The sequence below is a fragment of the Sinohyriopsis cumingii genome, chromosome 18 (assembly GCF_028554795.1).
Source record: "Sinohyriopsis cumingii isolate HCF-2022 chromosome 18, ASM2855479v2, whole genome shotgun sequence".
NCBI classification, from domain to species: Eukaryota; Metazoa; Mollusca; class Bivalvia; order Unionida; family Unionidae; genus Sinohyriopsis; species Sinohyriopsis cumingii.
The window spans coordinates 37,309,184-37,428,349 of record NC_142978.1 but is presented as its reverse complement, the minus strand read 5'-3'; the positions used below and the strand labels follow the sequence as shown (position 1 = coordinate 37,428,349).

The 119,166-nt window shown below is 35.8% G+C and overlaps 3 protein-coding genes across 4 annotated transcripts in view; 1 reads left to right on the top strand and 2 right to left on the bottom strand.

Annotated features, from left to right (window-relative positions):
* Window positions 1-5,432: 5,432 nt before the first annotated feature.
* Window positions 5,433-55,498, bottom strand: LOC149776417 (uncharacterized). Its single transcript, XM_089940828.1, has 5 exons — window positions 55,300-55,498; window positions 16,734-16,807; window positions 12,187-12,284; window positions 11,590-11,751; window positions 5,433-8,326 (listed from the first exon to the last, which is right to left on the bottom strand). The coding sequence occupies exons 1-5, from the start codon at window positions 55,357-55,359 to the stop codon at window positions 8,214-8,216; spliced, it is 507 nt and encodes a 168-aa protein (XP_089796954.1). The 5' UTR covers window positions 55,360-55,498; the 3' UTR covers window positions 5,433-8,213.
* Window positions 55,499-65,734: 10,236 nt separating this feature from the next.
* LOC149776416 (3-ketoacyl-CoA thiolase B, peroxisomal-like) lies at window positions 65,735-106,350 on the bottom strand. 2 transcript variants are annotated; one of them, XM_089940826.1, is made up of 13 exons: window positions 105,997-106,350; window positions 101,717-101,810; window positions 99,733-99,787; window positions 95,257-95,336; window positions 93,415-93,457; window positions 91,884-91,991; window positions 85,454-85,534; window positions 83,706-83,802; window positions 78,439-78,532; window positions 74,062-74,241; window positions 72,098-72,299; window positions 65,957-67,183; window positions 65,735-65,874 (listed from the first exon to the last, which is right to left on the bottom strand). In XM_089940826.1, the coding sequence occupies exons 1-12, from the start codon at window positions 106,165-106,167 to the stop codon at window positions 67,108-67,110; spliced, it is 1,281 nt and encodes a 426-aa protein (XP_089796952.1). In that variant the 5' UTR covers window positions 106,168-106,350; the 3' UTR covers window positions 65,735-65,874; window positions 65,957-67,107. The 2 variants fall into 2 exon arrangements, with proteins under 2 accessions (XP_089796952.1, XP_089796953.1); XM_089940827.1 differs by having other exon boundaries at window positions 66,125-67,183.
* Window positions 106,351-115,281: 8,931 nt separating this feature from the next.
* Window positions 115,282-119,166, top strand: part of LOC149776415 (uncharacterized) — a 13,647-nt gene continuing 9,762 nt past the window's right edge. The window contains exons 1-3 of the mRNA XM_089942380.1: window positions 115,282-115,831; window positions 117,983-118,048; window positions 118,893-118,948. Of these exons, the coding sequence (XP_089798506.1) occupies window positions 115,330-115,831; window positions 117,983-118,048; window positions 118,893-118,948 (624 nt within the window). The 5' untranslated portion in view covers window positions 115,282-115,329. The remainder of the gene's footprint in view (window positions 115,832-117,982; window positions 118,049-118,892; window positions 118,949-119,166) is intronic.

The following is a 119,166-nucleotide window of genomic DNA, read 5'->3' as shown; positions in this document are numbered from 1 at the left end:
GACATACCTCAGCCAAAGTATGTGGATGGCTTGCACTTCAGATAAGGAAGAGTATAGATTTCGGGGTCAACGGGTCAAAGGTCCAGAAAAGTAGTTTCTGCATGGTGACGTTAGTTCTACATCACATACCTGGCAGAAATCTTTGTGGGTGGCTTGCACTATGGCAAGGAAGAAGCCCATCAATTTAAGGGTCAAAGGCAAAGGTCAATGTAACTCAGACTAAAAGAAGAAAAATGGTTTCTGTGCAAAAAGTTCACTTATGTACAGAACTGTTGGACAAAAGAGCATGTATATAATGTGCCCTCCTTGGTAGACTTGTTTCAAAGCACAGCTCTGGGAAGAGTATGTTTCTATCAGATACAATGTCACCTCCATCAGGACATGTGAAATAGATGTAACCACGACGTTCTTTAATACAGGTGTGGTACCGAGCGTGACATACATTTATCTTGTTTCATGTCTCTACCATGAACAGAGCTTGAGAAATAAACTTAAAACACATTTTTATCAAATTCAGTGAAAAAAGAGATGGGCCACAGTGACCTATATTTGTAATGAGAGTGTAGTACACCATGTTTCATGATTCCATATATAATGTAGTATACAGTAGATTTTAAAAAATGTGATCATGATCTAAATGCAATAACTTAACACAAACCAGTAAAATGTCGTATTTAGCTCACATTGACAATTTTAGTGTAACTGTGGTAATAATAGAAATAAATACAATCATCTAGTTTGACGATTCTGGCACATACATTGCTGGAGATCGAACCCAATTCATTGAAGCATGAAATGAGTCACATTGACCTACTTTGTTACAAGGGTGTAGTACTCATTAAGCTGCATCTCTTCTCAAGTTTTATGAATCTTTTTATGTCAATAAATATACAGGGTGCTTAAAGCCTGTTTGACCGCTCCGGTGGCCTAAGTGGTTAGAGTGTCCACATCAGATGCGGGAGGTCGCGGGTTCGAACCCTTGCCAAGTCATGCCAAATATTTATAAGAATGGTACACTGCAGACATCGGGGCATTATGACAAAGCTATATTACAAATCTAACACACACAAACACAAAATAGTGCGTATTTGGTTGCGAGCTAAACGCAAAAACTTAACCTAAGCCAATAAATTGTAGGTCACCGTGACCATCGTTTGTGTTAAAGTACTAATAAAGATGATTCATTCATCTGATTTGATCATTCAACCTTAAAAGGAGTTTGGGAAATCAATTTTTTTTTAAATAAAAAAAATAAATAATTTAAAGTCATTGAAGCATGAAACAAGCCACAGTGACTCTTCAAGATCCTTAACCGAGTTTCATGATTCCATGCATAATATTTATTAAACCTGAGCTAAACACAAAATCTTAACAAAGAATATACAACTAACATACATCCATGTACAGAGTTAGCCCACCTCCTCCTCCTTCGGAGGTAGGTGCTACGGAACTCCTTCCAAAACTGTTGACCAGGATTAAGGAAAAAGATATGGCTGATATTCAATGAGGTTGTATGCTCCTGAATGTGCGCACGTCGACGTTGCAATAACTTAAGTATACTTCAAGGAGACGAGTTACAAAGATTAGATAAAATCAATATCAACATGTGCAAATTTTGCATTGGGTTCAGAATAGCAAAAGTTTACCCATCCCCTCCCCCAGTTCCAAAAATACATGTATCAACGATTGGGTGATCCACGTCGATGCGTGTTATCCGTACAACTGATTTCACAGAATTCGAGGGTAAAGGTAAAGGACGAAAAAATAACACCATCTGAAATCATAAACCACAATGTGTACTAACACTATGCCACTAAAGTTATGCGTGGTTATAGTAGTAAATGATATACGTCATTAGAACGAGAATGTTTTAGCAAGATACTGAAATACTACTACTACTAATATTGTACTGCTACATCTACCACTAATAATAATCATCATCGTTTCACGTGAAGATTCGAGACGTATTTACATCCATAAAAAGAGTCACAAACTTTTGTGTATGGATAAAAAATATTACGCTTGGCTGAAACAGTGACAGTGACTACACTGGGAAGGTTAAATGTTTAGACTCAATTTTACTTGAATTTACAGCTGTAGGCACACAGAGAGATTTCAAAATAGAAATAGCATATAGATGAAAATACAAATACTAAACGCATCCTGAGAACTGCAGTTTTTGTTGTTTTAGAGTTTAACGCCATTTTCAGCACAAAATAGGCTATACATGGCGGCCAGTATAACTGGTGGAAGAAGAACCCTGGAAAACCCAGGGAAGAACCACCGACCCATGAGAAGCTACTGGCAGGCTTTCCCACGTACCCACGCTAGCCGAGCCTTGGGCTCGAACCCACGCAGACGGAGGTGAGATGGCAGTGATCCGGAACGGTGAGTGCTTTAGACCACTCGGGGCCCCCAGAACTGCAGTTTTAAGGTCATCGAAGTACATATACATTTGCAAAGACATTTACTTGTTGAAAAATTGAATAATATTTACCAGAATAAATGTAACTACTATACACATACATATTTACATGCAAACAAGCATGTATGTATAAAATTGAATATACACATATACTTATTTATATATTGATTTCGTACATAAATGTGCGTTCGCAGAATAGTTGTACGAGGCGCTTCAGTGTAGACGATCCGTGTATCAATGTTAGATTTCACGCGGCAATGATACCCAGGTGTGTTGTTATATTTATTTCTCTTCTGGGCCGCATAAAAGTACGTCGGTCCACATCGTGTGTATATATTGACTGAAAACATGCAATTATGATAGGTTCTCCTGTCACACAGAAGCGATACGTTTTCCTAGTAGAGAAATAACTAGTGCTGTCTTGTCCAAATACATCTTATTTATTCAGGGTAATGTAAATAAGGATGCAAGGAAAACGAATGTTTGGTTTGTATTCTCATTTGTGTAGAAATAACTTTACCGTTAGAATATGAATACAATGACATTATCACCCAGGAAACATGAGCTACTTGATTTATTTCTCTGAAATGAGATGTTATATTGAACGATTCGCAAAAGATATATTTCTCAATAGAACTTAGAAGTTGGCTTTCTTTATCGGCTTAACCTAACCTTACCTGATCAGGAGCGCGCTCCGCACCGGACAAGGTTTAGGTAAAAACCAAGGTATCGGAACGACGCCTTCACTTTCTTTTTTTTTTTTTTTTTGTATTTAAGAACAATCATATATATTTCTTCTTCGACTACTTTACTAGATCATAATACCTAACAGAACTACTATTACTATCTCGCAAATCCAAGCCTCCCATGCTTAAATATTATTTTAGCTAAGTGGCAGTTAGATAGTGATATCGTCTTGATACCGGGATTGGCGCCAAATCCCGTGAATACTTCAGTTAATACTTTCGCTCGTGCCGTTCTTAAAGCGGCTGGAGTATACAGTTTCTGTATTTTCATTTATCCATGTATAATAATTATTATTTTATATTTAATGAGGGTAGCTCAAAACTACAATCTAGAAATGTATATAGTCTCCCTTTAATCCATCAGCTACATTTTGTACCAATGCATATGCATGTGTCCTATTAATGTAAGATGTGCACAAGCCACTTCATCTGACAAAGTAACAAATATGAGCTATGTCTATACACCCGTCCATCAAACTTTCCCGTCTGTTATAATACATTGAAGCCATTTAAGATTAAGAGACAACTCTTGGTATTCAGATGCATGATCACTCGAAGGAGTGTCGCGTATCACACTTGGGTGGAGTGGTGTTGTCTTACAGATTAAGGTCATGGTGCGATGTGTTATATTTTCCATAATACTTTACTTTGTGCTCAGTTCTTCATATTGCTAGAACTTTATGTACCGAATAGCCATCAAACGCTAACAAATGTCCTTCTTAAGCCATTTGAGGTTAAGTTATGAAACTTTGTTTGTAGCACGACTAGATGTTTTCCATGTCACATTGATGGTTACTATCTTCCAGGTCAAAGTCATGGCCAGGCCCTTTCAGAGCTTGAGAGAGGTCAGGAAGAGTTTGAGGCCCCTGGGCCCTGATTGTATTGAAATTTGTAAAATAAATCGAATACCAAAACAAGCCCATATAATTTACTATATAAAGAGTGAAAAGACAACTTAAGTATATGACGAAAGTATTTAAAAAATCTAGAAGTAACTATTAAAAACCGAGGCCCCTTTGGGGTTGAACCCCCGGCTTCCCTGTTTTGGCCTGGTCATGGCTCATTATATGGCAACCACGCTTTCTCTTTTATTCCATAACTTTAAAGATGTTTGTGATTAAGTGATGAAACTTGGTATATTTGTACATTTTTAAATATTCTGTACACATTGGGCGTGCCATCTTACATTTCAAGGTCTCTGTACACATTTGTACATCATTAAATATTCTGTACACATTGGGCGTGCCATCTTTCATTTCAAGGTCTCTGTACACATTTGTACATTATTAAATATTCTGTACACACTGAGTGTGCCATCTTACATTTCAAGGTCTCTGTACACATTTGTTCATTATTAAATATTCTGTACATATTGGGCGTGCCTTCTTACATTTCAAGGTCTCTGTACACATTTGTACATTATTAAATATTCTGTACACATTGGGCGTGCCATCTTACATTTCAGGGCCTTGACATTTTATATTTTCCATCACATTTTTATTTCTACTCTGTAGCCATTTCGGAGCAATAGAAGCAGCTTTGTACACGCGGTTAACAGGTGTAATGTGTACCATATTGGTGGACTTCTCTTCAGAATCAATGGCGTGATGCTATATGTTGAATTTTAAGCTGACCTGACCATGAGGTCAAGTATGCTTAGGGTATGCTCCTTTGTCCGACTCTAGTCGTCCACTCTCAACTTCTATTTAGAGCTTCTTAAAAGTCATTAAAAAGATAGGGCGTGTGTGTGTGTGTGTGTGTGTGTGTGTGTGTGTGTGTGTGTGTAATCACGTTGCACGAATTGGAAACGTTGCAATATTAAAACAATTTCCCAACATTTCGAGCTGATCAAGCAACTCTTTAGGGGAAGGTACATGTTGTATCCATAAAAAATATCTAAATAAAAGCCGAGTTTAAAACTTGGATTATTAAACGTTTTGAATGACAGGACCGATCCATAAATAAGAATTAAATAATAGCAAGAAAAACAGTTGAAAAACGGTATGGTTACCATACGTTCACTTTTTCCCGGGCGTGATGTCCTTTCCGGTCCTTTTTTTATATCTATACAGATACTGATACCCACTGTCTGAAGTGTCCTCGTTTTTAAAGTTCAGATATGTAGGGTCTTAAAATGATTAATCTTCGTTTCTATTTTGTGTTGCCGTAAGACTAGCAATCTTGTTATGAGAGACATACATGCAGTGAATAATAGATTTCAACGCATGATCCGTGCAGTGTAAAAACAAGGAACACAATGATCAAGTCGATGAATTTATCTGAATATTCACACAAAAATATACATATAGAATTGTACAGATTATACATAATACTTATCACAGCTGTTTTAGATCATTTGTCAACACCAGGACGGATATTTGAATTTTTATATCAACTATTGAGAAGGATAAAAAAAGCACATAAGTAACCGTTTAAATAGCAAAACATAACAAAAACAAACGACCGTGTTAAAAACAATGTATGAACAATTTCTCATATCAAAATCTGAAATGAGGAATTTTCAATGTAAATTCTGAAAATTGACTCTTTCTCATGCATATAGTTATCATCAATCACAAAGGGTTTGAAACTGAAGAGGAAAAAATGCAACCATTCACTGACGCAGCAAAACTTTTAAATTATTTCCTTTCCTTTAAGAGAAAATATACATTTCTTAGACCGCAACCTTGCTAGTTAACTTTTTAAAAAATGGATGTTTTGTGGGCTTTTTTTTCCTGATTGTTGTAACGTTGGCGTACACACAAGAATACGAATACTTGTTATTTTCGTTAAAAGATTAACTTTGGATCAATTTTTGTTCATTCCTTTATCCTTTTAGCAATTTCCAAGATTCTAATGAGAAATAAATTAATAGTGACATTATCTAAAACCTACTGCAAGATGAAAGGGGGAAAACTCTTACGGTTAGTAACGATTTCTCACAATTTCAATACTGCATTTATCGCACTAAAATAGGGACTATGAAGTAAAACAGCAAACGAGATAGAGATAATTGGTGGGTTGAGGTTAATCTTGAGCAGTCAAATGATAGTTTCAAAGACGAACAATGGGTCTGTTAAATTAGCTTTGACAAGTGAATTTGATATTAGTTGAATAACATTGTATTTTACAAAACCTACGCTGCACACGTCTAAGTTTTAAAGCACGTCTATGATTAGATGCAATATTGGTTTTTAAAACCAGATAAAAATGCAGTAGGGTAACAAAGCTAAAGCGTAAAAGAAATTGGAATCACATAAAAAAAATTGAAATCAAATGCAGTATGAACTCGCGTGCAAGTCTGTCAAACTGCAAACATAGACCATGATCTACCGTCACATAATGCATGGGCAGATCGGGGTCTGTGTTGTTTGTTCAACTGATTACTATTAACAAACTCCACTGACTCAGATCAACCCGCACGTTATGCGACGGCCGGCAGATATGGGTCTCTGTAGTTGGAGGTTGGACTCGACTTGTAAGCGAGTAACGGTACATGAAAAGACTGTATTCCGAGACACAGTGAAAACTGTAGAAAGCATAAATATTCACATAACCATATAGAAACAGTTAAAAAAGATACAATCCAAATGCATGTATTGATTTAAGAAAATATAGTTTTCTTTACCCAAAGGACATTGGTGTCTTATGCACTTGTCTCTCATAGTACTAACACAAGTACCATCTCTCTCTCTCTCTCTCTCTCTCTCTCTCTCTCTCTCTCTCTCTCTCTCTCCGTTTTGTTTCAGAGAACAGTTTTCCACCAGTTTAATAACATACTTTCCTAAACATTCAGAGAAAGTTCGTTGGTCAAAATTAGTAATCATCCGCCGAACGTCGCTAACACACAAATGCTGATTTAAGCTTATCAATAGAGAATCTAGGAGAAGATAACACTTTTTCCTTTAATTTATATCGTAACTCTCCATGGCTTTAATTTCCAGCTTTCAGTGTAATGCTAAAGAAATTATGAAGCGGGTTTCACATATATGCTGACCACAACTCCTATCAAGCTATCCTTATGGTATTCTATGAAAACTGACCACATTCCTCCTAAAATATAGAGATTTTGTGCGTAACCTGTTTGACAGCACAACCGACAACGTCATTACAACAGATTTTCCTCTTGACTAAATGTAAAAGTATCCTGAATCCTACAATCATCTACCCACCCTCCCACCTAGTCCCATACCTTAAGACCAGAAAGCCAGTATTCGATAGCTGGTGCTCACTCACCATTATACATATATCGTATTATACTGTTACATTAAGGCCTTTACAAATAACATAGGTATCATATCGTTACATGAAGGCCTTTACTAACAATGTCGGTTGTCATATCGTTACATTAAGGCCTTTACAAATAGCAAAGGTATCATATCGTTACATTAAGGCCTTTACAAATAACATAGGTATCATATCGTTACATTAAGTCTTTTACAAATAACATAGGTATCATATCGTTACATTAAGGCCTTTACAAATAACAGGTATCGTATCGTTACATGAAGGCCTTTACAAACAATGTCAGTTGTCATATCGTTACATTAAGGCCTTTACAATTAACATAGGTATCATATCGTTACATTAAGGCCTTTACAAATAACATAGGTATCGTATCGTTACATAAAGGCCTTTACAAACAACATCGGTTATCATATCGTTATGTTAAGGCTTTTACAAATAACAATAGTATCATAGCGTTACGTTAAGGCCTTTACAAATAAATAGGTATCATATCGTTACATAAAGGCCTTTAGAAACAATATCGGTTATCATATCGTCACATTAGGGCCATTTCAAATCAAGTATCCTAACTGATGTTATCACACTGAGGAAACAAGAAATCTGAAGACGAACTCTTTATTAAATATTTAAATCGAACATCTCATCCATATTTCCAAGGAACACACCGCTGTAGATGAATGCAGTTAACACACACACACACACGCCATATCTTAGCGTCATATAAAAATAGTATGTCTATTATACTGGGACCTTTTCGAATGAACTTATAGTTGCCGCTGCATATGTAAATGGCTCTAAATGGGTGCACCACCACCCTCGATAATGGATCTGTAGGATGGAGGGTCTACACCTATAGGTTGTTGATCTGGGTTCTGCACAGGGATTATAGATGTAACTTGCATATTGTCTATAATAGAGAAAGCTATGTGATATTATTTTGATATATTTGAAGGTGCTTGCATGTCTGTGTATAGGTTTGTACGCTTGCATATCTTTTGTCTTTTTGTGAGTGATGAACACTTGAATGGATAGATTTATACGATCTTTTTAGATTTGTACCACACATACACATCATACTCGTTGGCCTATATACGCCTTTTTCCTAGCTAAATACTAAACAGTAACAAAACTTAATATATAGTTTTGGGGCAGGGGGCGTAAACAGGCATGCAATGGGTCTGCGGGATGAAATCTCTCGTGGGGACCCGGATAACGAAGCTCCTGGAAGCTCCTGTATTTTAAGCGTTTCCGGGGCATACTTTTAACCATCTAATTGCAAAGAAATTTTGCTCTAAGAAATGTTGCGGCTGTTTCGAGCTCAAGATATAAAAATTTCTCATCTGCACATTACGTACATTGTAAGGCTCATACACCTTGTTGTTGACTTTAATAATCGGTAAGAAACTGTCGTACTCCTTGTTGTTGACTTTAATAATCGGTAAGAAACTGTAGTACACATTGTTGTTGACTTTAATAATCGGTAAGAAACTGTAGTACACATTGTTGTTGACTTTAATAATCGGTAAGAAACTGTCGTACACATTGTTGTTGACTTTAATAATCGGTGAGAAAATACCAATTTGCGGGGACCTCCGGGTGTCCAAATGATCTAAAGCGCTCTCCTTGCCGATTACTAACACCTCATCTCTGACAGAGCCTTGTCAATCACTAACATCTCATCTCTGACAGCGTGGGTTCAGGTCTCAAGCACAGCTAACATTGGTATGTGAGAAAGCTTGCCCTTAACTTCCCTTGGGTCGATGCCTCTTCCCGTGGTTTTCCCGGGTCCGCCACTTATAGTCAACTTCTCATGTGTTGCAAAATGGCGTTAAACCCACAAACCAAACAAATATGGGATATAGGCAGTCAGGCGTCTCGCACAAAGTCGGAATTCAACCAACGACACAATACGCTCTAAACCACATTTTTGACAGGATTGTCGGAAACAACTCGGTGGAATACGGCACATCGTTTACCGTTAACAGTTGAATGCTATACATAAAGCTCATGCCATAATCGGGTTGCACGTCATTATTCTATTAATGATCAAGTACAGAAACTCCAAAATTGGTATTTACCTCTTCTTAATGGATAGGATGGCAAACAAATCTGAATTATATTATTTTTGGATCTGATGGGAAAACGGAATACATTTCGTATTCAAAGTAGCACTTGGTGCACATCACAATACGCAACCCCTCCCCCGTGAATAATTTAACTCGACTTCGTTCCTTCTCTTTATTTAGGGAACTTAATATTATTGGTCTTTGTCCATGGTTTTATTTAAATAATTTGCAATGGATATCTCCTTTTAGGTACAGATGTCACTCCTATCGCAAGCAGGCCTATGCATACACTAACTCAAAGCATACAATGCGTTATTGTCGTTGTTTTCAGCACAAGATAGGCTATACATAGCGGCCAGTATAACTGGTGGAGGAAGAACCCTGAAAAATCCAGGGAAGAACCACCGACCCACGAGAAGCTACTGGCAGGCTTTCCCACGTACCCACGCTAGCCGAGCCTTGGACTCGAACCCACGCAGACATAGGTGAGATGGCAGTGATCCGGAACGGTGAGCGCTTTAGACCACTCGGCCACTCGGGGCCCCCCATACAATGCGTTATAGTATGGAATTAATACATACGCGCACGTTTCATAATGTTATCAAAGGGAGTCAAAGTGAGTCAGTATTAGTTAGTATTTTTCATCTGTAGCTGCCACATTCAGGGATCAAGTTTTGCATGGATATTTACTTAAATTTCAAACCAATGACAATCAAATATTCGGGGCGGAAAATCCAAAGTACTTCCGGTGGATCGAAAACAATCGTACAATCTATGTTGGCTTGGTGACCATGTTTTTTAGTGGCAGCATCTGTAAAAACAGAATCACAATCGATTCACAATGTTTCAGTGTCTGTCGTTTCAAGATTTGTCGCCTTGATACAGACTAGACCTTCGTTACAAAGATCACATTTTTTTTTTCTACTCGACGTGTGTTCGTATTTTGATTCTGTCGTAATTTGAACGAAATCAACGCTCCCGAAACTCAAATGCTCACACAACTGTCAGATCCCATACCCTCGTTATTGTCATTTAATTATAAAGCATGGTATTTGTCTTCATGGGACAATGCAGTTAATGCACAGACTCAAGCATACAAATGCACACATATATACACATATATGCACACTGACGCATAAATCAATATTTATATTTTTGGCACAGGGAAGAAAACCTGTTCACAATGATGACGAAGTCTAAACTAAAGAAAAAGACCAAGATAACCAGAAATAACTACATATGTATATTAGAGATCTATTATTTACGGATAAGGCGAACGACATTTTTATGCGAGCACAATAGCGCTGTAATGCTTGGCGTCGCCTAGTTACCAAAGTCACCGCGAAGAGATTGTGTTTCACCCTCGGTGCCAATTATCATTTCTCACTAGGCACTACACAAATGATATAATGACACAAATTGGAAACCGTTGAGGGAAAATAACTTTCCTACGTGTCGATCTCAGTCGATTCACGTTATCCTATTCTGCTGATGGCTTTCATCAAAAATCGTTCGCCTTATGACGGATTATAGATCCCATTCTTGACATGTAATTGTATCTTGGGATTTTGTTCTTTTTCTGTGCCACACGTTGTTTGTGTGTGCTTCTATGTGCATTTGCGACCTGTTCCTTTCCTCGAGCCGTTTCTTACCATTTGTGGCATTAGATAATATTGTACTGTTTGCGTTCCGATTTTTATATATACCTTTCTTGATATACATACATATAGATAGAACAATGTCAAGACTATTCTCTCTCTCTCTCTCTCTCTCTCTCTCTCTCTATATATATATATATATATATATATATATATATATATATATATATATATATATATATATATACAGGGCCGGCGCTACCATATAGGCAAACTAGGCAGCCGCCTAGGGCGCTGATTTCATGGTGCGCATTTTTTTAAAAACATTATTGTTTATACATTTTGAAATTGATATTTTCCTTGGGGGGAGGGTGCCAGAATCTAACCTTGCCTAGGGCGCCAGATAGTCTGGCCGAGTCTGGCGCCGGCCCTATATATATATATATATATATATATATATATATATATATATATATATATATATATATGCATGTTTGTATACTTACGATTGGTTTGATGTATTTGCGGCTCCATATAGCCTGGGATATAGCTCGGGTAAACACTGTGGGATAGTGCCTCCTCATAACTCGGCGGCTTGTGACTAGGTTCTGAATAAGACGGTGGCTGTAATGGGACTACACCAATTGGAGTTATGCGACCGTTCCGTCCTAAAATAAATGTTTCAATATATATATATATATATATATATATATATAATCAATCTAGATACACAGCTACCTCTTTCTAATGATGTTGTGTTGAGGTCTGACCTTATTGGCAACATAGTTCTCTCCTCAGATACTTATTCCGACATAATCTAAGGTATAAATTTGCCTTACTCCATGCCTTTAAAGATTTTCACGTGAAATATACCTGAATACAAATGCCTTCGATGATCATTAGAAAGATTAGCTTATTGCTAAATATGTCATCATAGGTAAATGCATTATTATTATTATTATTATTATTATCATTATCATCATCATTATCATCATCATCAAGTTTAAAGATAATTGTTACTTAAAAAAATTAAACTCATATTTACAAACTCTGACAAAGTCTAATATTTAAAAAAAGAAATATCTTTTGTCTCCTGTACTCACTGTGAAATCTGCGGACCCGGGACCGTTCTTTCTTTCTATGTTTGATGTAAAGAATGATGAGAATAAAGAATACGATTATAAATAAACCTAGGACGAACCTGAAATGAAGAAAAAAGGGAATGTTAAAATGCGATATAAATGAAACATATTGTAAACCGTTAGTTAAATTAGGGAATTTGAAATTTCTTTGTAAGTGTATGCAAGTTGTTTTCTAAATGCTGTTCATAAACTAAATCAAATTTATCTTAATAATGGGATTAAAATCAGTAAATATAAAATACCATGTAATTCTCTTTTCTTGCTTTTTGTGTTAAATTATGCTGATGTCATATGATTCGTAAATGTTTGCTGGGACATGAGAAGGACTCAAAATATTTCCATTTATCTTATAATTCCATTTGTTGTTTTTTTTTTTTCTCCTGAAAATACTGTTGAAGTGAAGTATAAGTTTCAGTTATAAAAGACAGGAATTATTACAAATTAAAGACATTTATTTGTCGGAAGGTATTCAATCTCCAGTGGCTCGGTTTATCTCGAAAGGAGGTATACTGTGTTCCGTTTTACTTCAACAGGAACAACAACAACAACGTAGCTTTATACGCAAAGTTTCCGACTGTTCATGACGAAGAAGACGCATCGCCCAGAAATAGTGATATTTGCGCATTGCCGTTTTGTGTGTTTGCTGTGTGCTTGTCGCTTGTGCCCAGAAATATTGGTCGACTTGAAACATAATTTGGAGGTTTTCTTAGCCTTTGTTAAGTTGAAATCTACACTACAAACCGTTCATTAGAACAAGGTCAATGAACACACATGAACAAGAAGTAAAAGAGACGCTACTTTCCTGACACAGCGCCATAACACAATGCTGAAAACGCAAGTGATACAACAAAAATGAATTTTTTGTTATACTGTCATGTTGAACGGATTAAATAGTCGAGGATATTGACGCTGCAGCTAATATTTGTTATTGGTTTTTTATCTTCCATTTTTATCATGGTATGTTTAAAAACCGATGACCTTCGTCACGTTTCACCTGCATGATTTTAGATAGCTGCATCGATTGTTATGCATTATACTCAGACGATTGATGCCGTCTATACTCGCTTATAAGCCTCATCGGCTTGCAAACTGCATAGACCCAGATCTGCCGTCTCATAATGCGCTGACAGATCTTGGTGTATACAGTTTGTTACTACTAACGAGTAGAACAAACAACATAAACCCAGATCTGCCGACGCATTATGCGACGGCAGATCTGGGTCTATGTTGTTCACACCTCGAATCGACTTAAAAGCGAGTACATGCCATATCAGAATGATAGAGGGAAAAATAATAAAATCAATCATGAACTAAGTACATCTGAAAGCGGGACAAGTATAAGGTGAATTCATATGACAAGGCAAGACTTTAATAAAGTCAGGTTATAAAGTCTACAACCAGCGGAGGTTTTAGGGCTGTGCGGGCTGAGTGCGAAATGAGGACAATTGGCCCCGAAAATCTAATTTCTATATCACTGAAGAAATTCTTTGAAATATTCATTAAATAAATACAGTTTTGTTTCATTTGCGAAAGAATCGTCTCTAATTCTCTATTTTGAACATAAAACGGAAAGAATTTTAATTTAAAAGGCAGATTTAGTATGAATAAATGTAAAATAATTCACCAACCCACCCCACCCCCCCCTTAGCTTGCGGGCCCCGTGCGATCTCGCACCTCACTATGACCGCTACTGCTGCAACATATGAGGTATACAAGAAAAATAACATGAATATAGCGTCTGATGTTATTACACGCAAGAAAAATAACTTGAATATAGCGTATGATGTTATTACATACAAGAAAAATAACATGAATATAGCGTCTGATGTTATTACATACAAGAAAAATAACATGAATATAGCGTCTAATGTTTTTATATACAAGAAAAATAACATGAATATAGCGTCTGATGTTATTACAAAAATGCTTAACTGGGATTACAAAAATCTGAAAACAATCGAAAAACCTGCAATATTTTGTTTTTAGAATCGTACATTACTTATATTCATCAATTGACTATACTTATAAATATTAGTCCTTGGAGTGTAAAAATGAGGTATACATGTTTCTCGTTCATCATGAAAATAAAACATGACGGGAGACAGTGTTATTTGTTACATATTTCTTGCGACTGACAAAGTGCATACTGTCTCTCGTTATAGGGAACATTAGCTCAATTATCATTTTCAACAGGAAACCATTGATTTTCAGTTCTGAACTTAGTCAAGTTCGTAGATATATATTTTTGGTATTGAGAAATACATCTTTTCTAAATCTATGCTAGTTTTAAATAACCTGTAATTTAGACTTTTAGATCAAGTATCGATATTCGCTACCCAAGCATGATCTATCAGTCGCAGTTCTACCAATTTTCTTAGCCATTCAACTCATACAAAACTTGGATTTCCCATACGTAACTTAATCCAGTATCATTTGATATAAATTTTACTTGAAATAACCATTTATTGTCGTAGTGTTTCTATGAGAGAGAATGCATACGATAGGCTTTTTTTTTTTTTTTTACTTCATAACCACTAACCTATATAGACGAATAGTTATCATGCGTTGTAATGTTGACAATTAAAGGGAGACTACTTAAGTTCGCAATATATCATATTTAGAGGGGTGCATTTTTGACATTCAATATACTTCTGAGGAAAGGTGAGGGATTTATTTCCCCCGGCTGTATCAGATCTCACAAATCCCCAAATTTCAAAGTTATATCTTAAAATCGGCACATTGCTTTGATCGAACAATTTCAGCTGACAATCAATAGACCAATGTAAATTGTGTATACGCTTTTTTTTAAAGTATTTATAGTTATCCACAACATCAATATTGACATTGAAACATACACAATGGAAATAATATTGGCTCTCTGTTACTTTCATGTACACTGACTGAAATTTCTGTATATGTGACTTTAGGGAAGCAGGCCTTTGCGTAAAGAACTAAGCTAATCTACAACGTAACTCTCATGAGAAACGAACTTGGACTGGTCCAAGTAAGCTAACGTTAGCAGTTATTAAAACGGGCATGGTAGACAATATTCAATAAAGGAATTAGAAAATATATTTATAACAACACACATATACGCTAGCTTGTATCAAACTTGCATCTGAAGTAAAGCCAGTGAAAATGACCAAGCGAAGATATCAGTCTTTTGAAACTAGCACATCTAAGTAAGCCAAGCTGTATATTCTGTAGCTCAAATTACACACATCAGTCAGATATCAACATAAAGGGAATTGCAAGTTATTTTAAAGATACTTAAGATACAATGTCTTTTATTAAACAGCCAAGAAAAATTGTGAGTTAAACCAGGGTTTCATTTGCTTAAAGAACCAAACTATGTGCAAAGCACGAAACTGTAGAGTGGAACCTAAAGGAGAGGCGCTCATATGCAGGGGATCATTATATGAAACAGTAATCATATAAACAGTCAATCAGATAATGACACTGGAGGTTACTGTGTTAGTTACATCATGTACGTTTTCTTAAAGTGAAAAAAGACCATCAACAACGTGTACGATATGATGACAGTGGTGATAAGTAAGAAAGAGCGAGTGCACTGCAGGGTAAAGGGATGCAACACAGAAAGAGCGAGTGTACTGCAGGGTAAAGGGATGCAACACAGAAAGAGCGAGTGTAATGCAGGGTTAAGGGATGCAACACAGATAGAGCGAGTGTACCGCAGAGTAAAGGGATGCATCGCACAGTGCTCTAGTCATAGTCATTCCCACGTTAAATATTGTTATTTCCACTGTGGTACATTATTGTGGTTCAGCCAAGAGTTTTTAGGATAAAATGGGAAATCAAAAGAATGGGGTAGGTAAAGATGACACCAACAAATCTTCCATCCTTATATGTAATGACAGGTTTAGTCCGTTATCTGACATCATCTTGACTTCATACACCACTGCTTCTGGTTTCCTTTACGGATGATGTCCACACTCAATGCTTTTCAGCTGTGCCAAGCACACATTCTCAACGAAAGAAGCAAGTTATTTTGCAATCATAATATGTACCCGGATGTATAATTTTTTTTTCAAAGAGACGTGTTTGCTAGGTCATGTAGGTCATGAACGTGATGATAGCGATCAAGTTTTCGTCACAAACGAATGGAGCATCATCTCAGAATAACGTGATAAAATATATCCTAAAGATTAATTTGGTTACTTAACCGTATTTACATGTCTCGAACAAAGTCAGAAGTAAGCCAATGGTTTTGTTGTCGTTGTTGTTGTTGTTGTTGTTGTTGTTGTGTGTTTATTTTAACCAGTTTATTTTGTTTGGCTATATTATCAAGCGAGCTACGTCCCAGTTTTAATATTGATAGGTGTTTAGTAGGGTAAGGTGAGCTGCGTCCCAGTTTTAATATTGATAGGTGTTCAGTAGGGTAAGGTGACTTTCTGTGTATGCAAAACCACCCAGTGGCATATTAAAATGACATGAAGAAAATATAAAATGCTTGTTGTGGCAAAGTATTTTTGTGTGCAGCTACTCACCAAATGTACCACTGTGTATACCAGCATGCAGACGAGTCCTGATTTTTGTCACTATCCGTGCAACCTGAACATATCTGCAAACATATAAATATGCATTTGCTAGTGTTTAACATGTATCCTGATGATAATAATAATAATAATAATAATAATAATGTCATAGAGCAATAACTGCCAACCGATAATTAGTTTATTATTAATGACTGTACTTAAAGATGGCATCACAATAAAATGCTAATTTGGCAAATTCATTAAGAACAAGTTTCAACAGAACTTTTGCAAATGTTTATTTTCATTCATATTTAGAAGATATTGACTTCCAAAAATATAGATTTGCATTAACCAAATTAGGTGTACTTTCGCATAGAATGTAAATTGGCTTTGCCTTGGTGGGGTTTCACACCATTTTCCAGCACATGATAGGCTGTACATGGCGTTCAGTATATTTGGTGACCCAAACACCCGGAAAAACCCCGGGAAGAACCAACGATCTTCGGGAAGATACTGGCATACTTTGCATACCGACGTTAGTCGAACCGAGACTCGAACTTAGAATGACAGAGGTGAGATGTGCCCGTTATCCGTAAAAGGGAATTCCTTTACGACTCTGCCGCCTGGCGCATCGGATTGGAAATTGAATCTGGTAGCTGGAATAGACTCCCAGAGAAAATAAAATATGTTGTTGTTGTTGTTGTTGTTGGGTTTAACGCCATTTTTCAGCGCATGATAGGCTATACATGGCGGCCAGTATTAATGGTGAAGGAAGAACCCAGGAAAACCCCAGAAAGAACCTCCGACCCACGAGAAGCTACTGGCAAGCTTTCTCACACACCCACATTGGCCGAATCCTATACTCGAACCCACGCAGACAGAGGTGAGATGGCAGTGATCCGTAACGGAGAGCGCTTTAGACCACTCGGCCACTCGGGGCCCCCAATAAAATATGTAAATTTTGCTCAGTTTTAGAAAATGAACATGGTTTTCTCATTGTCGGATGCTCTACTTGGATCTTAGGAAGAAGCATATACTAACGTATCATGGAAGAAAACCTAACATCATTAAATTTGCACTTTTTGTAGACCACTCCAGTGGCCTAGTAGTTAGAGCGTCCGACTCGGATAAGGGAGTTTATGGTTTCGATCTCCAGCCGAGTCATACCAAAGACAAAAAATGGTACTAACAGCTGCCTCGCTAGGCGCTCAGCATTAAGAGGTTAGTGCAAGAAATGGTCGGCCTAGTGTCAGGATAATATGACTGGGCGGGACATGATGCTATATGTCTGCGGCATGATGCCCCGGTGCTAGATATCACTATAAATTGCCACATTGGAAACATCGTAGCGAAAGGACTGAATTTTATTGTTGAGCTACGTTAAAATCCAAATCTCTCTCTCTCTCTCTCTCTCTCTCTCTCTCTCTCTCTCTCTCTCTCTCTCTCTCACACACACACACACACACAGACGAACACATGCACACGCACTTTTTGTGATGCTTGTTGTGTTAGGAAGTTGTTGTTTACACACATTTACAAGTCGAGTCCACCTGAAAACTGCATAAATTTAGACCATAGCATAATGCGCTGGCAGTTATTTGTGAATAATCAGTAGAACAAACAACATAGACCCTAATCTGCCGGTGCATTATGCGACGGCAGTTCAGTTTAGTGTTTATGTTGATTGCAGTTGGACTCGACTAATAAGAGAGTATATACGTTATATATACTCATTTAGCAAGCTTTTCAAATAAGAAATTGGAATTGTTATACGACAATGGCGGGTTATTGATTGAGCCCATGGTTATGTTGTGCTGTGTGGTTACTATGATAGCAATAGATGTATAATCTAGCAGAGTTTGTGCTTTAATTGTCACATTTTGTTGGGCTTTCAAAGAGTGTTTAATATTAGTCATTCAAGCTGTTCAAAACAAACTTTAGCTTTACGCTTCATAAGAAAATTAAAGAACGCTGATTGGTGTCCTATGTATGTATGTGTGTGTGTGTGTGTGCGTACGTACGTATGTATGCATGCATGTATGTATGTCTGTGGGATGCATGTATACAGCTTTTTATATTATTGATTAGTAGGTATGTAGGTGGAGAAAATAAGGTATGGAAGTGGCAGTAGTCCGGGGGGGGGGGGGGAGAGAGAAATTTAAATGAACGACGCGACTTTGCACTTTGAGTACAGCACGAAAGGTTTGAACAAATGTGTTTATTTCACGTGTATATATGTCTTTTAAAGGGGGTTTACTGTATTGTATGCATAAACGTTACAATCATTGCCTTATTTACATTTAGGTACGATAAGAGGGTTGAGTGCATATTATTATTCAAGGGCCTTATTTTACTGAGCTATCAAAAGTTTTAATCTAGACCACTAAAGACTATGACGTAGTCAGCAAACAACATTAAAGACTATGACGTAGTCAGCAAGCTTAATATCTGTCAAGGCGTAGTATCAGCTTAGGGGGTTATTTATTCAATTGTTTATGAAGTTTTGAAAGCTAAACAAAATAAGTTTCTTGTCCTAGTGGCAGTTGATGAATTATTTATACCTATTTGTAATTATAACACTGTAAGTTAGGTACTCCTATCGGCTAGAATTAAGTATAATGTATATAGTTTTTGCTGTGCTTATTTGAAGTCGTACAAGCACATAAACCTTATTGCATGACTACTATTGAGGACATTAGATAAAGGGAAATGGGAAATGTAGTTGAGACCAGGCAATAGTGCAATAAATGTGACTGTCAAAGATGGTTTGACTATATGTAACAAACTCAGTCATGAATATTGTTACACCCAAATTTAGTTTTTCTTCGAGAAGGCTATACAAAGCTCTAGAAGAGACCTTGCGATATGTTTCGTAATGGTCGATGCTTCGTTGCGTACCATTTCGTTCGAAACGAAGATTTAAATTTATAGTTCTTTGTTGCACAATTGGTACATAAAAGGCTTGTACCTGGTATCAAGATCGAAGTATTAGAAGAAATAGCCATAGAGTAAGTTATCACTTTCAGTGAAGCAAGTCCTTTTCGTGACAACGTAATGATACATTTATGATGGAAATCGTGTGTGATTACCAGCAAGATAAACACAGTCTCACTAGAAGCTGATTTTTAAAATATGTAAATCAAACCTTAAAATATCCTCAGGACTATCTTTGACAATGACATCGGCTTTACCTGACAGGTATCTATCTCGAACATGTACTGATAAAGAAAGACACTCGTGGGCTTCTCTGCAATACATTTTTTCCGATTAATGACGTAAGAAGGAGAGAATACAATGACTGATGGTATTGAAAAATGAAAACAACATACAAGCAGAAACGTGCCTGGTCTTTTTAGTTGATGACATGAACATGTGCGTTATTTCCTGAGAGAAACGTCCGAAAAACCAAGTAGACATTCTTCTCGAAAGTATGGAAGATAAGATGAATTTCAGTCTCCCTTACTTGATCGATTTGAAATTAGGGCGTTACTGATGGTCAGATGTCGTGCCTTTACAAGAGTTTTTTCAAACACTAAGTTCCCTTTTTAGTAAACTGTAATAAACTGGATCGTAGAGCGACATCCTGGAGAATGATTAGATTGATAAGCTATCGCGAAGAGGTGATAGTTGACAAAGATATCGCGAAGAGGCGATAGTTGACAAAGATATCGCGAAGTGATAGTTGACATAGACATCGTGAAGAGTTGTGGTAGTTGATAATACTAGAGAACTAACAAAACTCCAAACAAATAACAAATAGCTAGATGTATATGGTAAACTAAATTCTGCAGCACCACGCCGCAGTATCTGAAGAAAGGATGAGATTTAACATCAACCTCCGCTGAAAACCGTTAAGGAAAAATGCTTTAAATTTTCATATTGGTATTAAAGATACCGAGTAGTCAAAAAACCAGACAACTTATTGCTAACTTAAAAATCAAATTACAAACAAGAGAGAGTTTTTGATACAATGTTGTTAAAAGACAGCCAGCAAGAAATTCTGACCCTTAACCCCGACCCAAAACTTTATTCTGCCCCCCCCCCCCCCCGTTCTTTGACTGGAATTTTGTATTCGGTCCGCCAGCAGTTGCAGAGGTTGCTTGGGCGACTGCTCCGCCTCTGAGGTAACCACCATCAGTAATGAATGACCCATCCCTTCCCTTCCCTTCTAGACACAAATAATTCGGCATTGTCAATTAAATGGTTAAATTAGCAGCTTTGCCCCCTCCTCAACCCCTTACAGTTTGGTGGCACTCAACAATATTCCAGCTTATCCCCCCCCCACACACACACACACACTTTATATCAATCAGGTAGCTTCGAGGGTACTCTACGGTTTTGAAAATGGTAATATATCCCCTACGTCGAAGTAATTTCGTTAAGCCCAGTACTTGACGGTGTTGAAAATAGTAACATACTCCCGAGGTCAAAGTATTTTCTTTCTGCTTTAAAATGGCAGACAATAATACCTTTCAGACTGAAAGGAGAATGAATTACAGTTACATGTATGATCATCGATGCAAGTGTAATCAGGTTATTAATCTATTAGGTATTGTGTCGATCAATATACCATTGTGTAATAATTAACTTTAGCACGTTGATTTATGACCGAAGTAAACCTTACAAAGTTCAACTAGTTCAGTACTTATGTTTTATAATATTTGGAGTGTCTCACAAATGCAAGTACACGCGCTCACTTCACAAGGACATATCTCTCACACACACACACACACATACATACATACATAAATACACACACACACACACACACACACATACACACACACACACACACACACATATATATATATATATATATATATATATATATATATATATATATATATATATATATATATATATATATATATATATATATATATATATATATATATATATATATATGGATTCAAAAGCAAATAATCAGCCATTTTCAGTGTAATCGAAATGGTAAAATATTCAATTAATTAGAAGTGGTTCATTTTTATTATCCTCACGTTCGAATAGGCCAGTTTCAAGATATCTGAAAATAATTACCTCGCAAAATATCAGAATTCGAAAACGAGGCGCTCTCTGTGGGTGATGAATATTATATCCTGGACTTATTTGAACATGTTAAAATACATATATACTACATGTAGGCATATATTATGTTGATTTTTATTTCAGATATCCAGCCAAATCACACTAAGCTAACAGTTTTACATTATGATTTTTAAGTCATGTAATTTATATCAGGAACTGCAACTCTTCCGACACGCATCTTCCGAAATGGGTCTACTACTGCGATAAACTTAAAATCGATTCTCAATAATAACATATAAATATTTTCCTTTGCAGAAGGATTTTCCTTGTCAGGTAGATATTGACAGTTGACTTTGTCAGGTATGATAAAGGTTGTGAATCGGAAACCTTCCAAATTTACTGACACGAACGATTCAAACACCTATGGGTTATTTGCTGGCGTGTTCATAACGGGAATTGAAATTAAATACTGTAAATATCCGAGCACACACACACACACACACACACACACACACACACACCGCGGTTCTGTTTTTCAATATTTGACCTATTTTGAACGGTTGTTTTCCATAAGCTCCTTCAGGGTTCTGTCAAAAAAAAAAACACTAGCTCGGTCCTGCTTGGCCATTATAAAAAAACAAAACAAAAATAAAACACTGATTAATTCATCAATTTTGTATCTTTACATCGTTGATAGGCAAATTAAATCACCTTATTTCCTAACTGGGATAGCCCTCTCCTTTATTATGAGGTTACGTATCTGAGATCGCTTACAGAGAGAAATCAACGATACTTTCGTGTCATTTTAGATCCCCCACAAATAAAGCGAAGGAAACAACAATGCTGAAGTTTTTATATTGGCATCTGTCACACAAAATCAGAGACAGTGGTGATATCTGAAAATAATATTTATGCAATAACTCAATGATCGAAATAGTGAGATAGCTGTCCGAGTGGTAACGGGTATTTGGGAGGGTGGGTGGTCGTGCGGCAAGGGCCATTACTCTAGATTTCCTTCAGATAGTTTATTCCTTTTAATTTGTCAAAATGGATAGACACGTTAGGCATAATTCTTTAAAAAAAACTAATGAGATTGGCGTATGATCTTGATTTAAGCTGAGCCTTGTTTGACGACGACTTTATGAAAAACACATGTTGATTCGATTAGCCAGTAGGAAAAAGTAGGTCATGGCAGGAGATATTTATCAGCGTGTCTTTATGAATACGAAAATGAAGTAATCTGGTACTTTATATAATAAACTTTATAATATCCATGGTGTAGAATCATAAGTTTTATATGAATAAAGTTTTAATCATGCGTTAATTTCAGCATGGTAGAATACATTATTATCGAGATAGTGGGATCTTGGGCCATAACGGCAATATTAAGGAATATTGTTTTCCTTTGAAAACAAATAACGTATTAAGTAAAAACAAACAAATAATTAAAGAAATTCAATATTCGTCCTTCTAATATTGAGCGACTTCAGTAAAAATCGTCAGACATTAATCGAAATATTAAACGTCCTTGCCATCATATAAACGAGATGCATTTTCGCACGTTTTCAAATCTGCTTACAATATTTAATTAATTAAATGCGTTATGTAATACGTTAAATGCGTTATGCAGTGCGCTAAATGAGTTATGTAATACGTTAAATCCGTTGTGTAATACGTTAAATGCGTTATGCAATACGTTAAATACGTTATGTAATACGTTAAATTGTAATACGTTAAATACTTTATGTAATACGCTAAATTGTAATACGTTAAATGTGTCATGTAATACGTTATATTGTAATACGTTAAATGCGTTATGCAGTGCGTTAAATGAGTTATGTAATACGTTAAATGCGTTATGTAATACGTTTAATTATGATACGTTAAATGTGTTATGTAACACGTTAAATTGTAATACGTTAAATGCGTTATGCAATGCGTTAAATGAGTTATGTAATACGTTAAATGCGTTATGCAATACGTTAAATTGTAATACGTTAAATGCGTTATGCAATGCGTTAAATGCGTTATGCAATACGTAAATGCGTTTGAAATTCATCCAAGATCATTCCAGAATATCTCTCATGAACCAATCCGTTACACACACATTCCATAAAAGGAAGAATTTCGAAGTCATAAACCACAATCTTTGCGGGGAAAAAATCTCTGAGAGTATTTTGTTGGTGAGTTGTAAATGTTAAGTTCAAACAAATACATTATAAACAATATCGTCATTGCAAACCTTCCATATCTTGTACACTCATGTATCAGAATCGTGGAGTTTGCGGTATTTTTTCCGGAAATGGGTGTGACGAAGGAATATATTCATGTCTCTTTAAGCAAAGAGTAATTATTGTGATTCACGAAAAGCTGTTCATGAAAGGTGTAATGAAAGAGAAACACAAAAATGCACCATACACGTTTATCTCGTACCCCCATCATTGCACTTCTAACTTTTCTGGTTAATTACTTATCCTTTTTAACGGCTAATGAGCATGCATTATCTTTATTCAAAGGTCCAGAATAACCCTATTCAAAATAATGTATTGAGTGCAATATCCAGGAATATGTACAGCCTTTGACTTTCAGTTTTTGGGTGAACAGAGCGGAAGATCAAATAAATTAATAATAACAAACCTGTCTAAAGCCATTTTGTACATCGATGTAAGAATTATTATCTGGAGCAGGTTTTGAAAAAAAACTAGGCACCTGTCTTACGCAGTTTGAAGATATATGCAAGAATTTTATCTTGAACAGTCGGGGGGAGGGAGACTATCTGTCTGAGCCACGTTTAGTATAACATACATAACAATCAATATGTCCACATGTGTCTAGATTATACTTACTCGTATGAAGGGCAAAGTCTCTTTTTAAAAAACCGTATATATCCCAAGATAGTTAACCAACTTCCATTCACTCAAGGAAGCTTTTGTTTAGAATCCAACGGACTGGCCGAGGGCATTCTCCGTGAGCAAATCTGTTAAAAACACTCCAATACCCACTCCGAGGTATAGCCGCTAAATTATCTGGAGATTTACTATCCAATATTGGATATTATCCCTCCGCCAACCAACGCTGGGGTCACGTCTGTATGTTAAGAGTAACAAAATAGTTCCAAATACGTGGCCCCATTACATTGTTAATTTACATAACTTCCTGACATGGAAGTAAATTTAACTAAGCACAATTCTTTAAAAAATGGAGTGTTGATATGTAGTTTTGCAAGCGTAAAATTGCCAATGCTCACTGGAGTACTTACGTTGTCAAATCTTCATTTTTGGAGGTGCGTAGTTTTGTACGTCATAAAGCTCTCCAATTTCGGAGGTAAGTAAATCTAGCGTGTAGTTCCCAATCCTATGATGCCTAAAAAGAAGTGACCGGTTTTCAAAAGAAACCGGAACTTGTAAAGTTTGTGCAATACCTTCAAAGTATGCCTGATCGTAAGTATGATCAAACTTTGTCTCAAAAACAGCCACGGTTGCTACAGTGCAATCATTTGTTTACAAAGCTTCGTTACCCTAAGTTCCAGTTAGACATAATTAAACATAATATGTCTGAAGATAACGGTCGCTTGCTCACAACAATGATGTATTGCAAATTTGCTAGTCTTGATGAATTCTGTATAACAGACTAAAAGATCATACAATTCTGATCTGAGGTTTGTATGCTATATGAAAAGGGTCAAAACAACCAAATATCGTGGCAAAGGTATCCAAGTATCGTTGCAACGGTATCCACATATAGTTATAACGGTATCCAAATATCGTGGCAATGGTATCCAAGTATCGTTGCAACGGTATCCACATATCGTTGCAAATGGTTTCCAAGTATCATAGCTGCAATCAAAGTATCGTTGTAAATTGTAACGCCAAATTCTGTTGCCACAGTAGCACTTTTTAGCGCTATAATGATTAAATTTACCGCTATAATGTTATATATAACATCATGCAAAGGAAAGTGACTGACGCATCCTAATGTATTTAAAAGACATTTTACGACACTATAATAAGGATTGGTATAAAGATTTCATTAAAAGAAACGAGGCATGCTGAGTTTTCTATTAATTAAAAATTTCTATAAAATATCAAAGATACAGCGTACATACTATACATATATTTCAATATTATTCATCTATTTCATTTATCAAATACAAATGCACATAGTTTCTAGCGGAGGTATGCTTGACTGCACGAAAATGTATCGACAGAGAGTGGACTCTTCACATCCCATCCTAGTGTCTACGCTACAAAATCTAGTTCTGTTGCTATTGTATACATTCATTATCCACACTGATTAGAATTTAAACATGAAAGTTGGTTTATCTGAAGAAAGTTGAGTATTACAAATACTGAATGGTTTCTCAGCATAGCCTTGAACAGTGAATGCGCGGCTATTGGATCACCGGCGAGTAAATCGACACAAGCGTGAAACAGGATTAGAGAAATGATGCACCAACGCCAGGTGCTTCTAGACTAGATACAGTTATGTACATACAATCTAATTAATCATCAAACTTTACTCATCATTGATAATAAACATTTATTTGATTTTATCCCATAAAAATTATCTTTCTCTCTACGTTCTCCCCTACCCCTTCGTTTGGTCGATTTGTCTGGCACCATCGGTCCAGAGACATCGTCAGACATGTCATTATTAAAACTTAATCTGTTTTAAAATCTCGTTTCCGTTAAATGCAAAAACAACATAAAGCATCAAACAGATTACAGTATGTGTGCCTCATATCCCAGGAATTTACAGTACGGCCTTCTCGTCTCGACAGGCGAATGCATCTTTTTAGTATACGCTCATTTAACCTTACATGGCTGATGTGTCATTCGATACAGATGTTCACCTTGTGATTCCGTATCGTACCTAAAATATACGTATCGCACACCCAGCCTGGAACTACTTTTGCAACTTTAACTATTCAATAATAGTCAAGTTATGAAATATCGGGAATGTTTTGTTGCTATACATTTTTAAATGTATTGTAAGTTTGTAAATTTAAGAAATTCGGCCATATTTGGTGAAGTTGTCCGGTTTTACCGATGGGGATAATGGGAGAATACAGTAAGTAGAAACAAGCTTCTTATAGGTTTTTCACAGTATCTTCCGCTAATAAATTAGAATTAGCGGAGGTTGACAACTATATTGTGGAAACAATGTTTGACAATGAGTTATCATATGTTGCTGGTATGCAAAGTGACAATAAGACAGAGACGGAGAGACCAGTTACTTTAACGCTGAAAAGCTTCCGTTGAAAGTTTAACAAATCCCGTTTCGTAAGAGAAACTCAGAAAGACGTGTCCAGATTCAATTAGACACTTAAATTGGTGCCTACCTGGTTACTTTCATGAAACCAGATAGTTTGTACCATTTTTATAACTGCAATGAAGTGCTGAATTTTGGACGCAACGACCTTAAACAAAAAAGTTTAAGAATTCTTTTGAACGGTGCACCTTTCATTGTATTCCCAGTTGCTGGCAAGACAGGAAATAAATTTCACATTGTAAATCAGATAAAGATCTCAAAATCATCCAAAAAAGCATTTCATCTTCAGAGTTGCAAAAATATGGTCTACTGAATTTTTAAAAAAAATAGTTTAACTGGAAGAACTTTCAATTTGTCTATTAATATTTCTGAGGAGTAAAATTCCTTCAGCAAATCTGCAACATAAAATTAGACGTACCACAGAGAACAGCATATTTTAGAATATGACTCGACTTGGGACTTTTTCATCACTGAGGCAGAATCATGAATTTTATCAAAATGATTATTGACTTATTAAACATTTAATATAAACTTAAATTATCACCATTAAGTTCAATGCATCAATATGTTCTAGCAAAGAAAACATAATGACAGAGAGTTTGAAAGTACTGCAAATTAATGAGCTTTCGGTATAAAATAGAATGTTATAATGTGAAATTTGCCCTGAAATTTGTTTGAAAGTAACAGTGTGTCTATTCAATAAGTACTGTGTATGAAAAAGGGTCTCTTGCTGGTCCAAAACCTATATTCTGCTAGAGAAGAAAGGAAAACCACTTTTCTGTAACTGTTGTTTAAATCCATTAATATGTCACATACAAAAGTTGTGAAAAACAACGCAGACAGACCGAAGATACAACCGATATATACAGTATATATCTAGGCCTAACCCCTATTACGTAGGCAACATGGGAATTTTTCTGAGGGTTGTACACTAAGTTTCATAAAAACGCCAAATGATACATTTTATTTTCTTAAAAGTATATATTTAAAAAAATTGAAAGAATGTGTGACGTAAAGGGGCATATGTAATAATTACAACATCACATGAGTGCTTTGTTCCCAGTCGAGGGACAGAACTCGATTCATACTCAGTGCTATGCTATGGCACACAAAACACATATGTAGTTTTGTCAATGTATCTTTGGTATCGTGTAACACCGTATAAAAACTCCATTGAAAGTTACTTGGTGTATGTTCAAAATCACGGTTTTCACCCCGTTCAGATTCTTTTATCTCTGTTTTGTTTACCTTTATGGCGTGATGGGGGGGGGGGAGAAGGGATTTAAATGAAATTATTCAACATGTTTAATTCATTGAGAAAACGGGAATTGGTAATACTTTTGTCCTAATTTATTTATTTTATTAATGATTTATAAGTGGAGATTTATAACTGATTTAGGGACTACATAAACAATAGTCTACTGTTGAAACCATAAAGCAAACAATATTGCTTCACTGCTATATGAACAATATTGCAACGGTCAAAAACAACAAAATAGTAAACAAAACAAAAACAAAATACTGTTGCAACTGTGTATGAATAATCAGTTTTGACCCGTTTCATAAACCATTAGTCGGAGATCGAGTTTTCATTCGTATCACGTGGAAAAGTGAGAAACAGTAATGTTCTTTGTGACTGGCTGACACAAAGTAGCTTAACTCAAGCCCAGAAGATGCATTATTATCAGGCCAGGCCCCGTATTCTCGTAATCGTTTGGCCATGAATTATCTACAACTTTTCAGAGCAAAACGTTGCACCCAGGCTTAAGACCCCAAGATCAAATAAGAAACTTGTGGCGCATCCATGTCTTTGCAATTCAAAATGAAGGGAGATAATAATTTAAAAAATTCTAGGGTCATAACCATACTTTTACTTTTGCAAAGTTATGAAATGTCAAAGAATTTTTACTTCGAGCTTAAAATGTAGCTTTAAGCTTAAGTTTCGTGAATACGAAGGCGGGCCTGACTGCATGCCATATTTCAGAGTCCAACTCCATTCAATTTTTTCTCACATGTGTGAAAAATTATCTAGAAATATCTTTTCAAAGTCGAACAATAATATAAAGACTAATCTATTATATGTTATTGGTAATTCATTTGTGCGTACATTCAAAATAAGATCGTGTATTTAAAATACAGTTTGGAACATAATTATTTTTTATTTGTTCCAAATAATGGCCTTCTCTCTGATCCATAGATCAATACACGTGTATATCTCCAATGATAATCAGCGGAGGTCAAAATTCGCACCACGCTATAGTTGGCTTTACCTTTACATTATACTGTGCAGAAGTCAATATATTAACCTGTCTCTTTTAACTCATACTGATCTTTCTCGACTATTTCTGGAGCAAATATTTGTTTGTTAATATAACCTCATGCAAAGAGATATAACAGACTGTAGATAGACACGTACGTATTATTACAGACATATCGTTGCTGAAAATTACACTTATTTTTGGCGTTGAAAGTATTTATCTAAGTGTCTCTGATCATATCGGCCACACAGAAATGCAACGAGAAAGGTGCTTCATGAAAATAATTTTTCTAGAACCAATTACTAGTGGTGGTGTTTTTGACCTGAGCCAAAGAAATATTTGAAGTTTTGTATCGTTGGCGAGAACGGTAATAGCTGACGTTTTCTTGGTGCCGTAGTCTATGTACCTTTTATTAAAAAGAATACACATCGTCGAAAAACTATCTTATTAAAGTACTATTGAACTATCATATCTCATAAATATTTTTTTCCGTTCAGGCTTGTAGGAATTAGTACAAGTATTCTCAATTGCTAAATAAATACGCAACCAGATTAGTGTCAAGTAAACTTGTCTTCAGTGATCTAGTGAAAGAATATTTTATCTGAAAGCATTGTTACGTCACTCTGAAGTCACTGCGAAACAAATTCTGAAAGCATTGTTTGACCTTCTGAATGACAGGTAATGCATGGCTTTCACATGATGATACGGTATGATATGACACGGGTGAACTGACTGTTCGAGCAGAGTACTCATGAATGAACTACATTCACAACAGCAGCTAGGCCTACAGTGGTTCTTCCTCCAACGTTGCTCAAAGCGAAGGATGTTACACCCACCAGCAATGTGATTAAAATCAGATCTACACTGTCGTGCGTGAAGATCTGACAGCAACCGCGACCGCGTAAGTGTCATGTTCTGGTGACCTTAGAATTAGCCAATATATTTGCAGCTTTCAGAAATCTGAAAGTGAATAAAATAGTTCGGCACAGATTGGTGTTCTTCAGCCATAGTCAGTCTCCCAGAAAACGAAGATACAAGACTTCATCTAACTGGCTTATGAAATTAGCGATTATGGTAATAACATAGGTCACCAGAACATGACCCCTAAGCGGTCGCCGTCAGATCTTTACGTAGGACAGTGCAGATCTGATTTTAATCAGATTGCTCCCACCAGATAAATCAGGTTTCTAGCGGTGGATAATGACGCTGGAGCTCATTATAAAACAAATGCTTTGAAAATATAGAATAATTATTGTCAGGTTTGTATCAGCTCATTTTTACGTGAAAATGCGTGCGCAGCATTACTGGAGAAGGCGTACCAGTGTGACCGTATATATGTAGCAGTATCATCCCCATACAAGTGTAACTGATGCCATGGTGTGTTGTTATATTTATTGTTTTTCGGGGCCGTATTCAAAACCCGTAACTGTGCTGGGTGAACGGTTGGCTTTTGATGGGTAACAACGCCTGACTTCGGTTGGGTAACAAAACTTGACTGAACTGATGTTCGGCAACAAAAGCAAAAGCAAAAAAAAAAAAAAAAGCAATGACTGTCTGGGTAACAAACATCACTTGTGTTTTGGCTTGAAAACATGGAATCCAGTCGAAGGAGAGAGAAATGACCCGGTTAAAGAAATAGGACGTGCTCTTTTGTTTATGTATATATTATCAATTTAAAATGGTATCAATAACGATTCACACAAATGAATTTCACAACTTGTCTGCTTCACAGTAACCCGTGTGTATTCACGTTGATATATAAATCAAAATACTTTTAAGATTCTGAATAATATATCGAAAGTACCTGCCCAGCATCTGGTGCTTCCTTTATTCCTCACAATGGACAGATATTATACTGCAGGATTTGCCAATGTGATTATTTTGCGATAGATCTTAGATTTTGGAGTTTTAGCGATTCGTTTCATGGTAGTTGTTTTAGGTTTAAGGCCATTTCTCAGCGAACGATAGCATATCCATAGCGACCATTATAACTGGTGGAGGGAGAATCCGTGAAAATCCGGGTAAGAACCACCGACCCACGGAAACCTACCGGCAAACTTTCTCACATATCCAAATTGTCCGAGCGCAAGACTCGACAGACAGGGGAGCCCGCAGAGTTATTTTCAAGGGGGTGGGCAAACATGTAATGATCAACTATTAAGTTTTACGGATGTAGGCCAAAACACGTTTGGAGGTGAAATGGGGGGGGGGGATAACCCCTCCCACTCGCCCCTATGTGCGGGCGCCCATGCGGACAGAAGTGATTGGCAACACGAGCACTTCAGACCACTCAGCCCCATTCGTTTCATAGAAGATTATCATGGGTGTAAAAGGGTTAAGCAAAGTCAACGTACCGCATTGGCGCTTTTCCATGGGTACTTCAAACTGCATCAGAAAATGTAACATAGGTTGCTTTTTGGCGGTTGGGGGGATACCAAAGAATAGCGATAAAGCAATTATATATACTATTTTATGTTGTTAACGTTCGCCAGATCCATCGGTTGTGTTGAAACCATCGCTCTTCTGACTCGAGTTTTCACGATTCCCTCAGGAATTGGTGAACTTTGATACCAGTAAAATAGACGTCCGATCCCTATATTATAGCATGTCGACTTTGACATTTTTTAAAATTATTCTCTGTATTTTATTGTTTTACGACTGTAATGTTCAATCACCTCTCATATTTTTATATCTAACCCAATTATTCTCTACGTTTTCATAAAGTGCTATCTTTCCTTTTCTTTTTCGCGCGTTCAAGTGGATATAATCATCAAATAGCAATATGCAGAAGCCTTTCTTAATTTTTTGTGCAAATATGCAAGCCAAATATGAGAAGGCTAAACGTATTTGCTTCCATTTTTGTTTGGGTTTCAACGTCACAGACAGTGATATAATAAAATTTAATAAATGATTTGCAAACATACAGATATGTCAATAATTTAAATTAATGAGGAATGAAATGAAAATAACTTTAAAATCAAGCACTAATAACCACCTCTGATTAATATATGCATTATGAATGTAGGAGCAGAAAATGACATAGAAATGTTATTTTTATATTTATTTAAATCCTTGGGGTTTGAAGAATGTCAGAATGATTTGAACACGTTTGAAGTTGATTCTTTGCCGTTGCTAAATAAATCGAAGACCATTTAAGCAGAACCTCAAAAGTAAGGGAATTTATCTAGATCTGGCATGCTGAGTCATGCATTATAAATGAGAATAGCTGAATCATAGCACAACAGAAAAATACATTCACTGATATCCAAGTACACTTCCTAGTAAATAAACAAAGAAAGAAATTTGTGTCTTTTTCAAATGATAGGGCAATATATATGTAGCAGAATATTTTTTTTTGCAGTATAGGGCACAGATAATTGCTGTTGGTGATGATGGTGTTTGTGTGTAATTTTGTAAAACATTCTGCGGTAATGGTGGTTCTTATGTGTAATTTTGTAAAATATTCTGTGGTAAAGATAGTGTTTGTGTATAATTCTGTACAACATTTTGCGGTAATGATGGTGTTTGTGTGTGATTTTGTCAAACATTATGCGGTAATGGTGGTTCTTATGTGTAATTTTGTAAAACATTCTGTGGTAATGGTGATATTTGTGTGTAATTTTGCAAAACATTCTTAGGTAATGATGGTGTTTGTGTATAATTCTGTACAACATTTTGCGGTAATGATGGTGTTTGTGTGTGATTTTGTAAAACATTATGCGGTAATGGTGGTTCTTATGCGTAATTTTGCAAAACATTCTATGGAAATGATGGTGTTTGTGTGTAATTTTGTGAAACATTCTGCAGTAATGATGGTGTTCGTGTGTACTTTTGTAAAACATTCTGTGGTAATGGCGACATTTGTGTGTAATTTTGCAAAACTTTCTGTGGTAATGATAGTGTTTGTGTGTAATTTTGTGAAACATTCTGCAGTAATGATGGTGTTTGTGTGTAATTTTGTAAAACATTCTGTGGTAATGGCGATATTTATGTGTAATTTTGCAAAACATTCTATGGTAATGATGGTGTTTGTGTGTAATTTTGTGAAACATTCTGCAGTAATGATGGTGTTTTGTGTAATGTTTTAAAACATTCTGTGGTAATGGCGATATTTGTGTGTAATTTTGCAAAACTTTCTGTGGTAATGATGATGCTTGTGTGTGATTTTGTAAAACATTCTGTGGTAATGGCGATATTTGTGTGTAATTTTGCAAAACTTTCTGTGGTAATGATGGTGTTTGTGTGTAATTTTGCAAAACTTTCTGTGGTAATGATGGTGTTTGTGTGTAATTTTGTAAAACATTCTAAATGGCAGAAGGTATCATTGTTTTCAATGTCGGCTGCATATAATTTTGGAAAAGTGCGAGAGCTAATTGCTTTAAAATGTTTAATATTCCTCTGTAAGTGTAATTGGTAACAGTAACGTTTAAAGCTGATTTAATATTAAATTGTACATTAGTAAACACCCAGTTAGTGAAAAAAAAAACACAATATCGTAGAAAATCTACAGAGAGTCATATACAGGGAATGGAAGGTTTAAATCAGGGGTCTCAAACCACAAGAGTATGACGTTTCATCAATAACGTACGATGACATCTCTGACAACGCGAAATCACTTTATCGGTACTATAAATTAACACAAGGAGTACAAGCGTGACCCCAGCTAGATTCGACTTTTGTCATGCGTCTTTTATAGCTTCAGAATCGCAAGAAGACTGAAAAAGCTACACATATGGTGGCGCTCTACAGTTTCGTATTTTGCATTTATGGTTAGAATTTTAAAGAGAAAGAATTTCACCGGGTTTCCTCTATGGTTATACTGGCTATTTAAAAAAGACCTTGTATATCTTAGGTATTGTTCAAAGAACGTTAAACTCCCTTTATGATGGTGTATGATTGATGGGTGTAATATGGGTTATAGCGGATACGGCTTGGCCTTACTCCAGATGTGCATCTTTCAAAAACTGCTAGCTCCGCTTGGTCATTTTCAATTCTTGGACTTCTGAGGTAAATTGTATAAAAAAAAGAGCCGATAACTTTTTTTTACATTTTATGTGTGTAGTAATTCATCCATTGCACTTTTAGAAGCTGGTATTGTCTAGCTGGGCAAAATTCATTTTCCCTAATTTAACAGTTGCTAAAGCTAGTGTACTTTAGACCAATTCAGGCTGATTTTTTTTTTAGCATAAGGGAGCAGTCATTTTAGTTGCCAGTGTGCCTAGATTATGTACAATTTCCATAAATACAATATCCAAAGAAATGTCAGCCACATTAAATCAAAGTAGCATAGAGGTATGCCAATATTCCCTCCACTGTGCATGTTTAAAATGCAAACATTTTTACCTTACATACGTCACTTTCTCAAAAGTACATAATAACAGGTGAGCGCCCCCTATCCATATCAGGCAGAAGTAGACGGTTTCACCTGATTCTACCCTGCAGTAAATTATGCGTTAGGGTCTAAATACTCGTATAGATCACGGAACAGAGTCTGTGTTATCGTTTAATACTACCGGTTCCAGCATCCGTCTTGGCTTTACTATTTGAAGTGTGATGACTTCATCAACCGTCACTTCTACTATCTTAACTTTAATTAGATATTTATATTCAGAAAATTTATGTAAAATTATCACATAATACAATCTGAAAAAGGCAAGTTAAACATTTTGTGAAATTACTTTTAAAGTGTTATTCATCCCATGGCAGAACCGGATACTTTCGTCTGATGGAGTCCTGTAGAAAGATGTTTTGACCGTAATGGTGAAAATAAACGTTAATTCGCGGGATTAGGTTCATGCGATGGTCGTCCGAGAGTTATGCGTTGGTACGTTACTGTCTTTTGAATGGATATGTATTGCTTTTCAGTCTTATTACGATTCTGAAACGATAAAAGACGCTTGACAAAAGTAGAATCGAGCGGATGGATGGGGTCGCGCTTGTACTCCTTGTGTTTATTTATAGTACTGTTAAGGTGATTTCGTGTTGTAAGAGATTTCACCGTACTTTACTGATAAAACGTCAGATTCCTATGCTTAAACTCAAATCACCCTGAGTGCCGCATGAGGGCACTTTCGATAGCTAAAAGGCCGCACCACCTTTTGTTATCTGTCATGAGACCTTGTGACGCCAATCATTTTGCGGTCCGCATGATAATGTTTGGATGCCCACCGGCAGCGTGTCTCAGACCCCAGGTTTAATAGAGACAACGTTTTAGAACAAAAAAGATAGAAAAGGATAAGTTACATTCGTTTCCTCTATTAGAGGTATCAGGAATCATCAGAACCATCTTAGAAGCTGGTATAATTCAGAAATAATGCATAAAAACTCTGTTAAGAAACCTTCATTTGTGGCATACAAAATAATAATAATAATAATAATAATAATAATAATAATAAGTCCATAGACAAAAATATACACCAATTTCACATAAGATATGTCAAAAAAAGAATCACAAAACAATATTAATACAACCATTTGCTCCAACTATCGATTATTGATTAATTACGACAACAGGCAAAGCTTTTGTAGTTAGTATTTGGTATTTTACTTCTAAATGAGTACACTCTTTTTCTAAGCTAAACGCAAGGGCTATTTACAATGTCGTTCACAAACAGTCCCGACTTACTAGGGTTGCTATCACGATCAATTAAAAATCAAATTCCATTGCTGTAATAGATATTTAACCACGTCATAGTAGTACGTTCAAAAAAATTTCCATAGAGAAGCACACCACAATCTCATTCAATATGATCTGAAAAGCAGAACATATTTCAAAAGACCTCAAAAGCATATTTACAAAGAGAACGATATTGTCTTTGTATATCACTATCGTCTAACAGGTCAGAACAAATTACACGCCTTAGTTACAAATGCTCAGTGACAAACAGCAGCTTGTCTGCGTAGGCTTAACTTCATATATGGACATCTTTTTTCAGATTTTGAGGTCGGAAACACATACATTGTGTTTATGTAATATTATTTGCTAATGCGAACCGCTCACACATTCCTCATAGCTTTTGTAATCCACCAATATATGGACTAAGTACAGATACATCATAGCTTTTGTAATCCACCAATATATGGACTAAGTACAGATACATCATAGCTATTGTAATCCACCAATATATGGACTAAGTACAGATACATCATAGCTATTGTAATCCACCAATATATGGACTAAGTACAGATACATCATAGCTATTGTAATCCACCAATATATGGATGTAGTACAGATACATCATAGCTATTGTAATCCACCAATATATGGACGTAGTACAAATACATCATCAGCAAAACTGAATTCAATCATAAAAAACCCGTCAATGTTGCATCCAACAGCTGGCCCAATAAAATCACGATTAACTTTACCAAAATATACATTAAACAGAAATGGTGACAGAAGACCTCCTTAATGAACATGGTAGTACACGGTAACACTGAATGAGGTGTTCAACGAGAAATCAAAGTCAAGTTTGGAAGCGTGCACGGTATGTTCTCTGCATCCAGGTTCCGATAAAAATGCCAATGATAATTCAAATGAGGCATCAGCATAGCATCCATATGATGACGTCATTGCGCACATTAAATTATGTCATTGTATCCAAACAGAAATTTCAAAATGAAGACGATGAAGAAAAAGCTGTAACAGCTTTAGAAAAATGTGATATGGTGAAGGTATTGCTGTAGTACTCGTCGAATAACAAATGTCCAAAACGTTAAAATGACTGAACCTTTGAAAATGTATGCTGCATGATCTATCGACATTTCGTAAGTGCCTCAACAGACATTTGCTATTCAGTCTTCTTGGTAAACGCCTCCTTCTCGTTATCTCTAATATAACTATGAAAGGCTACTTTCATTTCTTATATCTGATAAGTGTGCATGAAGATCTTATTTAGACGGACACACACCTTTCAACCTTGATTCCAATTTATCTGCTAGGTGTGCATGAATATCTTATTTAGACGGACACGCATTTTCAACCTTGTTATCAATTATCTACTAGGTATGCATGAAGATCTTAGACGGACACTCACCTTTCAACCTTGATATCAATTGTACCTAAAAGGTGTGCATGGTGTCTAACTTAAACTGACACGCACCTTTCAACCTTGATATCAGTTTATCTGCAGGTGATCTAATTTACACGAACACGCACCTTTCAGCCTTGATATCAATTCGTCTGCCAGGTGTGCACAATAATCTAAGTTAGACGGACACGCACCTTTAAAAACTTGATACCAATTCAACGCACTCTTTGTCAGTAAAAATGGTGTATTCAGGAATAAATAACTAATTATCTGTGACACGTGCCATATTTCAACTTCACTATATAGTGTCTCCAATCACGTAGATGTCAGTTAATAACCGTACAGGGTTTTGAGTATCCGTGTTTACCGAAGAATACCACGACGTGTGTTCTTTTCTTTATTAACTATGCGAGTTTAACCGAGGAATATCATGATGTGTTTTCTCCTTCCCTTATTAACTATCCGTCTTTAACTGAGGAATATCATGACGTGTTATCTTTAACTTATTAACTATCCGTGTTTAATTGAGAAATATCATGAGGTGTTATCTTTCCCTTATTAAATAATCCGTGTTTAACTGTTGAATATCATGATGTGTTATCTTTCCCGTAGTAATTATCTGTGTTTAATTTAGGAATATCATGAGGTGTTATCTTTCCCTTATTAACTATCCGTGTTTAACTGAGGAATATCATGATGTGTTATCTTTCCCTTATTAATTATCAGTGTTTAATTGAGGAAAAGCATGACGTGTTACTTTCCCTTATTACATTATCCGTGTCTGAGGAAAAGCATGACGTGTTATATATCCCTTATTAACTAATAAGTTAACTCTAAGTAAATTTAGTTTGTTTTCTAATTAACTTACACTTTAAAGGCTATTCTGTTGGAAGGCCACCCCACATATATGACCATTTCAAACCCAAAGGCAAGAAAACCGCCTTAATAGTTACCTACAACTGAGGGATTTGCAGATAGATACATCAATGGACCGTCAAGGTTCTGACTATAACGCTATCAAGGCTGGAATGAGAAATTTGCAGACAGATACATCACTGAGCATTCAAGGATCTGGCTATAACGGTATCTAGGCTGGACTGAAACATTTGCAGACAGATACATCATTGAGCATTCAAGGTTCTGACTATAACGGTAACTAGGCAGGAGTCATTAGTTGCCGACTGTCTAAAAGCAATTTGTGTAAACATACAATAATTATGTTCCGGACGTTTTGTTGCAGAGCTAACAGAGACTTGTCCAAAAATAGGTATTTTAACAAACTAATTTAATATTACGTTCGATAAGCATTTAATCATCATGCACAATTGACTTGTAAATGGACCTGTTATATACAAAATTTGGTTATTTCACCCTGTTCCAGTCGATTCTGGGCACAAAAAACCTCTTCATTCTCTAAATCCAGTACCCAGTCTATTTTTTAATCAATTGATTGACCGTCAGTTCATTCTTTTTTTAAACAATGGAGATCTAACCTGTTTTCATTTGATATTGCTGCTGGTCTTGTTCACAAGAATTATGGATCCAGACTTAAATACATTTTTTGTTATTGTAGAGTTTAACGCCATTTTCCAGCACATGACAGGCTATACATGGCGGCCAGTATCAGTTGTGGAGGAAGAACTCAGGAAAACCCCGGAAAGAACCACCGACGCAAGAGAAGTTACTGGCAAGCTCTCTCACATACCCACATTGGCCGAATCTGAGACTCGAACCCACGCAGACAGAGGTGAGATGGCAGTGATCCGTGACGGTGATCGCTTTAGACCACTAAGCCACTCGGGGCTCCTAAATACATTTGTCACGTCCGCACTGATCGTAGTTGCTTCAGAACGAGGAAGGGGTTAGGGTGACACACACACACACACACACACACACACACACACACACACACACACACACACACATATATATATATATATATATATATTTATTTATTGTCATGTTTGCCTGCCCGCGATTACGTAAGTCAGGAACAAAGGAATGGGTTAGCAGCCATATGTACATGTAGACCCTGCAGCTATCGTAGCGATTCGTGTTTGTACAAGAGCCCCGCTTCGTTGGGTGTCAAAACTCACATGTAGACGTTGGAAGCTTTATACTAGAACAAAGGACCCTTGTTGCTGTTGTAAATCCCCCCGCGTTGACAGATGGCCTTAGGCTCGTCTGTTAATCTGGACCGACTGGGGTAGAATTGATATCCAATCGGAACTGAGGAAGGGTGGGGCCATCAATTCGAACCAGAATTTAACAGTCATTTGGGCTGGGAACGAATTAGTGATTGTAAGCCATCGTACTGGTCAAGCACCAATAAACTCCGAGGAAACCACTCGTGAACTGGCGGGAAAACCCTTAGTACATTCTAAGGACAGAAAGCTTCGTAAAGGAAGCTTTTGCGGACAGAACTACCGCGTAGTTAAGTTCCGAGTCTCAGAGAGGGGAGACAGGATAGAACAAGGCAGTAGGCAGAGAACAAGCCTAGTCGCGAGAGAGAGAGAGGGGGGGGGGGAGGGTGAGAAAAGGAGACAAGAAGGGGAAGAGTATAGGAAGAATCGTAGTACGGAGAACTCCGGAAAGAGGAAAGGAATTGGCAGAGTGGAACACATATGAGTAGAAACCAAGTACAGGGGAAAGTCATCTCACACTATATTCACGTGATGAAATAGGTTGTTACATGGTCGAGAGGAAGATGATTGGTTGAGAAATTAATATCGTTTAAATTGTATTAAATTGTTATTCTTTTGAATTTCACCTTTGTGTTCTCAATACTTTAATTGTCGGCATTGCTGACTGGGGGCTCAGAGCTTTACCTCTCTCTATCACTAATTTCACTTCCTACAAAAACGAGCCAGGGTGGGAGTTCTATAGTAATTTGAAAAAATATTAGGAGCACCCCACCCCAATTCACAGCAGAACGTTATAGAACGCCACACACACACACGCGCGTGTATGTATTAGGACATAATTTTTTAGAACAAGTAATAAGATTGAAATTTTCTCTAAATTGTATTAAAAGTAAGTTTTGATTAAATTATATTGAAATTAATTTTCTATTAAAATATATTGAGATTAAATCCATTTCTTCGATATTACAATTATATACTATTTAATACAGATTGCGCCCTTATGAACAAACACAAACCGTCTTATGCATATATTTTCCCTGTATCTTAAAGTCAGCAAAAAGTACATTCGGTAGGTTGTGTAAATAGACTAATTAGACTGATTCCAAAGATTTTTCTAGAGGGCAAATGCGCTGATTTTGCAGAAGTACCTACGTAATAACGTACATAGACCCAGACGATAATCTGTAAGAGACTACGAAGCCTCACATTGAGATTCTGGAGAACATATGAGCTAGACACATGTCCATATTTGGCTTTAACCTAAGAAACTGATATAAAAAGGCCCCAACCCTAGGGCACGCCAGTTTGTTCGCCAGAAACTAAAACAATCTTCTGTCTTTACAAGTAAGATTATCGTCTACGTACAATTTTTCATATATTATAAGGATTTTTAGTGTTATAAGAATTTTTAGTGTTAAGATGTTAATCTAACATCAGTACGTTTCAACATTAGATTATTTCAATATTTCTTTACTATTCTTTAATATAATGTATTGAAAAATTTAATTGTTTGAAGAACTTATATTTACTTGTAATTATATTGTTGATTATAGTAAAAAGTAACGTTCGCTACCAACTTCATACTCAGTAATAGTTAATTTAGAAATAAAACACTCTTTGAATATTAGAGTTTAATATGTTGACATTTTAGAATAAATTCAGTAATATATATTTCAATTACGGTGAATTTATTCGATATTTAATATCTCTATTATATTTTAAAAAGCAGAAATTATACAATGTATGATGTTGGTAAGTGAAAGAATATCGTAATTTTATATGTATTTCTTATATCCGCAATTTAAGCTTATGTAGATTGATACTGGAATGTAATTTTATATGTTGAGTATTTCAATAAAGTTTGCTCGCCAGAAACTCAAACATACTTCTGTCTTTGCAGCTCGATCCCCTAACCTCGCAAGCCAAATTACCCAGATGTAGCCACATCTTTAAATTGTATTAAAAGTAGGTTTTGATTAAATTGTATTGAAAGTAATTTAATCAAAATTTACTTTTAATACAATTTAGAGAAAATTTCAATCTTATTGCTTCTACTAAAAATGTATGTCCTAATATATGTATGCAATGCATGTGTGTATTTATATATGTATATACGTGTTTGTGTGTGTGTGTGTGTGTGTGTGTGTGTGTGTGTGTGTCACGCCAGATATCCATAACAACGTAATTTACAGCTTGTGTCCTTTCACTAGATCTTAGATTTTAATGAGTGTAGTGCTCTAGTTTTCTGTGGTTCATACGTACGTGAGTTACGGCTATCACTAATATATTTTGAACTTCTTTTGATTTTCAGCAATTGTCTTTCCATTGTACGGATGAAAGAAAATTAAATTGCCTAGCTTACCAAACCTTCAGCAACAAGCTTATGTCTGTCACTCAAAAATTACATATAGATGAGAGAATGGGTAAAATATTTTATCCCGCAATGATGATTGAATTCTTTGTACCTACAGGTATCAATCGTCTTGATTTATCATTTAACCACACATTACGCAGGAAGTACCCACAGGAATTTATCAATTATGTTGATTCATCATTTGCCCATACATTACACAAGCAGTACCCATATGAATCTGTCGATTTGGTTGTTTCATTATTTACACACCCATTACACACAGGAATCTGTCGATCGGGTTGATCCAGCATTTATCCACACATTACGCAAGAAGTACCCACAGGAATTTATCAATTATGTTGATTCATCATTTGCCCTCACAGGAATCTATCGATTTGGTTGATTCATAATTTACCCACACATTACACACAGGAATCTGTCGATTGGGTTGATTCATCATTTACCCACCCATTAGCCACAGGAATCTATCAATTGGGTTGATTCAGCATTTATCCAGCTTCAAAATTTTCTTGGTTTAAAAATCAAAATAAGGGCATCGAACATTAGTGGACAAGGGAAAAAGTTGGTTAAAATATTTGTTCAAAACGTGCAAGTTATAGGATACATTTTGTCCAATTTATTTACCATAATCAGAATAAAAACTTTTGATAGCACTGCAGATGAAACTCAAAGTGAGGACATCATACTTTTGATAGCATTATAGATGAAACTCAAACTGCTGACAGAAAACTTACAGAGTTATGGAAGGCCATTACTTATTAATGCTGTACGGACGCCTATCAACTTACCATGTATTGTAAAGAACGTGACAGAAACCTTACAGAGTTATGGAAGGCCATTACTTATTAATGATGTACGGACGCCTATCAACTTACCATGTATTGTAAAGAACGCGTGACAGAAAACTTATTATTTACAACATTGTTGAATACGAAAACAGATATATTTACGTATATTGAATTACTCATTCTTCGCTAAATATCGGCTGAACGAATAAAATGCTAAAAGTGATATAATTAATTATCTCCGGATTTACTGGAAATTTTGTTTCTTATATATTCTTTGTGGGTATAAATAAGACTGGTCGCAGTCACAAAATCTCAAAATGCAATATATATTTAATCGAAAAAAAAATAAAAATACCATTGAATGTTCGAAAATGGAAACTAATAATGATTCAAATTGTAAACGTTTTGGATTTCAACAACGGTGCCCTTGTTGCAAATACAAATACGCATGTTCAAGCCAGTGATTAGATTAGGCCATAGTTCACACCACAGTATTACTGGTTTACTCTATGTATTACGTATTCAATTCATCAACGGTTCCTTTCAAATGGTGGTTGAGTTTAATGCAGGAGATTGGTGTAAGCGGGAGATATCGCTTTAATTTTTAATATTGCTTTGATGTTGGTTACAAGGACGTTCATTCATTCTGCTGTAGATCATAATATGTTGGAGTCATGTTCGAGAATATGTTCGAGAATCTGCGAGAATTCAGCAACTTAGCTCGTTGGATTTTACTATTTTCTCCTTTTCTCTTGGTAATAAACATGTTTTATTATTATTCTACTACTATCGAGTAATAAAAATAGCAAGCTATGTTGTGAGACCCTCAAGGAAAAGAATAATATTGCTTTTATGTCATCATTGGTGCTCAACCAAATCAGAAAGCTTCTTATTTATTCATCTGCTCATGTTTTGAGGTTGTTCACCAATCAGAAAGCACCTTTCTAATTTGCTTGATCATATGTTGGGTATTCATTCAATCAGAAACCACCTTTTAAATTTGCTTTGCTCGGGTGTAAAAAAACACCCACCCCACCTTTGACATTTGTTGTTTGCTCATCGGTTATCACATTCGGAACTTCCTCAGCTACTTCTACGAGATAAAATATGACGAATTTATGTCATGAATTTATGACAGTGGAATTATCGATTTTGTTTGAGGGAAATTCTCCACATCAAAAAATCTATTCGGACAGCCTCTACTATTTCTATGTGTGGATTGACTGTAGGATTGACTGATAAATTACGAATGAAACAAGTAGTTCGATTATTCATAACGTGTTTCTAAAATAGCCGAATTTATCCGATGGGAGCTCTCAACGTACATTTGAGGAATGATCCGTAGGATTGACCTCGAAGTTGCGAATGCACTTATCAAATTCATCAAATCAATTTGATTATTTTGATCCGGACATCCAAACAACTGAACAATGAATAAAGCAGCCATAAAATTCATGTACCTTGGTCTTTCATTTGATAAACATAAGTGTATCCTTTGTATAACATCAGACATTCCCCTGTTGAAAATTGAATTCGTGCATACTTTGGGCACGTAACGCTGTATCGATAGTAGTAGTAGCAGCAATAGTCGTACTACTACTACTACTGCTACTACTACTACTAATAATAATAATAGCAGTGGTAGTAGTAGTAATAGTAGCAGTAGTAGTAATAGTAACAGCACACAGGTTAAAGCCCTGTTTCCAGTAGGTGACACTATTTGGTTAACTTGGATCGCATCCGTAGTTAAGTGCAAAAATCTCAACTCAATGAATGCACTCATTATTTACCATACTTTCCACGACAAAAATTTCGCAAAGGCAAAAGAACAACTGTGTCTGGGAAAATTGCATCCTCTGTTTGGTTTAAAAATAGGGATGACGTCGAGGTTAAGATAATAGATTGAGCGAAGTATGTATGTATGTATGTATGTGTGTGTGTGTGTGTGTGTGTGTGTGTGTGTGTGTGTGTGAATTTTTAAGATGTGTAACTTTATCTTTCCAATCATTCTTACATGCTGAGAATAGTATTTCTTCCAATGTTTGGAATTTACAAACTATTATGTTTGCATAAATACGACCAATTTCAACATTATCAGAGACATATTTTAAGGCAGGGCACCATGAATTGCAAAGCCAGTTCAGGTCAAGTGTTGGGGTGGGGGTTCTTTCCAAACTTTAAATGGGTCCTTACTTTCTTCGAAATGGCACCAAATAAAAAGTCTACGTGTCAAATTATTCATAGTGTGCAAGATTAAAACGACGGTAAAATTTCAAGTGACATGTGACTGTACCGGTGTGTGTGTGTGTGTACTTTTTTAAACCGCGGTGTGTGTGTGTGTGTGTGTCAGGAATCCCCGCGCACCCCCCCTCCCCCAATCCGGCTCTGGATCGGCCCTGGATCGATACCCCATAGGTAGTTATACGTTAAGAACATTTTACTGAAAGTATATCATCATCTGTTTTGAGCAGCAGATTACAGAATCGTAGCATGTCTACCAAACGTATCTACACGCATGCGGCTCGATCTTATTTGTCACGGGATACTAGAAACTGCATAAACAATGAACACCCCAAGAGTATTAATTGCCCCGTTCTACCCTAAACAGTAGTCTATAACAGGCACCGCATAAAAATGGACAACTTCGAATGTGTTTTGAAACCAATAGATTTATGTTATGTATGAATGTGTGCAATGCAGAGAAATTAGTTGCTGACCTAAAAAAAAAAAAAAGAGCGAAGACAATTTTGTTGGGTGAAATCGTAACAATATGGTGTGTGTGTGTGTGTGTGTGTGTGTGTGTGTGTGATTTTGACTTTTAACGTAGCTTTAACAGTCATATCGCTACGATGTCTGCAGTGTGGCAGTTTATTATGATGTCTAGCACTGGGGCATCATGCCGCAGACATGTAGCATGATGTCCCACCCCAGTCACATTATCCTGACACCAGGCCGACCAGTCCTAACACTAACCTCTTAATGTTTAGCGCCAAGCGAAGCAGCTGTTAGTACCATTTTTGGTATGACTCGGCCGGGGATAGAACCCACGACCTTCCGCATCCGAGGCGGACGCTCTAACCACTAGGCCACCGGAGCGGTCTAACAATATGGCATTTACGATGCAAATTTACGATACGCCATTGCAAATATGTCTTTATTTATGTAAGCAAATAAGAGACTTTGCTGGGAAGGTAAAGGTATTCTGAGACGTTTTATTAGCAGAATAGTGACTCATCCTATTATGGTAAAAATTCAAACATAAATGCAATTTTCTTTCTTGACCCTGTTTACGTTAAATTCAGATCTTGTACCGCAGTATACAATTGAGAAGTTATTTTTAAAACTGTTTTATATTCGACTGTCGATATCGAAGGGAGACCAGTTTTAACTGTTTACATTTATAACCTCGTTGCTAAAGAGAATGCTTTTGGAGTAAGTAGGCCTACTTTAGAATCGCTGAACCTCATTTGGAAAGCTTCAAATTGAAAACCAGTTGTTTATTGCAAAATTTAATGGTGGAATCAAGGTCTCATCTTCTCAGGAAATACTGATTGATCACCTTTTTTCATTGAAACATGTAGAGATGACTCCTGTTGGAAAACGATAACTGCCGTCCCATCATACATCGACATTTCAGGGTTATATTAACCATAATGGCCATTCCGCCATATTGGATTTTATAAGGAAGTCTTACAAATTTATTCCAGCAAGATTTACCCCCTCCCCCATTGTGTACTCTACAAAATAAATAAATAACGTAATTTAAAGTCGACCACTATGCTGTCGTTTGTTACTAGGCTTTCCTAACTTATTTAAAGCCCTTATGAGGTATGAATAAACATTATGATGTCACAAATGAAAACGAGTTGGCATTCGTCCAATCGGACTAAAGGTTATATGGATGAATAACGGACGCATTTTTGTCACGCTTGTTGTTAACATTTATGTATCGTTTATTGTTAACATTTATGTATTGTTTATGTGTATTATTCGCTGGCGGATATGGATCTAGCTGTGCGCAGTTGGGTGCGCTTTAGACACAAGCAAGTACTTCAGTCGAATTTAGAACTTAGGAAACAAGATAATGAAAAATAATGAGCCCACATAGAATTTGAATAAAACATTTCTCATGTTATTAACCTTTCCATTCAAGGGTAAAGTACATTTTTCTTTGTACTGATGTATACATATAAAAAAGGTAAATTCTATGATCATTATGACATTCTACTTAAATGTTTCGTCATTGCCTCATTTCCTCTGCAGTTTAACCCGCTTGGATATACATAATTATATGACTAGCTCATTTAGTCTGCTTAAACTTACGAAATGGGTCACTAACGTTTATGTATTCTCTGTACTTTTAACACAACTCGTAGACTGCACACTCTCTCTACACAATCGGATATCTCGAAAGTGATAATAGATATTTTTGTAACTTTTAGCTGAATTTTACTGAAGTATTGATGGAAATGAATGTTAATTAGTTGTTGCAGTGGTAGCAACAAGACACTCCTCTTAATACTACGTTATTAACAATTATAAATAAGTAAACTACCTCGGCGGAAGCTCTGTCTGTCTGTCTGTCTCTCTCGCATGTGTACATACATACAGACATACATGCATACATACATACATACATACATGTGGAATATATTGCCATATTACTTAAAACATCTCACCCTCACGATATATATATATATATATATATATATATATATATATATATATATATATATATATATATATATATATATATATATCGGGACGAAAATTGATCCTATCTGTGGGATAAAGCTCTGTCCATGTATTGAAAGAGATTGCAATCATGATGACATCTGCGTAACATTTTAATGTCAGAATGATTAAACATTAAAGTTTGATGATATTGATTTTACAATACAGGTAATACGTAAATAGCAACTAAATTATTTGTACATCAATATCTCATAAGCATTGTTTAAGTTAGAAAGACCGGAATGACATCGCGTTACATTAGTATGGAGTTGCTTAATGAACGTGACAGCTAAAAAGTTGAATTTGATCAAGCCAGAGGATCTTATTCGTTTACCAGTATCGGACAGTAGCGATTACGAGAACTATGGAAAAACACTTCTTTTTTTTTCAAATACATTATAGATGGATTTTATGAATTTGAACAAGAAATGACTGTTGAATGTATGCCGGAACTTTATGTCTTTTTTATAAAACGGCATTTTAACACATTATTGTCTCTATCATACCGCGGAATGGTAAACTAAGTGCCTCTCCCACGGACACGCCACGGCAGCCAACCTTGGCTGATTTACATGCGTATCGAATCCAGGATCACTGGATTACAAGTCCGACGTTCTACCAACTGATCTATGAATATGACACAATTTTTAAACTATACAAACCAGTATTTTTATTTACTGTTAACTGTTATAATATGGAAATTATGGAATTAAAAAATTTTTTTAATGAATATTTCGATATTGAGTATAAAATATTGAGTTAAAGTTTTCTATTTTTTAAATAATAGCGTTTGAACACGCTTGTTTGACAAACTGAGAGTGTGTGGTGTGCTGATTACAAATTTAGTTTCTTTCTACCTCAAAATTACTAAAACTATAAAAATTTATAACAAAGACTTTGTGAGAGTTTTCGAGCCGCGTATTTTGGACGAGACAAAGGTATTTTTAGGGAGACAAAATACTTTGGAGAGTTTTCGTGCTGTATACTCTAGAGGTGACCTCAGTAAACATGAGTACAAACACTGCAATTAAATCATTATCTACCATTTTGAGAGTTCTTTTAATTAAGAAAAACGTAATAACTGTTAATCTGAATAAAAAGCACAAATAAACTCGACTATTATTGTTAAAACTAGCATTACCTGAGGTAATTAAAATGTTGCTTGATAAAATAATGTCACATTTGTATTACTATACGCATGGATTTACCACTTACTGATATCATACAAGGTACACAACATTCTATACCACTTATTGATGTCATACGAGGTACATTACATTCTATATCACTTACTGATGTCATACAGGGTACATTAATTCTATACCACTAACTGATGTCATACAATGTTCATTACATTCTATACCACTTACTGATGTCATACAATGTACATTACATTATATACCACTTACTGATGTCATACAAGGTAATTACATTCTATACCACTTACTGATGTCATACAATGTACATTACATTCTATATAACTTACTGATGTCATACAAGGTACATTACATTATATACCACTTACTGATGTCATACAAGGTAATTACATTCTATACCACCTACTGATGTCATACAATGTACATTACATTATATACCACTTACTGATGTCATACAAGGTAATTACATTATATACCACTTACTGATGTCATACAATGTACATTACATTCTATACCACTTACTGATGTCATACAAGGTAATTACATTATATACCACTTACTGATGTCATACAATGTACATTACATTCTATACCACTAACTGATGTCATACAATGTACATTACATTCTATACCACTAACTGATGTCATACAAGGTGCATTACATTCTATACCACTTACTGATGGCATACAAGGTACATTACATTCTATACCACTTACTAATGGCATACAAGGTAATTACATTGTATACCACTAACTGATGTCATACAAGGTACATTACATTCTATACCACTTACTGATGGCATACAAGGTAATTACATTCTATACCACTAACTGATGTCATACAATGTACATTACATTATATACCACTTACTGATGGCATACAAGGTAATTACATTCTATACCACTAACTGATGTCATACAATGTACATTACATTCTATACCACTTATTGATGTCATACAATGTACATTACATTCTATACCACTTACTGATGTCATACAAGGTGCATTACATTATATACCACTTACTGATGGCATACAAGGTAATTACATTCTATACCACTTACTGATGTCATACAAGGTGCATTACATTCTATACCACTTACTGATGGCATACAAGGTACATTAATTCAATACCACTAACTGATGTCATACAAGGTACATTAATTCTATACCACTTACTGATGGCATACAAGGTACATTACATTATATACCACTTACTGATGGCATACAATGTACATTACATTATATACCACTTACTGGTGTCATACAAGGTACATTACATTATATACCACTTACTGATTGCATACAAGGTAATTACATTCTATACCACTTACTGATGGCATACAAGGTACATTACATTATATACCACTTACTGATGGCATACAAGGTAATTACATTCTATACCACTTACTGATGGCATACAAGGTACATTACATTATATACCACTTACTGATGTCATACAAGGTACATTAATTCTATACCACTTACTGATGGCATACAAGGTACATTACATTATATACCACTTACTGATGTCATACAAGGTACATTACATTATATACCACTTACTGATGGCATACAAGGTAATTACATTCTATGCCACTAACTGATGTCATACAAGGTAATTACATTCTATACCACTTACTGATGGCATACAGGGTACATTACATTATATACCACTTACTGATGGCATACAAGGTAATTACATTCTATACCACTAACTGATGTCATACAAGGTAATTACATTCTATACCACTTACTGATGTCATACAATGTACATTACATTATGTACCACTTACTGATGTCATACAAGGTAATTACATTATATACCACTTACTGATGTCATACAATGTACATTACATTCTATACCACTTATTGTTGTCATACAATGTACATTACATTATATACCACTTACTGATGTCATACAAGGTAATTACATTATATACCACTTACTGATGGCATACAAGGTAATTACATTCTATACCACTAACTGATGTCATACAAGGTACATTACATTATATACCACTTACTGATGGCATACAAGGTAATTACATTCTATACCACTAACTGATGTCATACAAGGTACATTACATTCTATACCACTTACTGATGGCATACAAGGTAATTACATTCTATACCACTAACTGATGTCATACAAGGTACATTACATTCTATATCACTTACTGATGGCATACAAGGTAATTACATTCTATACCACTAACTGATGTCATACAATGTACATTACATTATATACCACTTACTGATGGCATGCAAGGTAATTACATTCTATACCACTAACTGATGTCATACAATGTACATTACATTATATACCACTTACTGATGGCATACAAGGTAATTACATTCTATACCACTAACTGATGTCATGCAAGGTACATTACATTCTATACCACTTACTGATGTCATACAAGGTAATTACATTCTATACCACTAACTGATGTCATACAATGTACATTACATTATATACCACTTACTGATGGCATGCAAGGTAATTACATTCTATACCACTTACTGATGTCATGCAAGGTGCATTACATTCTATACCACTAACTGATGTCATACAAGGTACATTGCGTTCTGTACTACTTAGTAATGCCATACGATGTACATTACATTTTATACCATTTCATGATGTAATACGAGGTACATTACGTTAGAATTGCTGGACTGTGATTCCAATGATACGCTTGCAATTGTACATTTATTAGTAATTAACAAGAAACGAATATGCTTATATTTTAATCCGAAGATAACATTTTACATTAGTATTCGTCCATTTAAAAATGTATACAACTCGCTGAATGACCGGACAAAGGCTGGTCATAATGTAACTCATTTAAATCATTTCATAAATTACATATAAAATTATAATCGTGCTATGTAATGGACACCTTAAGTTAAAAGGATATGTTTGTTTGTGCTTAACAACATTTTCCTGCACATGATAGGCTATACATAGCGGAAAATATATGTGGCTGTTATTGTTGTTATTGTTGTTGTGGGGTTTAACGCCATTTTTCAGCACACGATAGGCTATACATGGCGGCCAATATTAATGATGGAGGAAGAACCCTGTAAAACCCCGGAAAGAACCACCGATCCACGAGAAGCTATTAGCAAGCTTTCTCACATACCCACATTGGCTGAATCCGAGACTCGAACCCACGCAGATAGAGGTGAGATGGCAGTGATCCGTAACGGTGAGAGCTTTAGACCACTCGACCACTCGGGGCCCCTGTATGTGGTGGAGACCCTGTGAAGAATGACTGACCCACGAGAAGCTACAGATCAGACACTCTAGAGGATCCATGTTCGAATCTGCTTTCGTGGCGAGTCCTCTGTCAAAAGGGAATTTATTCCATTTGCCTCTGCATGATATGACCCTCTATTTGTTGATGTTGCTGTACAACAAAACTAAGCAAGACATATGCATGAAATTATAAATAAAATTTCTAGGCTTAGGATATTGCCTGTGATTGATTCTGATACATAGTAAGTTCGCTGCAATGTTCTTGAATATACAATAAAACGGAAATAGGCATTCTCGTTACAACAGTTTATCTTGAACACGGTGGTTATATATATATATATATATATATATATATATATATATATATATATATATATATATATATATATATATATATATATATATATATCGACCGCTCCAGTGGCCTATGGGTTAAAGCGTCCGCCTCGGATGCGGGAGGTCGTGGGTTCGATCCCAGGCCGAGTCATACCAAAGACTTACAAAAATGGTACTAAAATCATTAAGAGGGTAGTGTTAGGACTGGTCGGCCTGGTGTCAGGATAAAGTGGCTGGGTGGGACATCACGCTACATGCCTGCGGCATGATGCCCCAGTGCTAGACATCACTATAAACTGCCACATTGCAGACATCGTAGCGATATGACTGAAAAGTTGTTAAAGCTACATTAAAAATCTATATCACATCATATACATACATACATACATACATACATACATACATACATACATACATACATACATACATACATACATACATACGGCTCAACAAATGTTAGAACTTCATTATTTTTTTATTTTATTTTTTTAATTGAAGGTATGGGACAACAATTTTAACAATTCAAATTGAAGTATTTTGTCACCATGGATTAGAAACATGTCAAATAACGCCCATTAGATGTGAATAGTGAACTGTTGACTGCTCAATCAATGAAAGAAAATCAAACATATAACCACCAGTACAAAGAGTTATCCAGTTTCTGACCCAGTTCATGTACTTTTTGTTCCAATGACAGTAAAAAAAAAGATCTATAGGGATATACAGAGGAAAAAAATAAAGTGACGTAATGTAAGTTTTCACTGATTGGATGGTCTTGATACCGCCATTCTAGATGCAATATTTTCTCGGCGAATTTGATCAAACTTGTAATATACGCTTCTCTGAATATTTCGAAAACGAGCGAGATCCACACATTTCAATAAGGTGACTTTGACAGGCCGAGTTTGTAGTCACAATGGAGACAATATACTTTTCATCCGCTTTTAATAAAAAAAACTTGGAATACAGTTAAAAATGTCAACTGTTAATGTATGTAAGCAATATGAACATTATTCTAGGCCCACTAGGGACTCTAGTTTGGTTTAACCGTGGAAATGTTTTACCTGCGTTAAAAATTGTGATGCTTAGAAAACTATATTTTTATTCATTTTTACTTTGTATAGTTCACTAGTGTCGATGTCATTTGGCGTGTTATTATTATTATTATTATTATTTGAAGTATTGGCGGATGTATATATTACTTTGTACTTTGAAATGATACCTGACAGGCCATTAAACCGATGGACATGGTGTGAGGAGTAATAATGACACATCTCGTATGATGCTTGTTTTTTTGTGGGTTTTTTATATTCAAGAGGCTATAACTTAGGTAAAGTACTGCACACTATATGTGCATATGTTCTTTGTCATATTATGAGAATGGAAAGGTTTGTAAACTGAGATGCAGGAAGACATTTAAAATTTGTGCATTTAAAAATGGGAATGGGATAGTCTCCATCTTGAACAATGAAGTCGAGATTGGGTGAAAGCAGACTTAAATATTTTGACGAAAATCTCGGTGTGATGTTGAGTTTTAACTTTATGAAAGTCACCAGCATTATAGTTATAAACGCCATATTGAGAAAATTTTATATAGTAGAGGAGGAATTTAACTAAAAATGTCAAACGTGAGTTTTACTTTCATTACAATTTATGGGGTGGGAGAGGAAATCATACTGCGTGGCGAAGAAATTTGAAGCAGTGTGACCCACGCTAGATAATGTAGGCCCCTCTGATATAACATGTTAATCGACTCCAGATTCTATTCAGGACTATGTTGACCAATTTTATCCAGGACTATGTTGACCAATCAACATGCTATATTCGTACATTTCGAGTAAGATGTTCAAATCTAGAGTAAGATTCATTTGTTACTCGAACTCTTTTGTGTGTGTGTGTGTGTGTGAGAGAGAGAGAGAGAGAGAAAGAGAGAGAGAGAGAGAGAGAGAGAGAGAGTCATGTTTTTAATTTTCGATATGCACAAATGAAATGGATGATTGATAAAGGTTAGGAAAAATTAAATTTTAAATAATTAACATAGAACCTCGAGGAAAAACAATGTGTGCGTGTGTGTGTGTGTGTGTGTGTGTGTGTTGTATAGTTTAATGAAATGAAATTTACGATTCCAATCCGACATGTAAAGTTCTGCGTGAATCTGCGAGATATGCCACGTGACACTACTCTCGTGGTGTACAATATTGAATTCAGCACTAAAATATCACTAATTTGATAATATGCTAAATAAATCAAATGTCATCCTGGTGTGTTTGTCAATTTCGGCCCCTTGAACCCCTCCTCTATACTATTTCTTTCCACATTTAGATGTATTGGTCATATATAGAATTTTATAAGTACTTGAAGGACTTCCTCGAGATTTCATCATTCCGTGCCGTATATATCGTTTCATCCAAGCCATTACTATTCGGGTCGTAAAGCTTCAATAATCAATGTTTAACGAGCAGCACGGTGTATTCGTAAATAGATTTATCCGTATATAAGAGTAACGATAGAGATGAAGATGGCATTTGCTCCATGATGTTTTCCCTTTAATTCAATACACGAGAAACTATTCGTAGACGGTCACCATCTTAAAATTTATACTCCAAATAAATTAGACCCCCACCCCTAAAAAACCCACACCAACAAATGCAACACATAATCACTTGTATCAAAAGCAGCACGCGAAAATACAATTATAAGAGGAGATATGTCGAATGCCATATTGTATTTATTCAACGCATAGTAGAATTTGATAGCTAAAGATAAAGCGTATTAAGTATTTACATTTTACAATCAATGAAAATACATTTAAAAAATCAGTCAAAAGGTAAAAATAGCAGCCACGCAAATGAGAATTTAAGATGGACTGTAATGACACATAATCTCATCTGTTTAATAAGATACGTTACAGCTATTCAATGAAAAATTAAATAGATGATAATATTTGTGGAGAAGGAAGCAATACACTCAACGTACGTAAACAAGCATACAAATATAGAAGAATGTTTTTAGTGACTGTTACCTACTGTATTAGGACCTCAAACGTATGAACCCCAAGTAAATGCATATGCGGGTTGTGTAGCATACTGAATTGAACATAATAAAGCAAACAAAGTCAAGCGTTTGGCCCAGGTGCAAAAACATGCAGTATAAATATCACATTATTCAAAGAAATATTATTTGACAGCAACACTTACCGAAAAAATCTGTAAGAAAACTACACCAGAGAGGTAATTCCAGCCTGAATTTCTCGCCATAATTCCATCGTCACCGATTCATCTTCCACTAACTTGGGTAGGAACTTAAATCGTCCATGTTCTGTGGCAGGCCAGGTGTAATTGAGCAGGTCTGTGTTTTGAGGCTGTGATAGGTGTAGGATAGGTACAGACATGCCGCAGTTACCTCGAAAGGAATAATGTATTATGGGTATCGATCAACCTTAGAGTTAACGGCTAATCGATATTGATAGGGGAGATAATTCGGTACCTACATCTGACTTTGCAACATTGTTACATGGAATTTGAGAACACCAGGTGTATGTATGGTTTGGTTTGGTACCTTACGGCATGGCAACACAAGTAGGTTACTTATTGCCGAGGAAATTGGAGCAAAGTGCATTGTATGTATGTATGTATGTATGTATGTATGTATGTATGTATGCATGACTTTCTTTACTTCCTCTTCAGAAGACATTTCATTCAGTTAAGTTTTCATTATTTCACAATAGAGATAAGTACATAGCTTGACAATAATGGATTTACAGCACACTAAACATGTAATGTGTTATATATATATATATATATATATATATATATATATATATATATATATATATATACACACACACACACACACACACACATATATATATATATATATATATATATATATATATATATATATATATATATATATATATATATATATATGCATGCATACTTACATACATACATTCATACGTACGTACATACATACATAAAAAGTAAAGAAAACAATCAATATCTAAACACATGAGTGAGAGAATGCAGCATAAACTTTTGAGTGACCTTCTAAATAATGGTCTATTCCCTCTTTTATAATAAAGGCTGCAGTGATGCCACTGCATTTGCTTCAAAATCCCTGTTTTAATTGGCGAGGGAAATTGATCCTTTCACTAAAAAGAGTTAGCCTCTTTAACAATATTTATTCAAATACTTTTTAATAAAACGTGAACGATTGAGATATCTCTATAGTTATTCATATCTAGCCTGTCTATATAGGCAGATATATTGATTTACCGTCTTGTAGCAAGTGAAGGACAATCCATATCAGCCGTCGTGGATCAAACCCGGTACTTCTGCCTCAGTCAAGAGAGCACATGTCACAAAACAAAATAATATGGATTAACCATGTAACAAGTGGTATTATATGCATTGGAAGCTAAATTTTGCCCACCAATTTTTAGGTTGAACTCTGTATTTTATCTCAGCGAGGTCGAAGCGCGCTCCTCGCAACTTCACCAACTGCTGAAGGGAAGTAAAAGGGCAAAAATGTAGCAGTAAAAAAAGTCAAAGATTAGTTGCATTCGAGGATCGAAACCGGAATTTCAGCCTCACAGTCAGGCGTATATACCACGAGCTTCACTATTTCAGATCGTGCCCTAGTATACCTTTACTACTAAAGTTTAAAACAGAGATGCATACTGCTGGCTGTATGCGGCCCGTCAACACAGTGTCCTTGCTTAACGCATTTACATGTATACCTTTACTATAGAGATATAACTTTTTTCAGTGCGGTCCGCTTAGTTCCTTTCGATTCTGGCCCATGTAAATGTCTAAACTATGCATCACCAGCCTAAAATGTCGTCCTCATTTTCTCTGTATAAGCAGCGCATACTAAATAGGTGATCACATGGCCCGCAACCCATTGCAAAAAGTGGATAGTCATTATGTATGACTTGAGAAAGATTGAAGTTGCATGTATAATATTATTTAGTCTTCTTTCTGCCTAAAACGGGACTCAACTTTTCAGTGGGTGCTGTTAAAATTACTTCGCACCTCTGCTGGTTTCGAAGTTCAAACGTACAGTATATTTATTCGCCTACAAAACTGGAGAGAGAGAGAGAGAGAGAGAGAGAGATCTGGATTTTTAATGTAGCTATAACAATTTTTCAGTCATATCGATACGATGTCTGCAGTGTGACAGTTTATAGTGATGTCTAACACTGGGGCATCATGCCGCAGACATGTAGCATGATGTCCCACCCAGTCATATTATCCTGACACCAGGCCGACCAGTCCTAACACTAACCTCTTAATGCTGAGCGCCAAGCGAGGTAGCTGTTAGTACCATTTCTGTAAGTCTTTGGTACGACTCGGCCGGGGATCGAACCCACGACCTCCCGTATCCGAGAGAGAGAGAGAGAGAGAGAGATTACATTTATTGTATCTGCTTCCATTTTTGTAACAAAGGAGGCAAGGATTCATTGTTCCTTCCTTACAACATATACTATATTATGCGAACTCTTCGTTATAACGAAGCCCTAGTTAAAACTGTTTTCTCCAGACGTGCCATTTGAGTTAACATGTAGTGTAAAACCAGGGGAACAGACAGGTGTTCTTTGAAAGGCTAATCAATAATCACCTTGAAATGATATATTACTAAATTTAAGGTAGCAAAGGATCAAACTAGTGTTGTATATCTCTTGGCAAGCTAGTTTATTTTCATTGTCAAGGCACAAAAAATGTTTTGCATTTCCTGGTGTACCGTTAAACAAAAATGAAGCTAAAAAAAATCACAATTCTGTACTCCATTTTCCAAGATGCTAAATATCATGTGTCCAGCTAGGAAGGGTTGGTGACAGACTCACAACAAGGGACGGTCATTAAAATGCTACAGGTAGTACGAGTAGAGTACGGGACGAATCCATAATTTGTTTCTAGGGGGTCCCAGATTTGAGACAAGAGTGGCTTGGTTTGTTTAATGTACCCGACTTTCTCGTTTACTACTAACATGTATGATATGTGAACCCCACCCCCCCACCCTATATTGCTACTGATGAAGATACTCCTTTCAGGTATTGTTCTGGTTATAAAACTTTTCAGAGGTCTTGTAAAATCTGTTCAAATGAAAGTTTCAAGTATGTCAACAATGTAAGCCAGGGCCCAGATAAACCTCAGCAATATATGCAGATCTTGCTGGTTTTCAAATTTGTTTGCGGTCTTGTTGCTGTATAGATACTTAAGTTTCAGCATTGTCTAATTATGAATAAAGGCTATAGTGGATCCACAGGGTTGGCCAATTAGAGCCCAGTTCACCTCATGTATATGCATGGGTTTTGCTTGTTTTCAAGCTTTTTATAAAACTCATTTGTGTATAAAATTACAAAGTATGCATTATCGGAGTTTGATGCCTCTAGCGGGGCCCCGAGTGGCCGAGTGGTCTAAAGCACTCTCCGTTACGGATTACTGCCACCTCACCTCTGTCTGCGTGGGTTCGAGTCTAGGATTCGGCGAAGGTGGGTATGTGAGAAAGCTCGCCAGTAGCTTCTTGTGGGTCGGTGGTTCTTCCCGGATTCTTCCTCCACCATTAATACTGGCCGCCATGTATAGCCTATCGTGTGCTGAAATATGGCGTTAAACCCCACAACAACAACAACAAAATTGTTGCCTCTAGCTAATCCATTAAACCAGCCAACGAGCGCCCACGAAACCCCAATAATATTGGCAGATTTGACTAGTTAATGGGCTTTTCCTTGACTTTGCGTTCATAAGTTGTAATAAACACTGTAAGCATCATTACAGCCTATTCATAAGTCAGCCAGTCAGATACCACCCAGACCACCATGTTTATGTCTATTTCATTGGTGATCCATCTCACCCGAGATCCTGCTGATATTAATTTTTTTTAAATCAAATTTTATCTCAGTTTGATCATACTTAAAGCCTTTTGTGTATCCATAAGGTCAGCCAAACAGAACCTTGATGACCTTAATACTATATGCAGATTTTGCTCGTCGAACTATCCAGTGGCGGCAGGTTGGGGTGGGGGCATCTTCGCTAGACAAGTTCCGCTATCCTGTGTACACCTTGTTGGATCGAAAAGATATTTCAGTGCTTTGTAATAACTACAACTATTGCAGTTCATGAATTGTCTCTCTTAGTATACAAATACAATGCCAACTAACCAATACCGCGTAACATGCTGTAATGTACGTTGGCCGAAAATGTTGGAGGCAATGGACTTAAAAAAGGATACTTTGTAAGTTTAACATATAAATTATGGCATAAGTACCAGAGAGAAGCCATTACAGGTGTATCTGAGGGAAAAGAGGGACCAGCAGTGGAAAATTGCTTGTTTATGGATACCATTCCAGTTGTGTGCTGACCATGTCTCGATCATGTAGGAACAGAGTTCAAATGTGAACAGCTTGATTTTGATCGGATGCGTGGCTTACCGCCGCATCCAATGAAATTCACAGACCTGAAGCACTGAAATACCTGTTGTTGTTGTAGGGTTTAACGCCATTTTGCAGCACTCGATAGGCTATACATGGCGGCCAGTATTAATGGTGGAGGAAGAACTCGGGAAAACCCCAGAAAGAACCACCGACCCACGAGAAGCTACTGGCAAGCTTTCTCACATACCCACATTATCCGAATCCGAGAATCGAACTCACGCAGACAGAGGTGAGATGGCAGTGATCCGTAACGAAGAGCGCTTTAGACCACTCGGCCACTCAGGGCCCCGAAATACTTGTTCGATCCACCAAGGTGTAGATAGGGTGAACATATCAGAACCCTGGCTAGCGAAGATAAGGGAGGGACGAGGGAAACTGACCCCGGGCGCCAGGCGAAGGGGACCGCCTTTCTGAGCCTTTTCTTGTTCTTAGCTAAAATTTTCATGGTATTTCACCTCACCTTATTGTAATTGGGGTAATTCTTTACAAAATTTACATTTAGAAGTAGCCGAGGAGAGAGATTGGCACCCGACATACAAACTGTTTTCTGTGGCAAAGTATGGGCACAGCTAAAGAACATTTCCCCTAGCACCTCGGTAGCAGCACCAGTATATAATATTGCCGCCGGGCGCATAGCACCCTCGAGCCGCCACTGGAGATATCAATCCTGCTGATACAAATCTACATGTAAAATTTCTTCAGCATCTGATTATAAATAAACAATTTCACGATTTTGATTTTTAATATAGCTTTAACATTTTCAGTCATATTGCTATATGTCTGCAGTGTGGCAGTTTATAGTGACGTCTAGCACTGATGCATCATGCCGCAGACATGTTCTACCCAGTCACATTATCTTGACACCAGGCCAACCAATTATAACACTAACCTCTTAATGCTGAGCACCAAGCGAGGCAGCTGCTTGTACCATTGTTATAAGTCTTTTGTATGACTCTGCCAGGGTTCTAACCTGTTACATTCCAGGTCTGAGGCAAACCCTCTAACATCTTAAGCCACATTACATTTGACTGTTCTGTATGGCCAGTAGCAGCCTTAGCAAATGTGGGGCCGGATTTGGATCATTTTGGCAGGACCCTCTGGATTTATGTGCAGGGCCCCTTATGAGCACGGCATTTAGAAATAAACTTTTAAACATGTTTTATATGATATTAAACTTAAAATTTTCTTTCATCGCTTTAAAATTACTTTCTCCCTATAGATATATTTTTTAAAAATAGTCAACGCGTGGGGCCAAAATCAGTTCAATCTGCTCAAGGGCAGCCCTGTGCATGGCCGTGACTGTGTCCACTTCATAAGCAAGTACAACACTAAAAATGGAATAATCCCCTCTATCTAGTCGACCAAAAGTTTGGTTATCAGTAGGCACAGTGCTATCAGCCTGATAAAATATAAAACATACAGAGCATCTAAAAGCAAACGCAGACATGCATGATGCAAAAAGGGCCCTTTAATAAATTCAGCAGACTTTGACAAGTAGAGCTAAAAAGTAAGGATGATAATTGCTAATACGAAGAATTTCACAACACAACTGATGCATTTTGTAATTACTTTATTGTTTTGATGAAACAAAGTTCAGGTATACAACTGTGCTTTGACATATATATATATATATATATATATATATATATATATATATATATATATATATATATATATATATATATTATAATCAAATATAATCGTCCAAATAGAATATATTTATAAAATACGCTTCTCAAAATATAAATCATGTGAAAAGATCTTCACTTGAATGAACAAGATATACAATTATTTTTATACATCAAGCATGACTTGCTTGACAGAAAGCAAAATTATAAACCATTAGTTTATCAGGTAACACATAATGTTTATATTAAATTAAATTATATAAATGTATATATGTAAACATTATGTTTATATACATTCAAATTCTTCGTTTTCAGCAATTTATTCTGTGACTGACATTTTAACAGGTTCTTAACAGCACTGTTATAGAAACATGTGACTAAATGTAGACCCCCTAAGAATCTAATGCCATAGCTATATGTACATTTTGATCCACATACAATGCTTACAATTCACAATTTGTTGTGGGATACCAATATTTATATGTTCTGTGGTTGCCACAAACCAAAGATTGACCAAAGATCCATATTTGGAAAGAACAGGATCCCTTTCCAAATCAGCAAATTTAAAAAAAATGAATTGACAGTAATACAAAAAAATCTTTAAATTACCATGTATATTCACTAATCAGTTGAGAACAATTGCAAAGACTGCAGAGACCAAGATAAAGCACTGTCTGATCTGGGTCTCTGCAGTTTAGTTGGAGTAAACAGTAGAGTAGAACAAACAACATATATCCTGATCTGCCAGTGCATTATGAGACAGCAGATCAAGATTGGATTCAACTTATAACTGATCATTACCATATACTGTTAATTCCATCTCCTATTCACAGTAGATGCAGGACTGAAATAATGTAGCCAGAAAGTTCATCTCATTAATTCTACATATTTACAATTTCCTGGAAAGTTGTTTGTATTTATCTCACAAGTCATACATCTTGTAAGTATCTTTCAAAGACAATTTTGCTAAATTCATATCAACAGATGTTTTTGTACCATCATCAACCTAATCCTTGTATCTCAGATTAGCCTCTGGTACAAAGCCCCCCAAAATGCAGTATTACAATCAACCTAATCCTTGTATCTCCAATTCGCCTCTGATAAAAATGCACCCAAAATTACTGTACTACCATGAATGTAATCCTCGTATCTAAGATCAGCCTCTGGTAAAAAGGCACCAAAATTACTGTACTACCATCAACCTAATCCTTGTATCTCAGATTAGCCTCTGGTAACAAGGCTCCAAAATTACTGTACTACCATCAACCTAATCCTTGTATCTCAGATTAGCCTCTGGTAACAAGGCTCCAAAATTACTGTACTACCATCAACCTAATCCTTGTATCTCAGATTAGCCTCTGGTAACAAGGCTCCAAAATTACTGTACTACCATGAACGTAATCTTTGTATCTCAGATTAGCCTCTGGTAACAAGGACCCAAAATTTACAGACAGGCCTGATAGTTCTAATTAAATCACTTTTTGCATTCCCATCTCTTGCACTGTAGAATTACTACTATTTTCTGCACCTCTTACTCGGTTTCATGAAAGAAACTGAAATAACAAATCCAAAACAAAGACAATGTCAGAGACACTTATATTTTCATTACATGGAAGGGACAAAAGAAAATGGATTTCTAGATTCAGCTTCATCTTGGGAACCTTGCACAAAAAAAAAAAAATTACCATTCAAAAGCTTTATAACATTATGCAATCAAGAAGACAACTTAAATTTAGACCCTCGCCAATCTGTTACTGTATAACGTAGAGAAGAAAAATTAATCTTGTCAAGTACTGTGTCATATCTGTTATAGTATCATAATTCATCTAGTGCATTTGCAATGGTTTATTTTCTTTCTTAGATTTATGTTACCTTTAAGAATTAACAGACCAACAGTAATGCACAATATTATTTATCTCATAAACCCTTAATCTGGACAGAAAGCTGGGAAGAAGTTATTTAAGACATGTGAAAAGTAAATTGATCCATCCAAACCATCAGGCTGATTCTATGCTTTTTTTTTTTTTTTTTCACTACCATGGGTTTCTGTTGGATGAATAAGATTGCAATGGGTTTCTGTTCAATGAATAAGATAACATGTTTGTGGGTCTCTTCTGGATAAAGAAGTTAAGATGACTATATAGGTTTCAATATTTAAATGAAACACAATATTGGATGGACAGATGGAAAGACATTGTTCCAGCTATGTCTTTTCTATATTAGCTGAGCATGATTATTGACCAATGGGTCTTACAAACCTTGACAAAAATTTAAACTTACTGTGCAGAAGCCATTATTTTCTTATTAGACTTGCCATGACTTTCCTTTGGAACCCCAAATCCATAACTTTCTTTCTTACCGTAAGTGCAAAGTGCAAACCATTTAAAGTGTGTGAAAGTTTTTGGAGCAAACCCCATTTTTCTTTGAGTCACAATAACCTTATTCACTGACTCTGTCCTTTCCTGATGAGACACAATAACCTTATCCACTGACTTCGTCCTTTCCTGATGAGACACAATAACCTTATCCACTGACTCTGTCCTTTCCTGATGAGACACAATAACCTTATCCACTGACTCTGTCCTTTCCTGATGAGACACAATAACCTTATCCACTGACTTCGTCCTTTCCTGATGAGACACAATAACCTTATCCACTGACTTCGTCCTTTCCTGATGAGACACAATAACCTTATCCACTGACTTCGTCCTTTCCTGATGAGACACAATAACCTTATCCACTGACTCTGTCCTTTCCTGATGAGACACAATAACCTTATCCACTGACTCTGTCCTTTCCTGATGAGACACAATAACCTTATCCACTGACTCTGTCCTTTCCTGATGAGACACAATAACCTTATCCACTGACTCTGTCCTTTCCTGATGAGACACAATAACCTTATCCACTGACTTCGTCCTTTCCTGATGAGACACAATAACCTTATCCACTGACTTCGTCCTTTCCTGATGAGACACAATAACCTTATCCACTGACTCTGTCCTTTCCTGATGAGACACAATAACCTTATCCACTGACTTCGTCCTTTCCTGATGAGACACAATAACCTTATCCACTGACTCTGTCCTTTCCTGATGAGACACAATAACCTTATCCACTGACTTCGTCCTTTCCTGATGAGTCACAATAACCTTATCCACTGACTCTGTCCTTTCCTGATGAGACACAATAACCTTATCCACTGACTTCGTCCTTTCCTGATGAGACACAATAACCTTATCCACTGACTCTGTCCTTTCCTGATGAGACACAATAACCTTATCCACTGACTCTGTCCTTTCCTGATGAGACACAATAACCTTATCCACTGACTTCGTCCTTTCCTGATGAGACACAATAACCTTATCCACTGACTTCGTCCTTTCCTGATGAGACACAATAACCTTATCCACTGACTCTGTCCTTTCCTGATGAGACACAATAACCTTATCCACTGACTCTGTCCTTTCCTGATGAGACACAATAACCTTATCCACTGACTTCGTCCTTTCCTGATGAGACACAATAACCTTATCCACTGACTCTGTCCTTTCCTGATGAGACACAATAACCTTATCCACTGACTTCGTCCTTTCCTGATGAGACACAATAACCTTATCCACTGACTTCGTCCTTTCCTGATGAGACACAATAACCTTATCCACTGACTCTGTCCTTTCCTGATGAGACACAATAACCTTATCCACTGACTTCGTCCTTTCCTGATGAGACACAATAACCTTATCCACTGACTCTGTCCTTTCCTGATGAGACACAATAACCTTATCCACTGACTTCGTCCTTTCCTGATGAGTCACAATAACCTTATCCACTGACTCTGTCCTTTCCTGATGAGACACAATAACCTTATCCACTGACTTCGTCCTTTCCTGATGAGACACAATAACCTTATCCACTGACTCTGTCCTTTCCTGATGAGACACAATAACCTTATCCACTGACTCTGTCCTTTCCTGATGAGACACAATAACCTTATCCACTGACTTCGTCCTTTCCTGATGAGACACAATAACCTTATCCACTGACTTCGTCCTTTCCTGATGAGACACAATAACCTTATCCACTGACTCTGTCCTTTCCTGATGAGACACAATAACCTTATCCACTGACTCTGTCCTTTCCTGATGAGACACAATAACCTTATCCACTGACTTCGTCCTTTCCTGATGAGACACAATAACCTTATCCACTGACTCTGTCCTTTCCTGATGAGACACAATAACCTTATCCACTGACTTCGTCCTTTCCTGATGAGACACAATAACCTTATCCACTGACTCTGTCCTTTCCTGATGAGACACAATAACCTTATCCACTGACTTCGTCCTTTCCTGATGAGACACAATAACCTTATCCACTGACTTCGTCCTTTCCTGATGAGACACAATAACCTTATCCACTGACTCTGTCCTTTCCTGATGAGACACAATAACCTTATCCACTGACTCTGTCCTTTCCTGATGAGACACAATAACCTTATCCACTGACTCTGTCCTTTCCTGATGAGACACAATAACCTTATCCACTGACTTCGTCCTTTCCTGATGAGACACAATAACCTTATCCACTGACTCTGTCCTTTCCTGATGAGACACAATAACCTTATCCACTGACTCTGTCCTTTCCTGATGAGACACAATAACCTTATCCACTGACTCTGTCCTTTCCTGATGAGACACAATAACCTTATCCACTGACTTCGTCCTTTCCTGATGAGACACAATAACCTTATACACTGACTGTCCTTTCCTGATGAGACACAATAACCTTATCCACTGACTCTGTCCTTTCCTGATGAGACACAATAACCTTATCTACTGACTTTGTCCTTTCCTGATGAGACACAATAACCTTATCCACTGACTTCATCCTTTCCTGATGAGACACAATAACCTTATCCACTGACTTCGTCCTTTCCTGATGAGACACAATAACCTTATCTACTGACTTTGTCCATTCCTGATGTGCAATCTCTCCACAAATTACGTTGTCTAGACCTAAAGGTATTATGCAAAAACCATTTTCTTCCTTCAGTGACCTTCACCATTTGACCCTAAAATAAACAGCGTCATTCTTACCAAAGTGTAAGTCATCCACAAGCTTCGGAGAAATTTTGTGCAGAAACCATTTATTTAGTCCCACAAGCCCACTTAACTGCTGCTCAATCAATAGACTTCTTCCTTACTCCAAGTCTAAGCCATCCACAAACTGTAGTCCATGTCTGTAATGCCAATCTAAAGCCAGTTTACTCCAAGTCTAAGCCATCCACAAACTGTAGTCCATGTCTGTAATGCCAATCTAAAGCCAGTGTTTAAACATTTTGTCTTCTTTTGGTCAAAGTGATCCTGACATCTCATTTTATAACCCACAAATAAATAGGGCTTTTTGTTACCCCTAGAGCAAGCCAGCAACAAAGTCTGGTAAAGATAAACATAAAACTAAAATTACATGAAAACAGAAAAGGTAACAAACACTTAGACAAATGGATATGCAGATGGATGGACTATCATAATATACGCTCTGACTTTTGGTGGGTGTATAAAAAGGTCGCAGTGAAAATTACTTCATTCTTACAGAAATTTTGGCCAAATCTAACAAACTGAAGCCTTGAAAATATCTCATTATGGAATCCGTTTTGAAAGATACTTGTGTTTTATTCTGGACATGCTGTACACATAAATCTGTTTAGCTGGGCAATTTGATGTCCTTGAATATTATTTTTCATGCAGCATTTAAATACATTTATTGTCATTAATCACATATGTACATCATTATATAGTCTGGTTATTCTTCTATTTTAGCACCAATAATCAGTGACACAAAATGCCAAATCATCCACAATGCCAAAGTTTCAGGACCTATGTTTTTCTTCTTTTGGCAGATGAATGTACATTAATGATGAGCAGACAAGTGTCTTCTTAGTTCCCAGGAAATTCAAACAAAGCAGCAGCTCCCATGCCTGTTCCAATACACATTGAGATCACTCCAAGTCCCCTAGAAAAAAAGAACACAATACAAATAAGGTTTTAGTTTAATGCAGTGAAAAACTGAAAGTATTCAGTACCTAAGTTTGTCAGTAAGGAATACAATTTACATATGGACAACAACAATATTAATCATTACAAAAGCTTTTGTTTAAATGGACATAAACTGCCAAATATGCACTCTCAGGTTTGATCCCTAGAGCTTGTGCTTTTAAAAGTTGGTAGTCACTTATCCAAGGTCAGTGGTTTCTTTGGCTAGCCTTTGTACCAGGTTTTGTCAATCTACAATGCCATCTGAAGCTATCATCTAAGACAGTGATAGATTTTTATGTTGTTGTTGTTGTTGTAGGGTTTAACGCCGTTTTTCAGCACAAGATAGGCTATAGATGGCGGCCAGTATAACTGGTGGAGGAAGAACCCTGGAAAACCCAGGGAAGAACCACCGACCCATGAGAAGCTACTGGCAGGCTTTCCCACGTACCTACGCTAGCCGAGCCTTGGACTTGAACCCATGCAGACAGAGGTGAGGTGGCAGTGATCCGGAACGGTGAACACTTTAGACCACTCGGCCACTCGGGGCCCCAGATTTTTATGTATATTCTTGGAACCTGCTGTACATAAAATGTATAGATACACTTTAATAACAATCTACTAGTTTAAGCACAAAAATGCAATGTAATCTTATTTCATTAAATGAAAGAAAAGTTGCAAAATGAAATAAACATTATACACCATTATCTAGGGGCCACTGTTGGCCCAGTGGTCTAAGGCCAACATGTGGCATCATGTTTAACCCAATCATGTTACCCTGACACCAGGCTGACCAATCCTAACACTAACCTCTTAATGCTGAGCACCAAGTGAGGCAGCTGCATGTATATTTTGTTTTGGTCTGACTTGGCTGGAGTTCAAACCCATGACCTCCCACACCCGAGGTGGACAGTCTAACCACTTAGGCCACCAGAGGCTATAAAGCTTCTACAATGTAGTTAATTTTTATCTCCATTATAACTACTCTTAAAATATTTTACACACAACTCCCTCACTGTTGCATCCCTCATTATTGTGCACCCTGCAAATACACTTATAACACTGGAAGGTCTGGTTCCCATTTCCTTTTTTTATAGGTAAGGCAAAATGGGCTCCTGTTTGCTCAACAATTAAAATTGTGATCAATGTCACTGAATGAAGGCTTGATTCATCACTTATTTTACTGCTCAAAACAACTTTGTTCTTTAATTTGGAACAGACATCATCAAATTCACAAATTTTAATAAAAAATCATATATTTTTAAGACTGCTGTTAACAAACTCTTTTCTCAATAAATAACATGACAGACAATGAAATATTAATCGACGAGAATGCTTGGAAATGCCTAATGGATGCAACATGGTAAAAAAGAAATATCGATCAATGAAACCCTTGCCAAATGACATCCGTGTTTCAGTTTTTGTTATTGATTTGGTTTCAGTGTAATCACTATAAATGTAACATGCACTTTACTATTTAAACATGAAGAAAGTCAACTGACTACCATTGTAATGATAGCAAGTGCTTCCATGAGAACATAATTAAATGCTTGCTCAGTGGGTAAGCTGATTTGGACAACTCTCAAAACTTTATTGGGTCTATGGTATGGTAACACAAGGTAATTAATGTATTAATTGTCACAGCCAGTAAAAAGACATGAAAGTTGCTGGGGTCACAATAACATCCCTGTTGCAGGGTAACTCAAAATAAATAATGTAATAATTGTCACAGCCAATCAAAAGACATGAAAGTTGCTGGGGTCACAATAACATCCCTGTTGCATGGTAACACAAAATAATGTAATAATTGTCATAGCCAATCAAAAGACATGAAAGTTGCTTAGATCACAGTAACATCTAGGTGTTAGGTCAGCAACCTTTATTGTTAAAACCACACACTATTGACAACTCCCAAGGTTTTCTTTGCCTGATCTGTTGACTGTTCTTCAACATTTGCATTGATACATAAAAAAAATATTAAACATTCAAGCTGTAATAAAACAGAAACATTTTTGCCTTTCCACTCCCTTTTCAGTCGATTGTTAGTTTTTGATCCAGATGTAGTGTTCCAGGACTGTGCAACTGTACTGTGCCAACTGTTTGTTACCAGTACAAATTATTCAGGAATTCACTAGGTCATTGTCATGTAATATCACTAAAACGAAATTTATAAACTGTTTCTGGAGGAATTAACCTGTGCAAATATATTGATGGATTTTGATCTGTTGGTTTACAAGCATTAGTTCACTGGTGTTTGCTTACAAAGCATACACTTGTTCTAACCATAAAAGGGAAGGAACTCCAACTTTACTGACACAAGAATTATAAGTACTGATTAAAGCCTCTCAGTAATTTGTTGATTTTAACAGACTTCTTCATATTTAACACTGATTAATTTGTAACATCAATATTTGCGCAGGGGAGTGGAAACTTTAATTCTCATATATAAAAATTATAGTTGACCGCACCCAATGCCACCTTCCTGCAAAATGTTACCTAAATATCCAGACATTAAGAAATAACTACTTTCTCTCTGTCCTGATACTTTGTGTACAAATAAAAATGATAAATTGTGCCAAATATTTTGTACAGAAATTTGTACAGATGCACCTGGCAAGTTCAATTTTGGTCAGAAGTGGTCTACATATAATTAGGTTGCATTATATCCTAGCTTGCCCATACACAGTCTACGTATAATTAGGTTGCATTATATCCTAGCTTGCCCATACACAGTCTACATATAATTAGGTTGCATTATATCCTAGCTTGCCCATACACAGTCTACGTATAATTAGGTTGCATTATATCCTAGCTTGCCCATACACAGTCTACATATAATTAGGTTGCATTATATCCTAGCTTGCCCATACACAGTCTACGTATAATTAGGTTGCATTATATCCTAGCCTGCCCATAAACAACACTTTCATGGCAATGTTTCATTGTTTTCTTTCACATAAAGAATTCTGGTTCCATTTCTGGTGGGTTTTCTTTTTGTAGTTTGTAAAACTAGGTTAATCCATTCATTATATACATGTTCTGCAATAAGTGTGAAACAGGGAAGGCCTCATGCTACTTAACCTGTTTGAGTAAAGTAGTGATTCCCCGCTTATAAGGCCACCCCTCCTATAGCAGGGAAGTGAAACATATAGTGCTCCCTACCAGTCTTAATGAAATCCAATGTTAACCATTTTATTGATTATCAGAGGGAAATATTTAAATCAACCATTTTCATAATTGAGAAATACACATAATAAAATCAAACATATGATTAAACATTTGCAAATTATTATGGAAAAAAATTATCATAAGTAAACTGCCAAGTAACAGAAGCAAGGTACAACATTTAACAGTAGTGATCATGTAACCTTGTTTAATGGTTTTGTACAGGTATATTTAACTGATGTAAGAAAATGTGGGGGAAAAAGGCAAAATTTGACACAAACTTCAGTCCCTAACCTATAATAGCTGCAATCATCCAGTTTCACTTTTGAAAGTAAAAAATTGATAATTATATGTGCTCAAATTTATTACTGATTTTTGGAGACACATTTTATTTAAATGCATTACACAGCATCTAATTATGCTATTGGAGAATACCTTTTTTTAAAAAATAAATCCAGTGTGAATGACAATAGGTAACATATTTAAAATATACACATCATACAAGTTTATTCCTAAAATTATAAATTCAACCAAAGTAGCTGACAAAACAGGAGAGAATGGGCCTGGGCATATTTTATCTGGGTCCTTTTCCACTAAGTGTATCTGTTGCTTTTGGACACAGACAACTAATTCAATTCAAACAGACCAAACTGTTACTGCTTGGCCAAATTATTATACTTTCTTGTTATGAATGGGAAATCATACTTACATCCCATAAGTGATTTATTAAAGAGGAAACTTTTAAAATGATGAAAATGATATGATATGCGTCTTATTCTTGAGAACAATTCCCTTGAAAATGCTGACTAAAATAACCTGGCCCAGTGAAATCTCCCCTTTACATCCTGTAGTATCTGTCTGGCACCAGCAATAAAATGAAAAAGTGATAAAATATCATTTTAAGTCTCCATCACTATCTTGTGCACTCGTATACGCTGCAGTCATTGTTGACATATCATATTATTTATGAGTTACTGAGGGAGGTGTGTAAGTATATATATGCATATGTATTTACAATATCACCTCTGAATTTGGTTAATGTGTGTTTATTTTATACATCAATAGATAAACAAATCAAAGACAATATGATATAACAACATCTGAAATATTACATGATTGATGAATGTAATTAAAACAATAAAATATCTGGGGTAAAATTTACAGTTACACCAATTTACATTAAAAATGGATGGAAATATGGCGCATCCATTTGCAGGTTGATATGAAGCCAACTATTCAAAACAAAGCATTTTCAAGTTTTGATTCCAGTAAAAATAGTTATGAAACTTTTGTAATTTCAATGCTTTTTTTGTGTTTATGGCCTTGTCTCTGTTTTGTGTTTATGGTCTCGTCTGTGTTTTGTGTTTATGGCCTTGTCTCTGTTTTGTGTTTGCCTTTGGAAAAGACTTATGAGTCAAAAGCACTCAGAATAGTGAGAAACTAATTTTGCACTGTTTGTTGCCAGTTATTGCTTGTATCCTAATCAATCCATGACACATATGATCTGTTGCTGGATCCTGGGTACTTAAAAGGACTGTTATTCTCTTGCTAGATCCAGTGCACCTGAAAGGACTGTTATTTGCCAAATTATATATATATATATATATATATATATATATATATATATATATATATATATATTTGTATGTATGTATGTATATATATATATATATATATATATATATATATATATATATATATATATATATATATATATACAAACACTAACCTTTTCCCTCTTCTTTTCAGTTCATGGAGCAGTGTACCAATCTGCCTGGCCCCTGTGCATCCAAGTGGGTGTCCCAAAGCAATGGCTCCACCCTTGGGGTTTACTTTTTCATGCGGAATGCCCAGTTTCTTCATACTATAATATGCCTGACTTGCGAAAGCCTCGTTAATTTCAAAGATGTCAATATCATCAACAGTAAGACCTGAAATGAAGTAGTAATGTATGTAAAACTAATGATAAGTTTACTATTGTAAACTGATTTTGTAACAGTTGCACATTTGGTGACAGTTAAAAATCACCCTGAACATCTTAAAATCGTCTTATACAAGATTTGTATTTTTTAGCACATTTTAGACAACAAAGCCAGGGCTTGCATATCAATGTATGGATGTAGCAGCATTTTATGGCACCTTCAATAGTGGTTACATTGTGCCAACAAAAGGTAAAGGTTTGTATGTCAAGCCCATGATCAAAGAATTAGTCTAGACTGTATGACCTTGACCCTAAAGGCAAAAGGTCGAGTGGGCATCTTGCAGAATGAATAATGTTAGTTTCATAATGATTTACTCAAAGTATAAAAAAACTCATCAAGGTGTTTTTGGAAATGTACACATTTTAAAGCAAAACCTTACTTCAAATTTTCTATGAGTGTGAAATTCATCTCCAAGATCAAAAAAGTTGTCAACCAAGGAATGGTCTAGCCTTCATAATGAATCATGCAAATGAAAGGTATACGCAAATGAAAAAAACCCCAAAACCTTACTGCAAACTTTATATGGCCATGACCTTGATCTCAATATAAAATGAGCAACCAAGCATGCTGTAGAATGATTTGTCCAAGCTACATAATTATTTAAGCTAAGTATAATGAAAGTCTATCAAAGGGTTTGTAAAATTTATGCAAACTGTTGATAATGATTCCGCTCCTAGAAAAATTTCTTCCAAGCCTCACTTTTGTATGAATGTGTACTGAACAATAACATGGAAATGAATTAAACAATCATTGGGAGATTAAATAAGATAAATACCAAATTCTCAATGGCTTTGAATAGGCATGTGAAATATTAGACTCAAACAAGAAGGGGACAGGAAAGAGAAAGCAAGCACAATGAAAACAAGTTTGCTAGGAATATCTGAACTTAACCAACGGATATTTTTTATATAACATTATTCTTTTCATAGAGTTTTGTTTTTTACTTATATGTTGGCATCATAAATCAAATTTTAAAATTCACAGGAAGACACTTAAACAGCTTGCTGCTGTAAAAAGTAATAGGAAATTATGTAATATATATTAAGAAAAATGAAAGATATTGTGATATATGTCACTGAGAAGCATGGTGCTTGTAAGTAGGGATGCTTTGTAAGTAGGGAATCTTTGTAAGAAGGGATACTTTGTAAGTAGGGATACTTTATGGTGGTTTCTGCAGGGCGTGACTGTAACATTTTCTTTGTTTTTCTGTCTGATATATTTGTACATTAAGTCTAAATTCGTAAACTTGAGATTAAACGTTAAGATATTGTGCATTATTAAGAATGAATCAACAGACCTTCAAAAAATGGCAGCAACCAGTCCCTTAATGTCACACAAACCTGAAAACGTTTTTTTTCCCACTTTCAGATTTTCAAATTTCACCTTCAGGTTATAATAATAATCAAGGTGTTTCACATCTTGTTCTGAAATCCTAAGTAGAACCTGGTATTAACAGTTAATCAAAGTGAAGTTTTGTCCATTTTATATTGGTAATTCTGCATGTGAGCTGTGACCATACTGATTTGATACCAATATATACACCAGTGGAAAGATAACAGTTTAGACTGATTTATAATATGCAAATATGCAAGTCCTATCAAGGTCACTTTGTTAGTTTTCTCAATGAACGACTCAAGTATCAATCATATTGTTTGCAACAAAAATCAACCACAACATGAGTAACAATATCAAGGGCTCCCTTAATTGTCACCTGCTCTCTCCAGCACTTTTGGAATGGCAACCGCAGGTCCTATCCCCATGATCTCAGGAGGGACACCAGCTACAGCAAACCCTCTTAGAACCCCAAGAATAGGCATCCCTCTCTTAATGGCTTCAGATCTTCTCACCACTAATACACCTGCTGCTCCATCACTCACCTGGCTAGAGTTACCTGTTAAGATTAAAAGATGCAGTACTCAAAAAAAGGTGTACATTTTTGTACAGGAAAATCTGTAATAATATCCAACTGGTGTGTTCTTGTTCTCTACATTTTATGTACCTTTTTAATATGATGGGACCAAGGGGCTGAATACAAGTTATTCTAACAATAAACTGTCCTTATGTTAAATATACAATCAACACAATTGTTATAGAAAAAGCAGAAACATCACATAAAATGTACATTTGAAATCAGCAGATATACAAATCTGAGGAAAAAAAAAAAAAAGAAAAAACGTTTCTAAAAACTCTAGAATTCTGAACATTTTGTGTGCAAATTTACAATAAAAAAACTCATTAAAAATATATGTGATATCGCATTAAAAGTCAGCTGTTCATAGTAGTAATATGAAAAGATTTAAGAAAATCTGAAAATTATGACAGAAATATCATCATTGACACTACACACACACGTATTAAATGAAACAAAATTATCATTGACACTGCACACACACATGTATTACATGACACAAAAATATCATTGACACTACACACACATGTATTACATGACACAAAAATATCACTGACACTACACACACTTGTATTACATGACACAAAAATATCACTGACACATAAATATCATTACTGACACTACATACAAATGTATTACATGACACAAAAATATCATTATTGACACTACACTCACATGTATTACATCTATTACCCAAAATTTTGCTTCTGTCAGCAAGCAGAATTATTCAGCTGATACCATAAAAATCCAATCATTCAATGCAGATTTTGTTTTCTCTTCAAAATCTTGCCTTGACGCAATTATATCTGCATTAGACACCGCCATACCGAATTAATTTTCTTCCCTTTACTCCTAGTAAGGTAATTTATTAATTAACTGTCACATTCACTCCATTCATTCTGCTGCACATTGTACTGTAATTAAGTTGCTTACCTGTACTAGCCTTGTTAAAGAAATAAATAATGCTTACAAACCTTGACAGTCTTATTTTTGTTGTTGAAACTAATAAATTTGTTTGAGTTCATATCAATATGTAGTATTTAGTTCTGTGCGAAGAATGGAAATACAAATAATGACTGGTAACTTGTTGTTATAAAGTTCAACACTGCACTGATCAATGTGATGATTACTCTACATGTACTGTAAATGTTGAGTATTCCATAACTGTTGAAGAAATAAGTTTTTTCTTCATTTGTTCTTGGTTGAATTGAAATAAAATATTTGGAATTCAAGCAGTGTTAATGTCTTCATTAGAGGCACATTTAGGGGACACACTTTCTTGTGACTACGTTTAGTCTGTTATGGAAACAATGACACATCGTGAAATTAAATAATAAATTAATGTATAAAGTCGTAAAACATTTTTGTATTCTTTAGAAAATAAACTTGGTTCTTATTTGCATTTCCCATATTAAATCATATTATTTGATATATATATATGTTTGTGATTATACAGTGATTAAGTCTTCATTGATTCAGTTTGGTGTTTTCAAAGTAATCAGTGCTGGCTAATCTTTGATAGTTAAAACAAAGTTACAATGCCTCTGTCTAGGGAAATCTGCAATTTATTTACTTTTCTTAGAAAAATAAGCTCAAAAGTAACAGAAAAGAGCAAAAATCAAGTTTTGTAAAATTTAAGAATTTATTTCCCTAGAAAGTGAAAATGTAAAACAAAATAATTTATGATATTGTGAATGAAATCCCAAACAATCCTAGATTTACTAACACAAGTCCTAAAGAATAAAGTTCTGAATAAACTTTAGTGGTATTCCAAAATAAATCCATTGCTGAAAGTGTTGATGTGCCTGTTATGGCCTGAAAAGTAATGATGTGGAAACAGTCTTTTGTTGTATCACAATAATAATATCCAAGAATACATCCTTGTTTGAATTTCACTGTAAATCAAAGTCTCTGTTTCAAAGAATGTTATTTCAGATGAGTACTTTGTATTTCCAGTGAATGAATAATTTGAATAAATAAATTCCAGCCAAATGAAATACTGGACACAACAATAACACTAATTTCTGCTTTAGATGTTATTGCAGGAATAATTTTTTTCCCCATTAAACAAAATTTTACATTTCTTTATTCTTTACCTGACCTTGGTCACAATTAGCATCTTCTAAAAAAAAAACTTTTACCTAATGGAAAATGTAATTCTAGAAGGTTCCAAATGTTTACCAGATAAAATCTTAGGTCTAATTAGAAGGTCTGTTGCAACAATTATAATAAAGAACATGGCAAACACAAAGTCCTTGACTCAATGAAGATAAAAATCCTAATATTTATCCATCAGTCAGAAAAATGTAAACAATGTTATTTACAAAACTCTCATGTATTTTGGACAAAGTCAGCTATATATTTTTATATTACTCAGAACAGATAATAAAATAAAAAAAACAAAAGCACCAAACAAAACTAACAAACAAACAATGCAAATTGAATATACATAACACAATAGACTGAGCAATATTTAATTGAGAGTGCCGTGTTCTTAACGGTGGACATTGCTTTGTTAACTCAGAGAGGTCTATAAAATATTAGGCACCAAATAAATCTTTGATAGGCTATACATACTGGAAGACACTATGCTATGTCTAAGTACTGGTAAATTTGCAATTTATTTACTTTTACTTGGTTCTTTGTTTTCTTTCTCATTTTAAAGCAAAGCATCTGATACTTCATTTTTTACAATAAAGTGAGTAATGTTTAATTAATGCAACATGGTGTTTTTGAAGATAAAAATTTTTGCTGGCTAAAGCTATGATGTGTCAAAGATCATTACAAGGCATTCTCTTGGTAAATTCAAGCCAGGACACAGAGATGCATTTTAGAGATGTTATGATAAGCTAAACAAGTATAAAAATTGGACCTGAACTTTCAGATATGAGGACAAAGATATACCCTACTTTCAATATTTTGCCACTTTTTCATTCACTATTCCAAAATGACAGAATGTTGTTACACTATGAAAACTGACCGAATTTATCAAGATTTTAATATGCACAGGCACGTTATATGGCAGAACTTCATTTCTTCCCACATTCTCAGTTGTTGTTGTAGGGTTTAACGCCATTTTTCAGCACACGATAGGCTATACATGGCGGCCAGTATTAATGGTAGAGGAAGAGCTCAGGGATAAGAGAACCACTGACCCATGAGAAGCTACTGGCAAGCTTTCTCACATACCCACATTAGCCGAATCCAAGACTCGAACCCACACAGACAGAGGTGAGATGGCAGTGATCCGTAATGGAGAGCTCTTTAGACCACTTGGCCACCCATCCCCACATTTTCAGCAGAAAATAAGGGTGTGTTGTACAGCAGTGCGCATTATACATAAAAATACAGTATTTGAGGATTTACGGAGCCCAACAATGAATTGGATCTCAGTATCAACTGAGATTACTTCGTCCAGTTTGGCTGGCTTCAACCCCAGTCAATTTGGGAAACAGACACTCCCTTTATTAATCCTGTGGACAGCCTGATAATCCCACCAGGAACTATCTTGTATCAACACTATGATACACACAGCTGATGCCAAAGCAATAAGAAACTTGACAGTTTCATGCTTTGTGATTCAAACTTGAACTATTTTTATTGTCACAAAACAGAATTCATATTTTATTATTCAATAAATAATTTGAGAGATTTGTTTAACCAGGTTTTTATCCTCATTTCAATATGAAACTCATTTCTGTTCTTGTGTTTGTGTTTCTGTTCTTGTGTTTGTTACCACTAATGAAAGTCAAATCTTGAGTGATTAAACAATAATGTCATTCAAACTGAATTCACTGGCTGCAAAACCTTACTTTGTGATATTACTGACAAAAATAAACATGTGGTGTTTATGTCACATGGCCTAAAAAGTGGCTGCACTGGTGGCTAGGGGTATATAAACATTATATCAACAAGTGGTGATCTGTTGAACCATTGTATCAACAAGAATTTTTTACTCTGATGAGTTACAAATATAACAAAACCACTCATGGACTGCTTGTGTTTACACGATGGGAAGGAATGTGTTCAAGTTAATTCAGGCACTTATTTCTGACCTTGAAAAAGTTATTCAAATTTTTGTGATCTATAACTGAAAGAAATTTATTGCAAATGTAGCTGTCTAGCAACAGAGCAAACTTTCTTCTAAAGAAAATTACATTTTGTTCTCAATTACAGTACCTGCAGTGGTTGAGCCTCCCTCTTCAAATGCTGGTCGTAGCTTTCCTAGAATTTCCATTGTGGTTTCTGCTCTAACACCTTCATCCTTAGTTACCTGCAATCAGGAAGAAATTAACCAGTTTTCATTAACCATTGTCTCGTACCTGCACTTGACCACTGCTATAGTGTTCTTTACTGTTACAGTAAAACAACCATTATCTGGATTCACGAGAAGACTTGGACCTAGTCCAGATTAAAGTTTATCTAGATCAATGATTATCCACATCAACGATCCTATTAAAAACAAGAAGCAGGTTCTGAAGTCAGTCCATTATCTCATACGAGTGAAAGTAAATCATTTAGTAACTTGTTTCTCCAATAATACTTACATGAACACATTACATTAGGATAACTTTCTCTGCTACCTCCTACCTCCAAATCCATCCATCCCTGAATTAAGAAAAAACGCATCTTTGTGTGTGTGTGTGTATATATACACACACACACACACACACACACACATACATACATATACAGTAGTCCCCCTCTTGAACAGCCCCAATGACCAGCGGCCACCTGCTCCTTGCGGCCAGAATCCGTTGGCACCGACGAGTTTGTGTTCAAAAGTACCCCTCATGAAAGGCCAGCATATTAGTGCAATAATATAAAACTTACCCCTCACAAGCAGCCACATTTTATTTTGAGATGTATCCAGAACCAGTATTTTATTCATAACGTGTGTTAAGTAAACAGATTTCTGTTTCCCGATTAAAGTACATGTACCACTAAGGTTAATATTATATCATTTACGCCTCACGAGAAGCCACATTTATTCCATAAAGCCGAGAAAGACTCAAATTTTAATCCATACAAAAGGGTAAGTACATGTAATCCAATTAGCCTTACTGCTTTGTTATCATAATATGTCCGGTTTAGTCACTCTGATAATTGTTAAGATTACAATTATTGAACAGTAGTAACAGCTGAGAAGTGGCAGCATTGATGTACAATACACAAGTCAGCAGGAAAATGGTTTGATAGTCTTTATGGCTTCCCTTAGTAAGATGTTCACTTTGATAACTAGTGGCAATTACTACTGACAATAACTGTCTGCGTGATGTTAAATGGTACATATAGAAGCTGTTTTGGCTTCACTCACTTAGTGCAAAGAAATATATAAAAACAATAGGGTACCAGACTGCGACTAACGAATCACATGACAAGATCACTTCCTTTAAAAACACATGACAATTTGTTTAGATGCATACAAAATTTGTTTTATCAGTATTGTAGTTGGCAAGATGAATAACTTACTGCAAAAAGATCAACATGTCATCGAGGAAAAGAAAAATTATCAATTTAGGAGAGAAAGTTAAAGTATATCAACTGATTGAGAGGTTCGGGGGGGTGGGGGGTCGAGGACTCAGATAAACAATATCGTGAAAGATAAGGAAACAATTCTGCATAAGCGGGAAGGTGAAATGGACGGAGAAAGGAAGATTGTTTGAGCCAGGAGATGTTTGTATTGAATGACATGAAAAAAGCAACAATTATGTCATTTGAATTTGAATACAACGACTTTAATGCAAGTAACGGATGGTTGCACAAATTTCAAGTGCGACACAATATTAAGTGTTCTGTCCTTAGTGGAGAATCAGCTGATGTTAATAATGAAGATATCAAAGATTGGAACAAAAGACTAAATGAAATATGTAGGGGGTATGACAGCAAGAATATTTTTAATTGTGATGAGACTGGTTTGTTTTTTAGACTGTTATCAACAGAGTGACAGATGATGTGATCTGTAACATAATTATAAAGACAGTTTTAAAACTATATCAATGGTTATTCATAACATTCTTTTGAAAATGATGAAACAGTTTGTTTTTCATTTATTTCACAATATGCATGTGATATTTTAATGAAAATATTAAATGTTTTAAAATTAAATGTACTTGTGACTTTCTTCATATGTATTTACTATTCACATTTGTCATCCCCCTCTAGAAAGACAGCCCTCATTATAAGTCCACTTTCCTGCTGCAGTAGGGGTGGCCTTAAAAGAGGGGGACTACTGTATATACATACACCCCACACACAAAGGGAAGTAACTCTTATAGGTTAACTCCTCCTTTCTACCTACTAGTTAGCAATCATTATGTAATGCTTTCTGGACCTGACAGGCAGAAAAACAGCTGGTCTGGCATGCTTCAAATAGTTTTTTTTAAAAGCATGTACAGGTTCCTGGAGCTCTGCCTCTTGACATATCAATTAAGGAGAGGTGACAAATAGTTAATGGCTGATTGCTTATTAACGGCAAATTATTTTACATAACCATAAGATTGGGTTGCTGGGTTGTGTCATTAGGACAACTCATCCTTGGATACGGAACTGCATGCAATTCAGGTCCACTGAAAGGGCATGTAGCTCACTGACTCTGCATGATGAGGCCAGTGCTATCAGAAAGCATGTCTTATAATGATGACTGATGGATGCTGATGACAGGAGCTCAGACTTGGATAATAAGCAACATCAACACCCAGTAGAGATGCCATTTTGGGAATAATGTGATTGTGCATGGTCTGGATAACTCAAAACTGGACAGCAAGTCAGAAAGGTCCTTGTTGTGTCCAATATTGCCTTGTCCATGATGCCAGAAGGTGTTCTAGATCACCGACTGGTATCACTTATGGTGATGGGGGCCAACTGCTTGTCTTCAAAGAGAAAGAGAAAGAAGTCACCCTAGTGATAATAGGAGGCATTGAGTGGTTTGACATTGAATAGGCCAAGGTGATGAAGAAACTCCCTAGTCAAGATAAATGTTTTGTTTTAAATCGTTTCTAAAATACGACCAATATTTTTTGATGAATTAGGGAGGATGATGTACAAGATTGAGCTGTGTGAAAACCTCAATACAGAAATGGATAACATGTTGAGGAGGTGAGCTATTACGTTGTGATATTTATTTTCTGCCATAGACTGAGGGCAAGAAGGCTGCTCATATCCTGGACCAAAACCAAACTTACCAAGGATATTGTTCAGGAATATTGCTGTCAATCTGGAGATAGTTGTCCTGGACCTTGGGATTATACAGTCTAAAGTTTCTATGGAGACCCAAAGGAATAGGAAGAGCTCAGAATTGATATACTTTGCCCTGATATGTGAATTAAAGCAAAGTAAAGATATTTATGTGATGCCATATGAATTGGAATGTGAAAATATGCATCAGACAGGTCTAGACTGATCATGTAATTGTTGTGTAGCACTGAAAGATCGATGGACTTGCTGTCTTCATCTTGCATTTTGGACCAAAAATGAATTGGATGAGCTTGCTGGGGTCTCAATTTATTCTGCAGTTTGACTTCATCACCAGAAACTTTAAGTGTACAGCTTTTATACAATCTCCACTGCCCACTTTATCATCAGAGTGCATCATTTTGTCCATAAATAATGTTGGTATATTATAATGCCAGATCAGTGCAGCTGGTTCAGATGGTTTTTCTTGGCCCTATGAAGTTGGCAATGAAGAGGCACAGTGATGTTTGGTCCCACTGAGCTGTATGTTCAGCATAAGATACCACAAATGTCAGATTATGTGGATGGCTAGGTTGACTGGCTCACCTGTCCAAAATAACCAACTCATGACCATTGTATTCGTATATTGCATATTCAAATGGCTGGACCAGTTGGTGGACAGTCAGACTGGCACATCTCCAATGATAAATGCCATGATGGTTGTACGGTATGGCAATTCATCCATCTGTATAAGTCAATTAGACCCTGTGTGGTCCATCGAGTCAATTGGTTGTGAGTTAGAATGCTAACTACTGAGCCACTGTGGATCCCTTTGTATGTGTTGTTAAAGGCTTATCCCCAATAGGATTATGAAAATTTTTTTCCTGTTCCATTGTTGACAATCATAACAATAAAGCCTTACTGATTAGAGAGAGCATGTATGACTCCAACTCTTTATTGGAAACCCATCTCATTCCAACTGCATTAATATCTGGTGCTATTTTCTGTATCTTCATGTTGGGGTGTGGGGGGTGGAGGAGTCGGCTAAACACCACCAATTTGACTTTGGAGTGATGCTGACATGGTGTGTTAACTTAGCTCTTCATGCTGATAAGAAATATATAATGATCTCTTTTTGTGGCCCTTGAGTTGTTTCTTAAGAACATGACAATGTATTCTTTGTTCATGCATCATACACCTAAAAAGTGTGTGATGAAGAGCATTTGGAACGGAGCAGACATGTTTCATGAACGTCCTTCACAACTCTGAGTTGCCTGCATTTAGTGTTGTCATCTATGAAATGAAGAAAAGAATAAACAAAAATGTGCACAAAAAAAGAATTATATGGAATAAATGCCTAGAAACAGCAGTGGGACTTATAGAACTGCCAAGGGAAGACGTCTTTGTGAGAAAAAGAGTTAGCCGACACTTGGGTCTTGTAATTATCAATAAAAGCAGTGCAGAATGTCAGTAACTCTGCCAGACTGTGGAAGTAATTTGAAAGTAGAGTCTTGCATTTTAGTCAATATTCAACTGATGCTGGAACCAGGCAGCTGTTGTACAGAGGAGGAAAGACCTCTGGTGGTAGTAGGCAGAAAACTTACTCAGTTGAAGCCAGTACATTAAGTAATATCTAATACTGATGAGGAGACTTGTGGGCAAGTGTCATTGTCTTTGGACAAAGATGATGAAGCCTACATCTACAGTGCATATCTTATGTAAAGCCAAGCTTATACTCTTTAACCCATATTACACCCAACAATCATACACCAAAATAAAGGGAATTAAAGGTTCTTGGAACAATACCTAAGATATACAATGTCTTTTTTAAATAGCCGGTATAACCAGCGAAGAAACCTGGAGAAAGTCTTTTTCTTTAAAATTCTAACCCCATGCAAAATACGAAACTGTAGAGTGCCACCTTAAAGCAAATATAAAAATGTTTGCAATTATTTTTTTTATTTTCATATAATTATGTATAATGATCTGAATAAAATGGTACATTCATATTGATGTTAAGCATGAAAATAAGCTAATTATGCTCATTTTGCTCTTGCTTACATAATAACAGTATAACTTTATAATGAATAAAATTAGAAGAGGAAAATCTTCATGCCAAACTATATCTAGGCTAAACAGGGCTAGTAAACCTTCAATTAACATGTCAAATTTTTGTATAAAATAAAGAACAAAAATTGTATTCTGGGATGGATTTCAATCGCATCCCACCAGCTAAAAAACTGGAATCATTGCCCCTACACCGATGTACTCACTGTAACAGCTCTCTCATTCCCATCTTTATCCACGACATTGACTGCAACAGGAATGATCTCTGCATTAAACAGGCCTTGTTCTTGAGCTCTGGCTGCCCTACAATTTAAAATATTCTTTTTAGTACCATATTGAACCAAAATATTTCAAAATTTTGTGAACAAATTTTTTTAAAATAAAAATTATGACAACAGAAATGAATGAGCAGCAATCTTTTGCTACCATAAAAATAAAAATCTGCAACAGAAGTTCAGTGAATAAAAATGAGAGCCAATTATAGAGTCTAATTCAAGATTAAATAATGTTTTAAGGCTTATAAAAATTATTTCAAAAACTTTACTTGCAGGTTTCAGCACCCTAAAACGTACAAAAAGGTGAGTCATGCAAAAGTTCTGTGAGGTACATGGTTAATAACTGACACTTCTGTGCAGAAATTATTTTCCATTTTTCTGCCAGTGTGACCTTGACCTTTAATCTTCTGATCCAAAATGCAATATTAGGTCTCTATTCTACTCCAAGTGCAAGCCATCCACAAGGTTCAGTCCAAGCATGTGATGTAAAAATAAAGTTATTGTGCATAGCCTATTTATATTCATTTAGTCAGTGACCTTTGACCTTTATACCCTACAATCAATAGGCTTTTTCCTTTCCCAAGTGCAAGCCAGTCTGTGATGCTGGGCAAACATTATTATGCAGAAAGCATTTTTCTTGTCATTGCGGTCTTGATTTTGTTTGCCCCAAACTCAATAGGCTTCTTTCCTACTCCATGTGCAATCAATCCAATAAGTACAGTAAAGTAGAAGGTGTGAAACAAAAGGTAATGTGCAGGTAAAAACCGGGTCACAGATGAACTGACAGATATCTTAACAATATATGCTCCACCCTTCTGGCAGGTATATAACAAATCAAAGAATGGTTGAATAGATATAATGTCATTATTTGTCCTTACTACCATTTATTTTACACTGATAACTTCCTTTGTATTATCTACAATGGTTAATTAAAGTATCAAGGACTTTTCAAGGACCTTTAAGGTTCTGCTCTACAGTATCATAATTTGCATAGAGTTTCATATTTAAAGATAAAGAATTTCCTAGATTTTCCTTACTGGTAATCCTAGCAATTTAAAAAAAAAAACTTAGTTAACGTTAGGCATTATTAAAAGAACTGTCAAGTCCCTTTATTTTGGCGTATGACTGAAGTGTGTAATTTGATTTGCAGAGTATACAGCTTGGCCTTACTTCAGATGTGCACCTATCAAAAGAATGCTAGCTCCACTTCATCATTTTCATTTTCTTGACTTCAAATGTAAATTGGGAAAAATGAGCCAATAATTATTTTTATTTTCTTTATATTTATAAACCATTTATTGCACTTTCAGAAGCTGATAATACCCACACTGGCAAAATTCAATTTCCACTAGTCTAAAAACCTTCTAAAGATGGTGTACTTTAGAATAGTTAATTTTGCATAATTACCACATTAAAATAATTTCAGTCAAAATACATGAAAGTAGAATTGAAGTATACCAACATTCTCTCCCCTGTGCATGTTGCAAATAAAAACAACTTCACCATATGACTGTCTCTCTTTCAAAAGTATGTAATAACTGTACAGTGGGATATAGAAGCTCAAATTCAAATACTTTTTGAAGTAATAAATGGAATTTGTAGGGTCTTTAACTTTTTTAGAAAAAAAATCAAGAATTCAGTTACTACACTGTGTCAGAGGTTAATATCAGATCTCATACCTTTTGTGTGACTCTAAAGAAAATCTGTCTTGTTCTTCCCGTGTGATACCGAACTTCTTGGCCACATTTTCTGATGTTATTCTGAAGAAATAAAACAATTTAAGAAATTAATATAAGCACTGATACACACTGTAACTGCTTTTATCTCGCTTTGGCTTGCCCAGACAGTATTTGTTTTTGGGAATCTGTGTCAAGTCTTGGCCTGGCCAGACAGTACTTGTATTGAGAATCTGTGTCTAGAATTGGCCTGGCCAGACAGTACTTGTATTGAGAATCTGTGTCAAGTCTTGGCCTGGCCAGACAGTAGATGTATTGAGGATCTGTATCAAGTCTCGGCCTAGCCTGGTCAGACAGTAGATGCACTGAGAATCTGTGTCAAGTCTTGGCCTGGCCAGACAGTACTTGTATTGAGAATCTGTGTCTAGAATTGGCCTGGCCAGACAGTACTTGTATTGAGAATCTGTGTCAAGTCTTGGCCTGGCCAGACAGTTCTTGTATTGAGAATCTGTGTCAAGTCTTTGCCTGGCCAGACAGCAGATGTAATGAGAATCTGTGTCAAGTCATGGCCTGGCCAGACAGTACTTGTATTGAGAATCTGTGTCAAGTCTTGGCCTGGCCAGACAGTAGATGTATTGAGAATCTGTGTCAAGTCTTGGCCTGGCCAGACGGTAGATGTATTGAGAATCTGTGTCAAGTCTTGGCCTGGCCAGACAGTACTTGTATTGAGAACCTGTGTCAAGTCTTGGCCTGGCCAGACAGTAGATGTATTGAGAATCTGTGTCAAGTCTTGGCCTGGCCAGACAGTACTTGTATTGAGAATCTGTGTCAAGTCTTGGCCTGGCCAGACAGTACTTGTATTGAGAATCTGTGTCAAGTCTTGGCCTGGCCAAACAGTAGATGTAATGAGAATCTGTGTCAAGTCTTGGCCTGGCCAGACAGTACTTGTACAGTGAAGATCAAGATCTGCTGTAGCATGATGATCTGGTCTTGATTTCACTGAATTTTGCAAAAGTTCCCTCAGTTTGAGATTTACATTATCCACCTTTTGATATTTCTGGTGGCATTGGCAGAAAAAGCAGAAAAGACACAATTTTTTGGTTGAATCTTTATATTATTGAAACATGAGTTGAGAAATTCCTTAAATTTCCTTAAGGATAAAACAAGCCTCCTTCCAGGTGACCTCAAGATATCATGACTCAGTTTTTATCCTTAATAACAGTTAAATGTCTGATCACAAAATTCTTTGTTGCCAATAAAGCAATAAAAAGATATTCAAAAACCTCAAATTAAGGAAGAAAAGTTAAGATGTTTAGTGAAACTGAGGCCTGGTATAAAGCTTCTGAACTTGAGATTTTGTTTTGACCAATCACAAATGATGTTATTTCTAAAGGTTGTTTCTGATTGGTCAATAGTGGAAACTCAAGTTAGGAATTTTTATGTTCTTCAAACCAGTTACTATTATGTGTATTCCATTATCTGCTCTTAACTGAACATCATGAAGCTGATGTGTCTGAAATTCTGTGATGGCCAATCTGGGTCTATGCTCAGTGTTGTCCCTTTAAAGACGTGGCATGGAGATGTACCCTTCCCTCCCAACAGTATACCATGTTGCTATGATAATGATACTGCCACACTCTGCAAGTTCAACCACAAAATGGTAATTAAATTTCTTAAATGAATTAACATTTCATTGATATCAACTGTTTTCTTTCTATACCATGTGCTTTAAAGATAAACGGAATCAAAGTCTCTGCAAATGTAATTGTTCTACAGCCAAAAGGCAAAGGAATCCAAACACAGTATGTTGCAATAGATGCCCAACCATGAGTAGCTATGTCATTGAAAGTACCCTCTTAGGAAACTGTACCTGTCCTTACTTGATGGCCAATAATAACATTTATGATGTTCCTACAAAAACAAATTCCATATTAAGGGCACATTTCTTGATCCTAGCATGCCTTGTAAGTTGTGGAAGGGAAAGCAACTCTAAAACTTGGCCTAGAACATAATGATTATCTTGGAGCTTTGCCAGAGTGCCTGCCTGATGTCTTGTTATCAATTAACTTGGAGCTTACCAGCATGCCTGATGTCTTGTTATCAATTAACTTGGAGCTTACCAGCATGCCTGATGTCTTGTTATCAATTAACTTGGAGCTTACCAGCATGCCTGATGTCTTGTTATCAATTAACTTGGAGCTTACCAGCATGCCTGATGTCTTGTTATCAATTAACTTGGAGCTTACCAGCATGCCTGATGTCATGTTATCAATTAACTTGGAGCTTACCAGCATGCCTGATGTCTTGTTATCAATTAACTTGGAACTTACCAGCATGTCTGATGTCCTGTTATCAATTAACATGGAGCTTACCAGCATGCCTGATGTCTTGTTATCAATTAACTTGGAGCTTACCAGCATGCCTGATTTCCTCTTATCAACTACATTGTTGCTTACAAGCATGCCTGATGTATTATCAATTAACTTGGAGCTTACCAGCATGCCTGATGTCTTGTCATCAATTAAATTGGAGCTTACCAGCATGCCTGATGTCTTGTCATCAATTAACTTGGAGCTTACTAGCATGCCTGATGTCTTGTTATCAATTAACATGGAGCGTACCAATGAGCCTTTTTGATATCTTGTTATCAATTACAACATCAAGATTATCTGAAAGCTTTACATTGTGCCTGCTTGATGTATTGCAGAGGTAAATAATGACTTCATAGCCCACAGGCTGGTTAAAGTTTATCTGGGAGACCAGGCCATACTAAAAATACAGGACTTACATGGTGCAAACCATGCTTAGTGTCACTTTAAATCCCAAACATTATATATAGATTTTGCTTCATTCATTTTTTTACCAAATCACATTCATCCAGACAACATTTCAGCTAGTTCTTAATAGCTGTTTCATTTATGTTGATTCACATGCCCACGAGTTACTCTTTTTTTAATGATACAAGTTATCTTACAAATTGAAATAATCTTTATGAAAAGGAACACAGTGCAAGGCATTAACCAGCATATATTCACATAAATATTAATGTTCATGAAAGATTGTTAATAATAACGGCTAAAAATACACATCATATCATCATCAATCTATCTTAGTTTTGTGTTTCGGCTGTCAGAACAAAATCAGAATTTTCAACACAGTGGAAAGCTCATTGTTTCAGCGTCTCCGTTGTTTATAATTGGCATAGAAGTCTTTTGTTTAACAACAGCAATACAGGCCAGTTAATCATTAAAACCATGAAACTGGCTTGGGTTAAAAGGGAATTTTGTCTGGTGGCTATACTAGATCTCTGATGTGTAATTGCCTTTTACTCCATAATATTAGCATGATTACCGTAGCTTTGTAAAATGGGGTGTAAGGACACTTACATCAAAAGCAAACTACACCTCAGTTTTTATCGTATTACATTAATTTTTTGAAGCTTTATTTCTGAAACTTCATTACTGTATTCTGGAGATATCATTACAGTCGAGTGCAGTTGTGGCTATGCTTTGAATCCAAGGGATGTACTTCATTCAGTGTAATGTACTTCAATCTGTTGTTTCCTTTTCCTATAAAACTTGTATCTTAGTACATATATATGTGTGTAGACCATAAACTGCTGGTCATGTAGTCTTGATATTTTTTTTATAGTAATACACAAATATCTTGTCATTTTCTACCATAACTGCAAAGTCACGCAGTAAATTATTTATTTATACAATATCTTTATATATTTGTACTATTTTCCTTGGAAACATATTCATGATAAAGGTCTTGGTTTCAGTCATCAAACATTAATAAGCATGCTTTAACAAGGATGTCCTTGTTACAAAACACAGCTTGTACATTATAAAATGAGTTCTGAATCCAACTGATACTTTCTTATCAAATAAAACGTTTTCTTGAAAATCAATACTACATTTAACGTTTCTATTTTTATTGGCATGTACAAAGAAAAATTATGTGTGATCACATGTTATTACAATATCTCATTTACATATTTTCCTTTCCCTACAGATAGCTTCATTTTCTTACCAACAGTCTCACTAATCTGATCTTATCTGTGGGAATCTGCAAAGCTGTGAGGTTCTTCTTACAAAGGATATAAGAATTAAAACATAAATGAATCATAGGTGCTAACTGACAATGGTCTATAGCAGGGTCCTTGTACAAAAGGATCACAATCATCAGGTAACTGAACAATAAAGATTAAAATTGCCTATGTAATCTCTATCTTTTTATCTCTTGGAAAGTCAACAATAAATACCTCCTTATGATCTAACATGCTGATACACATTGTTTTACCCATCCCTCTCTCACACTCACTGAAAAAAAGTATTTTCAAGCTCTCTACTTTTATTGTAGTTTGATGTCAGAATAAAAGTGACACATAATTTTAACATGTTCAAGCACTATAGGTAAGCAACAATATGAGCCAGTGTGACTCCAACCATCTTAATCACATTGCCATCAGTTAAAAACTAAAAAGCTCTGAATGAACATGAACACAGACACCAGCACGATGGTATCTTTCATCCAGCTCTGAATGAACATGAACACAGACACCAACACAATGGTATTATTTCATCCAGCTCTGAAAAAACATGAACACAGACACCAACACAATGGTATTATTTCATCCAGCTCTGAATGAACATGAACACAGACACCAACACAATGGTATTATTTCATCCAGCTCTGAATGAACATGAACACAGACACCAACACAATGGTATTATTTCATCCAGCTCTGAATGAACATGAACACAGACAACAGCACGATGGTATTATTTCATCCAGCTCTGAATGAACATGAACACAGACACCAACATGATGGTATCTTTCATCCAGCTCTGAATGAACATGAACACAGACACCAATACAATGGTATTATTTCATCCAGCTCTGAAAAAACATGAACACAGACACCAACACAATGGTATTATTTCATCCAGCTCTGAATGAACATGATTTACAGACATCAATACAGTGGTATTATTTCATCCAGCTCTGAATGAACATGAACACAGACACCAACACAATGGTATTGTTTCATCCAGCTCTGAAAAAACATGAACACAGACACCAACACAATGGTATTATTTCATCCAGTTCTAAATGAACATGATTTACAGACATCAATACAGTGGTATTATTTCATCCAGCTCTGAATGAACATGAACACAGACACCAACACAATGGTATTGTTTCATCCAGCTCTAAAAAAACATGAACACAGACACCAACACAATGGTATTATTTCATCCAGCTCTAAATGAACATGATTTACAGACATCAATACAGTGGTATTATTTCATCCAGCTATGAATGAACATGAACACAAACACCAACGCAATGGTATTATTTCATCCAGCTCTGAATGAACATGAACACAGACACCAACATGATGGTATTATTTCATCCAGCTCTAAATGAACACGAACACAGACACCAACACAATGGTATTATTTCATCCAGCTCTGAAAAAACATGAACACAGACACCAACACAATGGTATTATTTCATCCAGCTCTGAATGAACATGATTTACAGACACCAATACAGTGGTATTATTTCATCCAGCTCTGAATGAACATGAACACAGACACCAACACAATGGTATTGTTTCATCCAGCTCTGAAAAAACACGAACACAGACACCAACACAATGGTATTATTTCATCCAGCTCTGAATGAACATGATTTACAGACACCAATACAGTGGTATTATTTCATCCAGCTCTGAATGAACATGAACACAAACACCAACACAATGGTATTATTTCATCCAGCTCTGAATGAACATGATTTACAGACACCAATACAGTGTTATTATTTCATCCAGCTCTGAATGAACATGAACACAGACACCAACACAATGGTATTGTTTCATCCAGCTCTGAATGAACATGATTTACAGACACCAACACAATGGTATTATTTCATCCAGCTCTGAATGAACATGAACACAGACACCAACACAATGGTATTATTTCATCCAGCTCTGAATGAACATTAACACAGACACCAACATGATGGTATTATTTCATCCAGCTCTGAATGAACTTGATTTACAGGCACAAACACAATGGTATTATTTCATCCATCTCTCTCTCTCCCAGACACCAATAACAACAAATATTTTTCTGAGCATTTTTATTTATTGTAATCATGGTAGATATATGAGTTGAGAGCAAAAGGAGACCAAAAGTGTTTATTTATAACTGACAATGTTAGGTCAGCAAGTATCCTATGTCATGTGGACAATAAGTCCAATTCCTTTGTATTCTGGACATGGTCAGTACTTCAATACATTTTTTCGAGATATAACATTTGTACTCTGAAACAAATAACTACTATTTGTGTATAAAAATTTACAAGAATTAAGGTGCACAAACACACACATACACACATACATATATATGGTACATACCCCATTGGAATGAGGCAATTCTTTGCATTGTCAACCTCAAAAATTCTGGGATTAAGCTCTGAAAACTGTTTTCTGTCTGCTATGGCATTTTTTGACATCATCTCGACCCTACCAAAAGATGAACAGAAGAAACAAAAATCAAACAAATTCAAGGGAATGACATGATGGTTATACAGTAAATGAAATGAGCATGGTGGGGGTGAGTTCCTGTACAAGAGAGAGAGAGAGAGAGAGAGAGAGAGAGAGAGAGATACACACACACACACACACAATCTGACAACCAGGGGCCATAACTCTGTTAAAAGATGATATAGCATGCTGCAAATCTAACTCAGCAACAATGACAATCAAACTCATCAATATCATGCTGCCTACTAAATTTGTTGAAATGACCATAATATGTGTGTGTGATTTAGATTTTTAACCTAACTTTAACAATTTTTCAGTCATATTGCTATGTCTGCAGTGTGGCAGTTTATAGTGATGTCTAGCACCTGGGCATCATACTGCAGACATGTAGCATGATTTTCCACCCAGACACATTTTTCTGACACTATGCCAACCAGTCCTAACACTAACCTCTTAATGCTGTGTGCCAAATGAGGCAGCTGAAAGTGCCATTTCTATAAGTCTTTGATATGACTTGGCCAGGGTTCAAACCTAAGATCTCCTGCATTTGAGGTGGACACCATAATATGTAATGGAGTTCTTGTGCAGACATAAAAGTTGATATGTATCACAACATGTGGCCATAATTCAGCTAAATGATGATGTAACAAGTGGACAATCCAATACAGTCAAGGTCTTTTCAATATCAGTACAATAAAATGCAAAAATAATTACGTGGAAACTAAAATGGGTTGGTCTGACAATCAGGGGCTAAAACTGATCTGACAATCACAGGCTAAAACTGGTCTGACAATCAAGGGCTAAAACTGGTCTGATAATCAGGGGCTAAATCTCTACTAAATGATGATGGAGAATACTGACACTCTAAATTAGCCAAACTCTCATGCAACCTGAAGCTAAAATTTGGTTTGAATACAATAATAAATGAGGAATTGTTATTATACAGAAGTGAAAGTAGGAGGGACAGAAGAAGGAACAGATTAGAAGATTATACAGATGGACATAATTTAATACATGTATAACCCATTTTCTATATAAAAAAAGTGCGAGACATAAAAAATGAAGAATAAATCAGTGTCCTATATTTTTTCCCCTGACTCTTGTTTTTCCACATCACCAACAAAATGAAATTTTTAAATGATGAAACACCTTGAAATTAATAAAATAACTAATTTCTTTGTAATTAAATCATTTTTTGTTAGATGTCTCCATTAAGATACTGAACAAAACAAAATTGAATGAGTCACAAACACTTCAAATGTACATTTTAAGTACACATTATTTTAATCTTTACAGTTCAGTGCAGCATCAACAATCATCCCTTATCTCCACACTATTTAATCATAACAAGTTCCATCATTTGTCCTTGACATCCTATTATCAATTACACCTTTGTACATACCCAGCAGCCAGTCCTATGTCATAAGCTCCATTTCTGATTCCACCTGCAAATAATTAAAAAAAAGGATGGCCATCAGCCATTTAAGAGGAGCAGTGAAGACTAGATTTTTATAATAGCTGCCATGGCTGAAATATTTTGTGTCATATTGGAAACATACCAATTTAGGACCAACAATGTTTTTGCTTTTTTTGGTGAAAAGCCCATGTTGATATGACCGTCTGTTCAGGAGGATTAGCAATAAGATGATTTTCAAGATGGCCTTCATGACAGCCATGTTGGATGTCTAAGGGGTACCATTTTCATTTCAGACCAACAAGATATTGAAAACCCCCATGTGAATACATATACCATATTTGAAGATGAGTAGAGATGACCAAAGCAGGCCATGTTATAAAGTCAAATCTCAACCATTTTCATTTACGACAATCCATATATCAAATGAAGTCTTTAATGAAAACCCCGTGTTACTATGATCATCTGCACAGGAGTAACAAAAACAAAATTTTTAAGATCGACTACATGGTGACTATACTGGACATAACATCAATACTATTTTTATTTCGGGTCATACAGATAAAAGAAGTCTTTTAGTGAAAACCCCTTCTGACATGACCATCTATTCAGAACAAGCCACAACAAATGGTGGCCACATTGGTTTCATTCGGGCCAACTAGATGATGTAGGAAATCTTGTTTGGTAGTAGTAGTTATAACGAGATAGTCGAAATGGAAACTGTGGTGGTCGTGTATGTGTGTGTCATTTGGATTTTGGATTTTTAATAAAGCTTTAACACTTTTTCAGTTATATCGCTACGATGTCTGCATTGTGGCAATTTATAGTGATGTCAAGAACTGGGGCATCGTGCCCCACCCAATCACATTATCCTGACACCTGGCAAACAAACTATTGAAACCTAAGTAGTCTCTTTTGAAAAGTTACAAAATTTAAACTAAACTTCAAACTTTATTTAAACTGCTTTACAGATTTTGTATGGAGACCAATGAATATCAAGTAGAACTATTACATTAGGAGATAAAAGACTATATATAAAGTGTACTGGGTTCCCCATATACCATTTCAAAGAATAGCAGGGTTTTTTCAGAGAGTTAATGTACATGCTTTCGACTTATAAAATATGAGATCACACTTCGACATTTTAATACACAGTATTATTTTGGGTAATTCTTTCAAATAACTGTCATGATTTATTTTCTTTTTTCCAATCATCAATAGCCATACTGACCAGAGATATAGCATATTTATTTGACCAGAGGTTGGCCATTTTGACCCGAGGTAAAGCATATTTACCAGGGGTGTAGCATATTTATCAGAGCTATACCACAGAGACTAGAGGTACAGCATACTGACCAGAGATAAGCCATACTGACCAGAGATATACCATACTGACCAGAGGTCTAACATATTAACCAGAGGTGTAGTATTAGTGGTTTAATTTTCTTTTCTTTTTCACCAATTATCAATAACTATGTTGACCAGGTGTAGTGTCGGTGGTTTCAATTTCTTACATTTCTATACGATCAGTGTTCATTTCATATCTCAGACTACCTGTACTATATTACTACATCACTGACTTCCTTGTTCTAGTGCTACATCCAATAAAAAAAAACAAAATACAATTTCATTTTTGGTAAATGAATTCCAAATGAACAAAAAAGAAAATATATTGTCTAATTCTAAACTGTCAGACTCTGTACACATGTACAGGTATATGAGAAATTATCATATTACCAAGAGAGGGTAAACTTACATGCATACTGATTCATAAGTAAGTAAATATATGATGCTTAATGTGTACTAAGATCTATCTGTACTTATTCATACCTGCTATATTCATAAAAGCCTGCAGACCTGAGGAACACTGCCTATTCACCGATGATACCGGTACCGTCTCTGGAATTCCACTATAAAAGGAAATAGATATATTAAAACCTAATTTCATCACTAATATGGAAAATCTCAACTGAAAGTTTAATATTAAGTATTGGTTTTATACAATGTAATGAAAAATAACATTTTCTCTGTTAGCACAATAAGCTTCTTAATTGAGCTGACACAAAAAAAACTTCTGTTTCAAAGGACTGAAGTCAATACACTGAAAACAATATGTTTTACTGTCAGCAGGTCTATTATTATTATTTATCCCCATGTATGCCCCTTACCTTTATTAAGTTTGTCTACTTATCGTACTTCAAAGCAAAGCATGCAACTTATGAATGGAGAACACATTGCTTGGGATACCTATAATTAGTGCTTACTGTGCTTCAACACACAAGTGATTCTACCAGCAGCAGAATAAAAATAGTTTTTAAGGCCGTCTACAGCAAATACCATTTTAAAGCTGAAATATACTACTTTTGTAATTAACACACTTTTACATAATTGAAAAAAAACCCCACAAAAACTTTATAATGGTCGCGAAATATGTGGACCTTTTTTTCCAGGCATACACAGTAAGTAGTCAAAGGTTTTCCATTTGCAAATATTAGGCAGAATTATTTACTTTTTTGATTATATGTCATATACTAAATGAAAATGGGTAGAATGGGAAAGGAAATCAAAAAGTCAAAAGAAGTTAAAGTTCAGTTATCCAGGGAAAATTTTAGTGGGCCAAAATTTAGAAAAATATTACAGTTAAATTAGTTATCTGTCGCCAAATATTTTATATAAAACTACATGAACAGAAAAATGACAATGAAGACGGAGGCCTAAAAAACTGTTTAAAAAACCTGCAGGAAATCTTAGAAGGATGTTGCAAATATATTTAATGACATTACACCATTGAAATCATCTGATATAACAGTGAATAAACAGTTTAAACTTCAAAGATACAAAAGAAGGGTAGTAAAGACAAAAACTGTCATAGTGAGAGAAAAAACTGGATTTGTAAGGACTGGTGTTGTTCTAAACTGCATATGACTACAGATAATAATTGAAGAAAGTTAATATTCTCAGACAAAACTCAGATATTATTTGGTAAAGTCTGTCTTCGGTGCCAGGATGATGAGAAATGGACCCCATTATTACCATGGAGAACCCCCAAGTTCAGACAACTGTCATGTTTTAGGGTTGCATAACTTAACAATGGGGGGGTACCTTTGAAGTGGCAATATAAACTGAAAATAGCATGTAGCTGTTCATGAAGAAAATGTGTTGCCAGTTGTTGACAAGTTATGTCAACAAGGATCATGGATATTTCAGTATGATAATGCAATGCCACACACTGCTAGATACATGATGAATCTGTTGTTGTTGTTGTAGGATTTAACGCCATTTTTCGGCACACGATAGGTTTTACATGGTGGCCAGTATTAATGGTGGAGGAAGAACCCAGGAAAACCCCGGAAAGAACCACTGATCCTCGAGGTACATGATGTAGTGGAAACAGAGCAATGAGATTCCAATCATGATGTGGCTAGCACAATCTCAGATGTTAACATAATAAAACTGTGTAGATATTTTGTTACAGTGAAGTCAACATGACATTTATTTACAGCAAAAACTCATCAATGTTGCCAATGACATCTGAGCATCTTTCACACTGGTCTAGGGAGCAGCAACAGTAGATCAACTGGCAAGGTAACAGAACTGTAACCTGCAGGTCACAGGTTCGAAACCCTGCCAGACAAGTCCATGTCAGCTGTCTCAATGTTCCTGTGAAAGCAGTTGGCTCTCATTTCCTGTATATCATAGAGTTTACAATGTGCTAAGAGTACTGTTAAAACCAGCAAAACTAAAACTTGCTAAACAGATCTTTGTAATAATCTCTCCCTTAGAGCTAACAGAACTATTGTTATGTATATTTGATTTAATTTAATTGTAAGTTTTAAAATCTTTTTATTTTTAATTTCATTACATGTCAAAGTAATGTAATTTTGTTTACTAGGAATTTGATATTTTCCAGAAATTAGTTTGACCTGACTGCTAGTTGAATAAACCTAAAAGTAGAACTTTGTATCCTTTTGCTGACCTAGTTCCTGGCCTTGAACGAGAATCAAGTAAACAGCTTTTTTCACATTTATTTTTATTGAGGGATACATAGAGTGAGATTGAGGCTGTACTGGAATATGTGACATTAGACATGTAAATATCTTCTAAACTGTTCTGGAAGATGATCATGTTACCCTCGTCTGGATATGTTTTGCACAGTATTCTGGTTTTATACTGATTTGTATAGAGATTTAGTTGGCTGGGCCTTTACACTGGAAAGTGTTTGTGCCAGTTTGGAGTTACATTTTTAATTTTTATTCAAATTATTTGGATTCTAAAAGATTAAATCTTTTTCCTGGAAATATCTGAGTGCTCATACAGAATTCTTGGACAAAGACATTTCTTTAAATTTTATTCCGAAATTCAAACACCATAATATTGTTTGTGAAACAACAAAGAACTACAGACACAACAGCACAATACTAGCTACAGTATACGTCATTGCCTTCCATTTTGGAATTTTCATTGGGACTCGAACTTGAATTCATTAGAACATTTCATTACTAGGACTTCTAAAATTTAATTCATGGATTATTCTTGGATTTGATTTCTTAAAACGATAAGTTCTTATTTTTTTCATTTTTACATTGTTTTTCCTGGGAAATAAATTAATTTTTCAATGTTTCAAAGCTTGTTGTTTTTACTCTTTCTTTGTTACTGTTTATTAGAGCTTAAACATGTAACATAAGACTATCAGCAAATTCTGAGAGAAATGAGGTAAGGAAAAACAATTTTTATTACAAAATAATTGTCCTAAAATAAGGTGTTTCACCTCTAGGCTCTACACGTAGTGGGAATTTTGTGAAATTACTTCTGATCCAAGAATGCAGAACTGAGGATTTATTTTAAATTTATGTACAGTGACACCATCCCTTATCACCACCCTCAGGTATGTGATCAAACTTCAGAAAATGTGGAAACAAGGTATACCCAAAAGAGTTATCATTGATTCAAGTTAAAAGAGACTAGCTCTAACAGTGTACAAGGAGTTTAAGGATATTTATGTAAAGCATCTCCACACCTATTAAAAGGTGCAGATATCACTGAGATGTAATGAACAGACAAGAGTTGACAGTATTTTGCATCATGCCCTGATAAGGCATAAGGAGTGCATCAACAATACCAGTTAATAAAATTTAGTACTATGTACAGGGCCCTGATAAGGACATAAAGAGTGCATCAACAATACCAGCTAATAAAATTTACTACTATTTACAGGGCCCTGATAAGGGCATAAAGAGTGCATCAACAATACCAGCTAATAAAATTTAGTACTATGTACAGGGCCCTGATAAGGGCATAAAGAGTGCATCAACAATACCAGCTAATAAAATTTAGTACTATGTACAGGGCCCTGATAAGGGCATAAAGAGTGCATCAACAATACCAGCTAATAAAATTTACTACTATGTTCAGGGCCCTGATAAGGGCATAAAGAGTGCATCAACAATACCAGCTAATAAAATTTACTACTATTTACAGGGCCCTGATAAGTACATAAAGTGTGCATCAACAATACCAGCTAATAAAATTTAGTACTATGTACAGGGCCCTGATAAGGGCATAAAGAGTGCATCAACAATACCAGCTAATAAAATTTAGTACTATTTACAGGCCCTGATAAGGGCATAAAGAGTACATCAACAATACCAGCTAATAAAATTTAGTACTATGTACAGGGCCCTGATAAGGGCATAAAGAGTGCATCAACAATACCAGCTAATAAAATTTAGTACTATGTACAGGGCCCTGATAAGGGCATAAAGAGTGCATCAACAATACCAGCTAATAAAATTTAGTACTATTTACAGGGCCCTACTAAGGGCATAAGGAATGCACTAACCATATCAGTTAGCCTAATTTATTAGTATAATGCATTAACCATATCAGTTAGCCTAATTTATTACTATAATGCATCAACCATATCAGTTAGCCTAATTTATTACTATAATGCATTAACCATATCAGTTAGCCTAATTTATTTGTATAATGCATTAACTATATCAGTTAGCCTAATTTATTACTATAATGCATTAACCATATCAGTTAGCCTAATTTATTAGTATAATGCATTAACCATATCAGTTAGCCTAATTTATTAGCATAATGCATTAACCATATCAGTTAGCCTAATTTATTACTATAATGCATTAACCATATCTGCTTCAGTTAGCTATATTTAGTACGATCAAAAAGGTCCAGCAAAAATTTTGATCAGATAGTTTGGATCTGAAAAATAAATTAATGTTCCTTTCCTATTCACAGTGTCAGAAAAAGTTCAACATAAAAGAAGTACTTTGGATAATGTACCTGAAAAATTGAGCAACTCTTGCTGTGAATGCACTTCTACCATCACCAACATTGCCTGAAAGAAAGATGAAGTAATAAAATTGTTGCATCATCCCAATGTTTGTTAAGGTTATCTAACCTTTTCACGGGTCTCAAAAGTGATATGCTTCTGCAATTGAAATGAAAATTGACTGAACAATTTCTTCATAAGAATTACCTTAAAAAGTGTACTAAATTACCTTAAACAGTGTAATAAATTACCTTAGACAGTGTACTAAATTACCTTAAACAGTGTACTAAGCTGTCAAAAATATCACCCAACATTTATTATAGTTAAGAACTTTATCATGAATTGAATGGCAAACAGGAATTCAAAGTCATGGTAACCTGAATGCATCAGTCTGCTATTTAGTATGAGGAAGGTACTTGTTCCCTATCTTTAAAACAACTTCATGGTCAAATTTTAAGGTACCCCACCCCACACCAAATGTTAATTTATAACTGTAAAGTTTGCTGTTGTTGTTGTTGGGGTTTAACACCATTTTTCAGCACACGCTAGGCTATGTAAAGTCTGTATGCACATGTATAATGAATAACTCAGCCATCAGTTCAACAGTGACAACCTTGGAATGAAAGTACACAATTCTAATAAAAATAATTATGATTTCCTTTTTATGGCTTCCGCTCTAAGATTCGCTTTTCGCAGCAAAACCAAAAATCACCATCTAACACTCTTTTGAAATGTTTTTGACAGCAAGGCTATCGGTACAATTTTCAGAAGCATGTAAACCTGGCACAAACCCAGAAGTGTTAATACATCTTTGACGCGTACACTGTGATGACATCCATCAGGCAATATGGACCTGGTACAAACCCAGAAGTGTCAACAATACATCTCTGAAGCGTACACTATGATGACATCCGTCAAGCAATACGGACCTGGCAAAAACCCAGAAGTATCAATACATCTCTGAAGTGTACACTATGATGACATCCGTCAGGCAAAATGGACCTGGCACAAACCCAGAAGTGTCAGTACATCTCTGAAACGTACACTGTGATGACATCCGTCAGGCAATATGGACCTGGCACAAACCCAGAAGTGTCAATACATCTCTGAAACGTACACTATGATGACATATGTCAGGCAATATGGACCTGGCACAAACCCATTAGTGTCAGTAAATCTCTGAAGCATACACTGTGATGACATCCATCAGGCAATATGGACCTGGCACAAAGCAAGGAGTGTCAGTATATCTCTGAAGATTATACACTACTTATGACATCCATTAGGCAATATGGACAGTATGAAAATTAAGCGTTGGTTCATCAAAAAATGATCAGACACATTAAGCCACTGTTTCCAGAAAAACTGGCAGGTTCATTTTCAGCTTTTCTGGATCCAAAAGGATATACATATCTTAAAATTGTGTGTTTGGGGTCAGCAGGTTAAGTTACATGACATTAATCAATGGAAGTAGATGGTGCAGGTCTGGTGGAGGTAGACTTTCTAGCCACCTGAACTAACAGTTACCATCGATTTCTTTCAATGCTCTAACTCTTCCATGAAAAATAATGAAATCTTTTCAGCCCAATTTTTGGGATATATCTTCCATTTGCATGCAATGTACTATATACAGTGCATCTTGTATCTGAATCAGCTGGTCAAATTCAAGATGAATGACATTCTCTTTTGCCACGGACCTTAAATCTGAATTTTTGGTCATTAATGCAAACTTTTTTGTTTAGAGAAGTTATAAAATAACAATTGTGAACAAACAATGCAATACTATACTATAAATCGCTTGGCATTATGGTCATGTGAGCTAAAAATGGTTCTCTCCATGGTTACAGTCATATCTCCAAGCACTGAAAAAACCTATTCACCCTTCCATTTTTTCCTAAACAGATGGAGGTAGGGGCACCATCAGTAGACAGAATTCTATCTCATAACGTCTTGTTTAATTGAATCGTTGCTCGTTGCATATAAAATTTTGCCTACCCACACAGATATCCCCAATATCAGCTGGATTTATCTTTGCATCCTTAATCACAGCAGTGAAAACTTGTGACAGCAGGTCATCTCCATGTGTGTCCTGAAACAAATAATTGCTAATTAGCCATGCATCCAGGATGGCAGAACTAGACATGTTTAATAAATGAGAGTACCTTACATGGGTTCACTGGATATAAAATTCATCTAATGAACTTAAGAACATATATATATAAGCCATCAATATCATTTAAAACAAGTTTCATAAATATTTTATGTACATGAGTTTAACCTCTTTTCATAACTGCAAAGATTGTATAGATATTTACATGTAATAACAAAGATAGATCATTTATATAGCACTGGTACATGACATTATGTCATTCAATGTGCAAAAAACAAGAATTTAGTGACATGGAAAAGCATAAATTGTTACCATTACCATTTCAGACTGAGCAAGGCAGGGACTTTCTTTGTTAAACATGAAATTCACAACTCCAGTCAACAAATGCCTAATATTTGTTGAGTATAGAGTATTTGAGAAAGAACAGGATTTCAGCCCCCATAACAGATCAAAAGTAACAAGCACCTATCTCAAATAAAACACATTCCCCCTTGCTACACTGCACTGTCCCCCACCCCTCTACACAAAAACTCTGATCAAGGAATGTCTCAGATTTGAAGGGGCAATTTTATTTCAGTTTGTATCTTCATGCCCATTCTACATATTACCCAAAACTCATAAAAATCCTGACCAAAATTTACCTTTAAATTATCCAGGATGACACATTAAATCAGGTTGTAATTCATATACTGAAAACCTATCCAAATTTATTGACAGTGTTTTACAACCTTTAATGAAATCACTTCCTTCATACATTAAAGATACTACTGATTTCATTAAAAAGTTGAAGTCTATTCCACAGCTATCTGATAACTCAATCCTGGTATCATTAGATGTAACATCACTATATACCAACATTCTGCATGCAGATGGTACTGAAGCGTGTAAATATTTTCTTGATAACAATCCTAATTATAACACACTATCTAGTGAAGATATTTGTAAAATAATAAAACTTATTTTGGAAAATAATTATTTTCAATTTAATAATATGAATTGCACCCAAATAATGGGTATGGCAGTGGGTAGTCCTATGGCTCGTTCATACACTTCCCTTTTCATGGGTAAATTAAAAAAGATTTTCTTCAAAACGAAAAGTTTAATCCAGCTGTTATGTTCAGATTTTTAGATGACATATTTATGATCTGAAACCATTCAACTGAAGAACTGAAAAAATGTATTAATCGCCTAAATCATTTTTACCCAATGATTAAATCTACTTATACTGCATCTAGTATGCATGTTTCATTGTTAGATGTAAATGTAATAAAAAATATTGATAACACTATTCCTACAAGTATTCATGTCAAGGAAACTAATATCCACCAATATGTGGAATATTCTTCATGTCATCCCATGTCATGTAAAAACAGTATACCATATAACCAGGCCAAAAGATACAGACGCATTATTTTAGATGATTGTCAATTACAAAATTCGTTGAATAAATTACAAATATTTCCAAAATAGAAATTATCCTACACATATAATTGATCCTGCATTGAACAAAGCCCGTAATCTTACTCAACATGAGACTTTAAACACAGCAGAATGTAAAATAGAGAAAAATATAATTCCTTTCACAATACAACATAATCCTTCATTAACTAATATATGTTGTATAATTAATATTATAGTCTCCTAAATTTATCAAATAAAACCAGCATAAAATAGAAGATCCAAGAATTTGCAAGATTTTCTAATTAGAACTAAACAGACAGAAAATTTAAAAAAGACAATTTTTGTCATCTAAACGTAACAGGTACTCTCAATGTGCAAACATAAGAAAAAGTACTTCTTTCAGAGGGGGCCCCGAGTGGCCGAGTGGTCTAAAGCGCTCTTCGTTACGGATCACTGCCATCTCACCTCTGTCTGCGGCGGTTCGAGTCTAAGATTCAGCCAATGTGGGTATGTGAGAAAGCTTGCCAGTAGCTTCTCGTGGGTCGGCGGTTCTTTCCGGGGTTTTCTCTGGTTCTTCCTCCACCATTAATACTGGCCGCCATGTATAGCCTATCATGTACTGCAAAATGGCGTTAAACCCCACAACAACAACAACAACTTCTTTCAGATTGCTAATACAAAAGAGGTATTTTCTCTATGTGATAACACTGACTGCATATCAACTGATGTGATTTATTTGATAACCTGCAAAAAATGTAGCATGCAATATGTTGGACAAACACTTCAAGTTTCTAAGAGAATGAATAATCATTGCTTTCATATAAAAAATTATAGAGATCCTCAGTTTTCCTCTAATATTTCAACACACTTTAACACCAATAATCACTCTCTACTTGATTTTTCTTCATGCCAATAGATTTATTTTGTGCACGGTGACATAAGTAGACTCATAAAAGAAACTTATTGGATTCATAAGTTAGATACTTTGTATCCTAATGGACTTACTGCCAATGCACTAAATAAAATTGTATTTCTTTTTTTTAAATTGATACATTGTATATCCTTTATAAGAATATAATTATATGTATGACTGTTTTATTCTATTATTTTACTGATTCAGGTTTCATTAGAGACTCGTGTATCTTTTAGATCCTGTCATATATAGTTATGTAATGACATAATTGTTATTTTAAAATAAAAGACGTTTTTCTTCAAAACATTGAGTGCCTGAAGAAGTATAAATGCCAAAAAAAGTTGCACAGAATTTTTGGCATTTGTGTTGTTTTTTTATCCCAATTCATGCCCATTAACATTTTTGCAGGCCAAGTGATTTCCAGACACTTTATTACACATCGACAAAGCATATGTGACTTGCAGAAACAGTATCGACCACAGTCACCTGTTTAGTGCAGCTTTTTAAAAAAACTGATCTAGTCACATTGTTTCATTACCAAGGAAGATTATTAGCAAAAATCTAAACTGCCTTGGTATACAACAATATATGTCACATGTCCGTCTCTCCAAATTTAAAACATTGACAACCAAGATTTTATTTCAAGTCAAGCCACATGGACACCATGGAAGTCACAATATTAAACATTCAATGGATGTAAAGGTATCTTTTACAACTGGTCCATTAATTTAGTGTAAAGGAAGCACCTCATTCATCTGCATGAGGACACTTGGTCAACAACAGTTTTGGCTAGATACATATGGCAATGTCAGTATGGAACAAAATGGATAAATGACTCCTGGTTGGTGATGATGGACCATTATGTGCAGATATTGTATATGGTCATATGGTGAAATCAGAGGCAGCCTGAAGATCACAATATTTGCACGCTGAGGAAAGAAATTAGTGATCTTGAGAAAAAAAGAAAAACAAAACTATACATATTGCAAACTTGGGCTTGGCCAATGTGGATATGTGGGAAAGCTTGCATGTAGCTTCTTGTGGGTCGGTGGTTCTTCCCTGGGTTTTCCAGGGTTCTTCCTCCACCAGTTATACTGGCCGCCATGTATAGCCTATCTTGTGCTGAAAAATGGCATTAAACCCTAGAACAACAACAACAACAGTTTGTTTTAGAAATTTTAAAACTAGACATCGCAAATATTGGATGCAGATCAAAAAGTTTGTACCGAAATAGACTATTCTAGAAACCAGAAAAGGACAAGGAGCAGTCATTCAGCTTGTTTACAATGAGAGTTTCCATTAGTTTGCAATGTAAATATGTTGACTGTGTTAAGGACTTCCAGGCATTAATCAAATTTCAAATTATAAATTGATGAATAAAATGGCTACATTCTGGTCATTTCTGACAGCTTTTTGCTTTTAAAATTGGTAGGGTGTACAAACAAATGGGAATGTGTGCAAATATTGTAGCATTCACTTTTTAAAGGTATGATTTGTATAAACATTTTGAATGGCATCTAAAAAATAATGCACCCCACCCACCTATATAACTGGTTGCATACCATTGGCTGACTACAGTGCTCGAATTTCACTCTCTGCACCATCGCCGCTAAGTAAAGTCGTTTTGATAAACGAAAAACGCAATGGCTTAATAAGTTTGCATTATTTACTGAACACCATTGCATCGACCAACACTAGTCCTACATACAAGACCTCGACGCTGACATTTATGTTGTGTGCGTCAGGTAGCACTAAAACAAAAACAACGTGCTATGTCTTACATTGCATGACTACGACCAATACCAGCACACCCACCCAGACCAAAACTTCACTGGGTTTCTCCTACAATACCTTAAAAGCGCCTCTCTTGGCCTTTGCTATTGGTGTTCGCAATGCAGAGACAACACATATATCATCAGGGCTATCCGCAAACCTGGACGGGCTCCGACCTTTTACCTCCTCGGACTGAAGGGCTGCTGGGTTGGGTGTAAGGTGACCGAACATCACTTTCATGCGCTCCATATTTTTTTGCTGTGTTAAGGCTAGAAAGCGATGACACTGGTTAAAAACTATTTAGCACGGGAACGCGAGTTCGAAGGTTCACAAACTATATATTGTTATCATGGGCCAAGAAGTCAATATTTAGGACGGAGTAAAAGGTCTGTTTACAAGATACATGTGCAACACTCATTCGGAGTACTCTCTTTTTATTCTGGTGCGAGTGAAAACTTCGTTTCCCTAAAAGAGAATCAGATGTGGTCGTAGTGATACTTTCCGAGTCGGTCATTTTTTTTTTTTTTTTTTTTCGTTTGGGGCGGACTAACATCCTGATAGATGTGCAAAGAACGGATTTCAATAAACTGATTGCTGATGAAAGCGCGCTCGGCGACCATTCAACTAGCAATTAAATACTTGCCTTTTTAATTGTTAATATTATTCCTGCAAGTTTGCAATGGGACAATTAAAAGAAATCATTCAGCTTTATTTCCTGAAGACATCGCTTACGTTGCAGTTTGTGATAATACGTCATCTGATCATTGTGAGGTTAACGAAGCTAATATGACGTAATAACAATCACGGGCTTGACGGGTGTTCAGAATGGCATGTGAGGCTGGCTTGGTCTCCTTAAGCATTAATGTATAGTAATGGAGATGAAAATAAAGTAATGGAGTAAGTTAAAACTTAAATTATACACATAGGAATGTTTTCTTGTAATTTATAATTTATAAAAAGTTAACAAATAAAAATTAGAACAGAAAACAGAAACATTTCCTTGAATGGTATTAACTTCTTTAATATTCGTTTGCTTCCGACGCGAAAGACCGCACGGGAAGACTTCACAATTATCTTTGAACAAAAACTTTGCACCACTGCTCTAACCAACACGTGAAACTGCGGAGGGGGTAAAGAAAGTTGCAAAAGCTACAGAAGCAACGACGGAGATTATCGGACACTTGCCAGAGGTGATTACAGAAATCCAGGAAGACTTCGAAGAGATTGGAGAGAGCAGTGCTATGGTGACAAAAGGCACCCGTGTACTCGACGAATACGTCTGAGCGGCACTTCCACCCGAGTACAAATCAAAGATGAAAACAGAACCTTAAGTCCTTACTGAACCAGCTCGCCATGTGATCTTTCAAAAGTCTGTGTATGCCGCTTTATCCAAACTGGAGGGAATACATGTTGAAACTAGAAATGAAGACATGTAATGCATACATGAAGGTCCTTCAGAGGTTGAGAGAGGTCCGGGTCATTTCGAGTTTGATGCGACTAGGCTCTAGTTATATTGAAATTTGGAAATGAATAGAAATACCAAAATAAGCCCATATAATATACTATATAAAGATTTATTTAAAAGACAGCTAAGTAGACGACAAGAGTATTTGAGAAACTTAAATTTAACTAGTAAACAGAGGCCGCTTAGGGGTTGAGGCCCGGGACATATGGCCCCTCTGGTCCACCTCTGATTGTGCCTGTCTACATGAAACGAGAATGTTTAAAATGGTTATTCAAGGAGTTTACTGGAAAGAAAGATGGCACAGTGATCAGATGAATCACATTTCTCGCGTGATTAAAACATTTACAGCCGGAAACCCTGAAGTCGGCAATGTGTGTGTGTGTGTCTCTCTCTCTGTCTGTGTGTGTGTGTGTGAGAGAGAGAGAGAGAGAGAGAGAGATTTGGATTTTTAACGTAGCTTTAACAATTTTCAGGACCGCTCCGGTGGTCTAGTGGTTAGAGCGTCCGCCTCGGATGCGGGAGCTTGTGGGTTCGATCCTTGGCCGAGTCATACCAAAGACTTACAGAAATGGTACTAACAGTAGCCTCGTTTGGCGCTCAGCATTAAGAGGTTAGTGCTATGACTGGTCGGCCTGGTGTCAGGATAATGTGACTGGGTTGGACATCATGCTACATGTCTGCAGCATTTTGCCCCAGTGCTAGACATCACTATAAACTGCCACACTGCAGACATCGTAGTGATATGACTGAAAATTTTTTAAAGCTACATTAAACGTCCAGATCACACACACACACACACACACACACACACACACACACACACACACTTTTGAGTTTGACGTATGGACGGGGATTTGCGCCATCATTTTATGTGTGTATTTTTCAAGTCTTCCTTGGTGCATTACTGTAAATGGCTTCTTGTAAGTGCTACTTTCATAATGCTGTCTAGGTATATTGTATTCTTCATTGATGCAAATTGTACGTGGCAGTTTGCAAGTGCTACTTTCGTCCTGCATTATTGTAAACGGCTGCTTGCAAGTGCTATATTCAATTATAGTTAGGAATCTTGTATACAAGGATTTAATTATTAACGGTCAAACCCAAAACTGTTATAATACATCCGGAACGACAATCCGCTAATCACCCCATCCCAACATTTATTTGTGATATCAAAATGATATTTACAATTGTTAAATGGGACTCGCAGTTATAAGACGACTCTGTTAAATGCAGAAAATAATACGGTCGTAATCAAACCTCACTGCAAAAATGTATCCAGCTCTGGATCCTGTCGAATCATTTCTTTAACGTACATTTACATTTATTAGGGTAATACAACGACTTGAGAATTATTTATGGCTATTACAGATTCTAGTTATCAGAATATACTACGATTGGCAACAATATAATGATTCTTAAACGACAGCATCCCTGTGTATAATTTATAGAGGGTAATCTCCCTTGTCGCCTTCTAATATATGTACAAGCTACAAAGTATTATCGCCCGTAAAAAGGCGAAGCATCCTGGTGTATACACTCTCTCTCCCTCACCCTCTCTCAAAAGATATATTAACAAGTGAACACACCAGTGCCAACATCTTTAAAATATACACAGGGAAGCATAAATATTGAATGTGCTTGAATATTAATGTGTTAGGTTAATAAAATTAGCAATTTCTGCCGAGAGTAGAGTTGCTGCCTTGACAGATTTGCTGTAAATTTACGGTACGCTTTTGCTCTAAAACATTTTGAATATGCAAAATATCATTTGCCTATGGCCAGTATATGTTGATACTATGATATTATTACCCATACCAGATATCAAGACTAAGGGAGGGAGAGGTGCGGTGGGTGTTGGGAGGTAATAAAAAGCACTCTATGTCATTGCTGATAATGCTTCGCCGCGCAATTGTGGGCAGTTCGCGATACGTCAAAGAAGAAACGTGACGTAATTTATGACGTCATTATCTTACCAAGATGGCGATTATCACTGATGCCTCAAAAGTGTGATGGTATCTTTTTGGTGGTAAAGTATGAAATATAAAGAAATTGTCAGTCTAATATTTTAAACTTTTGGAGTAAATACTTAGTTGTGGATTATGCAGTTATTGGTTCAACTAATTTCAAGATAATTTAAAATAATATGACTCAGATACAAAACAATCTTTTCCTTTTAAAACTTTCCATTCGAGTTCAGAACAGACAGTATATTATGCAGTGAGTCACATGCAGGATACAAATTATCATCTCTGACTCCTTCATTCTCTCTCTCTCTCTCCCTCCCTCCCTCTCTCTCTCTCTCTCTCTCGAACACACACACACACACACACACACACACGTACACTTGCATGGAAAAAATTATTTTCCTGAGCTCTCAGATGATGGATCAGAGAAGTCAAATTTTGTCTTCATATCGGTTATGTATGTATGTATGTATGTATGTATGTATGTATGCATATGTACATAGATATTTCGAAATCCTTATCATGCAATCATGTATACGATGTAGCATCCTTTATGGCGGCATTTCAAATATCTAATAAAGTTCGTCAGGTCTTACAAAATTTCAAGACACTTTATTTGAGAAATCGTAACTCCATACTCTTACTGCCTAAGTCGTCAGCCTTTGAACTGCATCATATATGAAACGAATTCCAGAACTTCCATGGATATGCTTTTTACATAGCAACATTGTTCTCCCATTTTTTCTAGTGATTTTGGTCCAGCATTAACCATTTTCAATTACATGATCAGTTAATAGATAAAATATTATGCGATCGATTTTGGACGAGATCAACTTTATCGCCATTCCTGCTGTTTCGCTCTTCAGGTAGAGTTGCTTTGATTTTTTTTGTTCAATAGCTCAAGTTTGGGTAATATGCCATGTGGGCAAATTAATACGTTAGTCATTAATAATTTATTGGTTATAAATAAATCATCAGTCATGACAATTTGATTCGATTCACAACATGACTATTTTGACAACTATTAATTATTCAACCAGTAGGGCGTGTCATATTTGACATCTGAGGTGCAAATCTGCACATTCATATGTTTTTGTAGTGATGTACCTGAGTCTACAGACTATACCTGTATTTTAGCGGCTTTATGTAACGTAGCGATAAAGCACTCACGGTCTACGTCAAATGGTGGTCTCCGGGTCAATGCCAAATTCTATTACGTGCAAGGGTATTTGAAGCCGACCCTAGGTTGGCAATTCCGTCCAGGTTCTTTGGTCCGACACATCGAACACCGTATCACATTAATATGCAGGTCCGATTATCAATTTTGTCTACGTTGCCAGCTATTGAACTTTCGTATGCTGGATGATACATTTGATTTCGTTTTGTGTTTAAGGACACAACAGCACAAGTGCACAACAACGTGAGTAAAGTGCATTAGTCAAGGATAAACCATGATAGCCGATCCGGGCTGGTCTAAACCAACAATTAGATCTCAGCTTTATTTTCTCACATTACTGGTAGCGGAGACCAACCAGGTCGGACAGTATTCCATACTGAAGTTTCACGCTGTTTCAGCCTCCGATCAGTTCTGACTATCAGTAATGTCAGAAAAAAGCGAAGATCTACTTGTTGGTCTAGTTTTGACATAAAACAACTTTACTTCTTATAATTAAAAAACTATCTTGAATGGTGTATGATGTCTAACGTAACAGATTTCGCACGTACGCGCACACCTTCTTATGCATACGTCTGCGTACAGCATGGGGAAGTATGGAAACAACATAAAGTTAAACATTTCGTGTTTTATTGTACCATCAAAATTAGAACTGGAGAGATAGTGAAAATCGCAATGTTTAATAAACTATAATAATTTGTCGAGATGTACATATCTACCGCTAAAAATATGATAAACGCAAAAATGATAAATAATAAACGTAAAAATCCAGGCCGGCTTGCTAGCTGGCCGGGATTTTTAAATTTAGCAAAAACGAATCGGGTTCATTTCCCTGTAGCGACAGTAAGACTGTGTCTCAGCCCATTACATTAAATGCAGTAGAATGATAATTGAAGTTTTTATTACTGATACGAGTCAAAGCCTTCTACCTCCTCCCCTATGATCTGGACTCCGAATCACACGCGCTTGAGAGACCGCCAAGCAAAGGTACCACGAGGCGCCTCATTCGAAAGGAAAGTCATGTTAGGTACCTATATCAGTAACCAAACAAACTCCTGTTATCATATTACTTCTTTACGAAACTAAGGGACTGTACACAGACATTTACTCGATATTCACCTCGATAACCATCATCGAATACTGCTTGGTAATTGTATTTTGCCGCCGCGAGAAGTTCCGAATACACACATATTCGTGAACGTAGCTGAACGAAATTTTTTTGCCATCGACATCGGTTGCTGTCGATATAGCCACGACAGCAAATCCGATGGGTATACCTATGATAGTTGCTGTGGTTACAAGTTGAGCAACAGCAAGGCCAAAAGTGGTAGCGGCGGTGATTCCGCAAATATCATCTACACACACACACACACACACACACACACACATTTCGGGAGTGAAACGGTTTTATTAGTAGTTTATCTCGAAGCTGTTTCGCTTCAGTTATTTTTTCGTGTCAGTATATTTGAGGATCGTTCACATTTTTTTCCCATTAATAGTGTGATAGCGTAGTGTCAATGCACGACAGGCTGGCCTTGGCCGGATGAAAGATGTTCACGCACGTATAACCAACAACCTTTCTTCACTGTTAGAATTGCCATGATATTGCAGAAAACATATTCCTGATGAATATTTATTTCTCTGACGAATGTATGTGCCTCAGATTGCGCGCTGTCCCGTTAAGCTAAAACTACACCGATTATATCCTTGCTTCATGCCTCCATCCCTTCTCGTTTACGCCTGAGAACCCTTATAAGATTATATTTCAATGTATAGGCGCGTTTGTTAACATTCTTTTCACACAAGGGGCATACAGTATTACCATTTACGTTGGTATGACCGGTCAGCCGATCCATTACCCTACCAGCAAATTCAGCAACTTTACCATCGTGTTCAGAATCCATGACTAATGATAAATCTGATCTTTAGCACAAACGCCAAAAACAGTTAAGTATCCATTTCGATAGATATTGAGTCCTTTGAACTGTATATCATTTCCAACGATGATAATGATACCATATACTTTATTTTGTTTCCACTAGTTTATTTCAGCTTGTTGTTTAAATCAAGAAGACGAGAAAAAGACAACCATGCACAAATAAAATTATCTTGTGCAGCCGACACATTTTCTTTTAAATAATTCTCTTAATTTGCTTAATAGCCTATGACTACTATAACAATGAAATAGTAGGGATATAATTTACGCTTACATAAATTTACATAGAATAACAGATGTCGTTAAGGCTCATCAATTTCTAGGTCAGTTCAAATATGTTCTAGTATCAGAAACAAGCTGAAATAAACTAGTTGAAACATAATAAATTTAAAAGGTTAAATTTCTGTAGAAGCAGCCATTTAAAGTTTCGCAAACAACTGCTTTTCTGTTTTATTTGTTTGCCTTGTCTATGTTTTGTATTTGCCTTTGAAAAAGACTCATCATAGAGTCGAAAGCGCTCGGGCAAGCTAGATAATAGTTTCGCACTGTACGTTGTCAGTTTAGTGCATATATATATATATATATATATATATATATATATATATATATATATATATATATATATATATATATATATATATATATATATATATATATATATAACCAAAACAATTCTCAAATTAATTTGCCTTTAACAGTGTTCACCGAAGATCTCCGCTGTTTCACTTCTTTGTCTCCACTATCTTCATAATCTTGATTGATTATTTCAACACCTTTGCTAGATGTGTCATTGTTTTCAAGGTCGTCAATATATTTACTCGCACTAATGACTCTGTTAATATCAGTGACTTAAAACCTTTCTTGCCCAGTATCATACAACGACGTTTCACTCATTCATTTATAAGACTCACGAAATTTACATCTTTTTTGTTTAAATAGAATCCCTAAGTCGATTAATTTTCAATTTGCTCCGGATTCGCATTGGAAAGATCATACGTTTTGGAGCCATTTTAATATATCCGTATGACACATTTAAGCACAATACCGATCTATTCTCTTCAATGTGTTATAAACCCTCCTTTGTTACCGCATTAAATGCAGTCATAAAACCCTTCACAATACTATGCACATAAATCGGTGAAGTTTTTGACATTATTATATATACTGAGGTGATGGTCTAATACAATAGGAAACAGTTTCCCCTCGAGCTGTGCTTGTCATTCAGTATTTCTTTGAGATTATAAGCACGCTGCTGAATTTAAAATGTTAAGATTAATTTCTTACAGCCAACAGACTTGTTTGGGCAGAGTCGATCGGACAGTTTGAATTTGCAACCGCATACGAGCATCTGGCGTGCCAAATAACAGACTATAACATTCAGAGGTTGCATTAAAATAAATAACGTCTAAAATTAGTTATTTGTGATTTGTGATATGATTTGGATTTTTAACGTAGCTTTTAACAATTTTTCAGTCATATCGCTACGATGTCTGCAATGTTGCAGTTTATAGTGATGTCTAGCACTGAGGCATCATGCCGTAGACATGTAGCATGATGTCCCACCTAGTCACATTATCCTGCCGACCGGTCCTAACACTAACCTCGTAATGCTGGGCGCCAAGCGAGGCAGCTGTTAGTACCATTTTTGTAAATTTTTGGTATGACTCGGCCGGGGATCGAACCCACGACCTCCCGCATCCGAGGCGGGCGCTCTAACCACTAGGCCACCGGAGCGGTGTCTAAAATTATGAATTTATCGTAATTATTATTGAAAACAAGCGTGCATCGTCAGACTATTTATTATTTATATATACAACCTACCTAATCTCGACGTGTCCTCGATCATAAGGAAAACTATTTGTTTCCGAAAGTGTGATTCGAACCTAGATTACCACGGTCAGGAATATGACGCGGTAATCGATTATTCTACAAAGAACTCTTAACAAATAAGTGAGAAAAAAACATACTTAAACTAAACAGCGGAAACTTGCGTGACGCATCCCTGCTATATTAAGTCTATGTAAAAAAAGGAAGAGATTTTGAATTGCCATTCCATAATCTATTGTATACATATCCATACATGGTCACGTGTAATGGTAAATATACATAGCTCCGGAATGATAATTTTGTTGCTCAAGTATTGATTAGCACTTCATTGACAATAATTTTTGTCATTTTATTGGTTGTTAATTTAGCCACCTCTTGTATAAAGACAAGAAAGGCTCGATTCCGCTTTGAAAATGATAGTCACGCCAGAAGATTCCATTTCTTAGTTAAGTCGAGAAATCGCTATTCTTTCCATGATGAGCAAATACACGCATAAATAGGCTATTTTCTTTATGTATTATGTCTTTATAGAAGAGATGGTACTGCTTTACTACCACAGTGGTTGTGTGTGTGTGTGTGTGTGTGTATCGAGGTACCCCACGTGACTGTTCTCTTGTATGCGTAGCCACTTGGTACTTGGCGAGCTCTGGCGCGCAACCTCGTGTGATGTGGGGACAAAATCAAAGGCTGGTGTGGTGGTGAAAGGATTTGTTCTAGATTATTAATAAAAACCTCAAATTGCTATTTTCATACTACTGATGTCATGCTAATGACGGGTTGGTGGTGGTGGTAGCGACTGAGGGATCTGAGGACACTTGCTAATCAGCTCATCAGGTCCTGATCTTTTTCTCTAGTTTCATGTGTAAGCTCCTGCCTGTAAGATGGAGGAACCGCATTCGATTTACAACCCTGACAGATAGTATTTTGTATTCCGTTCTGTTACAGTCTAAGGAAGCTCTTTTTAATCTAAATGATGCTTTATCTATTACAGAAAAAGTCCTGACTTAGATTGCATGACAGGATATGAACATTGGTAAGAAAAATAATGACTTCAAATCTCATCAATTTAGGGGTGTTAGTCTTTCTGCTAATACCCGCCACTCAGAGTTTCCAAAAGAAATCGTTTCACATAAATAATACTTCATCGACGAAATATCCAGCCTATTCCTCTCATAGTATAGTATATCATGAACTATCATCAGATAGAACTGGAGGAGCCGTTTCAAGAAGATCAAAAAAGAGATCCGATGAAGAAAATTATATTAAAAGAGTTTTTGGCCGGAATCAGTTCGAAGAAAACAGAACCCCTCGTCGCAGTGATAACTTGTGGATTTCTGCAGATAAAACAAAGGGAATGGCGAAAGAAGAGGAAATCAAAGATAAGAACATATCTCCTGCGAGATTGCTGTTATCGAATACGATTTCAGAAGGAGCTGTTCCATCACAACGTGCATTTAAGGACAAAGGAGGAAGAAACAAACGATTTGTTCATTCCAGATTCACGAAAGTTGGAGATAGAGATAAATACCCGTCGTACATGTCACCAGGTAGAAAATATCAGAATGCAATCGAAGTATGGAGTGGCACTGCCAGAAAACAGGATGGGGGGTGGGGGTGGGAGAGAGAGAGAATAGCGAATGAAATGTGTGACTGGATGGTAGAGTAGTAAATTGCAAATGCATGATTTCAAGAAAGCAAAAATATCAAAATAAAATATGTATCCTTGTGACGTAAACTGTCTCGGTCAAGCCGCATCCGACACGGACATCACACGGTTTACTCATCGCGGTATCCATGTCACCAATCATTATTTATTGTAAGTCTTGTCATTTGAAGCAGTCTCTGTTTAGTTTAGAGTTACGACGTTAAATATGCTTGAAAAGATGCCTATATTATTGTAAGAAACCTAAGGTGTATGCAGTGGCGTCGCTAGGGGAGTGCGGAGGGGGGGGGGTGCGGACCGCACCGGGTGACACCATCTCAGCGGGGGGACACCAAAATGAAAAATTGCAAATTTTACAGAGCACACACTGCTCGGTCTAGTCGGATTTCATAAGCGGATAACCGATCATAGTTAAATACATGACTAGCAGGCACAGGGTGCCACCATGCAGTCTGCAGAGCGTCTGGTGCTTATTTGAATGAGATTCAGAGCTGGTCGGAGCAAAATCTGGAGTTATTTTAAGAAGAAGAAATCCATGGTGGAAGTCTGGAGGGGTGACAACATGAGTTTATCGCACTGGGTGACACCAACCCTAGCGACGCCGCTGGGTATATGCTATTTGTGTTTACGTCTCAGTCTATAGTTTTGTAAGATTTTGGTGATTATTTTCTTTTTATTATGCGGAGTTTTGTTGAGTATATATTTTTCAGACCGAGTAATTGCCCATTTACTAGGTGCAAACGTCATAATTTACAGCATTCACGGAACTTTAGCGTAGCATCGATCTCATTCAGGATATTCTGAATGTGGTCATTTGAGATTGGAATAATTCTGATATATAAGTATGTGGTCATTTGAGACTGGAATAATTCTGATATATAAGTATGTGGTCATTTGAGACTGGAATAATTCTGATATATAAGTATGTGGTCATTTGAGATTGGAATAATTCTGATATATAAGTATGTGGTCATTTGAGACTGGAATAATTCTGATATATAAGTATGTGGTCATTTGAGACTGGAATAATTCTGATATATAAGTATGTGGTCATTTGAGACTGGAATAATTCTGATATATAAGTATGTGGTCATTTGAGATTGGAATAATTCTGATATATAAGTATGTGGTCATTTGAGACTGGAATAATTCTGATATATAAGTATGTGGTCATTTGAGACTGGAATAATTCTGTGCACTAGGTGTTCGGGTCATGTTTCGCAATAAGTTGCATCAAATACTAATCTGCGAGTGGAAAAACGTAGATAAGTCATACAAATGTGAAGTAATAAAAATTATGCAAATCTGAAACTCGAGTCTTAATGTTTAATCGCTTGTTGATTAAAAAGAATGGGAAAAATGTGATATTTGTGCCCCCTAAAATGTTTTAAAAAATATAATACAAAATGAAATTTAAACAATTTACAGAAAATAATTGTTAAAAATAATGATAGAAATTAATGAAACACCTTAAAGCATACTTATCTCCATAAAACTAGAATATTTTCTGGTGCGTTTATGAATCAGAAATTTAGAGTTTTACTATGTGTCATATTAATTGGTTAAAAATAACGACTTTTACATTGTATGTAGGCAGGGTGGGGGCTGTCGGCTAAAATATACAAAAGACAAGCACATTCTGCATTCTCTCAAAATAATATTAGTCATGATAAAAAAAGGTCTCGATTTGAGGGGGGAAAATTGAAATTGGAACTTGAACATTTAACAGTGTGGATTTTATTTTAGGTTTAATTGTTTTTACAAAGGATTCAACAGCAGAAACAGTTTATCCTGTAGAGATTGTCATCGATAGAATCAAATAAATAAATAAATAAATAAATAAATAAATAAATAAACAAGTAATACATAATTTATTGCAAAAGCAGAGTAAATAAAGTATTTCATCCTTCTAATTTATTACTTGTGCAGATACTAACTTTTTAACACTATGTTTTGCAATTAATCATGAAAGGCTTTTGTATAAATATATAATTAAAAACCGATAATTCAGATATATGCGTTTACTCATGAACAGGAACAAAATGGACTGAAATCGAACAGGACGACTCAAATCATGTCGAAAACAACAACAAACCACCAGGTAACAATTTCTGAAGTTATTAATTGTAATTTTAGTTTCTGCGTTTATGTTTTATATTATGCTTATTACATATTTATCCATGGTAGTATACATCAGAATTACGTCAGTTATGTAATAACTTACTTGACTCAGAATATCCATCAGAATTAAGTCAGTTATGTAATAACTTACTTGACTCAGACTATCCATCAGAATTACGTCAGTTATGTAATAACTTACTTGACTCTTTTCAACAACCTACAAAGAAGAACAAAGCAACAACATAAATTGACGATTCCTTAAAAATTGACGGTTTCTTAAACCTATTATAATGTTCAAAAATCGATCATTAATTATTAAATATAAAAATGTCCAGATGGTCACCATCGCCTCTCTCTATCTTTCTCTGTGGAATATCGTAGCTAGATACTGGCGAAAATCCATGAAAATACGAGCGTTGGGGATTTTCACATATGTCATACGACGACGTCTCTGGACCTATGAATGATGGCAAAGTTTAGTCAGACGGTTCAAATGAGAGAGAGAGAGAGAGAGAGAGAGAGAGAGAGAGATTTATAGTCTTTAGAAATGTTAATTAAAGCAGAATAATGGCTTAGATGAACTGTAAATATATTAAAATATTTTAATTACCTCTTTTTGGTTCGTCATTTCGCTTAGTTTCTATTCCACGCTCCTTTCCATACACCATTACGTGAATACCGATGGGTATACCTATGATAGTTGCTATATACATATGTATATATATATATATATATATATATATATATATATATATATATATATATATATATATATATATATATATATATATATATATATATATATATATATATATATATTACAGAATTTGTCAACAATACGTTGGAGAGACTGCTGAGGGAAATGCTTCTTAAACAGAAGGTTGGTACATTGTGTTTAACAATTATTCTTTTTCTTTCATGTCTAGTATTTGACATTCAAAAATATAATTTCTAATAACCTTTCAAGGTCAATTATATATCAGTCTGGACATGTGTAATCAGACCTGAGGCATAAACAAGAAATAAACCCAATTCAGCCGCACAAATAAAGCTGAGACAAGTAGCTTTTTAATTCTAACATTTCTGGATTAGAGTAAA

Excerpts from the sequence above, each read along its gene's own strand:
- LOC149776417 (XM_089940828.1), bottom strand. The coding sequence starts at position 55,359 with ATGGCGAGAAATTCAGGCTGGAATTACCTCTCTGGTGTAGTTTTCTTA. Across the intron at positions 12,285-16,733 it reads TATACACAGTGGTACATTTG|GTTCGTCCTAGGTTTATTTA; the intron begins GTGAGTAGCTGC and ends TCTTCATTTCAG. Across the intron at positions 8,327-11,589 it reads GCAAATACATCAAACCAATC|ACAATATGCAAGTTACATCT; the intron begins GTAAGTATACAA and ends TCTCTATTATAG.
- LOC149776416 (XM_089940826.1), bottom strand. The coding sequence starts at position 106,167 with ATGGAGCGCATGAAAGTGATGTTCGGTCACCTTACACCCAACCCAGCA. Across the intron at positions 95,337-99,732 it reads AGAGTTGCTCAATTTTTCAG|TGGAATTCCAGAGACGGTAC; the intron begins GTACATTATCCA and ends TTCCTTTTATAG. Across the intron at positions 93,458-95,256 it reads GGCTTTTATGAATATAGCAG|GTGGAATCAGAAATGGAGCT; the intron begins GTATGAATAAGT and ends AATTATTTGCAG.